Source organism: Balaenoptera physalus (assembly GCF_965194825.1).
Source record: "Balaenoptera physalus genome assembly, chromosome: 6".
NCBI classification, from domain to species: Eukaryota; Metazoa; Chordata; class Mammalia; order Artiodactyla; family Balaenopteridae; genus Balaenoptera; species Balaenoptera physalus.
Window position 1 is genome coordinate 123,518,310 of NC_138885.1, and position 128,666 is coordinate 123,646,975.

A 128,666-nucleotide genomic window follows, 5' to 3' on the forward strand; every position below is an offset into this window, starting at 1 on the left:
ATATAGATGATCTTTGGACTATTGTTTAGATTTAACTATCTGAATTATTTTCTTGCATTGATAGAGATAAGTAAATGTTGATTAAATCACAAGATACCATTTCACACCTATTAGGATGGCTATAATTAAAAAAAATATGGGAAATAGCAAGGGTTGGTGAGGATATGGAGATATTGGAACCCTTGTGCATTGCTGGTAGAAATGTACAGGTGCAGTGCTGTGGAAAGCAGTTTGGTAGTTTCTCAAAAGAGTTTAACATAGAATTGCTGTATGACCCAACAATTCCACTCCTAGGTATTTTCCCAAAAGAATTGAAAGCAGGGACTCAGACAGATACATGTGCACGAATCTTCACTGCAGCATCATTCACAACAGCCAAAGGGATGGAAGCAACCCAAGTGTACATCAACAGATGAGTGGGTAACAAAATGCCGTATAGGCATACAATGGATATTTGTAAAAAGAAATGAAGTTCTTAATTATTAGAGAAATGCAGATCAAAACTACAATGAGGTATCACCTCCCACCAGTCAGAATGGCCATCATCAAAAAAATCTGCAAACAATAATTGCTGGAGAGGCTGTGGAGAAAAGTGCAACCCTCTTGCACTGTTGATGGGAATGTAAATTGATACAGCCACTATGGAGAACAGTATGGAGGTTCCTTAAAAAACTTAAAATAGAATTACCATATGACCCAGCAATCCCACTACTGGGCATATACCCAGAGAAAACCATAATTCAAAAAGACACATGCACCCCAATGTTCATTGCAGCACTATTTACAATAGCCAGGACATGGAAGCAACCTAAATGCCCATCGACAGGCAAATGGATAAAGAAGATGTGGTGCATATATACAATGGAATGTTACTCAGCCATAAAAAGGAACGAAACTGGGTCATTTGTAGAGATGTGGATGGATCTAGAGACTGTCATTCAGAGTGAAGTAAGTCAGAAAGAGAAAAACAAATATCATGTATTGAAGTGTATATGTGGAACCTAGAAAAATGGTACAGATGAAACAGTTTTCAGGGTAGAAATTGAGACACAGATGTAGAGAACAAACGTATGGACACCAAGGGGGGAAAGTGGCATGGGGGAGGAAGGTGGTGGTGTGATGAATTGGGAGATTGGGATTGACATATATACACTAATATGTATAAAATGGATAATTAATAAGAACCTGCTGTATAAAAATAAAATAAAATTCAAAAATTCAAAAAAAAAATGAAATGAAGTTCTGATACATGTTACAACATGGATAAACCTTGAAAAGGTTATAGTAAGTGAAATAAGCCAGACACAAAAGGACAAATATGTGACTCCATTTACATGAAATATTGAGAATAGGCAAATTCGTAGGCTCAAAAAGTAGATTAGAGGTTACCAGGGGCAGGGGGTGGGAGATAAAGGGAGTTAATTGCTTAATGGGTACCAGAGTTTCTATCTGGAGTGACAGTGTTAATAGATAGCGGTGATGGTTGCACAACACTGTACATGTAATTAATGTCACTGAATTACACACTTAAAAATAGCAAATCTTATGTTGTATACGTTATACTTTACTACAATAAAATAAAAAGAAAGAAAGGTCAATTACATAACCATTCTACTCTTTTCATGTGAAACCAGGGGCTCTATACACATTGATGATCCTATTTCATCCTCACACAACGTTATGAGGCAAGGATCACTGTCTCCATCTGACAACTAAGAAAACTAAGGCTCAGAGAGGGGCTCGTGGCCAAATAGCTACTACCTGAAGAGCTGGGACTGCACTGAAGTCTGAGGGCTTCCTCGGCGCTAAGTAGATGAGACATAAATTTTTCTACCTATGATCTATCAAGAGGCCCAAACATAAACATCCATTCCTTCTTCACAGTATCAGATCCAGGTTAGTAGTGGAGACAGTCCCTTTGGGCCCCGTAAAGAAGCACTTCCTGCCTCTGAAGGTAAATTGAGCAGTTTTCTCAAATCCGGTTGATTATTTGTAAAGATAAGGTTTGCCTTGAAAGTGTCACTGGAATCTTTTATGTATTTGTGATCTCAGTTGTCTGGAAGACAGCCAAGGATCCAGAAGTGAGGAAAAATCACCTGCTAACAACCTATAGGAGAGCAGAAATGAAGGAAATTATGTTCAGCTGGCTATTATGCTGAGGCTGCAGCCCTTTTGCATATTTTTGCAAAGCCTTCTCTTACCCCAGCATCCAATCTGCAGCTTTAGCAGAGAGGAGCTGGCGTGGGGAGGGGAAAGAGACAGTGTTTCCAAAGAGAGTTGAAGGGGCTTTCCTGGTGGGCCAGCAGTTAAGACTCTGCGCTCCCAGTGCAGGAGGCCCGGGTTCGATCCCTGGTCAGGGAACTAGATCCCGCCTGCCGCAACTAAAAATCCCGTGCGCTGCGACGAAGATCCCACGTGCCCCAACTAAGACCCGGTGCAGGCAAATAAGTAAATAAATATTAAAAAAAAAAAAAAAAAAAAAGAGGATTGCAAATGACTCTGAAGAAGAGAATCTCCCCTTCCTGGTGAGGTGGACATCCTCACTGCTCCCTCCCATGTCTGGTCCTTTCATCTTTGTCTCCTTCTTGACTCCTCTTTATCTATTGGAATTTTAGGTGTTGGTGATGCTCATGATTCTGTCCTTCCAACTTCTCTTTCCATATTATACCCTTGCCCTGAACGACCCATACATGCACATGGCTTCAGCTACGCCTGGTCCCTGATGACATCTGCTTCAGCCCTGTTGGCTCTCCTGAAATTGGGAGCCTTGTATCCATTACACATCTCCAACTGGATGTCCCTAACTGTATTTATACACTTCCTCTGAAACCTCAGTTTCTGTTGGAATGACAGCACGAAACAACCCGTCACCCAAACCAGAAACCTGGGAACCCTTCCAGACTCTCTTCTCCTCTCTCTTCTTTTCCTTCATGCTCCTTAGTTTTTCTGTCTTATCAACTCTATCTCCTGTAGGTAGTTAATCCACTCCCTCTTTTCCACCCCACAGTGGTTTTTTTTTGTTTGTTTAACGTCTTTATTGGAGTATAATTGCTTTATAATGTTGTCTTAGTTTCTGCTGTATAACAAAGTGAATCAGCTATACGTATACATATATCCCCATATCCCCTCCCTCTTACGTCTCCCTCCCACCCTCCCTATCCCACTCCTCTAGGTAGTCACAAAGCACCAAGCTGATCTCCCTGTGCTATGCGGCTGCTTCCCACTAGCTATTTTACATTAGGTAGTATATATAAGTCTATGCCACTCTCTCACTTCGTCCCAGTTTCCCCTTCCCTGTCCCTGTGTCCTCAAGTCCATTCTCTACTTCTGCATCTTTATTCCTGTCCTGCCCCTAGGTTCATCAGAACCACCGTTTTTTTTTTTTTTTTTTTAAGATTCCATATATGTGTGATAGCATATGGTATTTGTTTTTCTCTTTCTGACTTACTTCACTCTGTATGACAGACTCTAGGTCCATCCACTTCACTACAAATAACTCATTTTCGTTACCTTTTATGGCTGAGTAATATTCCATTGTATATATGTGCCACATCTTCTTTATCCATTTACCTGTCAATGGACACTTAGGTTGCTTCCATGTCCTGGCTATTGTAAATAGTGCTGCAATGAACACCGTGGTACGTGACTCTTTTTGAATTATCGTTTTCTCAGGGTATATGCCGAGTAGTGGGATTGCTGGGTTGTATGGTAGTTCTATTTTCAGTTTTTTTTTTTTTTAACATCTTTATTGGAGTATAATTGCTTTATAATGGTGTGTTAGTTTCTGCTTTATAACAAAGTGAATCAGTTATGCATATACATATGTTCCCATATATTTTCAGTTTTTTTAAGGAACCTCCATACTGTTCTCCATAGTGGCTGTATCAATTTACATTCCCACCAATAGTGCAAGAGGGTTCCCTTTTCTCCACACCCTCTCCAGCATTTATTGTTTGTAGATTTTTTGATGATGGCCATTCTGACTGCTGTGAGGTGATGCCTCATTGTAATTTTGATTTGCATTTCTCTAATAATTAGTGATGCTGAGCATCGTTTCATGTGTTTGTTGGCCATCTGTATGTCTTCTTTGGAGAAATGTCTATTTAGGTCTTCTGCCCATTTTTGGATTGGGTTGTTTGTTTTTTTGATATTGAGCTGTATGAGCTGCTTGTATATTTTGGAGATTAATCCTTTGTCAGTTGCTTCATTTGCAAATATTTTCTCCCATTCTGAGGGTTGTCTTTTCATCTTGTGTATGGTTTCCTTTGCTGTGCAAAAGATTTTAAGTTTCATTAGGGCCCATTTGTTTACTTTTGTTTTTATTTCCATTTCTCTAGGAGGTGGGTCAAAAAGGATCTTGCTGTGATTTATGTCATGGAGTGTTCTGCCTATGTTTTCCTCTAAGAGTTTTATAGTGTCTGGTCTTACATTTAGGTCTTTAATTCATTTTGAGTTTATTTTTGTGTATGGTGTTAGGGAGTGTTCTAATTTCATTCTTTTACATGTGGCTGTCCAGTTTTCCCAGCACCACTTACTGAAGTGGCTGTCTTTTCTCTATTGTATATTCTTGCTTCCTTTATCAAAGATAAGGTGACCATATGTGCGTGGGTTTATATCTGGGCTTTCTATCCTGTTCCATGGATCTATATTTCTGTTTTTGTGCCCATACCATGCAGTCTTGATTACTGTAGCTTTGTAGTATAGTCTGAAGTCAGGGAGCCTGATTCCTCCAGCTCCATTTTTCGTTCTCAAGATTGCTTTGGCTATTCGGGGTTTTTTGTGTTTCCATACCAATTGCACAGTTTTTTTGTTGTAGTTCTGTGAAAAATGCCATTGGTAGTTTGATAAGGATTGCATTGAATCTGTAGACTGCTTTGGGTAGTATAGTCATTTTCACAATGTTGATTCTTCCAATCCAAGAACATGGTATATCTCTCCATCTGTTTGTATCATCTTTAATTTCTTTCATCAGTGTCTTATAGTTTTCTGCATACAGGTCTTTTGTCTCCTTAGGTAGGTTTATTCCTAGATATTTTATCCTTTTTGTTGCAATGGTAAATGGGAGTGTTTCCTTAATCTCCCTTTCAGATTTTTCATCATTAGTGTATAGGAATGCAAGAGATTTCTGTGCATTAATTTTGTATCCTGCAACTTTACCAAATTCATTGATTAGCTCTAGCAGTTTTCTGGTAGCATCTTTAGGATTCTCTATGTATAGTACCATGTCATCTGCAAACAGTGACAGCTTTACTTCTTCTTTTCTGATTTGGATTCCTTTTATTTCTTTGTCTTCTCTGATTGCTGTGGCTAAAACTTCCAAAACTATGTTGAATAATAGTGGTGAGAGTGGGCATCCCTGTCTTCTTCCTGATTTTAGAGGAAATGGTTTCAGTTTTTCATCATTGAGAATGATGTTAGTTGTGGGTTTGTCATATATGGCCTTATTATGTTGAGGTAACTTCTCTCTATGCCTACTTTCTGGAGAGTTTTTATCATAAATGGGTGCTGAATTTTGTTGAAAGCTTTTTCTGCATCTATTGAGATGATCATGTGGTTTTTCTCCTTCAATTTGTTAATATGGTGTATCACATTGATTGATTTGCATATATTGAAGAAGAATCCTTGCATTCCTGGGATAAACCCCATTTGCTCATGGTGTATGATCCTTTGAATGTGCTGTTGGATTCTGTTTGCTAGTATTTTGTTGAGGATTTTTGCATCTATGTTCATCAGTGATATTGGTGTGTAGTTTTCTTTTTTTGTGACATCTTTGTCTGGTTTTGGTATCAGGGTGATGGTGACCTCGTAGAATGAGTTTGGGAGTGTTCCACCCTCTGCTCTATTTTGGAAGAGTTTGAGAAGGATAGGTGTTAGCTCTTCTCTAAATGTTTGATAGAATTCTCCTGTGAAGCCATTTGGTCCTGGGCTTTTGTCTGTTGGAAGATTTTTAATCACAGTGTCAATTTCAGTGTTTTTGATGGGTCTGTTTATATTTTCTATTTCTTCCTGGTTCAGTCTCGGAAGTTTGTGCTTTTCTAAGAATTTGTCCATTTCTGCCAGATTGTCCATTTTATTGGCATATAGTTGCTTGTAGTAATCTCTCACAATCCTTTGTATTTCTGCAGTGTCAGTTGTTACTTCTCCTTTTTCGTTTCTGATTCTGTTGATTTGCGTCTTCTCCCTTTTTTCTTGATGAGTCTGGCTATTGGTTTATCAATTTTGTTTGTCTTCTCAAAGAACCAGCTTTTAGTTTTATTAATCTTTGCTATTGTTTCCTTCATTTCTTTTTCATTTATTTCTGATCTGATCTTTATGATTTCTTTCTTTCTGCTAATTTTAGTTTTTTTTGGTTCTTCTTTCTCTAATTGCTTTAGGTGTAAGGTTAGGTTATTTATTTGAGATGTTTCTTGTTTCTTGAGGTAGGATTGTATTGCTATAAACTTCCTTCTTAGAACTGCTTTTGCTGCATCCCATAGGTTTTAGGTCATCATGTTTTCATTGTTATTCGTTTGTAGGTATTTTTTGATTTCCTCTTTGATTTCTTCAGTGACCTCTTGGTTATTTAGTAGTGTATTGTTTAGCCTCCATGTGTTTGTATTTTTTACAGTTTTTTTCCTGTAATTGATATCTAGTCTCATAGCATTGTGGTTGGAAAAGATACTTGATACGATTTCAATTTTCTTAAATTTACCAAGGCTTGATTTGTGACCTAAGATTTGATCTATCCTGGAGAATGTTCCATGAGCACTTGAGAAGAAAGTGTATTCTGTTGTTTTTGGATAGAATGTCCTATAAATATCAATTAAGTCCATCTTGTTTTATGTGTCATTAAAGCTTGTGTTTCCTTATTTATTTTCATTTTGGATCACCTGTCCATTGGTGAAAGTGGGGTGTTAACGTCCCCTACTATGATTGTGTTACTGTTGATTTCCCCTTTTACGGTTGTTAGCATTTGCCTTATGTACTGTGGTGCTCCTATGTTGGGTGCATAAATATTTACAATTGTTATATCTTCTTCTTGGATTGATCCCTTGATCATTATGTAGTGTCCTTCTTTGTCTCTTGTACTAGTCTTTATTTTAAAGTCTATTTTATCTGATACGAGAATTGCTACTCCAGCTTTCTTTTGATTTCCATTTGCATGGAATACCTTTTTCCATCCCTTCACTTTCAGTCTGTATGTGTCCCTAGGTCTGCTATGGGTTTCTTGTTGACAGCATATATACAGGTCTTGTTTTTGTATCCATTCAGCCAGTCTATGTCTTTTGGTTGGAGCATTTAATCCATTTACATTTAAGGTAATTATTGACATGTATATTCCTATTACCATTTCTTAATTGTTTTGGGTTTGTTTTTGTAGGTCTTTTCCTTGTCTTGTGTCTCCCACTTAGAGAAGTTCCTTTAGCATTTGTTGTAAAGCTGGTTTTGTGGTGCTGAATTCTCTTAGCTTTTGCTTGTCTGTAAAGATTTTAATTTCTCCACCGAATCTGAATGAGATCCGTGCTGGGTAGAATAATCTTGGTTGTAGTTGTTTCCCTTTCATCACTTTAAATATATCCTGCCACTCCCTTCTGGCTTTCAGAGTTTCTGCTGAAAGATCGACTGTTAACCTTATGGGTATTCCCTTGTATGTTATTTGTTGCTTTTCCCTTGCTGCTTTTAATATTTTTTCTTGGTATTTAATTTTTGATAGTTTGATTAATATGTGTCTTGGCATGTTTCTCCTTGGATTTATCCTGTATGGGACTCTCTGTGCTTCCCAGACGTGCCTGACTATTTCCTTTCTCACGTTAGGGAAGTTTTCAACTATAATCTCTTCAAATATTTTCTCAGTCCCTTTCTTTTTCTCTTCTTCTTCTGGGATCCCTATAATTCGAATGTTGTTGCATTTAATGTTGTCCCAGAGGTCTCTGAGACTGTCCTCAATTCTTTTCATTCTTTTTTTTTTATTCTGCTCTGTGGTAGTTATTTCCACTATTTTATCTTCCAGCTCACTTATCTGTTCTTCTGCCTCAGTTATTCTGCTATTGATTCCTTCTAGAGAATTTTTAATTTCATTTATTGGGTTGTTCATCATTGTTTGTTTGCTCTTTAGTTCTTCTACGTCCTTGTTAAATATTTCTTGTATTTTCTCCCTTCTAGTTCCAAGATTTTGGATCATCTTTACTCTCATTACTCTGAATTCTTTTTCAGGTTGACTGCCTGTTTCCTCTTCATTTGTTTGGTCTGGAGGGTTTTTACCTTGCTCCTTCATCTGTTGTGTATTTCTCTGTCTTCTCATTTTGCTTAACTTACTGTGTTTAGGATCTCCTTTTCGCAGGCTGCAGGTTTGTAGTTCCCATTGTTTTTTTGTGTCTGCCCCCATTGGGTAAGTTTGGTTCAGTGGGTTGTGTAGGCTTCCTGGTGGAGGGGACTGGTGACTGTGTTCTGGTGGGTGGGGCTGGATCTCGTCTTTCTGGCGGGCAGAGCTGTGTCCAGTGGTGTGCTTTATGTTGTCTGTGAACTTAGTATGATTTTAGGCAGCCTCTCTGCTAATAGGTGGGGTTGTGTTCCTGTCTTCCTAGTTGTTTGGCATGGGGCGTCCAGCCCTTGGAGCTTGCTGGCCGTTGGGTGGAGCTGCGTCTTAGCGTTGAGACAGAGGTCTCTAGGAGAGCTCTCGCTGATTGATATTACGTGGAGCTGGGAGGTCTCTGGTGGTCCAATGTCCTGAGCTCGGCTCTTCCACCTCAGGGGCTCAGGCCTGACACCAGGCTGGAGCACCAAGACCCTGTCAGCCACACGGCCAGGTATGTTGGGATTTTCTTGCCTTTTGGGAAGTCTGAGGTCTTCTGCTAGCATTCAGTAGGTGTTCTGTACGAGCTGTTCCACATGTAGATGTATTTTTGATATATTTGTGGGGAGGAAGGTGATCTCCACGTCTTATTCCTCTGCCATCTTGAAGGTCCCCTCCACCCCACAGTGTTTTGCTTAATTCCTCCTTATCAACACCTGCCAGGACCATCCTTTATTTGACTCCCTACCTCCCGTCTTATTCCTTTGCAATCTGCCCTCCAGGGAGTGATTAAACAAACAAACAAAACCATAGTTGGTCATATTTTTCTTCTGCCTGGAAGCTTTCAATGGCTAATGTTTGCTTGCAAAATAAATTTCAAACATCCAGACTTGGCATGGCCGACAAATTCATTCGTATTCCTTACAGCCTTGTCTCAGGCCACTTTCCTACACACACCCCGAGATGTAGTTCACTTGGCCTACTTGTAATTCCAAAAATGTGCCATGGTTTACCTTGCCTTTGTGCTCAGGTATATATTGTTTCCTCCACCTAGAACATCCATCCACTCCCTCGTCCTCCACCTCTCTGCATAACCCTTACGTGTTCTTAGGGACTTAGCTAGACTGTCATTTTCTCTTAGAAGCATGTCCTGACTGCCCTGAGCTGATTTAGAGGCTTCTTTTTTATAGTCTCCCCTTATCAGCCTGTCTCAATATTGATTTTCTTTTATGGTACCCTTACCAGGCTAATTATCGTAGGCAGGATCTGGGTCCAGCACGTGTGTGATACATAGGAGGGATAAAAGGTATGTTGAATGAATGCTCCCTGCCTGGAAAATTATTCCTTCTCAGCCCAAGTCATAGGGGGTTGATAGATAACTCCTCCCAGCATTGACAGTAATGCTCTGAGGGCTCCCTGAGACTCCAGGGTTGGAGAGAAAAGACCAGTTGTTTGAGACCTGAAAGTCAGAGCCTGTTAGACAGACATTAGAGACATAAAAAGAACAGTAATTATAATGAAACTGGATTATTCGGTGTGGCTACTTGTCAGGGAAACTGGTAGACATCTCTTGTTGGTGACTTCTGGCAATGCTTTCCCTTTCTTTCTTTTTTTTTTTTTTGAATATTTAAGACATGTTTATTTCCATATCTTCATTTCCCACTGTAATACATTGCTTATCCACTTAATATATCAATTTTGTATATATACTGCCTTACTTTGGTCAACTATATAACTATACTTCAGACTGTAGACCTCAATAGAACCTTAAAAATCTAAACACAAATTCTACCTCTAACCACCAAGACTTTGGGGATTAAAATAACTGATAGACCATCATTTTTTATTTTCATCAGTTCAGTTTATACACGTTTAACTTATTCTAATGACTGTTTCCAATGTGAAAACCAAGTTTAAAATAACTTGATCACCTTGTTTCAAACACAGCTGTTCACATACCATACTGCAGCTCCACCCATGTAAGTCAATCCTGTATCAGAGATGAAAGCTACTTAGCATAAATTCAGTGAAGTTGAGCCTTTCACAAACAGCATGAAAATATGGGTTGAAGAAAACTTTCCAGGATGCTACTATAAGTAGCTTTTTTTCTGCAGTATTAACACAGTGAAATAAAATATTAAATTTATTTAAAATATAGATATGAGATTATTCCATTCTGTCCAAACCTATTAAATACCTTCCAAAAGTTTTGTAATTCAGTCCTAGAAATTCTTGGAGCTGTGAGCATTTCCTGTTCAGAAATGTTACCTCCATATAAGCTCCCAGGAAATTTCAGAAAAATATAATCTTCTAATTTAAAAGTTGATCGATTTGCCAAATGATGCAGCCACGTTTGCTTCTCTAAAAGCTTCTGATAAGGTCGGATGTGCATGACAAACTCTAGCTATATCTTCACAGGATGCTCCATATTCCAGTGCAAGAGCAGCTTCATTTATCATTTCACCAGCACCTGGTCCTAGAATATGTGCTCCAAATACTCTGTCCGTTGATTTCTGCCCAAGTATCTTCACCATGCCATCTGTGTTAGCGTTTGTCTTAGCTCTGCTGTTAGCAGCAAATGGGAATTTCCCAACTTTGTACTCAATACCCACTTCTTTCAACTGCTCTTCTGATTTGCCAACCCAAGCAACTTCAGGGTGTGTGTAAATCACCGATGGTACACAGTTGTAGTCAATGTGCACAGCGCCACCAGCCATCCCTTCAGCACAGATAATGCCTTCATCCTCTGCTTTGGGAACCAGCATTGGACCAGCAACCACATCGCCGATTGCAGAGATATTTGGAATTTTAGTTTGGAATCTGGTATTTACTGGAATTCTACCTCTAGGATCCAGCTCAATTCCAAGCTCCTCTAGTCCCAAATTCTTAGTAAAGTGTCGTCGGCCAATGCAAACCAGGAGTACATCACAAGTGATAACTTCAGCTTTACCACCAGAAGCAGCTTCAATAGAAACATCAATTTTTCCATCTGACTTCTCAGTAGTACCAGTAACTTTGGTATTCAATTTAAATTGAAATCCTTGTTTTTGAAGGATGCGTTGAAAGTTTTTAGATATCTCCATATCAATTCCAATTCCACCAACATGACCCAAAAACTCAACTGCTGTCACGTCTGCACCAAGTCTTTGCCAAACTGAGCCCAATTCTACACCTATTACCCCTGCACCAATGACAGCCATCATTTCTGGAACTTTTTTTAAAGACAAAGCACCTGTATATGACACTACTGTATCTTCATCAATCGTAATTCCAGGAAAAGGAGTGACTTCTGAACCTGTGGCTATAAGAATGTTCTTTGTATCAATAACTTGAGTGCTGCCATCGGCTTTCATAGTGGTGACCTGATTTTTCCCAGTTATCTTTCCATATCCGTTTACATGAGCAACCTGATTCTGTTTGAACAAGTGGGCAATTCCACCTGTTAAAGCTTTTACTGCATTACTCTTCTGCTCCATCATCTTCTCTAAATTCAAGCGAACTTCAGACATTTCAATTCCTCTAGATGCAAAATCTTTTCCATGGGCCATATGGTAATAATGAGAGTTATTCAATAAAGCCTTAGAAGGAATACAACCAACGTTCAAGCATGTTCCACCGAGTGTTTCATTTTTCTCAACGCAGGCTGCCTTGAAGCCTAATTGGGCAGCTTTAATAGCAGCAACATATCCTCCAGGACCAGAACCTATATCACTGTTACCTCAGCATCAATTGGTTGATCTGCATAAGTTCTCAGTGGCACCGCAGAAACTCCTTGCAGACCATGAGATGTTCGATTGAAATGGCCTCTCTTAGCCAAGGAACAGTACACACGACTCCAGCTCTGCATCTTGCCGCTGGACTTTCCTTTCCCCCAAAGCTTTCACCTCCGCTAAGCGTCTCTGCCGCCTCGCCAAGGTCTCCTCCCTTTCTTTTAATGAGTACCTTGGTACTACCTCCTCCACCAACCCAATCCCTGTGTTATAGGTGGGGCTGATCCCAGGCTCCCACGCCATTGGTCGGCACGTGACTTGGGCCTGTCCAGTCAGAACATTCCATTCCCTTTCCCTGAGCAATTGGTTCAGAGATGGGTGCATGACCCGAGCCAGACCAATGACGCTAAACACAGGACTTTCTCTGGAGCTAAATAGAGACAGATTTTTTGTTGTTGTTTGGTGGAAATATAAGGTAGATGTATAAGCCTGCAGTGACTGGTTGCCAGCTTGGGCTTCATGTGGGAAAAGACTTGGGAATGAAGAGTTGAGAGGCAGAAAACCAGATTGCTGCTGCTGATGTTTGAGTACCCAATCCAACTTTGCATTAAGCCAGGCCTGTTTTGTTTTGTTCTTCTGGTTACGTGATAAAATAATTTCCCCTTTTTGAGTAAGGTGATTCAATTTTGGTCTCTGTTGCTTGCAACCAAAAGATGTTTATTAGCACTGAAATCAGGGTAGTCGGCAAATCTAGAGAGAAAATGTGAATACAGAGGACTCTGGCTCTGTGGTCATAGGAAAAGGACGTGTTTCCTTTCATCCAAGTCATTTTACCCAGTGACCCTCTAGGCATGTAGCGGAGGAAAGAGTACCCTGGAGGGAGTGGTGGGTCTCAAACTATGGCCCAACTAGATGGGATACATCTTTTCCCCCTTTCATTTGTACTTGTCAAAAAAAAAATGTTTTTCAAAATTTATTTTGTTTTATACTTATTTTTAATTACTAAGCAAACATGAATACTTTTTTCTTATAGAAATTAAAATATTTTAGAAAATGCAGAATGTCTTCTGACTTTTACTTGACCACTCCCCTCCAGAGGCTACCCTGTATTCGGCTTATATCCTTTAAACCGTATAACGCAGTATAGACACACATAAGAACATAGAGGTTTCTTCTGCATGGTGGCTGTGTGGGGATGGTGGCTGTGATTGTGTAGGTTCTGCTCACAAATGCCCTAAGAGTGAAGTTGCATTAAAAAATCCCACCTACGGGCTTCCCTGGTGGCGCAGTGGTTGAGAATCTGCCTGCCAATGCAGAGGACACGGGTTCACGCCCTGGTCTGGGAGGATCCCGCGTGCCGTGGAGCGACTAGGCCCGTGAGCCACGACTGCGGAGCCTGCGCGTCTGGAGCCTGTGCTCCGCAACAAGAGAGGCCCGCGCACCGCGATGAGGAGTGGCCCCCACTTGCCGCAACTGGAGAAAGCCCTCGCACAGAAACGAAGACCCAACATAGCAATCAATCAATCAATCAATCAGTAGATCTTTAAAAAAAACACAGAAATTATCTTAAAAAAAAAAAAAAATCTCACCTACAGAAAACACCTCCCTCTAATTGTCATCTAACCCCAGGAATATCTGAAACTGCCCCCTCCTGTAAATCCCTTTTATGTATTTAAGAAGCTTTTCTAAAAGATTCTTTCTAATCAGCTATTAAAAATTTTTCTGGAAAGAAGAGAATGAGTTAAACTATATTTTTTGTCATTTTTTTCTCACTCATTTTGTAAAAATTACACACGAACACATGCTTAATGTAAAAGATTAAAAATATAGAATAAATGGAAAATGGAATAAAAGGGAAAATCTGCCCTTATCTCACGATCTCACCTCACCATTCCCCTCCCCCGTCATTATATTGTGTATTTTTCTGGTCCTTCTTCTCTGCATTTTCATTTTATACACATAGAGCAGCAATGTATTTTAGAAAACTTTTCTGTGTCAGTGTTTTAAGATTAAAAGGTTAAGTTATAAAAAACAGAGAATATGCCTTTAGGTGATGAGACACAGAATGGACAAGTTTGATGGGGGTGGGGGAGGCAGGAAATCTAGTACAATAAGCCCCTATAGGGAGGTTGGGCTGCTGGGGTGTTGAGAGTTTGTATGGGACAAAGCACTTCGTGAGGCCGTTTCAAAAGTAAACCTGACTGACTGCCCAATTTTTCCATCCTTGCTTCTCAAATCTTGGGGCTGGGAGGTTGGTTGTATTTCTGGCAATAATCGGACTTTAATCTATTCTTTTTTTTTTTTTAATTTGTTTATTTTATTTATTTATTTTTGGTTGTGTTGGGTCTTCGTTGCTGCACGCAGGCTTTCTCTAGTTGTGGCGAGCAGGGGCTGCCGTTCCTTGCAGTGCGCGGGCTTCTCATTGTGGTGGCTTTTCTTGTTGTGGAGCATGGGCTCTAGGTGTGTGGACTTCAGTAGTTGTGGCACGTGGGCTCAGTAGTTGCGGCACACGGGCTTAGTTGCTCTGTGGCATGTGGGATCTTCCCGGACCAGGGCTCGAACCCCTGTCCCCTGCATTGGCAGGCAGATTGTTAACCACTGCGCCACCAGGGAAGTCCAATTTTTTCTATTCTTAATTGCTACTTAAAGCTCAGTATTTTTTTAAAAGCATAATATCTATCCTTTCCTTTTTCAGGTGCATCAAGCTGATTATCTTTGTTTTTCTTTTTTATGTACCAATTTCAAGTATGGCTAGCTTGAGATGGATGGTCTTTGATGAATGATTCTTGTTTTGAGTTTTGTTTTTTAACTGGTAGAAATTTCCTCTTCCTCATCCTCTCCTTCCTCTTTCTTCATTAGTCTTCCTTCCCTTCCAGTATTCAACATGTATTTTTTTTTAGGGGGTAGGGGATGAATTTTCTTTATTTCCATTTCGGACTCTCATTCAATCCAGGCTCAGCCTTATCTAACATGCTAACTATTTTACACTGAGGCTTAGAGAATGCTGATCACACTTCCAAAATATTTGAGCATATAGACATTTGGTGTGATATAAACATACCCCCAGGATGACTGACACTACTGCCCTCTTCCCTGGGAAACAATGTAATGCCGTGGGGAAAATCATGGGCTGGGAGTCAGACAGGCCTGGGTGTGTGTCCAGGTGCTGCCCACACTTGTTTCAGGATCTCCAGGAGGTACCTGACAAAGTCTCAGTCTTTTCTTCCATGAAACAGGAAAGTGCTTCACTGGGGTATTTCCTTTATTAAATAAAATAATATGTGCAAACCACTGATTCAATACACAAGTGCTATTTTTCCATCCTAACATTTTGACTTAGAGAAGAGTCCAACAGAAATTTCACACCATCCGTTTAGTTTACCGGGACAGAGGAGGAGAGAGTGATACAAGTAGAAGGTCTGTCTAAAAGGAAACACTGTATTATATTTCTCTTTTATTCACTCAGAAACCTGAGCTTGCCTGACCTAGTGCAGGGAGAAAAGGAAGCACTAGAAATACGATTCCTGCTTCACAGACAAGGGATGATAGAATATATGGTAAATGATTCTGTTTGTTTACTAAAGACATAACCACAATTTCATAATAGTAACAAGCTACCTTCCTGAGCTTCAGTGAATTTCATTTTGAAATCCTTCTTTCATTTTCCTGTTTGTATACCAGGAAGTGTGTGTTGTGAATAAGCCCAAACTAGCTTAAGCTAACACACACACACACACACACACACACACACTCGTATTGACTTATTTTCCTGGAAAGAATAGGGGTGGGCTCAAGCACTATTAGATTTGGGGTTTCTCCCTACCGGCTCTTTCCTGAGCTGTATTGGTCTGCTTGCTGGCTTCTAAGAGAGAGTTGATCTGGACTCAGCAAACTTTAGGCTTAGATCATCCTAAGTCAGCTTCCTTCTTAGGATACAGATATAAAATGCCAGGGATAGACTCTTATTGTGTCTTCCTGGATCATGTGACTGCCCTTGACCCAGTACCCAGTGACTGGGTGGGGGCATAGGATGTTCTAATTGGCAGGTTGGGTCCTGTACTTCTGTGGCCAGAGTGGATAAGGTTTGGTGACCAGTAGTTCGGCCAGGAACACACAGAATGGAGAGGGGCCCTTTCCCAAAGTCACAGTTTGGTTTTCCCCAGTTCTAATTAAAGCGGTTTGTACCCAGGTGTGATAAATCAGGTACTCACTTGACCTTTAGTTAATGCTTTGATACTTCCACAATTTATACTAGTTTGAGAAATATGCTCTTAAGCAAGGTATGACCATATAATGAATACTAGAGTGGTGTAGTTTCTATGCAGAAACTACATAGAAAGTATATAAAACAGATAACATGTAAAACATATAAAAGGTTTTTTATTTGTGTATGAATCCTGGAAGTGTTCACAAGATCATTAGAAATTCAGCATAAATAAAAATAAACTAGCAAGATGCAAGTAAAGAATCTTCCCCAGTATTTTTTTTTTTAATTGGCTGTTATGGCATGGCCTTACTTCATTAAAAATTTCTAGACTAAAAACTGTGTTTACTAAGATAAATACAAATGATAAAGGTTTTCAAGAGCTGAAGGAGCAACAGAGAAAAACCAAAATGACTTCTCTGTTTTGACTTTGACCATAATTCTAAATTCTGTCCACCTGATGCTTCTACCTTTAAGAGAGTGAAAAGAGGAAAAGAAAGGATGGAAAACTGGAGGGGAGAGAAGGAAAAGAGTGGAGAGGAGGGTATTCCAGATTAATTTTTACCTTCTCAAAAGTGGGATAGTGAAATGAAAAAACACAGGTCCTGGGGCAGATGTTATTGTGTTTTGCACACCAGCTTGCTCACCCCTCGTCTGAGGCACGTTTACTCAAAGCCCTTCCTCACTCTAAGCCTACGTGCTGCCTAACATTGCTGACCCCACTCTCAGCTCTGGGGATGGGCCATGACTAACTTGAGCCAGAATGTTTTATCTCCCAACACGTAAGGGCTGTTTTAGAGGCAGCGATGGAAATTAATCCAATCATGGCCAACACGATGCAAGATGATGTTCCCAGGATCTCTGAAAAAGATAGTCATTCTTTTTGGGCTTGATTTGGTGATTTGAGGAAGAGTTGCTTTGGGCTGGGGTAGCCATGGAAGATGAAGTCAACCCATGAAGGAAGACAGTTCCGGAGAGGCAGAAAAACTGAGGAGCCTGCCGACACATGTGTCTGGAGGAAGCTGCACCAGAAGCCAGCTCTACCTGTAGAACTTCAATCATATGACTGAATAAATGCTGTTCTTTGTGTAAATTAGTTTGAGTTGGGTTTCAGTTCCATTGAAAATGGAAATGATCTTAATTGGTTTTCTTGGAAGTGCATGAATATCATTCTTCTTTATGTCTCTTCCCCCACTGGGTCCAGCATGATGCTTTTGCATACAGTAGGTGCTCACTGAATGAATGAATGAATGCAGTGGAAGCCTCTCTGGGTTGGAAGTTAAGACCTGATCGTCTAATCCTACTGTATGTAATAAAAAAAATGTGTGACTAAGCATACATCACCCACCTATTTGTATCCCGTGTTCCATTTGAGATGTGAAGGGATTGGACCAGTTCCCATACAGTTGGCCCTCAGTATCTGTGGGTTTCACTACTGTGGATTCAACCGATCTCGGACACTGAGGGCTGACTGTATTCATTATACTACGTCATTTTATATAAGGCCCTTGAGTATCCTTGGATTTTGGTGTCCACAGGGGCTGCTGGAACCAATCCCCCACAGATATTGAGGGATGACTGTATTCTAGGCTGATATTATGCTACTTCTTTCTAATGTGGCATGCATTACTGATAGTTTACATCCTGGGTCTGTCTTGATTTTGTTTGGTCAGTACTTTTACTGTGCTGGTTAAATATTTTAAATCTCTCTCCACTCAAACATACTAAGTCAACATTTATTGAGTGTCTGCTACCCGTCAGGCACTGTATTGGGCACTGGGTTACAGTGGAGAGTGAAATGACATGGTCTGTTGTTTTCATGCATCTTTCTTACAGTCCAGTGCTGTGCCAATGAAACAGGAAGGAAGAGGCAGGGCACAACCTTTAAAAGAATGATGTAGCCATAGTACATGACAAAAACTGGTTAGAACCAACTAGGTCCAAGATGGCAGAAGATTCGACTTCCACTAGACCTTGAGCCTCATTATACGCTCACTGTAACATATTAGCATCTAAATGACACACCCACCAGCACCATGACAGTTCTGAGGCTAACCATAAAAGGCCAAAAAGTGGGAGGTAGCCCGATTCCTGGAAATCCCCACCCCTTCCCCTGGAAGAGTTGGAGTAATCCTCCCACTCATTAGCCTATGAAATTACCCAGCCCATAAATACTAACCATGCCATATTTCGGGGCCTCTCACCTTCTGAGATGGCCCACACTCTGTCTGTGAAGTGTCTTTCTCTCTAAATCTACTTCTTACCTATCACTTTGTCTCTCACTGAATTCTTTCTGCCATGAGACATTAAGAACCTGAGCTTCCTTAAGTCCTGAGACCAGGTGTGTGATGTCAGTTAAAAGACTATGGGTTCAAGTCCCAATTTGAGTCATGTGGTTTCACCAACTGCAGTAGCTGCCAACCGTAGGTGGCTATCGAGCACTTGAAAGGTGGTTAGTCCAAATTGAGATGTGCTGTAAGTACAAAATAAACACCAGGTTAGAAAGAGTAACCCCAAAGAATATCTGATTAATTATTTTTTATATTGATTACAAGTTGAAATGATAATATTTGAGATAGATTGAGTTACATAAAATATACTACTAAAATTAATTTGGCTTGTTTTCTTTGTACTTTTTCATGTGGTTACCAGAAAATTTTAAATTACATATGTGGTTCCTATTACATCTTCAATGGATGGTGCTTGTCTAGAGCAGGAGACTCGTGATTCTCAAATTTTATGGTTTTCTATGAATCCTTGGAAAATCTTGTTAAAATGCAGATGTGGTTCAAGTAGTTCTGGGGTGGGGCCTGAGATTCTGCATTTTTTACAAGCAACCAGGTGACACTGATGCTGCCTTCCATAGAGAACACTCTGAGTAGACTAGATTTGAAGACTTACAAAATGGTAAGTTAAATGTGGATCGAAATATATGATTGAGGAGAAAATATATAGGAATGAACTGGTTGCAGAAAGAATGACTATTAAGATAAACTAAATATCACAGAAGCAAGAACTGAAATAAATGTAGTGTGAGGACAGTTTCTCAGTCAAACTTTTAAAAAATAGTTTGATGTCTTGTGAGAGATTTAAATGCACTGAAAATACCATCAGTGGTGTATGTACTCCTCTACACTTACGCATGAGTGTACCGTATTCAATAGTCAAATTCAGCAAATGTGGATTGAGCTCACTTGGTGCAGGTATTATATCTATCAGCACATCGGGTAGACCTTACGGAATAAAAAGAAGAAGATGTGGTTCTTCTTCTCAAACAGCTAGCTCATCATGGGGTTTGAGAAAGAGATAAACACAACTGACCTAATACAGCACGAGAAGCACTAAGCTCACGGTAGTGCAATATGGTGTTTTTGTTTCCTTTCACCTTTCTACCAGTAACACGCTCTGATTTCCCTGTGGGACATCTACACCCACCGCCCAACACTTTCCCTCGTGCTTCTGAGATGTGGATTGCTGACCTCCATCCTTGGATCCCAGGCTGAAGCAGGTGAGTCAGGTCTGGACAGACAGAGTATACTGTTGTGGACATAAATTGAGCAAGGAGGGACATATATGCCTCAAGAGGATATGAGATTTCTGGGAGGAAAGTTGGAATTTCCAGTGGGAGAGGAGTCCGCCATAACCTCCAGCCATCTTGCTGCCCTGGGGGTGGGGAAGCCAGGATGAAGCAAACACTGTCACCAAGGAAGTAGATCTGAGGAATGGAGAGAGTCAAAACTACTCTTTCTGATCCTTTTGAGCTCTGTATCAAGCTGTCCCTGAAGGCCGATGTACACCCTTTAATTTGTAAGCCATTAAACTCCAATTGCTTAAGCAAGTTTAATTTGCATTTTCTATTGCTTGTAACCCAAGGAGACCTAACTGATAAACCAATAGCATGAACAACGCAGAGAGAATGGGACAAGTAATTTTGCTTGGGATCTTCCCAGAGCACTTGACATGGCGTTAAATGCCTTAAATGACAAAGCAAGATATAATGGACGTTTGGGTGATAGGACTGTGTTCCTTGTTATAATATTTATGGATTCTGCAAACTGGGCAGGATTTCTAAAAATGCCAGGTCAAGTCCATGTGATACAAGAATATATTCCTAGTTTCTGGGAGAGGCTCTCTGGAGTCGCAAAATTATTTTCCTGCCAAAAATATCAGCCAGTTCCTCACTAGGGCTTAAATGTCACCTCTCAGAGTTGTCTCCCTTGACCTCCCTATGCAAAATTGTCTTTGTTCCTCTTTTCTCCTAGTTATCCTGTTTAAATGTCCGAAGAGCACCTCCAACTCTGGAACTATCTTTTTATTTATTTATTATAATGATCTTAGAGCACAAGCTTCTTGAAGGTCAGGACCATTTCTGGCTCAGTAAGTGCTGTACTTGTGACAACTAGCACAGTGCCTGTATTCTGGTGGCACTTAAATATCTGTTGAATTAATGTTCAGTTAATTAGAGCATTGAATCCAGGTTTGGTTTCCAAATATTTTATAATGATGGAGAGAAATTATAGCAGGTCCAGAGAAAAGAAACAAAAAGGATGCAGGGAGTGAAGTAAGTTCAGTAAGGAATGCTAAAAGGAATTAAGACAGATAGTTCCTGAGAAGAGAAGTCTTAGGGGTTATTTACTTATTTCCCAATTATAGGAAGGCTCTTTATCAGAAAAATATAGAACAGTTTGTATTGCCAAAAACTCTCTATTGCCTTTTACATTCTTCTTTCTTTTTTTTTTTTTTTAAAGCTTTGATGTTCTTAAGGGGTTTTTTTTAGATTTATTTAATTAATTTATTTATTTTTGGCTGTGTTGGGTCTTCGTTGCTGTGCATGGGCTTTCTCTAGTTGCGGTGTGTGGGGGCTACTCTTCACTGTGGTGCGTGGGCTTCTCATTGTGGTGGCTTCCCTTGTTGTGGAGCACGGTCTCGAGGTGCGTGGGCTTCAGTAGTTGTGGCACACGGGCTCTAGAGCTCAGGCTCAGTAGTTGTGGCACATGGGCTTAGTTGCTCCGTGGCATGTGAGATCTTCCCAGACCAGGGCTTGAACCTATGTCCCCTGCATTGGCAGGCGGATTCTTAACCACTGCACCACCAGGGAAGCCCCCTTTCTTCCTTCTTGATGCCAGCGTGTGGTTGTAATGGCTGGAGCTCTAGCAGCTATTTTATGACCTTGAATATGGACCTTGAATATGGTCACATATGAAGAAGCCACACACTGAGAATAGCAGAGCAGAAAGAGAGAAACATCTTGGGTCCCTGATGATTTCATGGAGTTGTTGTTCTAGCCTTGGACTACCTCGTTCCATACTCCTTTTATGTGGAATAAACACCTTTGCATGGTCTAGCTGCTATTATTTTGCATTCTCAGGTACATGCAGCCAAAATTAATTCTAGCTGATACTCTAGGTTATCTCTTTTTAATCAAATATATTGAGTCTCTGTTCCAGTACATCTTTGAAGAATAATAGAAAACCAACTATTCTGGAGAGTTTAATATAACTGCCTGAATTCAGAGTTGTTTTACAGATATAAAATGGATAGGAGAGTTATATGAATTGATAAATTACAGAGAAGGTTTAATAAAAATAATATAAAAAGCTAAGTATTCAGAGACTAATACATAAAACAGCAAACAAGCCCAACAATGGATTTGAAGAGACTTTTAGACACATAAGTATGTGTAGCTAATTAATGTTCACTGCCTTAACTGGAAGTTATCATTAATCAAAATGAACCAGGAATGAAAAAGTATGTGTGGTTACTTTAAAAAGCCAATTAATTTTAGGCTATTTTAATGGAATTCTGACAGGTAAGGACTTGGAATGGATTCTTTCAATATATTTTACAATTGTCAGGCCCTTGTTAAAGTTTAGGTATTCTATTTTGTCCTCCAAATGACGAAGAAAGGAGAAGAATAATAAAAATGACTAAAGGGATAGAAGATAGGTCATTTGGAAAAGAGTTAAAAAAAAAGAAGATAGTCTAGCCTGGAAAAGAAAAAGTAAAAGTGGAATTTAAAGTATTTCATTAATATGAAGGGTTACTAAAAGGAGGTGGGTCGGTTCTTAATCACTAAAGTGGAACAAAATTAAATTACCTTAAATTAAAGAAAGAACACATTGCTAGAGTGTTTATGGAATCCAGTGTCATTGAAAGACATTGAGTTTGAGAATCTCAATCCCTAGAGATCTTTAGTGGATGTGAGGGTATCCCACTGTGATGTCTCACCCCATGATCAACATGTGCATCCCTCCTGAAGTTGATACCTGTGTTGCAAAGAACTTCCTAGAAGGACCGCAGGATTTGGATATACAAGATCTCTTAGAATTCTCCTGATTCTTTCCTTGAAATTCAGTAATTGGAAAATTTCTTAAAATACATTCCAGTTTCTTTTTTTTTTTAAACAAAAGGATAATGGCAAACACTGTTGAGTGTCCATTTGTAGCAGATTCTGTTGATGCCCTGAACGTATCCCCTCGGCATTCACACATCCAGGATTTGCTGATGGCACCTGTGAATCTCCATCTCAGGGCTTTCTCCCTACCAGAGGGTAAGGCAGTAATTTGTCCCTATTGGGGCTGATACATAACCCAGGCACAGTTCTGCCAATCCTGCCTACTAAGTCTTGCTAGCACTACAACCTGAGGCCCCACAGAGTATCGGCTTTGCCTTCATGGAATCTTGCGTAACACTGATCTGCAGCCAAGAAACTCATTTTCCTGCAGAGTAGCAGCAATGAGCATGTGACTATAGGATCCATGGGTATTACCATATACATGCTGCCTGATAGAACTCTTAAAGGTCTCTTAAAGGCCCAGCTAAGGAGTCAGCTTGTAGATGATGCTCTTTTGGGGTGGGGCCCTGTACTTCAAAATATGGCATAGGCTTTGAACCAAAGGTCAAATGATGCTCTGTCCCCAGTTGCTAGAACATCCTCTCCCAGCCATAGTGGATGATCTATGGTTGAGCTAAGCTTATCAGGGTATTTTCATTTGCTAGTGATTGGTTTAGGGGAAGTGGGCTGAATACATCTTGGGAAGATGCAGTTCCATAATAAACACATACTGACATGTCAGAGAAGCCGATTTTCCCTTCTGGCTTTGGATGTAGTATTGTGTAAAGACAACGTTTGGAGCAGTTGCAGCCACTCTGTAACCAGGAAGAGAGAGAACATGAAGACTGAGAATGGCAGAGTAAAGAGATAGAAGGAGCTGGGTTCTGATGACACCAGTGAGTCCTTTTGAAGAAACCCTAGAATTGCCTTCCTCTGGACATTTTACATGAGATAACAGATGGTTTTATTGTTTAAGCCACTTCTAGTCAGAGGTGGGTAATTTCCAGTGATACCCACGGTGGACACTTCTGAATTGGGCTTCCCACATTTATTCCTTCCCATGGCTGCTTCTGTGTTGATGGTGTCCACCTTCCACTAGAAAGGCCCAAAATGCTGACATTTCCTGGTTTCTCTTGCAGCTAGGAAATGACGTGACCCAATTCTGGCCAATAGGACTTGAGGAGCAGTCAGTTGTTAGCTTTCTGAGAAAGGGTTTCCTCCTTGATAAGAAGTGGCATTTAGGAAACATGCCCCTATTCTTTGGCCAGATGCTGTTGTGTCTTCATGTGACACTTGAAACTGTGGCGGCCATCCGTGAATATGATGGTCTAAGGATAAAGCCAGAGTGAAAGATGTAAAAGCTGAGGTCCTCAGTGACCTAGCAGAGTCCCTGGACCAATCTTGGACTTGTCCTGCCTCTTGAGTTATCTTTAAGTGAGGTAAATAAATGTCATAATTTAAGTTGGTTTTTGTTGGATGTTCTGCTCCTTGAGGCCAGCGCCATCTTAACTCAAAAATATAGTATAGTATGCTACTTCAGTCACCGTCTTCCCTTCCCAATCCACCAGAAATGAAAGAACAAAAAGTTTCTGTTAAACTTTTAAACATCAGCTGGTCCTGGTTTTACCTTATAATGATTATGGAAAATGCTAGTAGTACATAGTTTGCTATAGAAGCACAAACTATTTCTATGACCCTTCACATGAGACAGATCATTAGGTATTCATGAAAATTACAGAGATATCTCCTCTCAATAGACCTGTAATTAGGAGAAATAACAAAACTGTAAAAGGAAGTGTTGGATGTTTTCATTCAGTTGGCCATTATAGTTTCTGAATTGAGTTTTTCTAAAAAGAAGGAAAATGCAGCCAAATTCCATAATTCCCTCAAAAGCTCTAAGTAAAAATATACTGAAATCCTGAATAAAAGAAAAGCAACTGTGCATATATTATTTTATTTTAAAAACAGAACATCTTAGAGACTGGAAATATTACATTTCTGTTTACCCTAAGCAAACAAGATGGGAATTTAGAGTTTTGAGTCCAAGGAGTATTTTCCTTTAAAAATATATATCATACACACACACACACACACACACACACACACACACACACACTAGTAATACAGAAAGAGATAATGAAGATGTTAAGATGTTGCTGGAATTCTACTAGTCTGCTTTATGCTTATTGATGGAAAAAAAGATTCCTCCCTTGTAAATTACTTATTTTGCTAGAGGCTTTTCCTGGTTCTGGAACTACCACTTTTAAGGTATACTTCCCTCAGCATGCAGAATGGTGGCGGTCTTTTCAGGTAAGAAATTCTGCATTCCATTTATCTTCAGGGTGTTAACCTTTGACAGAGCTTTGACAGACTAGCGAGCAAATGAACCTATATTTCTAGCAGAAGAGCAGGTTGCCTGAATCAGGTATCCTTTCCTTTAGGTAGTTAAACTGGCCTGGGGCCCAAGGTGAGTGAGATTTCTTTGCTCTCAGCCTCATCACTACACCCAGCTCAAGTTCAGGCGGCTTCACGGATTTTGAGATTCTCTTGGGAAGCGAGCCCCTGCTTTAGCCTGAGGCTGGCTCATGAACGTCACCTTTCACCTACTTAAAGACAAGTTTTGCATAGCATCGAGGTTTACTATTCAAGTAGCTATTTCTAGCTCCTTCATTACTTCAAAACAAAATAAAACCCTCCAAATGTTTTATTTCCTGTGGTATCAAATCTGACTTAATGTAACTTTGTCCACAGACCAACTAAATAATATGTTGGATTAAAGAAGAAAAAAAAAAAAGCTCAACCCCACTGCTGCTTGGGTAATGAAAGCCATCTTTCTTACAGTGTATTGTACTTGCTGTTTTAGTCATTTGTGTTTTGGTTCGTTTGCTTGCAGTAAGGCAGTCTACCTGCACTCTATGTTTTTTTTCCTTTTTGTAGTGTCTAAAGTGAAATATAATGGCAAACTTTAAAATACAGAAACACTTTTAGCTTCATAAAAAGAACGTCCAAAGACAATAATTTGGGGTCAACTTTATCATTTGAAAACAAATATCAATCTGGTATAATTAGTGAGTGCACTGAGGGGAGATGGGTTATTTGCTGGGTTCGGTGAGGCCAAAACAAGAGACAATAAAGAAACATGCTTTGAATTTTTGAGACCCTCTCGCTTCAGACATTTCCAAAAATCATTTTATTTTACAAAATTTGACAAATTTGTGCAAGAACGAAACAAGTAATCCAGTTAAGAATGAAAATAATAACGCGCATTTTTTTCCCTGATCTATATTAAGATTTATGCATTACAGCAGTATCTGCGTTTTGTAGTTCTTTTTTCGGGGAACAAGGCGGGGGTCTTTTTTCTCCGGAACTGCCCTCCTGCAGACCCGGCCGGCCCCGCCCCATCTCCGCCCATGTTGCGGCCGCACAGACTGGCTCTCCTCCCCCGGCCGCAGTGGTCCAGTCCCTCCCCGCCGACCTGTCCCCGCCCCGCGCCGGCTGCGGCTGGGTCGCGTCCGCCCCGGCTCGGGCGAATGACCCATAGTAACCCCGCCCCGCCCCCGGCCGCCCGCGCCGCGCTCCCGGCCGGAATTCGATAGGCCCAGCCCCGCACGCGCCACCGCCCGCGGGCCAATGGGCGGCTGCCTCTCTGCATATGCAACGAGCGCCGGCCGGGGGCGCGCGTCCCGGGCGGTTCGGCTCAACAGACGCTGGTCTGCCGGCGCTGGGCCGCTACGCTGCGCTTGTTGCGAGTGCTGGGGCTGAGACCAGGCGGCGCGGCAGCTGACCGGGCAGCCGACCGCCGCCCTCTCGCAGTGAGACCGCGGCGGCTGCGTCAGGGTCCCCAGGAGGCGGACCGGGGCGTGAATGCTCTGGCGGCGCAGCCAGGCCTGCATGGGCCGGAGGAACCGGAGCTCCGGCGTCGCGGTGAGTGCGGCGCCCGTGGTGGGAGCGGCGGGGCCGTGTTGGCGGCGGGGCCTCCGCGTGCGGCCGGGCTGGGCCCGAGGGCGGCCCGGGCCTGGGGGAGGGACGCGGCCGGCCTGGAGGCCCCGGCTCCTCGACGTGGCCGCCGAGCCCGGCGCCGAGGGTGTGCGCGCTGGCGGTGCGGGCTCTGGGGACGGCCCGCGGCGTGTGTGGGAGGCGCGGCCGTGGGGTCCGGGAAGCGGGTGAGGTGGGGCCCGGGCCGAAAGGGCCCACGTGAGCTGGGGGAACCCTAGCCAGAGCGGCCGCGCTGTCCGGGGGAGGAAGGATGCGCAGGGTCTCTCCCGGCGCTTTAGGGGCGGGGTGGGCTGGGGGATTGGCCACTTTCACTAGCTCGGCTCTGACGCCGTCGCTGGGAGGAAACTGAGCCCTGCGGTTTCGGAAACCCACACTGGGGGGGGTGGGTTGCTGCGGGGTGTGAGGAGAAATTGGGGGTGTGAGATGGGTCGACCTTGGTATTTGTTCTGGCCACGATCGGTGGTGATGGGGCGGGGATGAATACTGTTGTTTTGGGGTTGGGAGTTGAAGGTTTATTTTCCCTAGGTGCGTTTTAATTATACAGCAGCAGTGGAACGTGTAATACCGAGAGAGTACTCACTACCAGCAGCCCAGTGGGGTAGGGATGTTCCGGCCCGTTTCACAGGTGAGGAACCCGAGGCCCAGAGACATAGAACTGGTTTGTCCAGGCTGGATTTAGAAAATGTGCTCGAAGCTATTGTGTATATGGCTCTTCAAAAAAAGGGTAGAACAATGTCTTTGAAATTATATGGACGTTAGAGAGAGAATAGGCCTCGTGAAAGTGATTATAGTCGAATAAGATGACAAACAGCTGACACTTATTGAGTCTTTATAACATTGCAGGCGTTGTGCTAAGAGCTTTCTGTATAGTATCTCTGAAACTGTTAACAACCCGCGGTTATTCCCATTTTACAGCTGGAGAAACTGCTGTTTGGATATATTAACTTGCCCCCAGATCACAGCAAGTAAGAGGAGAAGCTGGGATTCAGATCCGCCTGTCTGAAAATACAGAGCTTTCACATCTAAGCGCTATAGTATGCTGCCACTCCTTGGTGGCTGGCTGAATAGTTGTCACCGTGGATTTTTGTTTGAGTGGCCAGGAGAGCTGTAGTTTGATGATAACCTTTTTTGTTTCCCCAGATTAGTTCCGAGAGTTGAAGGGTGCTGCTGAGTTGCTCCTGAAAGTGTATTAGTAGGTTATTACAGGGAGGAGGAGGTGTCACCCGGGAGTGTGCCGCACAGACTTTATTCTTTTGTGTTCTGGCGTCTTCCCATGCACTTCTCACTCTTGGGGATGAGTAAGGCTTCTTTAGTCACTCTGGCATTTTCCCTTTAGACTTTTCCTGGTTTCTCTCTTTTTCTATAGAAAGAGTTGGTTCTGTAGGATGGCAGTGTTGGGTGTAGAGCAGAGATCCACTGGATGTATGGGTCACCTAGTGTCTTTGGGTCTCAGTTACTGGGTTTGTAAGATGTTTGCGCTGGTTGATTTAAAGCTGAAATATTCTGAGTCATGTCCTTGAAGGAAAGAAGGAAGGAAGGAGGGATGGGGAGAATCAATCCCTGTCTGGTTTGGGAAGTCAGATCTTAAAGCCCCAACATTTTTCGCATTGCTTATGTGCTCCTCTGCTGTGTGGTTCTGCTAAATTAACCACTCCTCTTTCAATTAATTGCTCACTTAGAGCCTTTAATTCCTATTCTATGTCAGGCACCATGTAAAGTGCTGGGAATGCAGCAGTGAACAGAATTGGTGTGAGCTTTGCCTTTATGGAAGAAACAAACATGAAGCAAATCTCATACAAATAATATATAATTACAAATTATGATATGTGTAATGTGTAATGAAGGACAAGTAGTGTGTGAACGAATATTATATAGAGGATTGTGATTTAGATGGAAATCTGGTCTAGGGAGATTTTTAGTTTTTCCCTTTAGATGGTGGGTGACCAATAGTGCTTGTTGAGTAGACTGGGTACTACATATATATTTTTAAACTTTTTATTTTGGGATGATTTGAGAGTTACAGAAAAGTTGCAAATATGGAATATTACTGTATACCATAACCCAGCTCCGCTGCTCTTATATTAACACGTCACATAACCTTGGTGCATTTGTCAAAACAAGAAATTGATATTATCCTCTTAACTAAACTGTAGACTTTATTCAGATATCACCAATTTTTCCACTAATGCCCTTTTTTCTGTTCCAGGATTGAGTCCATGATACCAGCTGGCATTTTGGATTCATGTTATTTTAGTCTTCTCTAATATTAAATACTAATTTTAAAATTTACCTTTTATGAGTTTACTTCTAATAATTTGTAAGAGTGGTATGGAACACTAAGAAAATAAATATACGAATATGTAAAGTAAATATATTATATGTCATTTTCCAGCGATTCCTGTTTTGTTTAAATTAAGATTGCCCAGTATCAGTACGGTAGAAAGAAAAATGATCAGACTTAAAATTCAGGATCTGGAAAGGGAACATTTTCACTGGCATCTCTTTATCTCTGAAATTCCTTTTATTTAATTTTACTTATTTCTCTTTCTTTTTTTTTGACAGATTATATTCCATTGTAGGTTATTACAAGATATTGGGTATAATTCCCTGTGTTATACAGTACATCCTTGTTGCTTATCTATTTTACGTATAGTAGTTTGTATCTGTTAATCCCGTACTACTAATTTGTCCCTCCCCTCCTCCCTCTCCCCTTTGGTGACCATGTTTGTTTTCTGTGTCTGTGAGTCTGTTTCTGTTTTGTATACATACTCATTTGTGTTATTTTTTAGATTCCACATACAAGTGATATCATATAGTATTTGTCTTTTTCTGTCTGACTTGTTTCACTAAGCTTAATATTCTCTAGGTCCATCCATGTTGCTGCAAATGGCAATATTTCATTCTTTTTTATGGCTGAGTAATGTTATAAACATACACACGCATATACACATCACATCTTCTTAAGCCAATCGTCTGTTGATGGGCACTTGTGTTGCTTCCATGTCTTGGCTATTGTAAATATGCTGCTAATATACATGTACCCAAATGTTCATTTTGAATTAGACTTTTCATCCTTTCTGGAGTGGAATTGCTGGATCATATGGTGATTCTATTTTTAGTGTTTTAAAGTACCTGAATACTGTTTCCCATAGTGGCTACACCAAATTACATTCCCACCAACAGTGTAGGAGGATTCCCTTTTCTCCTTCAGCATTTATTATATGTAGACTTTTGATGGTAGCCATTCTGACAGGTGTGAGGTGATACCTCACTGTGGTTTGTTTGGATTTGTATTTCTCTAATAATTAGTGATGTTGAGGATCTTTTCATGTGCCTGTTAGCTATCTGTATGTCTTCTTTGGAGAAATGTCTGTTTAGGTCTTCTGCCCACTTTCTGATTGGGTGGTTTGAGTTTTTTTTGATATTGAGTTGTATGAGCTGTTTGTATAGTTTGAATATTAACCCTTTGTCAATTGCATCATTTGCAAATATTTCATAGGTTGTCTTTTCATTTTGTTTATGGTTTCTTTTGCTGTGTAAAACTTTTAAGTTTGATTAGGTCTCATTTGTTTATTTTTGCTTTTATTTCATTTCCCTTGGGAGACTGATTTAAGAAAATATTGCTATGATTTACATCGAAGAATGTTTTGCCTATGTTCTTTTCTAGGAGTTTTATGGTGTCATGTTTTATATTCAGGTCTTTAAACCATTTGGAGTTTGTTTTTGTATATGGTTTGAGGGAATGTTCAGATTTTGTTGTTTTACATGTAGCTGTCTAGCTTTCCCAGCACCACTTTTTGAAGAGACTGTATTTTCTTCTGGGGAGATTTTTGAATTGATATGGTTAGATACTACTAGATGACGATCTTGCATTCTGAGGCTGTAATTAAATGTACATAAAGCAAGAGTTTGAGAACTTTTGAGCAACAATATTCTTTTAATTTCTATGTCTGTTTCTACCCAGAATGTCACTCCAGCTCACATTGCAAGATATGAAAATGAGAGAGGGCATTTTTTCAGGAATCATTCTCCCTGCCTTTAGGGTACTTAAAGCTTAAATATTCCTGTAATACTTTCCCCTTTCAGATGAACAGTTGGGAAGCAAGAAACTTATGTGAGATTTGGACTTGAGGATGGGATTTGGATGTTTTCAGGAAAGCTAGGCCAAAAAAAGTTGACAGTTTTTTCTAACTTTAGATAAGTAGTATTATAATTATCAAAAGTATCCGGTGTAGCTTACACTTTACAGAGTGACTTAACTTAAAATTCTCACCTCTTAGGAGACAAATGATGATGTGATTTGGGAAATATAAACCATTAAATTTGTGACTATTTCAGTTGAACATGTATTAAGCCAATACAAATAGCTCATTGCAGTACATTTACTGAATGCCGTGTGCATGCAAAGTACTGTGCTAGGTGTACAATGTGGAATAAATAAAAAGATGAACTTGTAAAGTCCTTGCTTTCAAGGAGATTTCAATTTAATGAATACTAATACTCAGATTAAAGTCTTTTTCCTTTTTGAAGTACTATCATTTTAGCTTATTTGATCCTCTTAAGAGCCTTATATCATTAGCAGAAATACTGAGAAAATGGAGATTTAGAAGCAAAATTGCCAGACCTGGTGATTAATAGTAGTATATGGGTTGGGAGAAGGAGATGTTGAGTGATTACTCATTTACCATTTTGACGCTACCAGTGTAGAGATTGCCAGTGGAGAGACTAGAAAGAGAACAGGAAGAGGCCAGGGATGGAGCTGGGTATAGGAGGCTGAGCTTGCAAAGGACACAGGAGTAGTGGCCAGGGAGGTGAGAGGACAGCCAGAAGCATGTGTCCCTGCTGCCAAGCGGAAAGCTGTCAATACTGTGGAATGCCCCTGTGAGGAAAATTGAGCACCATCTGTTGTATTTAGCAACTCGGAGGTCATGGGTGACCTTGGTAGGAGATACTGATGTGGTGGTAGGGATGGGATGGGGAGCAGAAGTAAGTAGAAGGTGGGGAAAATGGAGACAGCAAGAATAGGAAACTGCTTCCACGAGTTTTGATTTTTAGCATATTTAAATGCTGATGGGAGGGTGTGGGTTGAGAGGGGGAGGTCGAATATAGATGAGAAAAGTGTTACTTGTTTGTGCAAAGTTCGTGAGAAGATGGGAGGGCGTGGGATCCAAAGCAAGTGAGTCCTGTGCCTTAGCTGGGAGGAGGGACACCTCTTCTATAGTAACAGAAGATGGGCCTGTAACCACCTGACAGGAGTCAGTACCATATTATGGAGCCCTGAGCAATTTCCAGAAAATTGCCAAGAACTGTTGAATTCCTAAAAATCAGCCCAATTTTTGCTGACTCATGACGTAGTCTTTTTAGAAAACCTCACTACAAAGCATTGTGTGAAATTGATTTGACATGTGACTTAATCTTGATTTTTATCCACCTTAATATGGTATATACTTTCATCTGACTTTTGATTATAGTTTGTTTCTTTTCTGAAGAAGGGGACAATATAAACATTAAATCTTGTGATTTCTTCCCTACGTGCTATTTTTAGTTTCATAATCGTTTTCACACTGCTTCTGTTTTCCTGACATTTTAAATGACTAAATTCTTTCTATTTAAAATTTTAACTTCTGTTTTTACTGAAATGTGTTTACTTCTCATGTTTCCCATTTGGAGGAATAAAGAATTATTGGATGATTCAGTGAGCTTAATGGATCTGCTAATTTTTATTTTGAACTGAAGATACCTAAGAGTAACCAATGTTTTGGATAAATTGCCTCCAACTATAGTTCCCTATTTGTTTGTGAAGGTATTACGAGGATATATAGGGGCAATGATTTATTCACTTAAATATTTCTTTAGTATGTATCTTGCAAGACACTGGGAATTTGAAAATAATTAAGAGATCGTCCCTGGGCTTCTCTGGCGGCGCAGTGGTTAAGAATCCGCCTGCCAGTGCAGGGGACACGGGTTCGAGCCCTGGTCCGGGAAGATCCCACATGCCACGGAGCAACTGAGCCCGTGCGCCACAACTACTGAGCTTGTGCTGTAGAGCCCACGAGCCACAACAACTGAGCCCGTGCACCTAGAACCCGTGCTCCACAACAAAGAGAGCCACCGCAATGAGAAGTCCACGCACCGCAACGAAGAGTAGCCCCCGCTCGCTGCAACTAGAGAAAGCCCGCGTGCAGCAATGAAGAATAAATTAAAAAATTTATTTATAAATAAATAAATAATTTAAAAAAGAAAAAAAAAAAGAGATCGTCCCTGCTCTCGAAGAACTCAGGATTCATGAAAGGAAAGTATGAACATTATATGGTGTAAAGGAAGAAGGTATAAGAATAGATGCATTACTGTGTGGTATAGCTCAGCGCAGGAGCTATACCATAGCTCCTGTCTGGTATAGCTCAGACAGAACAGGGCAGGAAAAAGGGGAGACTTTACGGTGGAGGTGGTAGCCCAGTTTTCTACGACAAACTGGACTTTTTGCCAAGTGAGCAAGGGAGACGGAATAGAATGTTGCACCTTGAATCTGTACCAGGTGTGTGTGTACACAGATACGTACACATTGGAGATGGTATAACAATACTAAAGAATGTTGTTAGAAAAGTAAAAACCTTATCTTGCTATAAAAAGCTTCCCATTTGTCTGTCATGTCACGGTCAGCTTTTCTATCCCTTATTTAACTTGGAAAATAATCACACTTAGATAATATTTTTCTGATACAAAGCCTGGTTTTTCTTTTTCTGTACAAATGGTCTTTGGAATAAAGATGATAGCCAATACCTTTACAGTATTTCCTCTGGCCAGGTGCTGTTCTGATTTTCTTCTCAATTTTATGAGATAGGTTTTTTATCATTCTTATTTCACACATGAGGAAATTGAGGCACAGGGAGCTTAAATGACTTACCCAAGTGTGTGCTGTACCTCATCCCAGGTAGTTAGGTTCCAGAGTCCAAGGCCCAGACGCTGCACCTCCTCTCTGGGGTGACAGCTTGGTTTGAAGTTCATATATACCTCTGAAGGCATGATTATACCTGGAAGGGAGCTGTGATGACAGTTTATCTATTTTTATTACACATAACTTACCTCTCCCCGGCCCCCCCCCCCAAAGCCCTGTTTTTACAGAGGAGAATGTGAGGAGTAACAAACTAAATCGAGAGAATTTAACTAAAATTTTCTTCTTGTACTTGAACGTAAATACATCAGGATACATTCTCCTTTAACATTCTTACATAGGAATCATTAACATTGCCCTTTTAGCATTTTTCGGATCAGGAATATAAAGCAACTTTGGGTTCTGTATTCTGCTGATTCCATTTTTTTCCTTTTCTTTCTTAAAAAAAAAAAAGAAAGGAGGCCTGCTTTCTGTATGTCTGAGAAATATTTCGTAATATTTGATCCATATAAAGAAACCCACTTCCTTCCCCCAGATCCTCCAGTTAACCACTGATCTGAATTTGGTGTTCATTATTCATATCCATTGCTCTGCAATTTTACTACACATGGATGTATCCCTAAACAGTGTACGGTATTGTTTTATGTATTTTTAAACTTGATATAGGTGGCATTGTATGTATTCTTATGCAGCATCCTTTTTTTTTCAGTCAGTATCACTTAATCTATGTGGTTTCATCAGTTGAGTTTCATCACTGTGGGTACATCTCAGTTTAGCTAATTTACTTTAAACTTGTTTTACTTTCATTTTTATTTCTTTTTTTGTTCTTAGTAGATAATTTTGCAGATATATATCTAATATTGTTTCATTTTAAATTCCATAAATGACTGTAGGGATAATTCACATGTGTCCTTCCTTTTGGGAAATTTTTATAAATCTACTTTTGATTTAGCCAATTCTGTATTTGAGTGCTTGTTTAAGAATTTTCCTCTAAAATGTGCCTTTTTCCATTGTAATTTTGGTGGGTAGGGACATGGACTTCGAGTTAAGTTTTCTTGGAGTTGAATTCTGGCTTATTGTGTGATCTTGGGCAGCTTATTTAACCTCTCTGTGCCTCAATTTCTTCTATAAAAAAACAGATAATAAGAAAATCTGCTATATATTGTTGTTAGGATTTATATGAGATAAGTTCCTGGCACACAGTCAGCACTCAGTAAATATTAACTATTTTAAATTTATTTATTTTTAGAATATACAGTATTTTCTAAGTTCGTCCACTCACTCTTTGTTATTGCCTTACCTTTTGAAGCAGCGTTACCATCCTTACATAGACAAATACACTTCAAGGAAATGTCTAATGTATTGTAACCTCTGGTTAATGGAGATTGGGAAGAGATATTGTAAGTAGTAAACTGTAAACTGAGGGACATTAAGTAGATTTTGTTATATTTTAACGTCAGTAATTTAGGATTTACCTTGTGCTTTAGTTTTCTGGAAGTGTGTATAAAGCACCTTGAAAGTAGGTTGACATGGTGTACTTCTCAGTCAGATAACTTAAGAATCTCCTTATTAGTTTTAAACATCTTTTGAATATGACCTTGATAATGGTTCAGGTAGCATTTCTAAAAATACTGTCTTAGGTCGTCAACTTCGTGTTGAATGGCGAAGGAATCATTGCCATATATGTGTGTAAAACTTGCTGTGTAAATTTGACCTGATTCCTTAACCTTTCTCAGCCTTCCATTTCAATTTCTGTAACATAAAGATGTTCTTACTTTGCAGGGTTATCACGAGGATTGAGGGAGATGACAGATAGTAGTTTAGGGTACACGGTTGACCCGTATGTTAGTTGTTAGTTATTTCTCTGCCTCCCTCTGTCTTCTCTTTTTTTCTTGTTTTCTTTCTTCTCTATTCTTCCTTTTTTCCTCTTCCCTCCTTTCCCTGTCCTTTCATTGATATATAAAAATCTGCACATATTTAATGTATACAATTTGAGTTTGGACATGCATACACCTGTGTAGCCATCACCACAGTCAGGGTAATAGACATATTGATCACCTCCAAAAGTTTCCTGTGCCTCTTCGTTTCTTGTTTTTGTTGCATTTTGATTTTTTCTGTCCTTCAGAAGCAGTTTTCTGGTAAGAAGTAACAAGGTATTCTGAGTCCAGCATGTGAGCAAACCCATCATATAAGTAAAAAGCATACATCACTTAAAGGGGACTAAGGAATACTAATTCCTGAAGGAAGAGAGTGTGCAAACTGTCTGAAGGTACATAAAGGATGTGGTTAATGTTGAGTGAGCCGTACAGAGGGCAGAGAGGTCATACTGGCCAGGATAGCCAAGGGAAAGGTCAGCTGAGCAAGCGAGACATAGATTGGATTTGAAAAAATAGTTGAGTTTGAGGTAGAGGAACTCAAATGGGGATGTCCAGGGCAGTTGGGGAAGAGCAAGATTGACAAATAAAATTGAGGCATCACCTATTCTGGGGGACTAGAGAAGCTGTGAGGATAAGTCACATCCCTGTGGAGAAGCAAAAACACCAGAGACTTAAAGGGCAAAGACAATTAAAGACCTTGCCTAAGACTCATTTATTTATTGATTCCTTCAACTCAGGAAGTACAGTTGACCCCTGAACAACATGGGTTTGAACTGTGCAGGTCCACTTACTTGTGAATTTTTTTTTTTTTTTTCCCCCACTAAATGTGTACTACAGCACTACACAATCCAAAGTTTGTTGAATCCCTGGATGTGGAACTGTGGGTATAGAGGACTGACTATAAAATTATATCCGGATTTTTGACTGTGTGGAAGGTTGGCGCCCCTAAACCCCGTGTTCAAGGGTCAGCTGTAATTGTTGAATGAATGGAAGGTAGTAGGAATAGGAAGGGACACCGGGCAGCCAGCAAGTGAAGGGAACCATGTGGGCGCTGAGTTGTTACAGGAGGAGCATTTAGGGTCTGGCCCGAGTTGTTTCTTACCCTGCTGCTTGACTGTCAGCGTGGCACTGCCCATGCCATTTAGCCTTCGTGGAGCTCAGTGTCCTTGTCTGTAAACCTTTCTTGCTCAGCACTGTTGTGAGCTGCTTCTCCATCAGTGCTCTTCTTCTTTTACCTCCCTTTCCACCTCTTCCTTTTTCTTGGTTTAGGACTTTTTCTATTCCTGCCACGTTTCTTTCTTAGGCTTCTTTGAAACTTTATCAGTTAGCTTTGTGTGTTTCCCCCTCCGTGTTTATTTATGTGTTTACTACTTGTAATTCACTGGGGTATTTGCATGGGTTTTATTAGATACTAACTACACTGACTGCTGCATAGACGTAACCTTTTGAATATTATTTTCTAAATTGGTATTGTAGGCATAAAACAGTTCATTTTTCTGTATTGCTGTTTCTGGGTTATAAAATACTCAGTTATCACTTTGGCCAGAATTATGAAAAGTTCGTACTTCAACCAGAGAAGTTTCTTATTTTTACTTATTTTACTTTCATCAGGATTGAAGTGATCCTCATTCTGGACCCTGACTTTGGCTTTTTTTTTTTTAACTGTAACATTAAAACAATCAGAAATCTTTCTCTTCTCTTTGGAAACTGACTTGATCTCTGAACTTATTACCTCTTGTTTGGGGGAAGCTTGGGGTAGTTGAGTTCTTTCTAAAATGAAGTAAGGAGTTTATTTTAGTTCCATGGAAAACCAGAATGAACCAGAATGAATTAATCTTAGAACTGTACTTGACATTAATTGCAATTATACCACATGGACCATAAGACACGGAATTATTATTTTTTACATATTCACAGTGACTACTTCTGTAAGTCATTTTCCTTTTGTACTGAAACTTTCCATATTGCTAGTGTGTTAGAGTCTAGGAATTTGTAATCATCATTGACTCTGAAACTAGGCCTGACTTCTAGCCTGATGCCTGTTTAGACTCTCCTGCATAGTATTCTCCTTAGAAATTCAAAATGTTTATTTGTAAGTCACTTTCTGAGGCATAAAAAGAATACCTGTTTTCTCCAACATCTTGAGGTGGGGGTGTTGTGAGAGGTAGTAGCTGGTTGGGAGTGAGGTGTGAGGTCAGAGAGGGGAGCTCATGGGACCCCAAGTATAAGGAGTGAGATTGGCGTGGTAGAGGGGAGCGATGCAGGGCTTGAGCTTTATGACCACATTGGCACTTGAATTCCCAAATCTAACTCCACCTCATTCTGGTTTTGCAACCACAGCAGATTACCTCCAAGCGTCAGTTTCTTTACGATAAGGAAGGTCTCTGCCTTGCAGTGTATGTGGGCTCCGGGGTGTGCGTGCAAGTCACCTCTGCAGCGCTGGAAGAGAACGTTCGAATTTAAAAAAAAAATGTCCATATTTTCTGCATGATTTGTGGTGTTTATAGTATGCTAGAACAATAACACGTATGCACAATGTTAAAGGTACACGTTTGGAATGCCAGCAGTTTTGCCAAAAGGCGCTTGTTGTGATCCTTAAAGTTTAGAGACCACGAGCTAGTAGATAAAAGCTAGGCCCATGCTTGGAGGCTTATTAGTTTGGGGGCAGCATTATATATAGATGAATTGGGGATGGGGTTGAAGAACATGGATTATTTGGCTCTGGGAAATGAAGGGTATCAGATTTAGGGAGCATGTCTCTGCAAGTTGCTTTGAAAAATGGTAGACATAGTAAATCTGGCATGGGTAACGATTTGAGTTGCTTTGTGAAAGTTTTAAACTGTATATTCTTACATTATCTCAGTGTTAGAAGATTACATGGTAGAAATTTGGATGGGACATAACCCAGAAAAGTGAGTCAGTGTTAGGGAATTGCTCTTGATATGCATGGGTAGTTTACCCACAGATAACTGAGAGCTGGCTGTATGTGTGTCTAATTCAATGTTTGTTTATATTGTATGATGCCAGAGGACAGGCTTGTTAACTATAGGTGATTAATTACAGTTTTGTGTTTCATGTTATTAATTTCAAATTGCTTTATGAAATAAATGTATTTGCTATCTTTTCTTTTTAGATAAGTCTAAAACATAATGTGTTTCTTTTGGGCTCCTTTAAGGGAGAGTAGCTGTTTAACGTAGAAAGTAAGCATCTCTGAGGATGGGGATACTTGTTATTCACTGATGCACATCCAGTGCCCAGCATATAGAAGATACTCATATTTGTTGATAGAATCAATCTTTGCATCCCTGTCACCTAGCACAGCAATGAACATGAGATACTCAGTAAATGTTTATTAAATTGAGTTGAAAGATTTGAACATAATACCAGAAAAGTTTTGGAAGGCCAAAAACCTGCCGTCAAAATGACCATATACGTTTCTTAGTGGGAGCTCAGGAATTCTGAAAGAGTAGACTTGCTTTTGATATGCATTTAAATAGCTCACTGGTTGAGTAATAGGTATAGATATAATTTAAAAGTTATGTGATAAAGAAAGCAAGAAAGTGTGATGGATGGTCTTCGGGCCAGGTCAGCTGCTTGTTGTACTTCAATATCATAACCACTTGTAGCCTTTGGCACTCCTGACAATGCCCTCATTGACCCTTATGTCTGCCTTTGGCTTCTAGGACATGCTCTTGGTTTCCTTACCCTTCTAGCTGGCTTTTATAATAACTGTCTTTAATCCTTTTATCTTATAACTGAGTATACTATTTTTGAGGGATTCCATGGTTTCAACTCTAATATGGTTAGAGTCAGTGATGATTCTAAAATCTACATCTTCAGTTCTGTCTGGAGCCCCAGTCTTGTATTTCTGACAATATTGTGAATATCTTTTCTGGCCATTTCCACAGACTTAATATCCTACCCTATGCTCATGTACTCATATGTATCTGTTCTTCTTCCTGTATTCTTCATATCTATTGCAAGTCATCCAATATTCTAGAAGTGTTGACTTTAATCTTCAAAGATTAATCTTCACATCTCACCACATCCTATTGGTTTTACCTCAGAAAGTCTCTCCAGTTGGTCCTCCTACTTCTCTATCTGCTGCCCTAAACCCTGGACCTCATCATCCTTTGCTTGGGCTATTGTAATAACTATATACCGGGAATCTTTTGTGGTTTGTTTTCTTTGTTGACCCAAGTAGTCATTCTGAAAAAACAAATCTGGTCAAGTGCCTTGCTTATTATAAAACCTGTCTCTGCAACATACTTCTCTATTCCATTTTCATTTCTAACTTCTCTCAATTTCTTATGTTCCAACTATCTCAAGCTACTTGTGATTCCTTATTCTCTGCCCCTTCATGCCTCTGTGTGTTAGGCAGGAGTGGAGGGAGAAATTGGAGCGCAGAGGGATTGATTTAGCTCTTGTCTGTGGGACCAAGGAGGACTTCACATAGAGGCTTCAACTGAATCTTAAAGAATGAGTTTACTTTGGCAGTCCTTTTAGCTTCTTTTAATTCTATCAAATTCTTTTAATTCAATCCCAGTTCCAGGTTCTAGAGAGAATATTATTGAACCAACACATCAGTACTTTCGTTACAGGCCTCACTGGTCATAGGCTCCTGGATCCCTGTGGATGCCTGTGTTTGCCATAGTCACCGGGGGTAGAGATGGGCGTGAAGTGGCATAGTTCAAACGAAACCAGTGCTTCTCTTCCCAGCAGAGTCGTAGGCCAGGCAGTGTGGGCTGTGTAGGCTACCGTGGTAGCGCTGGGATGGTTTTATAATGAGAAAAAAGACTTAGGAACAAATCCTTTTTGGGACATGGGAGCTGTGGAAGAGAGGTATTGCTAGGCTGATTGTTTCAGGGATGTGTTCCCCATCTTTCTAGGACTCACATTCAGCCATTGGCTCAATTCTGGTTTTACTTTGATGCTGTTTAATTTATTGAATAATCTATCCTTCGCTCATTGATCTGAAACGCCACCATCATTAAGTGTAAATGTCCCATGACTATTTCTGGTTTTTACAATTCTGTACCAGAACAGTTAGTGTTAGTTTTGGCATCTAATAGGCTGGTATGCACTAAGTATTCTTTTTCTCAAATTTTCTTAGCTAATCTTAAAATGTTTTCTTCTAGATAAACTTTGGAACTAGTATATCAACTAACCATCCAAAATTGACAAAGTCCTAGTAGGATTTTGATTGGGATTGTATTTGGTTTATAGGTTAATTTTGGTGGAGTTATAGTTATCCTTTCTACCCAGGACCTAGTCTGTCTTTCCATGTATGCAAGTCTTTTAGTGTCTATCAGTAGTATTATTAATATATATATATATATATATATATATATATACACACACACACACACACACACACACACACACACACACACGCATATATAAAATCTTTTCCCTTTTTATTTTCTAACTGGTTATTACTACTGTATAGGAAAACGATTGGTTTTTGTTGTCTACCTAGTATCCAAATATCTTAGTGAACTTTCTCTCTGGTTGGATAATTTTCATATGATTCTTTTGGATTTTCTTGTCAGACATTATCTGCAAACAGTGATTATCCTGTCTCTCCTTTTCTAGTATTCCTACTCCTCATTTTTTTCATCATTGAGTTGTCTAGACTGCAGTGCTGTCCATAAGAAATGCAATTAGAGCCACAAATGTGAACCATATCTGTAGTAGTTTAAATTTCTACTAGGTATCTTAAGTAAAGAAGAAACAGGTAACTGTAATATATTTTATTTAATCCAGTATATTCAACATATAGTCAATATAAAAATTATTAATGAGATGTTTTACATTTTCTTCATACTAAGTCTTAGCAAGTCCCTGTGTATTTTACATTTAGAGCACATCTCAGTTTGGACAAGCCACACTTCAAGTGTTTAGTAGCTCCATGTAGCTAATGACTACAGGGCTAGAGCCTTTTTAACAGTGTTAAATAATTATAGTCATAACTGGCCTCCTTGTTTTAATTCCTGACTTTAATGGAAATTTGAGTATGATGTTTGCTATTGGTTTCTGATATGCTTTTATTAAGTTGAAGTTTTCTTTTGTTTCTGAGTAAGAAGTTCTTTTAATAATTGACAGTGATAGGGAAATTGGGCAGCCACATGCAAAAGAATAAAACTGGACCCACTATCTTATACCGTAAACAAAAATTAACTCAAAATGGATTAAAGACTTGAGTGTAAGACCTGAAGCCATAAAGCTCCTAGAAGAAAACATAGGTGGTAAACTCCTTGACAGGTCTTGGTGATAATTTTTTGAATCTGCCACCAAAAGCAAAAGCAACAAAAGCAAAAATAAACAGATGGAACTACATTAAACTAAAAAACTTTTGCACAGCAAGGGAAACATCAACAAAAAAGGCAGCCTACTTAATGGGAGAAAATATTTGCAAATCATCTATCTGATACGGGGCTTATATCCAGAATATATAAAGAACTGATACAACTGAACAGCAAAAACAAAACAAAACAAAAAACAACACAACCACAAAAACCGATTGAAAAATGGACAGAAGATCCAAGTAGATATTTTTCCAAAGACATACAGATGGCCAACAGATGCGTGAAAAAATGCTCTACATCATCATTCATCAGGGAATTGCAAATCAAAACCACAATGAGAGATCTCCTCATACCTGCTAGAATGACTATTATCAAATAGACAAGAAATAACCGTGTTGACAAGGATGTGGAGAAAAGGGAACCCTTGTGCACTATTGGTGGGGACGTAAATCAGTGCATCCAGTATGGAAAACAGTATGGAAGTTCCTCAAAACATTGAGAATAGAACTAACATATAATTCAGCAGTTCCACTCCTGGATATTTATCTGAAGAAAGTGAAAACACTAATTCAAAACGATATATGCATCCCCATGTTCCTTGCAGCACTATTTATAATAGCCAAGATATGGAAACAACTTAGGGTGTCCATCAGTGGATGAATGGATAAAGAAGATGTATATATACACAGTGGAATATTAGGCATTAAAAAGAATGAAATCCTGCCATTTTTGACAACATGGATGGACCTTGAGGGCATTATACCAAGTCAAATAACTCAGAGAAAGATAGACACCATGTGATATCTCTTTTATGTGGAATCTTCAAATAAACAAACAAACAAAAGCTAAGCTCATAGATACAGAGAACAGGTTGGTAGCTGGCGAGAGGTAGGGGTTGGGAGAGGGAGAAATTAGTGAGCTGTTTTGGCAAAAGTTAATAATATTTATTTTTCTTAAATACTTAAAAAAATATACTGACATGATTACACCTTTCTGTACCACTTAAACTGTTTTTTTTTTTTTTTAAACATCTTTATTGAAGTATAATTGCCTTACAATGGTGTGTTAGCTTCTGCTTTATAACAAAGTGAATCAGTTATACATATACAATATGTTCCCATTTCTCTTCCCTCTTGCATCTCCCTCCCTCCCACCCTCCCCATCCCATCCCTCTAGGTGGTCACAAAGCACCGAGCTGATCTCCCTGTGCTATGCGGCTGCTTCCCACTAGTTATCTATTTTACATTTGGTAGTGTATATATGTCCATGACACTCTCTTACCCTGTCACATCTCACCCCACCCCCTCCCCATATCCTCAAGTCCATTCTCTAGTAGGTCTGTGTCTTTATTCCCGTCTTGCCACTAGGTTCTTCATGGCCTTTTTTTTCCCTTAGATTCCGTATATATGTGTTAGCATACTGTATTTGTTTTTCTCTTTCTGACTTACTTCACTCTGTATGACAGACTCTAACTCCATCCACCTCATTACAAATACCTCCATTTCATTTCTTTTTATGGCTGAGTAATATTCCATTGTATATATGTGCCACATCTTCTTTATCCATTCATCTGTCGATGGACATTTAGATTGCTTCCATGTCCTGGCTATTGTAAATAGAGCTGCAATGAACATTTTGGTACATGACTCTTTTTGACCTATGGTTTTCTCAGGGTATATGCCCAGTAGTGGGATTGCGGGGTCGTATGGTAGTTCTATTTGTAGTTTTTTAAGGAACCTCCATACTGTTCTCCATAGTGGCTGTATCAATTTACATTCCCACCAACAGTGCAAGAGTGTTCCCTTTCCTCCACACCCTCTCCAGCATTTATTGTTTCTAGATTTTTTGATGATGGCCATTCTGACCGGTGTGAGATGATATCTCATTGTAGTTTTGATTTGCATTTCTCTAATGATTAATGATGTTGAGCATTCTTTCATGTGTCTGTAGGCCATCTGTATATCTTCTTTGGAGAAATGTCTATTTAGGTCTTCGGCCCATTTTTGGATTGGGTTGTTCGTTTTTTTGTTACTGAGCTGCATGAGCTGCTTGTAAATCTTGGAGATTAATCCTTTGTCAGTTGCTTCATTTGCAAATATTTTCTCCCATTCTGATGGTTGTCTTTTGGTCTTGTTTATGGTTTCCTTTGCTGTGCAAAAGCTTTTAAGTTTCATTAGGTCCCATTTGTTTATTTGTGTTCTTATTTCCATTTCTCTGGGAGCTGGGTCAAAAAGAATCTTGCTGTGATGTATGTCATAGAGTGTTCTGCCTATGTTTTCCTCTAAGAGTTTGATAGTGTCTGCCCTTACACTTAGGTCTTTAATCCATTTTGAGTTTATTTTTGTGCATGGTGTCAGGGAGTGTTCTATTTTCATACTTTTACATGTACCTGTCCAATTTTCCCAGCACCACTTATCGAAGAGGCTGTCTTTTCTCCACTGTATATGCTTGCCTCCTTTATCAAAAATAAGGTGCCCATATGTGTGTGGGTTTATCTCTGGGCTTTCTATCCTGTTCCATTGATCTATATTTCTGTTTTTGTGCCAGTACCAAACTGTCTTGATTACTGAAGCTTTGTAATATAGTCTGAAGTCAGGGAGCCTGATTCCCCCAGCTCCATTTTTTGTTCTCAAGATTGCTTTGGCTATTCGGGGTCTTTTGTGTTTCCATACAAATTGTGAAATTGTTTGTTCTAGTTCTGTGAAAAATGCCAGTGGTAGTTTGATAGGGATTGCATTGAATCTGTAGATTGCTTTGGGTAGTAGAGTCATTTTCACAATGTTGATTCTTCCAATCCAGGAACATGGTATATCTCTCCATCTATTTGTATCATCTTTAATTTCTTTCATCAGTGTCTTATAATTTTCTGCATACAGGTCTTTTGTCTCCTTAGGTAGGTTTATTCCTAGATATTTTATTCTTTTTGTTGCAGTGGTAAATGGGAGTGTTTTCTTAATTTCACTTTCAGATTTTTCGTCATTAGTGTATAGAAATGCAAGAGATTTCTGTGCATTAATTTTGTATCCTGCTACTTTACCAAATTCATTGATTAGCTCTAGGAGTTTTCTGGTAGCATCTTTAGGATTCTCTATGTATAGTATCATGTCATCTGCAAATAGTGACAGCTTTACTTCTTCTTTTCCGATTTGGATTCCTTTTCTTTCTTTGTCTTCTCTGATTGCTGTGGCTAACACTTCCAAAACTATGTTGAATAATAGTGGTGAGAGTGGGCAACCTTGTCTTGTTCCTGATCTTAGTGGAAATGGTTTCAGTTTTTCACCATTGAGGACAATGTTGGCTGTGGGTTTGTCATATATGGCCTTTATTATGTTGAGGAAAGTTCCCTCTATGCCTACTTTCTGCAGGGCTTTTATCATAAATGGGTGTTGAATTTTGTCAAAAGCTTTCTCTGCATCTATTGAGATGATCATATGGTTTTTCTCCTTCAGTTTGTTAATATGATGTATCACATTGATTGATTTGCGTATATTGAAGAATCCTTGCATTCCTGGGATAAACCCCACTTGATCATGTTGTATGATCCTTTTAATGTGCTGTTGGATTCTGTTTGCTAGTATTTTGTTGAGGATTTTTGCATCTATGTTCATCAGTGATATTGGCCTGTAGTTTTCTTTCTTTGTGACATCTTTGTCTGGTTTTGGTATCAGGGTGATGGTGGCCTCGTAGAATGAGTTTGGGAGTGTCCCTCCCTCTGCAATATTTTGGAAGAGTTTGAGAAGGATAGGTGTTAGCTCTTCTCTAAATGTTTGATAGAATTCACCTGTGAAGCCATCTGGTCCTGGGCTTTTGTTTGTTGGAAGGTTTTTAATCACAGTTTCAATTTCAGTGCTTGTGATTGGTCTGTTCATATTTTCTATTTCTTCCTGGTTCAGTCTCGGCAGTTTGTGCATTTCTAAGAATCTGTCCATTTCTTCCAGGTTGTCCATTTTATTGGCATAGAGTTGCGTGTAGTAATCTCTCATGATCTTTTGTATTTCTGCAGTGTCAGTGGTTACTTCTCCTCTTTCATTTCTAATTCTATTGATCTGAGTCTTCTCCCTTTTTCTCTTGATGAGTCTGGCTAATGGTTTATCAATTTTGTTTATCTTCTCAAAGAACCAGCTTTTAGTTTCATTGATTTTTGCTATTGTTTCCTTCATTTCTTTTTCATTTATTTCTGACCTGATCTTTATAATTTCTTTCCTTCTGCTGGCTTTGGGGTTTTTTTGTTCTTCTTTCTCTAATTGCTTTAGGTGCAAGGTTAGGTTGTTTATTCGAGATGTTTCCTGTTTCTTGAGGTAGGCTTGTATTGCTATAAACTTCCCTCTTAGCACTGCTTTTGCTGCGTCCCATAGGTTTTGGGTCGTCGTATCTCCATTGTCATTTGTTTCTAGGTATTTTTTGATTTCCCCTTTGATTTCTTCAGTGATCACTTCGTTATTAAGTAATGTATTGTGTAGCCTCCATGTGTTTGTATTTTTTACAGGTCTTTTCCTGTAATTGATATCTAGTCTCATAGCGTTGTGGTCGGAAAAGATACTTGATACGATTTCAATTTTCTTAAATTTACCAAGGCTTGATTTGTGACCCAAGATATGATCTATCCAGGAGGATGTTCCATGAGCACTTGAGAAAAATGCGTATTCTGTTGTTTTTGGATGAAATGTCCTATAAATATCAATTAAGTCCATCTTGTTTAATGTATCACTTAAAGCTTGTGTTTCCTTATTTATTTTCATTTTGGATGATCTGTCCATTGGTGAGAGTGGGGTGTTAAAGTCCCCTACTATGATTGTGTTGCTGTCGATTTCCCCTTTTATGGCTGTTAGTATTTGCCTTATGTATTGAGGTGCTCCTATGTTGGGTGCATAAATATTTACAATTGTTATACCTTCCTCTTGTATCGATCCCTTGATCATTATATAGTGTCCTTCTTTGTCTCTTGTAATAGTCTTTATTTTAAAGTCTATTTTGTCTGATATGAGAATTGCTACTCCAGCTTTCTTTTGATTTCCATTTGCATGGAATATCTTTTTCCATCCCCTCACTTTCAGTCTATATGTGTCTCTAGGTCTGAAGTGGGTCTCTTGTAGACAGCATATATATGGATCTTGTTTTTGTATCCATTCAGCCAGCCTGTGTCTTTTGGTGGGAGCATTTAATCCATTTACATTCAAGGTAATTATCGATATGTATGTTCCTATTCCCATTTTCTTAAATGTTTTGGGTTTGTTATTGTAGGTGTTTTCCTTCTCTTGTGTTTCTTGCCTAGAGAAGTTCCTTTAGCATTTGTTGTAAAGCTGGTTTGGTGGTGCTGAACTCTCTCAGCTTTTGCTTGTCTGTAAAGGTTTTAATTTCTCCATCGAATCTGAATGAGATCCTTGCTGGGTAGTGTAATCTTGGTTGCAGGTTTTTCTCCTTCATCACTTTAAGTATATCCTGCCACTCCCTTCTGGCTTGCAGAGTTTCTGCTGAAAGATCAGATGTTAACCTTATGGGGATTCCCTTGTGTGTTATTTGTTTTTTTTCCCTTGCTGCCTTTAATATGTTTTCCTTATATTTAATTTTTGACAGTTTGATTAATATGTGTCTTGGTGTGTTTCTCCTTGGGTTTATCCTGTATGGGACTCTCTGTGCTTCCAGGACTTGATTAACTATTTCCTTTCCCATATTAGGGAAGTTTTCAACTATAATCTCTTCAAATATCTTCTCAGTCCCTTTCTTTTTCTCTTCTTCTTCTGGGACCCCTATAATTCGAATGTTGGCGCGTTTAATGTTGTCCCAGAGGTCTCTGAGACTGTCCTCAGTTCTTTTCATTCTTTTTTCTTTATCCTGCTCTGCAGTAGTTATTTCCACCATTTTATCTTCCAGGTCACTTATCCTTTCTTCCGCCTCAGTTATTCTGCTATTGATCCCATCTAGAGTATTTTTAATTTCATTTATTGTGGTTTTCATCATTGCTTGGTTCCTCTTTAGTTCTTCTACGTCCTTGTTAAATGTTTCTTGCATTTTGTCTATTCTATGTCCAAGATTTTGGATCATCCTTACTATCATTATTCTGAATTCTTTTTCAGGTAGACTACCTATTTCCTCTTCATTTGTTAAGTCTGGTGTGTTTTGACCCTGCTCCTTCATCTGCTGTGTGTTTTTCTGTCGTCTCATTTTGCTTATCTTACTGTGTTTGGGGTCTCCTTTTCACAGGCTGCAGGTTCGTAGTTCCTGTTGTTTTTGGTATCTGTCCCCAGTGGCTAAGGTTGGTTCAGTGGGTTGTGTAGGCTTCCTGGTGGAGGGAACTAGTGCCTGAGCTCTGGTGGATGAGGTTGGATCTTGTCTTTCTGGTGGGCACGTCCACGTCTGGTGGTGTATTTTGGGGTGTCTGTGGCCTTATTATGATTTTAGGCAGCCTCTCTGCTAGTGGATGGGGCTGTGTTCCTGTCTTGCTAGTTGTTTGGCATAGGGTGTCCAGCACTGTAGCTTGCTGGTCGTTGAGTGAAGCTGGGTCTTGATGTTGAGATGGAGATCTCTGAGACATTTTTGCCGTTTGGTATTACGTGGAGCTGGGAGGTCTCTTGTGGACCAGTGTCCTGAAGTTGGCTCTCCCACCTCAGAGGCACGGCCCTGATGCCTGGCTGGAGCACCAAGAGCCTTTCGTCCACACGGCTCAGAGTAAAAGGGAGAAAAAATAGAAAGAAAGAAAGAAAGAATGAGGCTATAATATAGTGAAGTAAAATAAAGCTGTTGTAAAGCAAAGCTATACAGACAAAATCGCACCCAGAAGCATATACATATACACTCACAAATAAAAGGAAAAGGGGAAAAATTAATATATCCTGCTCCCAAAGTCCACTTCCTGAATTTGGGATGATTCGTTGTCTATTCAGGTATTCACCAGATGCAGGCACATCAAGTTGTTTGTGGAGTTTTAATCCGCTGCTTCTAAGGCTGCTGGGAGAGATTTCCCCTTATCTTCCCTGTTCGCACAGCTCCTGGGGTTCAGCTTTGGATTTGGACCCGCCTCTGCGTGTAGGTCGCCTGAGGGCGTCTATTCCCCCGCACAGACAGGACGGGGTTAAAGGAGCGGCTGCTTCGGGGGCTCTGGCTCACTCAGGCCGCGGGGAGGGAGGTGTACAGAGGAGGCGGGGTGAGCCTGCGGCGGCTGAGGCCGGCGTGACGTTGCACCAGCCTGAGGCGGGCAGTGCGTTCTCCCGGGGAAGTTGTCCCCGGATCACGGGACCCTGGCAGTGGCGGGCTGCACAGGCTCCCGGGAGGGGCGATGTGGAGAGTGACCTGTGCTCACACACAGGCTTTTTGGAGGCGGCAGCAGCAGCCCCAGCGTCTCACGCCCGTCTCTGGGGTCCGTGCTGATCGCCGCGGCTCGCGGCTTTCTCTGGAGTTCGTTTAGGCGGCACTCTGAATCCCCTCTCCTTGCGCTCAGCGAAACAAAGAGGCAAGAAAAAGTCTCTTGCCTCTTCGGCAGCTGCAGACCTTTTCCCGGTCTCCCTCCCAGCCAGCTGTGGTGCGCTAACCCCTTCAGGCTGTGTTCACGCCGCCAACCCCAGTCCTCTCCCTGCGATCCGACCACCGAAGCCCGAGCCTCAGCTCCCAGCCCCGCCCGCCGAGCAGACAAGCCTCTCGGGCTGGTGAGTGCTGCTCGGCGCCGAGCCTCTGTGCGGGAGTCTCTCCGTTTTTTTCCTCTGTGCCCCTGTTGCTGTGGGGTCTGCGGTGATCGCCGCAGCTCGCGCCCTTCTCTGGAGTTCGTTTAGGCGGCGCTCTGAATCCCCTCTCCTTGCGCGCCGCGAAACAAAGAGGCAAGAAAAAGTCTCTTGCCTCTTCGGCAGCTGCAGACCTTTTCCCGGTCTCCCTCCCAGCCAGCTGTGGTGCGCTAACCCCTTCAGGCTGTGTTCACGCTGCCAGCCTCAGTCCTCTCCCTGCGATCCGACCGAAGCCGAGCCTCAGCTCCCAGCCCCGCCCGCCCCGGCGGGGGAGCAGACAAGCCTCTCGGGCTGGAGAGTGCTGCTCGGCGCCGAGCCTCTGTGCGGGAATCTCTCCGTTTTTCCCTCTGCGCCCCTGTTGCTGTGGGATCCGCGCTGGTAGCTGCGGCTCGCGCCCGTCTCTGAAGTTCGTTTAGGCAGCGCTCTGAATCCCCTCTCCTCGCGCACCAGGAAACAAAGAGGGAAGCAAAAGTCTCTTGCCTCTTCGGCAGCTGCAGACTTTTTCCCGGACTCCCTCTCGGCTAGCTGTGGTGCACTAACCCCTTCAGGCTGTGTTCACGCCGCCAACCCCAGTCCTCTCCCTGCGATCCGACCGAAGCCCGAACCTCAGCTCCCAGCCCCGCCCGCCCCGGCGGGTGAGCAGACAAGCCTCTCGGGCTGGAGAGTGCTGCTCGGCGCCGAGCCTCCGTGCGGGAACCTCTCCGCTTTGCCCTCCGCACCCCTGTGGCTGCGCTCTCCTCCGTGGCTCCGAAGCTTCCCCCCTCTGCCACCCGCAGTCTCCGCCCGCGAAGGGGCTCCTAGTGCGTGGAAATCTTTCCTCCTTCACGGCTCCCTCCCACTAGTGCAGGTGCCGTCCCTATTCTTTTGTCTCTGTTATTTCTTTTTTCTTTTGCCCTACCCAAGTACGGGGGGAGTTTCTTGCCTTTTTGGAGGTCGGACGTTTTCTGCCAGCGTTCAGTGGGTGTTCTGTAGGAGCAGTTCCACGTGTAGATATATTTCTACTGTATCTGTGGGAAGGAAGGTGATCTCCGCGTCTTACTCTTCCGCCATCTTCCCGAGGCCCCCTAAACTGTTAATATAAATAATGATAATAATAGAGTTCTGTGGTATAATACAAGAGGTATATAAGGTTTTCGTCCCCACTCTTGGCACAGAGCTCCTGAGACCCTTGGAATTTCCTGATTGTTAGGAGTACCTTTTATTCATAAAAGCTCCTTTGGATCACACCCTAGTTTATGCTAATGAAGTGACTTAGGATGGGGTCCCTAGAGCATCTCAGGATGGAACTGGTCACCAGAAGGACCAAGTGATTAGAGGTTTGAACTTTCAGCCCTACTCACCGACCTCCTGCAGGGAGTGAGGGGGCTGGAGACTGAGCTCTATAAAAACTCTTGAACAGGAGGATATTCAGTAAGCGTCCGGGACGGTGAGCATTTCTGTCCAGGTGCTGGGGAGGCGGCACACCTGGAGAGGGTTTGGAAGCTCTGCTGCATACCTTCCTCCCCATCCCTTGCCCTGTGCGTCTCTTCCGTTTGTCTGTTTCTGAGTTGTATGCTTTATAATAAACTGGAAAATATAAGTAAAGAGTGTTCCTGAGTTCTTTGAGCCATCCTGGTAAATTATTGAGCCTGAGGAGGGGTTTGTGGGAATCCCTATTTATAACCGGCCGGAGACTTGTAACTACCAAGTGGGGAACAGTCCTGTGGGACTGACCCCTTACTTAAGCTGTGGGATATAGCTCTTATGAAATAGATTACAAAACTTAGACCAATTCTGGCTTAAAAATTATCTCTAACTTTTATCAAAAGAGTGTACGCACACGGTGGAAGACTTTTTAAAGTAATTTCTTGGCAGAGTGTGTTTGTGGAATTAAATTTTCTGAGTCCGTGCGTGTCTGAAAATGTCTTTATTCTACCTGCAGTTGAACACGAATGTAGATGGGCGTTCTAGATTAAAATTTCCCTCAAAAGTCTGAAGGCATTGTTCATAGCCTTCTAGCGTCCAGTACTGCGGAGACGTCTGCTGCCAGTATGAGTCTTATTCCTTTATAGGAAGGGTGGCTATACATACTGGTTTGTCTGGAACACCTTCAAATTTACCTTATAATGGTACATGCGTTTACTCTCAAAAATATCCTTCTTTGTTGATTAATTATAGAATCACCTTATTTGTAAGTGACCTGGTTTTTGTTTTTTGGAAGCTTTTAGGGTATTCTTATATCTGGTGCTCTGAGAATTCACAAGGCTGTGTCTAGAGTTCAGTTAACTTTTTCTCCCCCATTCATCCGCTCAGTACTCAGCAGGCCCTTTCAATTTGAAGACTAGTGTTCAGTGAAGCTCTGGGATATCTTATTGCAGAATGCTTCAGTAATTTCTACCTCTTCATTCTCTTTGTTCTTTCTTTCTAAAACTCCTTTTAGTGGAACTTGGTCTTTGGGATTAATTTGACACCCAATTAGAAAAACAAAAACTTTTTAAGCTCCTGTTCTCTACTTCATTGCTCTTGCTTTCCTTTCTGGGAAAATATTCCCAACCTCATTTTCTAATACATCTATTGACTTTTTAATTTCAGGTGTTATTAACTTCCAAGAGCTTTTTCTTATTTTCAGTCCTTCTGTATACCATCCTATTCTGGTTTCATCAACAAGATGGTCTCTCTTATCCCTTTGAGAATATTAATTACATATGCATATTTAAAGTGTTTCCTACATTGTCTATCTCCATTTCATACCCCGCTCACACACACTTTTTGTTTTCATCTCTCATTGTGATTTTTCACCCTCAAGTATCTGGTGATCTAGAGCTTTATCTTCTGTCTGGATTTTTGGTTCTGATATATCTTCCTGTTTCTAGTTTTTTTCCATCAATAAATTCTCAACATTGGCACTAGATTTAACATTATGAAACAGATCTGATTATTCCATTCTCTTGCATAAAAATCTGAATGGCTCTTCAGAGATCTGGCTAATGTCTAAACCACTTAGCGTGGCACACAGGGCAGTGGCAGTGAGGTACAGTGTTTTCTAGAGCTGCTGTCATGCCACAAATTTGGTGGCTTAAAACAACAGGAATTTATTCTCATAGTTAATAGAAGCCAAAAGTTTGAATCAGCATTACTGGACTGAAATCAGGGTGTTGCCAGGGCTAGCTCCTTCCTTCTAGAGAAGAAGCTGTTCCCGCCTCTTCTAGCTCTTCTAGCTCTTCTAGCCTCTTCAGCTTCTGGGACTGCTGCAGTCCGTTGCTCCACTCGAGGCTTCTAGGCCAGCGTCTTCAAATCTCTTTGTTTCATCTTCACTGTGTATGTCAAATCTACTGCTTCTCTCTTACAGGGACACTTGTGATGGCATTTAGGGCCCACTGGATAATCGACGATTGTCTCCCCATCTCAAAAGCCTTAATTTAATAACACCTGCAAAGACCCATTTTCCAAATAAGGTAACATTTACAGATTCCAGGGATTAGGACCTGATACCTTTGAGGTCGTTAATCAGCCTACAACATACTTAGTTTTCTTGAAGTGCCCTTTTCTTGAATACCTCTGCTTTTCCAAATACTGTTACTGCCTGCAGTTTCTTCTCTTCTTGCCTCCTTGGCCAAAAATGAATGGATCATTAAATCTTTGTTGAGGAGATTCAACATTTATTGAGGGTCAATTGAATACTAGGACTTGTCATATTAGACAACAAAACAAGGTAAGGTAAACATGCACCTGTGTCAAACCTTCTCCACGGCAAATTTCTCAGAAGGGATTCACTAAGTCATAGGAATGTACATTTTTAGCTTTTGCTGCCAAATTGCTCTCCAAAGTGGCTGCACTTCCCCTAATAATGCCAAGCGCGATCTTGTTTCCTATATCCTTGCCAATACTTGTGATTTTTTTTCATTAAAAGAAATCTGATAGGGGAAAATTATATCGTTTTAACTTGCATTTCCTTGCTAACTAGTGATGTTGACCATTTTTTTCAAAGTTAATAGACGTTTGGATTTTTTCTCTGAACGTACATAGCCCATTTTTTCTATTGTGTTGCCTTCTATTTATAACAACTCTACAAATATGGACATGTATTGTTCATATATATTGTTGCTGTCCTCATTTACGTAATGAGTAAACTGGCACAAGAAATAAGTAAATTGATAAGATGCCCCCCTCACTCCCCATGGACAGATGGATAGACGAATGAAGAAATGAATGAATGTGTCTAGAATCATAGCTATTAAAAAACAGAGCAGGGATTTTGGACCCAGATATATCTGGTTTTAAGGCCTGTCCCTTTTAAAGTAAACATCTGGCTGCCTTGTAGGGAATGAGGAAATTAATAGTGAGGCAGTGCTGTGCTGAATTTTGACTCAAAATACTTAACCAATACTTACTAGCTCTGTGAGTTTGGGCTGATGTTAATATATTTTTTTAAGTAACTAATGATTCCTAACCTATCTGCTTTGAAAGTGATTGAGAAAATCATTGAGATGATATACAAAAGTATGGTATATACAGTGAAATACTATTATAAAGCTTACTAATTATCCTTGACCATCATAACAGTGAGTGAAAAAACTCAACATACTTTATAAAAGTTTTGGATATATCTTTTTTTAAAAAGATAGACTTTATTTTTTAAGAGCAGTTTCAAGTTCACAACAAAATTGAGCAGAAGGTAGTGAGATTTCCCATGCGTCCCCTGTCCTCCCGTATGCACAGCCTCCCCCGGTTGCAGCGTCCTGCGCCAGAGTGGTACTTCTGTTACCATCGATGAGCCTACATTGATGCATCGTTATCACACACAGTCCTCAGTTTACCTTAGAGGTCACTCTTGGTGTTGCACGTTCCGTGGATTTTGACAAATACGTAATGTCGTATATCTACCATTATAGTATCCTACAGAGTAGTTGCACTGCTCTGAAAATCCTCTCTGCTCTGCCTGTTCATCCCTTCTTTCTCCTTAACCCTAGGCAACGTTTTGCTGTCTCAGTAGTCCCAATCCTGTCTCCGTAGCTTTGCCTTATCCAGAATGTCATATAGTTGGAATCATAGTGTGTAACCTTTCAGATTGACTTCTTTCACTTAGTAATCTGCATTTGAGTTGCCTCCATCTTTTCATGGCTTAATGGCTCATTTCTTTTTAGTGCTGAATAACATTCCATTGCCTGGATGTAGCAGTTACACATTCACGTGCTGAAGGACATCTTGTTTACTTCCAAATTTTGGCATTTACAAATAAAACTGCTATAAACAGTTGTGTGCAGCTTTTTTGTCTAGACATACATTTTCAACTCATTTGAGTAAATATCAAGGAGATCAATTGCCGGATCATATGGTAAAGAGTATGTTTAGTTTTGTAAGAAACTGCCAAACTGTCATCCAAAGTGGCTGTACCATTCTGCATTCCCACCAGCAGTGAATGAGAGTTCCTGTTGCTCTGCATTCTTGTAGCATTTAGTGATGTTAGTATTTTGGATTTTGGTTATACTAATAGGTGTGTAGAGTGGTATATATAACATGCTTTTTTGGTAAAAGTTTACATGATAAAATGTCATTTGCTAGTATAATAGATGATATTTCCAGAAAAACTCAACAGAAATTTTCCTGTGAGGTTTGGAGATAGAGATATCTCCAGGAAAAGGTTGATATTTGGCTCTGTGATTAACCAGATGAGGAGTAGTAATGCTTGCCTTCATGTGTTTGTTTTGATAGGTATTGAAACAAAGGCACATATTTGAAGGCACTAGTACCTCCTACCATTGTCAACTGGTAAAATGTTTAATTTTATTTAACTACAAAGTTTCTATTAACTGTCAAAGAAAAAATTATTTTCTCTCCATTTTGTGATTGTAGAATTATGAAAGTTATGAGAAAGTAGCTTTTATACTAATTTTAATTCCATATAAGCCCATTGGAATATTTAGCCCATGTTATTCAGCAATATTATTGATATTTAACCTTCCTTTCATCAATTTGAGTTTCATTAAGCGTCTCTGCAAAAGTTTGAACTCAGTATCCTCTTTATTTTGCAAAGTTTAGCACTAATTAGGCTGGTAGCAGCATTTCAACACGTGATGGTCCTTTGAAATTTGTGTTTTATTTAAAATTTCTAACTGGACATTTTAACAAATTGTAGGTGGAAGGCCAGGAAAACAGCAGTGGATTTTTTGTTGTTTTTTGTTTGTTTGTTTGTTTTTTAACATCTTTATTGGAGTATAACTGCTTTACAATGGTGTGTTAGTTTTTGCTGTATAACAAAGTGAATCAGCTGTACATAAACAATATCCCTGTATCTTCTCCCTCTTGCATCTCCCTCCCACCCTCCCTATCCTACCCCTCTAGGTGGACACAAAGCACCGAGCTGATCGCCCTGTGCTATGCGGCTGCTTCCCACTAGCTATCTATTTTACATTTGGTGGTGTATATATGTCCATGCCACTCTAGTCTCTAGGTCCATTCACCTCACTATAAATAACTCAATTTCGTTTCTTTTCATGGCTTAGTAATATTCCATTGTATATATGTGCCACATCTTCTTTATCCATTCATCTGTCGATGGACATTTAGGTTGCTTCCATGTCCTGGCTATTGTAAATAGAGCTGCAGTGAACATTGTGGTGCATGACTCTTTTTGAATTATGGTTTTTACATGGTATATGCCCAGTAGTGGGATTGCTGGGTCGTATGGTAGTTCTATTTTTAGTTTTTTAAGGAACCTCCATACTGTTCTCCATAGCGGCTGTATCAATTTACATTCCCATCAACAGTGCAAGAGGGTTCCCTTTTCTCCACACCCTCTCCAGCATTTATTGTTTGTAGATTTTTTGATGATGGCCATTCTGACTGGTGTGAGGTGATACCTCATTGTAGTTTTGATTTGCATTTCTCTAATGATTAGTGATGTTGAACATTCTTTCATGTGTTTGTCGGCAATCTCTATATCTTCTTTGGAGAAATGTCTGTTTAGATCTGCCCATTTTTGGATTGGGTTGTTTGTTGTTTTGCTATTGAGCTGCATGAGCTGCTTGTAAATTCTGGAGATTAATCCTTTGTCAGCTGTTTCATTTGCAAATACTTTCTGCCATTCTGAGGGTTGTCTTTTCATCTGGTTTCTGGTTTCCTTTGTTGTGCAAAAGCTTTTAAGTTTCATTAGGTCCCATTTGTTTATTTTTGTTTTTCTTTCCATTTCTCTAGGAGGTGGGTTAGAAAGGATCTTGCTGTGATTTATGTCACAGAGTGTTCTGCCTATGTTTTCCTCTAAGACTTTTATAGTGTCTGGCCTTACATTTAGGTCTTTAATCATTTTGAGTTTATTTTTATGTATGGTGTTAGGGAGTGTTCTAATTTTATTCTTTTACATGTAGCTGTCCAGTTTTCCCAGCAGTACTTATTGAAGTGACTGTCTTTTCTCCTTTGTGTATTCTTGCCTCCTTTATCAAAGATAATGTGACACATGTGCATGGGTTTATCTCTGGGCTTTCTATCCTGTTCCATTGATCTATATTTCTTTTTTTGTGCCAGTACCATACTGTCTTGATTACTGTAGCTTTGCAGTATAGTCTGAAGTCAGGGAGTCTGATTCTTCCAGTTCCGTTTTTCTTTCTCAAGATTGCTTTGGCTATTCGGGGTCTTTTGTGTTTCCATACAAATTGTGAAATTTTTTGTTCTAGTTCTGTGAAAAATGCCATTGGTAGTTTGATAAGGATTGCATTGAATCTGTAGATTGCTTTGGGGAGTATAGTTAATTTTCACAATGTTGATTCTTCCATTCCAAGAACATGGTGTATCTCTCCACCTGTTTGTATCATCTTAAATTTCTTTCATCAGTGTCTTACATAGTGTTCTGCATACACAGCTTTTGTCTCCTTAGGTAGGTTTATTCCTAGGTGTTTTATTCTTTTTGTTGCAGTGGTAAATGGGAGTGTTTCCTTAATTTCTGTTTCAGATTTTTGATCATTAGTGTATAGGAATGCAAGAGATTTCTGTGCATTAATTTTGTATCCTGCTACTTTACCAAATTCATTGATTAGCTCTAGTAGTTTTCTGGTAGCATCTTTGGGATTCTCTATGTATAGTATCATGTCATCTGCAAACAGTGATAGCTTTACTTCTTTTTTTCTGATTTGGATTCCTCTTACTTCTTTTTCTTCTCTGATTGCTGTGGCTAAAACTTCTAAAACTATGTTGAATAATAGTGGTGAGAGTGGGCAACCTTGTCTTATTCCTGATCTTAGTGGAAATGGTTTCAGTTTTTCACCATTGAGAGCGATGTTGGCTGTCGGTTTGTCATATATGGGCTTTATTATGTTGAGGTAAGTTCCCTCTTTGCCTACTCTCTGGAGAGTTTTTATCATAAATGGGTGTTGAATTTTGTTGAAAGCTTTTTCTGCATCTATTGAGATGATCATATGGGTTTTCTCTCAGTTTCTTAATATGGTTTATCACACTGATTGATTTGAGTATATTGAAGAATCCTTGCATTCCTGGGATAAACCCCATTTGCTCATGGTGTATGATCCTTTTATTGTGCTGTTGGATTCTGTTTGCTAGTATTTTGTTGAGGATTTTTGCATCTATGTTCATCAGTGATATTGGTGTGTAGTTTTCTTTTTTTGTGACATCTTTGTCTGGTTTGGGTATCAGGGTGATGGTGGCCTCGTAGAATGAGTTTGGGAGTGTTCTTCCCTCTGCTCTATTTTGGAAGAGTTTGAGAAAAATAGGTGTTAGCTCTTCTCTAAATGTTTGATAGAATTCGCCTATGAAGTCGTCTGGTCCTGGGCTTTTGTTTGTTGGAAGATTTTAAATCACAGTCTCAATTTCAGTGCTTGTGATTGGTCTGTTTATATTTTCTATTTCTTCCTGGTTCAGTCTCAGAAGTTTGTGCTTTTCTAAGAATTTGTCCATTTCTGCCAGGTTGTCCATTTTATTGGCATATAGTTGCTTGTAGTAATCTCTCACGATCCTTTGTATTTCTGCAGTGTCAGTTGTTACTTCCCCTTTTTCATTTCTAATTCTGTTGACTTGAGTCTTCTCCCTTTTTTTCTTGATGAGTCTGGCTAATGGTTTATTAATTTTGTTTATCTTCTCAAAGAACCAGCTTTTAGTTTTATTGATCTGTGCTATCGTTTTCTTCATTTCTTTTTCATTTATTTCTGATCTGATCTTTATGATTTCTTTCCTTCTGCTAACTTTGGGTTTTTTTTGTTCTTCTTTCTCTAATTGCTTTAGGTGTAAGTTTAGGTTATTTATTTGAGATGTTTTTGTTTCTTGAGGTAGGATTGTATTGCTATAAACTTCCTTCTTAGAACTGCTTTTGCTGCATCCCATAGGTTTTGGGTCATCATGTTTTCATTGTCATTTGTTTCTAGGTATTTTTTGATTTCCTCTTTGATTTCTTCAGTGATCTCTTGGTTATTTAGTGTATTGTTTAGCGTCCATGTGTTGTTTTTTTTTTACAGATTTTTTTCTGTAATTGATGTCTAGTTTCATAGCGTTGTGGTTGGAAAAGATACTTGATACGATTTCAGTTTTCTTAAATTTACCAGTGCTTGATTTGTGACCTAAGATATAATCTGTCCTGGAGATTGTTCTATGAGCACTTGAGAAGAAAGTGTATTCTGTTGTTTTTAGTTGGGATGTCCTGCAAATATCAATTAAGTCCATCATGTTTAATGTATCATTTAAAGCTTGTGTTTCCTTATTTATTTTCATTTTGGGTAATCTGTCCATTGGTGAAAGTGGGGTGTTAAAGTCCCCTACTGTGATTGTATTACTGTCGATTTCCCCTTTTATGGCTGTTAGCATTTGCCTTAAGTATTGAGGTGCTCCTGTGTTGGGTGTATAAATATTTACAGTTGTTACATCATCTTCTTGGATTGATCCCTGGATCATTATGTAGTGTCCTTTGTCTCTTGTAATAGTCTTTATTTTAAAGTCTATTTTGTCTGATACGAGAATTGGTACTCCAGATTTCTTTTGATTTTGATTTGCATGGAATATCTTTTTCCATCCCCTCACTTTCAGTCTGTATGTGTCCCTAGGTCTGAAGTGGATTTCTTGTAGACAGCATATGAATGGGTTTTGTTTTTGTATCCATTCAGCCAGTCTGTGTCGTTTGGTTGGAGCATTTAATCCATTTACATTTAAAGTAGTTATCGATATGTGTGTTCCTTTATTATCTTTTTCTTAATTGTTTTGGGTTTGTTATTGTAGATCTTTTCCTTCTGTTGTGTTTCCTGCCTAGAGAAGTTCCTTTAGGATTTGTTGTAAAGCTGGTTTGGTGGTGCTGAATTCTCTTAGCTTTTGCTTGTCTGTAAAGGTTTTAATTTGTCCTTCGAATCTGAATGATATTCTTGCGTGGTAGAGTGATCTTGGTTGTAGGTTTTTCTCTTTCATCAGTTTACATATGTCCTGTCATTCCTTTCTGGCTTGCAGAGTTTCTGCTGAAAGATCAGCTGTTAACCTTATGGGGATTCCCTTATATGTTATTTGTTGCTTTTCTCTTACTGCTTTTAATATTCTTCCTTGGTATTTAATTTTTGATAGTTTGATTAATATGTGTCTTGGCCTATTTCTCCTTGGATTTATCGTATATGGGACTCTCTGTGCTTCCTGTACTTGATTGACTATTTCCTTTCCCATATTAGGGAAGGTTTCAACTGTAATTTCTTCAAATATTTTCTCAGTCCCTTTCTTTTTTCTCTTCTTCTTCTGGGACCCCTGTAATTCGAATATTGGTGCGTTTAATGTTGTCCCAGAGGTCTCTGAGACTGTCCTCAATTCTTTTCATTCTTTTTTCTTTATTCTGCTCTGCAGTAGTTATTTCCAGTATTTTATCTTCCAGGTCACTTATCCATTCTTCTGCCATTGATTCCTTCTGGAGAATTTTTAATTTCATTTATTGTGTTGTTCATCATTGTTTGTTTGCTCTTTAGTTCTTCTATGTCCTTGTTAAACGTTTCTTGTATTTTCTCCTTTCTATTTCCAAGATTTTGGATCATCTTTACTCTCATTACTCTGAATTCTTTTTCAGGTTGACTGCCTATTTCCTCTTCATTTGTTTGGTCTGGTGGGTTTTTACCTTGCTCCTTCATCTGCTGTATTTTTCTGTCTTCTCATTTTGCTTAACTTACCTTGCTTGGGGTCTCCTTTTTGCAGGCTGCAAGTTTGTAGTTCCCGTTGTTTTTGGTGTCTGTCCCCATTGGGTAAGGTTGGTTCAGTGGGTTGTGTAGGTTTCCTGGTAGAGGGGACTGGTGCCTGTGTTCTGGTGGATGAGGCTGGATCTTGTCTTTCTGGTGGGCAGGACTATGTTCGGTGGTGTGTTTTGCGGTGTCTGTGAACTTATTATGATTTTAGGCAGCCTCTCTGCTAATGGGTGGTGTTGTGTTTCTGTCTTGCTAGTTGTTTGGCATTGGGGTGTCCAGCAGTGTAGCTTGCTGGTCATTGAGTGGAGCTGGGTCTTAGTGTTGAGATGGAGATCTCTGGGAGAGCTTTCGCCATTTGATATTATGTGGGGCCAGGAGGTCTCTGGTGGACCAGTGTCCTGAACTCTGCTCTCCCACCTTAGAAGCTCAGGCTTGGCACCCGGCTGGAGCACCAAGACTCTGTCAGCCACCCGGCTGAACTGTGCCCTGAAGAGCAAGCATATCTTCTACCACCTGGTTATCAGGTTTAGAAAGTGAAGTGAATGCCATTGCATTGTAGGCGTTAAAAAAATGGCTTTCTGTGGATCCTTAAGTGCCGGAAGACCTGGCTTCACGTGGACTATAGACGTCGTATGCCTGTGCCTGCGCGCACTGCACCCGCACGTGTCCAGCAGTGGAGTTTTTGTTAAACTGTAGCAAGATCTTCCTGTTAATTAGTTGTCATGGGGTAAAATACAGCATAGTTTTGTTCTTTACTTACTATGACTTCTGAAGTGAATTAGAATTTGTGAAATCTCGGGGCAAGAATTTAAGGATCAGGTGTCCAGAAAGTTTTTAGCATTCTGAGAAGTGAAAGTAAAATTGGTTAGAACCGTTATAAGGAAGAGTCCATGTTGGTCAAGTGCTTTGAAAATATGAGCAATAAGCGTTTTATGTATTAGAATCATGATTGTTGACATTTATCTATTTCAGAAGATCATTTCAGAATCTTTGCCCACAACTGTTGAGTTTACTGATTTTACATTTTCTACTGATTTTAAGAAATTACATGAATAATGTTTATTACTAAAAACTGTAAACAGTATAAGAATGTGTAAGTAAAAGGGAAACTTCCCTGTCTCCTGTTTCTTTTGCTAGAGGTTACCTCTCACCAATTTGGAGTGTGTCCTTCTAGATTTTTTACGTGCATATCCAAGATTATCATCTTTTAATGAAGCAGGTATGATGGAGAAAGGCAAATACCTTGCCCATTGGTGTGCCTTCATTTTACGTTAGACATTTCTTTGCCTACATCTTCTTGAGCGATATACTTGGCTAAATGAAGAATGCTTTGAAGTGACTAAATATATTGGAACACTGTATTTTCTCTACAAATTTCTTTTAGCAAACATAAAAGGGAAATTCTTTGGAAACCCCAAACTTTAAATTTCTAGCTAAGAATAGATCAACATAGTTTAGATTTACATTGAAGTTAAAATCGCAAAGTTAATTTACTGTGTACTGAACAACAGGTATTAAAGAGTAAAGCATTTATATAAATGACTGCAATTAGTGTTGCCTTTATTGAGGGTCACCTATACTGGGGTAGAGAAAGAAGTGGTTTTGGAATTTTAGTCTGTCTATTTAGGGTGGGGGAGGGAAACAGTGCATGGAGAAAAAAGTGCTGTGGCAAAGTGACAAAGGTAACTTTGTCTCTCATAATTTTGCCTAGACTTGATCAGGTATCCAAAAAGAGGAAAGGAAATTCGTTATTTTATGTAGGTTAGCTATATTATGAAGTAAATAGAATTTCATGGACTATTTGAGAAACCCAGTGTCTTGAATTATAAAACTTAGAACTCCACCTCTTCACATTTGGGAACTACTCATATTCAGAAGTTTTGTGACTTAAGATATGATGTAAAAATTGACCTGATTCACATGTGTGCATATCCTTTGTGTAGTTGTTAGATTGAAGCATTTAAATCTCCGTAAGAAATTTGGAGAAGCAGATTTTGATTTGGGTTTTATTTTAATGCTATTTATTAGTAGTCCCCCCAAAAAATGACATGTAGAATTTAAAAGAGAACATTAAAAAGTAGAATTGTATGTGAATAAATTTAGATTCATTATCATTGCTATTCAGTAGTGTTTTAAATCTATGTTACAGATTCACAGCAAGTTGATTACTCTTTTTCTTGATGTTCAGTTATACTGATTAAAAAAAGGGAAATTCTATCTATGATTCTAGTGATTCATACTTACATATTTTATAGAGTAGACAAGTTTTGATGGCCTTCAGGATTTCATCACTCACTTGATCCAGTAGTCCACGTCCAGCTGGTAGCAGAAAGGGTTACTTGTGCGTATAGTCGTGCAATAGAGAGAAATTATTGAGAGTATTTTCATTTGTATTTCAGTGAAAATGATACAGATTATAAGTTTGCAAGGAGATGGGGACAGCAGCGGTTTTGCCACTCTTTTGGCATAACACGAAAAGGTTTCTTAGAGTCAGGCCAAATACTGCTCATAGCTATTGAAGGTGGATTCCTTTTTTTAACACCTTCTGTTTTTAAAACACAATCTAGTTTTTGAACATTGATGGAAAAGCTGCAGAGGCCAGAAGACTGAGCACATCAGAGAGTGGAGGAGAGGAGTGGGAAGACAACGCTTTATCTTAGTAGCTTTGATTTTGAAACCTGTTTAGATAAAGCTTTATTAGTGGTAAAATAATTGAGAATTTATGGAAAGAAGAAAATATTTTATGTAAATTAAACAAGGAAAAAATCATGAATAAAATACAATAAAAGACTACTGACTAAAGGAAGTAGTTGAATGTTTAAACCTTATTCTTCAGATAGTATAAATAATGAAGTTGATGTAATGTTGTGATACAGGTCATTCATCCAGTTCTGTGTATTTCCACAGTGTACTTATAACGTCTAATTATATATGTTATTTGCTTTTTCTTAAGTTTGTTTTTAACTGGTATGCCAAGATTTAGATAAGAAGGGCTTTTGGGGTGAGGAGGTGAAAAAGGAACTATCTAAAGAATCTTACTGAACAATTTGTAAATCCTTGAAATTGAAAGAACAGGTTATAGAGTCAGACTGGATAATTTTCACTAGACTTTAGATTGCAAAATTATTCTAGCATTTTATTATTTTTTTCTTTTTTACTAGAAGCATTTAAAAATTATCTTAGATTAAATTATCCTGAAAATCTTAATTTAGACACTTGAATCTCTTCATTTTCCTAAAGGCTAAACTTACCTGAAGCGCTTTCTTTTCTCAAACGTGCATACTTTGCTCATTATAAGCACATTTAGTTTGCTGACGTATTTCATATGTTTGGAACTATTGAACCTTTGAATTTTCTTTAGTTTTATTTTAAATTTTACCCTAGGGAAGAAAATAGGTAAGTTCCAAAGAGAAATTGTTAATACAGCTAGATCAGCCTTCACTTAAAAATTAGGCCATCTGGGGAATTCCTTGGTGGTCCAGTGGTTAGGACTCTTCGCTTTCACTGTGGAGGGCCCAGGGTCGATCCCTGGTTGGGGAACTAAGATCCCACAAGCCGCACGTTGTGGGCCCCCCCCCCCCAAAAAAAAACATTAGGCCATCTGTTTACTGTTCTAGGTATGGGTTCATGTAATACTATATATAGCACTTAGCTGGATTGAGTTGGAATTATAAAGACCCTCAAGTACCAACCAGCCAAGCTGATGTCATTATATAATTTAATAGTTCATGTTCTCCTGAAATGTTTATATAGTTGGTCCTCATTAGCCATTTTGTGTGAGATCACTGGAATAAATAAGGAATAGTCCTAAAGGGGAAAATAGTCCTATTTAATATATGTTTTAATATAGTCAAGGAATTCAATTCTTGGCTGGTTAGTACTTACTGGTAAATATTGTTATGTCAAAACAGTGCTACTAAGTAGGGCTCCTAGGTTTGGTTTCTCTGCCCTACCATTCGGGTAATGTAATAGTGACTAACATGCCATTCTCTCCATTCCTCTTCAAAGAATCAACCTTGAACAAAATTCTAATGTGAAAAGCTGTACTTTTGTATAGAGAGTTTCATTATCACTTCTTTTGGATATAATAAGAGGAGGGTATATGTCTTGGGAAGGTAAGTAGAAAGCAGAGTAGGGGTAGGCTTTCCCATAGATGAGGAAGTTGAGGCAAAATGATTCAGAACCCTGAACCTGGGGCTTGTGTCTGTGTGGTTGTCTGGGCGGGAACTGTTTGGTGATCGACCACACGATAATGAGATAGATGAATGGACTCCAGAGCCACTTCTTAGTACTTCCCTGTGTGTTGCTGGGTCCAGGTACGAGGTTGTTAAGGGTGGACCTAAACCCCTGCGAGTTAGGGAAGCTTGTTGAGGATCATACTCTTTAGGTGTGTGGGGGCTCTGTAAGTTGGATTGGTTAAACGGAGTTGGTCCTGAGTTGTGTTCCACATGTATTCTCTACCTTTGGGACTGCAGTGGAATCCAGGGAGTGGGATTCAACAGTTCTGTGTCGTAAAATCCAAGGACATTTACATTTTTGCATGGAGTACTAGACATGAGAAAAAAATATTAGTATATGTATTTTCTTAAACATAAATTTGTAATCATCTAACTAAAGCTCATGGAGAGAAATTCCCAAAACTGACTGGCTAGCTAAGGAGGAGGCTCAATGGACTAGTACCAATTCCAAATACAAGATGTGTTAAGCGTCATTATTTTTGCTTACTATTTTATAAGGGACTTCATGGATGTATATATGGTTTCAGCTTCTTCTTATCTTTGAATCTTTATTTAATCAATAATAATAGCAGCAGCTGAGATTTCAGTGCTTATTATGAGGCAATTGTTATATTCTTTACATGTATTAACTGTTTATGTGATACAGATATTATTCTCCACATTTTACAGATGAGGGAGCTAAAGCTTAGAAAGGTAATTTACCTAAGGTGACATTTGGTAAGTAGTAGAGCAAAGTGTCAAACCCAGTGTGTTGGGACTTTCCTGGTGGCGCAGTGGTTAAGAATCCGCCTGCCAATGCAGGGGACGCGGGTTCGAGCCCTGGTCCGGGAAGATCCCACATGACATGAAGCAACTAAGCCCGTGCGCCACAACTACTGAGCCTGCACTCTAGAGCCTATGAGCCACAACTACTGAGCCCGTGTGCCACGACTACTGAAGCCTGCGTGCCTAGAGCCCGTGCTCCACAGCGAAGAGAAGCCACCGCAATGAGAAGCCCACACACCGCGACAAAGAGTAGCCCCTGCTCACCGCAACTAGAGAAAGCCCACGTGCAGCAACGAAGACCCAACGCAGCCAAAAAAAAAAAAACAAACCCAGTCTGTTTTACTGAGAGCTTAGGCTGTGGAACCAGAGTACAGGTGAATTGACTTCAGTACCTTCAGAATCAGAGGGGTAAAAGAAATTACCAAGATAAAAATATTGATATTGGTATCCATAGTTTTGTATAAACAAATTTAAATTGCTACTAAAACGTACGTTGTATTTTGTAATTTATGTAGAATGCTTTCACCTACTTTTCTTGTTTTTTCCTCAAGGGAGTTTTGTGAGGTATTTGTTATCACCCCAGTTTTACAGTGAATCTGAAGCTTGGGGGTGTTAATTGACTTGTCCCATGTTAAACAGTGAGAACGTGGGGGGCCAGCATCAAACCCAGAGCGTAGCCTTAGTTCTGAAAGGAGCAGGTCTGTTGAACAGTTTCTGTGTGCAATCAAACCAGTGTTGCAAGGAATAGGACCTTCAGTAGGTCATGTAAAAAGTATTTAAGTAAAACAAGTACCTGTCTGCTTTGAAGCTCCACATGAAAAAGAACTCTGTACCCAAACCAGCTATGCTAATAACTAGCATTTATCATGCCTTTGCATTTTTCCAGAGTCCCTTATATCTACTGCACTTTACATTTTGTACATATGGGGAAATAAGGTACAGAAAAGTTATTTCATTAGTAAAAGATCAGACTTAACTAGTGGTGGAGCCCAGGCTATAATTGGTTTGCTTACTTGGTGAAATGATTAATTTTAGGGTGACTAGCTCATTCTAGTTTGCCTGGAACTTCCCTGGTTTTAGTACTTAAAAGTCCTGTGTCCCAGGAAACCCTGAAGTCCCAGGCAAACCAGAGTGGTTGGTCATCCTAATTTTCCCACTTTGTGGTGGATTGGGGATGGGAGTAGGGTTGCCATATAAAATACCAGGCACTTAGTTAAAGCTGAATTTCAGATAAATGTTGAATAATGGTTTACTGGATGTCCCAGATATTGCACGGACATATGTACACTGAAATTTGTTGTTTAACTGAAATTCAGCTTTAACTGGGCATCTTGTATTTTTATTTGTTAAATCTGGCAACCCTAAGGAAGAGTGAAGGGACATTCTAACGGGTAAAAAGGCCACTTGACTGCTTTTTCTGTGTGGACCTCAGGTTTGTACGTTTATCTGTGTAAGGGAGCATCATCTGGCAGTTTCCTTTTCTGGGGTACTTGACTCGTTCTTTTAGCCAAGTGGACATAGATGTGAGAGGTCAGGATGAATATATGAAACCACATTTTGCCAATGCATTAAAACGTGTGTGTGTGTGTGTGTGTGTGTGCGCGTGTGTGTGTGTGTGTGTTTGAGCAGTTCTCCTTTACATGGTGGGAAACTTAACCCAGATCTGAACCCCTCTCCTCTTTGTTGGATCAGTCTGTGCAACACCAGCACAATCTCACAGATCACCCATATCATCTTTAGACTATAGATACGTTAAAAAGTACTTTTGTTGTTGTTAAGATAGTACGTTCACGTGATTCACAATGAAAAGGAAGTAAAGACTTTCCCTACGCCTTTCTTGCAACTCTTCTTTTTCTCACCATGGAGGCAGTCTGATTAGAAAATGTTAGAATTTTTTTTTGAAGTGAACCATTTTTAAAGTCTTCATTGAATTTGTTATAATATTGCTTCTGTTTTTATGTTTTGGTTTTTTGGCCGGGAGGCATGTGCGATCCTAGCTCCCCGACCAGGGATCGAACCTGCACCCTTTGCATTGGCAGACAAAGTCTCAACCACTGGACCACCAGGGAAGTCCCGAAAATGTTAGAATTTTTGAAATGGATTTTTAGAAGTCTTCTCGTTGAGTGTTTTTTCTTTGTGTGTGTATGTGTGTTTGTGTGTGTGTGTTTTTAAGCAGGGAACTCTTTCCCTACCCCTTTTCCCTTCACCCCCAAAAGGAGAGGGGATGTACCTTATAAAGAAGACAGAAATGGGTTCCTCAGGGCATTTAAATCTCCAGTGTTTGACGGTTGTCAGTACTTCTAAATCAGTCTGGGAGTCCTTTACATCAATAGAATATAGTCTTGAAATAGGTGTAGTTGAAGTCCATCAACATTAATGGTAAGCAAATTAGGATTTAGTGACTGGGGCAAAGACTCATAGTAATTGGTGGCAGAGCTGAGACTGGTGTAGGTGTGTATTCGTGTATTCTTGTGCATGAATTTGTTTAAAATCCTTGTTCTATAACAAGCAGAAAAAGGTATAAATTTCCTTGCCTAATTTCTTTGTTTCTTGTTTAATTTTATGCCGGTACCCAGCATTTTTTATTTTTTGAAAGAACATCTGGCTTGGACTTTATTTAGAAAAGGAAAATGGAATAAACGTTTTCAGACATATATCTGTATTTTCAGATTACTTTCCGTTATAGGTTATTATAATATATTGAATGTAGTTCTTTGTGCTATACAGTAAATCCTTGTTGGTTATCTATCTTATGTATAGTACTTCGTAGCTTTTAATCCCATACTCCTAATTTTTTCTCCCCCCACTTCCCCTTTGGTAACCATAAGTTTGTTTTCTATACCTGTGAATCTGTTTCTGTTTTGTATAGATCCATTTGTATTATTATTATTATTACCCTTTGAGAAAGCGGAACTTTTTTTTTTTGAAGTATAGTTGGTTTACAGTGTTGTGTTAGTTTCAGGTGTACAGCACAGTGATTCAGTTTTTATATATATATAAAGAATATATATAAGAATTCAGTTATGTATGTATAAAGAATATATATACTCAGTTATACATGTAAAGAATATACATATACTTTTCCAGATTCTTTCCCTTTATAGGTTATTACAAAATATTGAGTATAGTTTCCTGTACTATACAGTAGGTCCTTGTTGCTTATCTATTTTATATATGGTAATGTGTATATGTTAATCCCAAATGCCTAATTTATCCCTTCTCCCCTTTCCCCTTTGGTAGCCATAAATTTGTTTTCTGTGTCTGCAGGTGTATTTCTGTTTCGTAAATAAGCTCATTTGTGTCTTTTTTTTTTAAGATTCCACATGTAAGTGACACCTATGATATTTGTCTTTCTCTGTTTGACTTACTCCACTTAGTATGATATTCTCTAGATCCATCCATGTTTCTGCAAATGGCAATATTTCATTCTTTTTTTTTTTTTTTTAAATTATTAGCACCTTTAATTATTATTTATTTATTTATTTATTTTTTGGCTGTGTTGGGTCTTCGTTTCTGCACAAGGGCTTCCCCCAGTTGCGGCAAGCGGGGGCCGCTCTTCATTGCGGTGCGCGGGCCTCTCACTATCGTGGCCTCTCTTGTTGCAGAGCACAGGCTCCAGACGCGCAGGCTCAGTAGCTGTGGCCCACGGGCCCAGTTGCTCCACGGCATGTGGGATCCTCCCAGACCAGGGCTCGAACCCGTGTCCCCTGCATTAGCAGGCAGATTCCCAACCACTGCGCCACCAGGGAAGCCCTTCATTCTTTTTTATGGCTGAGTAGTATTCCATTGTATATATATATGACATATTCTTTACCCATTTTTCTGTCAGTGGACATTTAGGTTGCTTCTGTGTTTTGGCTATTGTAAATAGTGCTGCTGTGAACTTTGGGCTGCATGTATCTTTTTGAATTAGAGTTTTCATCTTTTCCAGATATATGCCCAGGAGTGGAATTGCTGGATCATATGGCAGCTCTATTTTTAGTTTTTTAAGGAACCTCCATACTGTTTTCCATAGTGGCTGCACCAAATTATTGATATATTCCCACTGACAGTGTAAGAATATATCACACCCTCTCCAGCATTTGTTATTTGTGGACTCTTTGATGGTAGCCATTCTGACAGGTGTGAGACTCATTGCAGTTTTGATTTGCATTTCTCTACTAATCGGTGGTGTTGAGCATCTTTTCATGTGCCTGTTGGCCAGCTGTATGTCTTCTTTGGAGAAATGTCTTCTGCCCATTTTTTGATTGGGTTGTTTGGGGTTTTTTGATACTGAGCTTTATGAGCTGTTTGTATATTTTGGATATTAACGCCTTGTCAGTCTCATTGTTGCAAATATCTTCTCCCATTCTGTAGGTTATCTTTTTATTTATGGTTTCCTTTGTTGTGTGAAAGCATTTAACTAGATTCCATTTGTTTATTTTTGCTTTTATTTCATTTGCCTTGGGAGACTGGTTAATTTATTTCTAGGTATTTTTTTTGACACAATTTTAAATAGGAATTTTTTTTTTTTTTTTTTTTTTACTGCTTTTCAGTTTTTAATTTATATTTATGGCAAAGACTTTAATTTTCCTCCCTCCTTTCTTCCTCCCTTTCTCCCCTTTTCTCTTTCTTTCCTTCCTTTTCTTCCTTCCTCCCTTCCAATATATGTCTTTAGGGTCAAAATCTTATTTTCTGAGGTTAGAATAAATATAAGCCTCATAGTTTTCTTGAAAAGACCAAACTGTTATTTCCTCATCACATTTCCTAGTTGTGAATTGAAAGTTCACTTAATCCAGATGGTAATATGACTCATCCCTCTAAAAATGTCTTTAATAGACTTTCTGGTCCAGAATTTCTTGAGCTTTTTAATTTGTTGTATTAAGGAAGTACTTACGTGGATCAGTGGGCTCAATTTTCAGCTGTACAGTCTAATTTCACTCATAGAATAGTCATAGCTGTGAGGTCAGAGTTCGCATTTTTAAATTTGTGAAAGATTGCATTAGTATTTGAAGTTTTATAAAGGAAAAATCTTTTTCAGTAAAGGAACAGGTGAGAACCAATGCAGTACTGAGTCAACATAGTAAATTAGCTTATATGTTGATATTTGTAAGAATTAAAAAAAACTTTCCTACAGTTAGGGTCTGGGTGTTTTTTTGTGTGTTTTTTGCAGCAGTGCATAGAGTCAGTGAATGTTTTAAAATCATTCTCCTGAAGCAGATGTGTATTTTTCATATTAGGATCTTAGCATTGGGAGGCAGAGAAGCAAACATGTTCATCAGAGCCAGGGTCCCGCCTCTAAAATTCTTTCCTGATAGCAAATCATAATTGCTGGCTGCATTTTCTATGACAATTCAGTAAAGCCTAGTTTTGGGAAGGAAGTCTTTCTTTCTGCCCTTCTTGACCCCAGTTTCTTATTTCAAAATAAGTAATTCGGATAATTTATCAGGACTCTTGGTTTCTGTAGAATGTATGTGACTGTGACTATTGTGGAAGGGAGAATCTATAAGTAGTGAAGGGCTTTTTATCTTTTTTTTCCACCCCTTTTTTAAAAAAGAGTTTAGGAGGTATGGGGAATTAAAAAGTTTGGGTTGGCTTTGGAGTCAAACATGTTGGTTAAAATTTCACCTCATCTGTTAGATGTGTCTTTGGGCACGATCTGTTTGAAATTGGGTTTTTGTGACAATTAAATGAGATTATATGAAGCTCCCTACATATTACTTGCTTGCTTGGTACTCAGAATTGCTTCCCATTTATTGCAAGCTTGGTGAAAAATTCTAGTTACGCTTTATGCCAGCAAATACAGATTTCTTGATATTCATTGCTGTGCAATCCACTTATACCTCATTAGAGATAAAATGCTAAGCTGTATTTTTTTCCAGATATGAGTAGTTATATAGTATTGATGCATGTTTAGGTGTGTAGGCTACAAGGAAAATAGGAGGAAATAGGACTGGGTGGTGGGCAAGGTTAAGCAAGAAATAAATTGTGGGCATCAGGATGCCCCCTCTGGAGCATTTTTTTGTCACCTCCTCTCTCTTTTTGGGTCACTCCCTCTGCCCCCAGTGAATTTGTAGGAGAATTTCCAAGTTTAGGGGTTCTTCCCCTGCTCTGGAAGTTGAACCTTCAGGTGCCTTTTCTTGGTGGGGGTGAGTGTGGAAGCGTAAAAGACTCTTTTGGCAGAGGGAATATAATGGTGTTAATTGACCTCTTCCCTCCTGTAGATATTGCAGATGTCTTAGATTCAGAGTGACTCCCATTTCCGTTGTTCAGTCCTCCAACTTGTGGAGGTTGATGGATTGAGATACTGCTATGTTGCATCTCTCCTGAGCCTATGACCTTCTTGTAGATGAACCAGATCTAAGCAGGTAGAACCATGGAATATGATAGTATGAACTTGATCCCTTTGGCAGCCTATGCCCCGACACCCCACCCCATAAATTCAGGCATTTACATTTTTTTCCCTGTTACTAAAACATGTTGTCTCTGAAAGCTGTTCATATGAGAATTTGTAGCTTTTTTTTTGGGGGGGGGGCTGGCATTTAAAGAAAAGTGGGGACTTAATATTAGGTTGTATGACTATGATATTACTAATACCCCTTGGTAACAATTTAAAACGTAAAATTTTATCTTAACATCAGAATTTCATGCACTCCTGAAGCATATTATTTGAAGGTGGTTTTGTAGGTGGGCATTAATCTCCATTGCTTTATGCACAGTCATTTTCATAACCCCAACTTCTGTCTTCAGTGTTCTGACAGTTAGGCACAATCCTGTCTGCCCTCCTTCCTCCTCCTCCACTCTCTCCAAGTCTCCTGTGTTCTTCTTCTCAAATAATAGAGGCCACACTTGGAGAGATTTTTCTTAAACTTCATCATTATGATTTTAAACAAAAGCTAAATAAAATTATATAAGATCTGAATAACTTATTTTGATGTAATACAATTGACCATTTACATAAAACGTTTTAAAAACATATTTCAGGTGTTTGAACCTAGCTAGTTGTAATCACACAGTTTCACATTTAAAGATTTAGTGTTGGCTAATCTATCATTGTGTAAATAATGATGGGTCATTTTCTTTTAATGTTAAACTTGACTCATCTTGTTATTTTAATTAGCAGTTCTGAGAGCATTGTAAAGGTGGAAGTTATGGTCTTCAAAGATTAATGTACTTTGACCAATTATAGCTGCATTTAAATTTTTTTACAATTAACAAGATATGTGGAAGTCCCTCTAGGTTAATTGCAGGTACATATAACTTGTTTGTAATGGCTGCATAATTGTCCACACATAATCGTCCATAATCGTTTGTAACGGTTGTAATGGATGTGTAAGTTCTTTAGCCGTTCTTTGATTTTAGATTGTTGTCTGTTTTTAGTTGTTAAAATTTTCCACAATTTTCTGATCGAGTAGGATTTATTCAGCAGTTCAAGAATTAGGCAGCATCCAATCTAGCAGACAGAAAGGAGCTCCAAAGAGCTGTACAAAGCAAGAAGTTTTTGTAGATCACAATGAGCAGGAAAAAGGAAGTTATACTGGGCATTTGCTGATTGGTTAAAGCAGGCTTATTTTCCTTTATATGGTGCAAAGGGTGGTATTGGAGCTGGGTCAGGTAACTTGTGCTGAGCAGGCAAGACTTATTGGTTGACCTACGCCTGCCTTTTCTGGGAGAGCTGAGCTTAGAAACTTAGCTAAGTTTTGCTTTGCTGACGTGGGGCTTAGCATGAGCGACTCCATCTTGGGCCTAATCTGATTAACAGTTTTTTTGCCTTTGAAACAGTACTACCGCATCCTCCAAGCTTTGCCTACAGACTGTACTACTTACCATACATGATTCCTTTTTGTTATAGTCATCTATCCCCTTATTCCTTAAATATTAGAACCACAGGCTTCCTATGACCCTACTGCTATCCTATCATGATTCTTAGCGTTTTCAATCTTTCCAATACCACAGCCTTTCATTTCCTTAACCTCCTGTCCTTAAATGATCTCATATTCCAGTCTGCCTCTGCTTCCCCTTTCTCCGTTACTATAATCTAGACCTCCTCGTGATGGATAACCATACGCCCTCAGCAATCTCAACTTAAAACATTCTGCACAGACCATTACCTCCTGTGGTTCCAACTTACACCCTTTTAGCACCTCACCTCCAGCAATTCTGTGACTAATTCCACTGATCTGTCTCCTCATAAATGCTTTCCCTCCTCGTGGCCTTCCTTTCTCAAGTTAAAATTGCCTTATCAGTCATTATACTCACTCCCTTGGAAACAGACTTAGTTTACTTATCTTTCCTTTCTTTACCCCTGTTTTGTTCTGGTACTTGCCTGATAAAATCCCATCCTATAGGAATAGGATAAGAATCCTATCCTAGAAGCTGTTTTCCTATTCTTTCTCAAACTCTCTCCAGTTGGGCTTTGATCTTTAACCACAGTTCTTTTCAAGGTCAGTAGTGACCTTCATGTTGTTAAATCCAGTGTCTGATTCCCAGTCCTCATCTTTTATTTTTTATTTTTTATTTTTAAAAAATTGTAGTAAAATATACCTAACAAAATATACTATTCATTGTAATCATCTTTGAGTGTATAGTGGGCATTAAGTATATTCACATTGTTCTGCACCCATCACTATCAGCCATTCCCCAGAACTTTCCCATCGTTCCAAACTCTGTACCCATTAAACATAATTTTCCATTCCCCTGCCCCCTCAGCACCTGGCAACCACCATTCTACTTTGTCTCTTATGGATTTGCATATTTTAGGTATCTCCTGTAAGTGGAATCAAATATTTGTCTTTTTGTGTCTGCCTTATTTCACAGTGTAATGTTTTCAGGGTTCATACATGTAGCATGTCTCAGAACTTCGTTTTTCAAGGTTGAATAATACTCCATTGTGTGGCTGCCACATGTTGTTTATACATGTACGTGTCATGGATATTTGGGTTGTTTCCGTCTTTTGGCTGTTATGAGTAACGCTGCTGTGAACTTTGGTGTGCAGATATCTGTTTGAGTCCATGCTTTCAGTTCTTTTGGAAATATACCCAGAAGTGGAATTGCTGGATCATATGGTAATTCTGTGTTTAATTTTTTTAAGGGACTGCCAGTCTGTTTTCAGTAGCAGCTGTACCATTTTACATTCCCACCAGCAGTGAATAAGGGTCGCAGTTTCTCCACCTCCATCCCCTAGCCAATGCTTTTTATTTTCTGTTTTGTTTTTTTTCTTTTTTGGTAATGGCCATCCTAATGGGCGTGAAGTCTCATCGCATTGGTGGCTTGGCTTACATTTACCTTTGTTGACAACATGTGTAAAGCACATCAGTGCTCCTTGACTCCACCCTCCTGCTTTTCCTCTGTCAGCACTGACCCCTCCTCTCATGCTCTGTTTGCTGGCGCCTCTCGTCCCCGAGTCCTCTAAACATTGACATGCCCCAGGGTCTGCTGTTGGTACCTCTTCTCACTCCCTAGGCCATCTCAGCCAGTCTCATGCCTGAAATACCATAAATAGGCTGAGAATTCCCAAAGTTAACCTTCCACAAAACGGAACTATATTTTTTCAAAATCTGCTCCCCCTGCAGTCTTCCCTGTCTCAGTAAATGACAGCTCAATATTTCTCAATGTCTCAGGCCAAAAACCTTAGAGTCACTTTTGACTGCTCTTTCTCTCTCACTGTATACAAGGCTGTACCTTCAAAACAGAGCCAGGTCATTTCTCACTGCTGCCGTCGTCCTCTTCTGGTCTAAGCCAGTGTCATCTCACCATCTGACCTCTGTCAGAGCTCCTGCAGCAGCTGCGGTCTCCCGCGTCAGTACTGTTCTCACAGTGACCAGCCCTTCAGGATCCGGCCCCTTTCTCACAGTATCCTCTCCGACCTTGTCTCCTTTCACTGTCCCCCTCCCTCCCTGGGTTCAGCTAGGGTGCGCTTCTCCCAGATATCCGCTCATAACATCTGAGATGCCTTTTCTTACTGCTTTCTAATGCAGCAGCCCTCTCCTCCCCCAAATTCATTCCCTTTAACCTGCTTTATTTGTCTCGGTAGCTCCTGTTACCTCTCGATATTTAGTTACTTGTGCGTGGTCTGCTTGCTTCCCATGTTTTGTTCATGACTGTGACTTCATCCTCTGGAAGAGGTCTGGGTATGGAGTCTGTGTTCAATATTTATTTGGCAAGTGAATGATTGAATCTTTGTTTATATGTTTAATAAGCATTTGCTTTTCTGTAGACTACAGTTTGAATGTGGGATTGCAAAGGGTGTGTTTTGTGTGTGTGTGTGTTTTAAATATTGATACTGTACTGCTGGAATACTTCAGTGCACTCTGGATATGGTAGTCTCTTACATATTTGTGAAACTATTGGTTGCAAATTAGTATGGCTTCATTTTAATCTTGATTACAAGTTCCGGAGAATATATTATCTGTATGTATTAGCCATCTGCATTTCCTCTTTTTTGGCTTCTCTGTACATATTCTTTGCCCAGTTTTCCTTTTTGTTGCTTGAATTTTTTTTTTTTTTTTTTAATTTATAGGAGTTCTTTGTATATTTTGTCATGGTATTTTTTTTTCCTAAATCTTGTTTTCCTTTTTTTAATTGAAATATAGTTGATTTACAATGTTTCAGGTGAAGAGCATAATGATTCATTCATGTATATTCTTTTTCAGATTCTTTCCCATTATAGGTTATTACAAGATATTGAATATAGTTCCTTGTGCAATACAGTAGGTCCTTGTTGTTTATCTATTTTATACGTATCAATAGTAGTATGTATCTGTTAGTCCCAGATTCCTAATTTATCCTCTCCCGCCCTTTCCCCTTTGGTAACCATAGTTTGTTTTCTATGTCTGTGAGTCTATTTTTGTTTAGTAAATAAGTTCATTTGTATCATTTTTTTAGATTCCACATATAAGTGATATATATGATATTTGTTCCTCTTTGATTTTTTTATTTTGATTTTTTAATTTAATTTTTATTATTTTTTGGCTGTGTTGCGTCTTTGTTGCTGCACGCGAGCTTTCTCTAGTTGCGGCGAGCGGGGGCTGCTCTTTGTTGTTGTGCGTGGGCTTCTCATTGCGGTGGCCTCTCGTTGCAGAGTATGGGCTCTAGGCGCGCGGGCTTCGGTAGTTGCAGCACATGGGCTCAGGAGTTGTGGCGCACGGGCTTAGTTGCTCCTCGGCATGTGGGATCTTCCCAGACTAGGGATCGAACCCATGTCCCCTGCATTGGCAGGTGGATTCTTAACCACTGCGCCACCAGGGAAGTCTCTGATTTTTTAAATTGTGTTTCACCGTAAAGAAATGTTAAATCTTTAAAATTTATGTGGAATTAATTTCTAAGAATTGATGAGAAATTTTTGAAAAATATGGCTAGTGAGGGTCTTACCAGCTATTTAAAGCAGTAGTTCTCAAACATAAGTGCGCATTAACATCACATGGTTGCTGTTTAAAACTGAGTCTGCTAGTAGTTTTCAGCTTATAGGTATCGGGAAGGAAAGGAAGGGAAAGGTATGTCTGAGGAATCTTTATTTAAAATATACTCTAAGGTAGCTCTGATCTGATTGGTCCATGGATCAGAGCTGAAGAAGCATTGTTGTAGATCTGTCTTTGGTGTAGTGTGGTATTAGCAAAGCAGTAGACAGATGGATCCGAGAAACAGAACAGCGTCCAGAAACGAATCCAAGTGTGAATGATAACTTATTATGGAAGATGACATTCTGGTTAATTGAGAAAAGGATGGTTTATTTCATAAATGGTTCAGACAGTTCACCTGAAAGGAAAAGTTAGCTTTTTTCCTTACACAATGGAGAAAAATAAATTCCATGTTGATTAAAGATCAAAATATAAAGATTTTGCAAATACTAGAAAAAAATATAGGATACCATTAGTTTAACCCTGGGGTTGGATGATGCCTTCTTAAACTAAATTGGAAACCTAGAAGCTGTGAAGGGAAAGGTTAATAGATTTAATGGTTCAAGTTTACTTTCTGAAAGGTGATACTCATATTCTAAGCTGTGGCAACATAATAAAGTAGCTGTGACTGGTTTCCTAGTGTGGATGAAGAATGTTGCCTGCCGCATCAGTAAACAAAGGATGTTGTGGCGGTCAAGCCATGAGCCCATTCAGGATAGAGAAAAACAGAATACTGGCCCTACACAGTTAAGGTGCATATCAAAGGAATGATTTCAGTGAGCCCAGACTCTTGCATCTTCCTATACATAGAAAAGCACTAAATTCATTAACTTGATGTTTGTTTGTTTTCTTTAATTAGCAGAAATCTTTTGATATTCAACTACCTGGTTTGTTTTTGCAGAACTCCTATATATCCTGGCTCCTTCCTTACCTCTTTGGAATAGTCTTTCAGAGCTATCTGAGAGCCTGTCTCCTGGGCTTAAGCTCTCAGTATGTCTGTGGAATAAAACATAACACTCGACTTTTTGCATGTGCTTTCTTTCAGTTGACACTAGTCTACATTTTCTGTAGCCATTGAGCAAATAAGATGCAATTGACCAAAGTTTTGTTACTTTACCTAGTTTATCTAAAACATTTTAGAAAAGTTAAATGTCTTAATTGCATGTGACTGGTACATCTAGGCTACTCTTGACACCATTGACTCTCCCCTCCCTTGACTTTCATGACACTGCCCTTTCCAAGTTCTCCTACTTTATTGGCCTTTTCCGTGGGATTTTCCTCCTCTCAGTCTTGGCATTAGTTTCCCTCCAAAGTTTTCTGTCCTTGAACTTATCTTGGAGGTTTCCTGTGTGTTCTTTTTGGGCAGCTCTGACCCTTCTTAACTTTCACAGTTTGTGTATTTGGATGACACACAGACATCTTAAACCCATTATTTTCAAGACTTGTATTCATCTTCTTTCCACCAATCATCCAGCCACTGAGCAGTCTCTTCACTGTGTGTGTTTCTGTCTCAGTTGAAGGCACCCCAGCTGTTTTCCCTCCTTTCACTGCTTCTGCTCTAATTTGCAACTTTATTCTGTTCACGATTCAGGTACAGTACCACCCTCACTATGTTAAGCAGAAAGATTTCAGTTGTTGGAAAGGCTGGAGGAACAGCTGCTACCCTTGCCACCCAATCCTGCCTCTGGGCAGTTAGGAGCCAGGAATCCTAGCTGCTCGCTCCTTGTCACACCCACCATAGCTTGTGACCTAGGAGTAAATGATTACTTGATACCTCTTATGTGATTTCCTTCCCTCCAGTTTCTACTGCCTTCAGGTTAGCCTCTGCATAAAGTTATTTTCTAATGCTGTGTGTTCATGTACATTGGAATGCAAACTAAGTTTCTTCCTCAGCATCAAAGCCCACAACAATTTGACCTTTAAAATTTGGGGCCTTTAATACCCTGCCCTCATCTCTCATCTCCTCATCCCTACCCTGCTCTACTGGGTGGCTGATTATTTCCTGAACACCTGCTGATTTTGGTGCTTGTTCAAGCTATGTGGTATCATCTATTCAAGATCTCCATTCCTCTGCCCTCCCTATCCCCAGACTTTTAAGATCATAATAAATAGCTGTTTCGTTCAAGAGGATGTCTCAGAAAAAGCCAGAACTAGCCTCTACCTTTTACTGTACTCTTCTTGAAACACTTTATACTCAATGATTAGTACTTATTAAAGTTTCATAGTTTTAGTTCTTATATTTAGGCCTGTGATCCATTTTAAGTTAATTTTTTGTATGGTATAAGAAAGGGGTTCTTCTTCGTTGTTTTATGTGTAGATGTCCAGATGTTCCAGCACCATTTGTTGAAAAGACTGTTCTTTCCCTATTGAGTTTTTTTGCCATCTTGTTGAAAATCAGTTGTCCATAATAGAAAAGTTTATTTCTGGACTCTCAATTTTATTTTGTTAATCTATACATATGTACTTTTTCTAGTACCACACTGTCTTGATTAATATTGCTTTGTATTAAGCTTTGAAATTGAGATGTGTGAGCACTTCAACTTTGTTCCTTTTCAAAAGTTTTGGCTGTTCTGGCTACTTTGAATTTCCGTGTGAATTTTAGGATCAGCTTAACAAAACTCTCTATAAAAGTCAGCAGAGATTTTGATAAGCATCGTGTTGAATCTGTACATCAGTTTGGGGAATGTTGCTATTTTAACAATATTAAGTTTTAAAATCCATAAACAGGATGTTTTCTATTTAGGTCTTTAATATCTTTAAACAATGTTTTGTGGTTTTCATAGTACTACAAAGTTTGCACTTCTTGTTATATCTAATCCTCAGTATTTTTGAAAGTGTTGTAAATATAATTGTTTTCTTCATTTTCCCATTATTCATTGCTAGTGTATAGAAATACAATTTATTTTTGTATATTCATCTTATATCCTGCAACCTTTGCTGAACTCTTTGTTTGTTCCATTAGTTTTTCAGTGGATTCCTTTGGATTTTCTATACTGCAGTCATATCATTGGTGGATACAGATAGTTTTTTAAATCACAGTTATTTTTAAATTCAAAATACAAACATGCAGAATTAAATTTCAGAGTACTTAGTGAGATAACATCATTCTCCTGGGTTATTAAGGTACATCTCTATTCTTTGCAGTTCTGATGTCCTGAAAGTATTAGGGCCATTGTTTTCGTTGTGCCACTTCTCTGTACAGAAACCTTCAGTGGCTCCCCATGCCCTTTCTGGCAGAAATCTAGATTCTTTGGACTCATTCTTCAGGGTACTACACAATACGTTGTTGAAGAAAAGAGCTTGGAATGGTGAACAGAGCCCAGAGATCAGTTGGGAGTCCTGGCTTCTCACCAGCTGTGCATGAGCAAATTCGGAGGTGTCCCTTTTCTTGTAAAGTTGCAGAGTTTGACTTTTAATTTTTTAAGAATGGTTTCCTTTAGTTCTCTGAACATACTTATAATATCTGCTTTGATGCGTTGTCTGCTAAGTCTGACGTTTGGGTCCTCTCAAGGAGGATTTCTGTTGCCTGCTTTTCTCCCTGTGTGTGGGTCATACTTTCCTGTTTGTTTGCATGCCTCATAATTTTTTGTTGTAGACTGGACATTTTAGATATTTTTGTAGCAGTTCTGAATACTGATTCCGCCTTCCCCGTTTCCGCACTTTCTTGTTGTGTTGTTTGCTTGCTTGTTTGCTGGCTTGGCCTGACCGGTTTTGGTGAAGTTTACTTTTTCTGCAGTGTGCCTCCTCTGATGGGGCTCCTTCAAGGGCACAGCCTTGGGAACACGCACAGTTACTTTGAAGTACCTTCTTCAGGGGGTGACAGCACGGTTCTTGTAGGGCTCCCTTTAACGGTCTCTCTCCCTTATCTGCCTCTGTGTTGGCACCGCACCCAGCAAATAGTCTCCACTGATAGCTAGTCGATTGCTTTATTGTTTTGCACAGTGCCCTGGGCTGTAAGTTGCCCCACGGTGTGATCCAGTTAAATTAGATGGTTTTTGTAGGGGTTGTGTTTGAGGCCAGTCTTTGAGCTGCACTGACTCTAGGAGGGCTCTTCCTAGCTGTCTCTTTCCGTGATTCCATTGAACTTCTCTGGACCTGTTCTTCTGCTTGTTTCTGTTGTGGAACTACCAGCCTCATCTTAGTTGCTCACCACTGAAGTCTCCATTGTTTTCCATAGTGCCATTAGGCTTGAACTTCTCTGTTCTCTGTTCCAACTAAGGTCAGTCCTCTTAGGGATTGCTGAGTGGTTCTGTGTTCTTACAGCCTGCTTCTCTGGCCTGGGGAGAACCTCTGTGCCATTGCTCCAGAGCCAGGGCCAGGGGCAGCAGCTTGTCCTCTGCTCTGTGAGTGGGGTCCTGGGCTTGGCTGTAGCCACCGGTCTCTGGAGCGTCTCTCCCTGCATCCACCTTACGAATCACGGTGCCCAGTAGTCTTGGTCTGCTGCGTCTGCCGTAGATCTTCTGCCCTGAGTGGAGACTGGGTGAAAGAAGGGATTCGTCAGATCTCTTGGCCAGAACAGAATTTCTACAACATGGAGATGAAGAATGCTAGAAATCATAATCCTGGATTTAGAGCTGGGTGGAGTAATCAGTTAGTAGTTAGCTTCAGTTTTGTTTCTTCAAAAATGATATTATCACCTACCTAGCAAACAAAGCCTGTGTCCTCTGCCTCGTGTTCTTCTTCCCCACTCTCCCTCTTCCTTTAAGTCTCAGCTCAAATATCACTGGCCAGGGAGGCTCTCGTGGACCACCCACATACTAGAGCGCCTCTTTAGCCTTGCCTGGTCACCTAGTATTTCCCTTACTGGGTTCATTTTTCCCTCTTAGGGTTTCTCACCATCTGGTGATATTTGTCTACCTCTCCCAAGGAATGTATAGGTTCCATGGGAGGAGAGACTTAGATTGTTTCCTTCACTGTTATAGTCTCTGTACTTAGAACACTGTCTGACACATAGGAGATTCTCAATAAATCTGATAAATGCAACATATAAAATGTCCAAAGTCTGTTGTCTTCTTGCTTCACAATTTAACCTGCCTACATTGAAAAATATCTAGAATCACTGTGGGAAGTGAATTTCATATTGTTTGCTAACTCCAATTGCTTGTTGCTGCCTAGAGTGGGAGAAGGGGGCTCCCTGGGAAAGAAAGCAGTGATGATTTAGCAGTGGCTGCAAGGGTCGGGAGAGAGGAGAATGTGGCATATATGCTAAGTGTTTGCCATCTCTAATGTAATGAGACACTGAAGAACAGGAAATGGGTGCATTGCTGGTCTCCATTCTCTTGTAGGTCTTCTGGCTTGCTTCCTCTTCGCCACTGGGAAGTATTTGTGGTTACTTGGGGTTAGGTTGGAAAAGCCACCTGTTTACAGAATGATGTGGAAACTTTTCTGTAGAAATCCCATTGTTAATAGATATGGCATAAATGTGTATCCTGTAAATATCAGGAGTGGACAGGACATTGCTGGCGGCCAGTATACTAGCTGCTGCTTATTGGAAAAAAAATCGTGTGCCTATCTGATATGAAGACTTTTTCTTTAAAGTTATTTAAGAATGATTTTTGACTAATAACTTTCTTTCCTTTCCTTCTAGATTCTTACGGAAATCTGTTAATTCTACTTTTTGAGCACTATGAATAACCACGTATCTTCAAAGCCATCTACTATGAAGCTAAAACATACCATCAACCCCATTCTTTTATATTTCATACATTTTATAATATCACTTTATACTATTTTAACATACATTCCATATTATTTTTTGTCTGATTCAAGACAAGAAAAATCAAACCAAATTAAAGCAAAGCCTGTAAATTCAAAACCTGAGTCTGCATACAGATCTGTTAACAGCTTGGATGGTTTGGCCTCAGTATTATACCCGGGATGTGATACACTAGATAAAGTTTTTATGCACGCAAAAAACAAATTCAAGGACAAAAGACTCTTGGGAACACGTGAAATTTTAAATGAGGAAGATGAAGTGCAACCAAACGGAAAAATTTTTAAAAAGGTAATGTGGTTTTCTGTTGCCCTTTGAATTCGCTCTGAATAAAATGTATGCTTAGAAATAGTGGCAGGGGACAAGCATGGCCTGCTTCAATTGGAATTTGCTCATGTAGCAGGAGAAACGGGGTAGAAGGGGACTAGACTGCGCTTTTTTCTCCTTCTGCACCTCCGGCATGGATTTGTTCCGCATTTTCACAAAGACATTGAGATCACTCACTGGTGTGGGGCACTTCTGAGCCTGAATGGCTACCAGGACTTGGAATAGAATGTCTAGGGCAGTTTGGGGTTTGAAACTATATTCCCTGGTACTTCCAGAAGCACCTGTGAGCTCGAGATTGCTCTGGGTTTTGGGGTGTGACCTGCTTTTTCTGATTACAATGTAGGTTCCATTGGATACTTAATGATTTGGTACTTTGGTTTGTGGCAAGTGCTTTGGTTTTCTAAGAATTTCTTTTCACAGATATAGAAATTGCCATTATTGATTTGAAACAGAGGATAAGACCTCCTTAGAGGCAGTGTAACAGTGGTTAAGAGCCTGGACTCCAGATACAGACTATGGGTTCGAATCTCGGCTTTGCCACTTACTAGCTGTGTGTGACTTCGGAAAAGCTACGTAACAAATTTGCCTCAGTTTCTTTAACATGGAGGTAATGATCATTGCTGACATTTATTAGCATTTCTTATGAGCCAGGCTGTCTTAAGAGCTTCACACATATCAACTTATTTAAGACTTAGAGTAGCCTTACGGGTTAGTGTGATCGGGATATCCTCCTTTACAGATGGCGGCGCTGAGGCACAGATAGGTTAGGGAACTTACCCAGGGGCATTACAGCTAGCAGGTGGTGAGGCTGGGACCGGCACCCAGGCTGTCTAGCTCCATACTCCTTAAACTAACCCCAGCTCAGAGCTGTTGAGACGATTAATAGAGAAAGGGAGTGAGAGAGAATGAGAGTGTATGTGTGTGTGTGTGTGTGTGTGTGTGTGTACGTTCTACAAGTGTGTGTGTGTGGAACAGTTTGTGGTATCTAGTGTAAATGCTCCAGCTTTTGTTATCATCTTGGGAATTCACTGGGCAAAAGTGTATGAATGAATCTGAAGACTTACATCATGGAGTAGTGCAGCCCTGTGCAGGGTAGTAAGTATAGAAATGTCATGAAAATGCTGTTTATGAACTTGGGTATGTGAGTTTCTTATAAACGGTTCTTGAAGCTCTGGTAGGTGAAAATGGAAGATAAAGTTTTTTTAGAGGCAGTAAGATGATCTGTAGTTAGTTGATAATTTGGTTAGGTTATAGGTTTAATACCTGTGTAGGCAAAGTTGTTTTTCCCTTACCCTCTTTTTCCAACTACATCCTGACTCCAGCTGTCTTTTTTCTGTTAATCATGAAGGAACTCTCAGATCTTGGAGGAGAGTCCAGATAAGCACAGCTATGGAATGAAAGGCTCAGATTTCCTCCTGTTACTGCAGAATGTGGGGAGGGGAGTGAGAATGATGTTGTTTAACTTGATGGTCCATTGATTTTGCCACTTACCACACAAATTCCAGTCCTCATCTTCTAAACGGTAAAGGAGATGGCACGCAAGTTAGTATCAGTAACGCCTAGAAATTAAAAAAACATTATTTTAACTCTAGACAACAGAATCTGTTATGTGTTCCTAACCTTCAAATGGAGTGATGTTTTATCTTGTTGTGCCTGGAACCATCCTGACTTATACTTGTTGTTCTGGCATTAATAGTGCCCCCTACAGTCGCCAGAGTGATTTGGATAAATCCTCTGGTCACTCTACTTTTAAGGCATTTTCCCTATTTCTTTTGGTGACTTAGTTTTGCCTCACTTAAATGATTTTTTTTTTTTTTTTTTTTTTGCTAAATTAAGATCTAGCTGGGGTTAGTTAATAGCACATTTCGAGAAATTGAAGTCATGTAGTTAAGCATGTTTGATTACTCTTCTCTAGCCTATAGATTATAATTTGCAAAACACTTTATCATAATGGTATCTGATTTTTGTCATATTTAGTTGCTATTTTTTATGGTGTACCATCCTTGATTCTGTCTTTGCGAGATCTGGTAGTTATAAAAGGTACTGAAAACACTACATTTTTTAAGTGCTAAAGCTTTCCACTCCTCTGCCTTCTTTTCTGTGCTTTTTGTATCTAAAATAAACATTCATTTTTGTCCTTTGACAATTCCTACTGCTATTTGAATTCAAAGATTGGGTTCTCTTACTTTTAATGTAAGCATATATAACAGAAATCCTGTTTTAGCAGGAAGCTTATTTTTTCTCTAGTATCCTGCACACACTGCAGGATAGTGAGTGCAGGATACACACACCACATGCATTTTATGGAGCTAGCACTTTCACTCATCCAGTACTCACAGCAGCAGACTGGTTCCCAAGTATATAAAAAGGAGAAAAATATGGTGAATATGAAATTCTTCCTTAATTCAGGTATCAGTATAATTAGGACAAAATAAAATCCTAGAGCTATCATAGTTGTTCCTTAAATGTGGCCAGATAATGCAGTGGACACAAGCAAAGTTCTTCTTCTTCTTCTTTTTTTTTTTAATTAATTAATTAGGTTGTGCTGGGTCTTAGTTGCGGCACATGGGCTCCGTAGTTCTGGCTCACTGGCTCCTTAGTTGTGGCATGTGAACTCTTAGTTGTGCCATGCCTGTGGGATCTAGTTCCCCGACCAGGGATCAAACCTGGGCCCCCTGCATTGGGAGCACAGAGTCTTAACCACTGCACGACCAGGGAAATCCCAACACAAAGTTCTTATGCCCCGTGCATGGGCTGTGTGTGTGTGTCTGTGTGTGTGTGTGAGTGTGAGTGAGAGAGAGAGAGAGAGAGAGAGAATATATGTGGCTCTTTCCTCCCTGTCTTGACCATGGTGCCTTTGTATTCATTGTTTATTCAACAAAGAAATATTTGAACTCTAGTAGAAAAGTTAGAAGGTGAAAGAAACCATTTTCAGTTAGCACCCTTTTCTGTCTATACTACATCACTGTCAGAGGGTGTGCCTACCATTGACATTTGCCATTAACTTCGCATTTGTGATTCATCAAACTTTTTTCAGAAGTCTTTAGTATAAACTCTGATGTAGAAAACATATTTTTTCCTGTTTGAAATTAGACTCATTGGGAAAGTACGTTTTGTGTATCACAAACAAAGCAAATATTTTCTGTTAGCCTTACTGGAGAAAGTGTGCTGTACCACTGGTTAGCTAAGACTTCAGTTACTGTTGGTCTGCATTGCAACTGTAGCAGTGGTCTGTAGACTGAATAGGGGGTATCTCCACTGTGTATTAAACTAGGCTGCCCCGCCCTTGGTTTCTTATTTAACGCCCATTGTATTGCAGCAGCAGCTGCTGCTATGGAAGGATGGTGAAAAGGGGACCTTTCACAACCTGCCCTTAGATGTAGAAGTGGAGTTGCTTAGGCAGTGTGGCCTCTGCTCAGAGTGCTTACTAAGAGTGGAACACATACGTAATCTTGATGGAGTGTATCTTCATTTAATAGTTTCCGTAAATGAAGATAATCTTCTATTGGAAAATAAAGCTAGTGATTAGCAGTATCTAAAAATTTTCTCCCTGTTTAGGGGGACTGAGCTTTGGGGATTAACCCTAGAGTGTATCTGGCATGGTTGAAACAAAGATACTCAAATCCTTATTTCAAATGAATGAACTCTGAAGCTTTGTTTCCATCTTATCCTAAAAGTCTGGTTTGAGCTTCCAAGGGAAGGTGAGTGGAAGATGTGATGGTTCCGCTGTAATTATGCCCAGGATAGTGCGTCCATCAGCTTCACCAAGACAAGTTTCCCGAGGGGAACAAACAGAAGAACAAACGGCGAAGAAACAGAGGTGGCTGTGTTCTCGAGGCTTGGCCAGCTTTTCCAGGACTGTATCCTGCTGTCATTTTAAGTCTCATATGGTTTTATAAAACTGTGGCAGAGTGAAGCGTGTGGAACGTGTGTCAGTAGCTCCTGATTCCAGCCTTCCCAGCAGCAAGTGCTTGTGCTGATGTCTTTTGAAATGAATTAACAATGAAATGATCAGTTTCCAGAACGTTTTAAAAATACATGTACCTGAAATAGAACAAAGTTGCAAAGAATAAAAATAACTTTGCAGTGAAACAGAAGACACAAGACCAGCTCAAACATTTAGTGATCTAACTTCCAGAGATACTTTAGGTTTTTTTCTTATATATTTTACACACCTTAGAGAGAAGAAACTAGAAGGAATTATGCAGTCATAGTGCTTAGAAAGAGAAATTTCACTATGACTGACATTCCTTCTAAATTGATGGAAAAAGATACTAGAAATACTCATTTCTGTTCTTAGGAGTTGACTTAGCTTTCTTTTCCTCTTCCTCATTGCCTACTTTTGTGTTATTTCTCTCTTGAGTCATGTTTTTATCCTATTTGCATATGTGTATGACATTTATTTTTTGACTTACTAGGATATTTACATAATTTATATAAAAAATAATGGCCCATCTCTTGGCCAGAATTTGTGGTTGGTTATTATATTAATACTCTCCCCAGCCAGAACGCTTGGTTTTCCTTTCCATACTTGCTGCTCTCCCTGTCATACCCCTGTTTGTTAAAGGCACTGCTGTGTACCAGATGGCTCAAGTCAAAAACAAGGAGTCTGATTTTTTTTTATTTCCCCCTTACAGCTCCCTCCACCCCCCTCCCCTTTTTTTTTTTTTTTTTTTAAATCAGGTCTTCTGCTTCCACTCTTGCTTCTACTATAATCCACTCAAACACAGCAGTTGAAATGATATTTTACAGCTGTTCATCAGGCCACCTTACTCACTTGCCCAGCGACATCTCAACTCCTTTAGTGCAGTTGGAGTGTTGTGATTTAGTACTTAGATTCTGGAATGAATCTGCCTGGGTTCATATCCTAGTCTGTCACTTAATAGCTGTGGGATTTGAGCAAGTTATGTTTATTCTGTCTGTGCCTCAGTATTCTCATCTGTAAAATAGGGATAATAATAGTAATTGTCTTAGAGTTATTGTGAGAGTTACTTACAGCATACCTAGCACGTAGTAAACACTAGTAAAGGTTAGCTTCCCTCATTGTCGTCATGGTTATTACCAACTGTCCAGATCTCTTGAATATTTTCACTCTCTCTGGCTCCCTCACAATAATTTGTTTGTAAAGATCTTCATTTGCAGAGGGAAAGGTTAAATGAAGCCAGATGTACTTTGTTGACAGTAGGAAAGTATATACTTTTGAGATATCTCTGTTCTGAATGGTTAAAGTGAAAGTTCTAGTGTTGATAGAGGTTAAACTCAGCTACCTGAAAACTTAACCTTTATAGAATATCTCATTCTTCAGGGCCCTGACTGGTTAAGTATTGTGTGATTTTGTTTTATAGAATGTTCTGTATCTTATCTCCATTTTATTTTTATAGTTTTCTTTTGAGATAAGAGGCCTTCCTCATCAGCGTAATCAAGGTATCTAATTTCATAGGTTCCTGAACAAAGATAAATTATTAAGTTCCTGTGTCCCAGGCAGTGATAGTCTGAGTGACAGCATTGATATTTACATATGTGTATGTCACACGTGTCACAGAATGAAAATCCAGGCAATTGAACGTGAGAGAGGAAAGTGACTGTAGGGATCGTTTAGCCCCCAGCCAGGTTTACAGATGAGGAAACGGCTCAGACTCCACGGTCGTCGTTCACGTAGCCACCCTAGTCATGCGTTTTCCTCACTCTTAGGACAGTCAAACATATCTATGTCTCATGGGCCACAGGTAGGAATATTTAAGAGGCTTTGGCAAAGGATGTATGCGATTGAATGGTGATGACAACAAAAGAAGCCAAGGGAGTTAAATGATCACGTGGATATGGACCTTTAAAAAAAAGCCATCTTTTAAACAAATGAGGCTGCTGGAGGAGAGGTTGAAGACTCCGAGGCCCAGAGTGAATTGAAGTTGTTTCGTTAACACCAGTCCGTTCCACACATTTAGCGAATAATCGCTGAGTGCCTGCTATATGCTAGTACCGTCCTAGGCACTAGGAGACAATAATGAACAAGACACACAGATTACTCTTTTCTGGATCTTATATTTGTATGGGAGGAAGAGAGACAATAAATAATAAGGTAACAGATTTAGTAACTATTGTGAAGAAAGAAAGCTGATTGGAGATCAGTGATAGCCTCTCTGAGTAAGATATGGCTAAGTGGAGGCCTGAAGGACACGGAGGAGCCAGCTTTGTGAAGATCTGGGTAACGAACCTTCTTTGCAGTGGGACAGGATTGTGCAGTGGCTCTAAAACAGGAATGAGCCCAGTTGGGTGAGGCACTTAGGGAGCAAAGTTCATGACGGCATTCAGACCCTGAGACTGAGTGCCTCCTTAAATTTCGTGCCCTGAGCACCTGTTTTGCCTCATCTTGGGTCCTGCGCTGCCTGTTTGAAGGACAGAAAAGACAAAGTTGTATTTATAGGAAGTGAGTCAGGACAGAGGTTTTGAGATGGGCACAGAGACACTGGCAAAGTCTAGGACCCTTAAGGCTTTGTAGGGCAAGGTAAGGTTTTCCAACTCCATTCCTACTGGAAAGGGAGAACACTTGCAGAGGAGTAAGCTGATTTATGTTTTTCAGAAACTCACTGCTGTAGGGAGCAGGGGCTAAAGGGGAATAAGAATGGAAGTTGGCCAGTCAGCATTCATTAGTTCAGGGGAGAGATGGACTACATGACAGGTGCAGGTGGAGGGAAGTGGTTGCATTGGGGAATATCTGTTAGACATCTTAGTTGCACAATCAGGTGGAAAAGTAGGTTGGATGTCCAAGTACGGGTGGTCAGGACTAGAGGTGGAAACTTGGGAAGCTCTTCAAAGCAAAGTCCTAGTGAGTCGAGCTTTTGTCAGGGACACTCCAGCCACTGTGATACCGTGAGGGACTGCAAAGGGTATGGGTACAGGTGTATGTAGGTTATTAAACTTGGTGGTAGGAAGCTAAGGGAGTTTCTGTGTAATTTCTGGTTTCTCAGTGGAGTGTGAGATAGTATCGTCACATGGAAGTGGAGAAGGGAGAGAAAGGGTAGAGGATATTTGAGTAGAGAGAAGGTTTCAGACAGCCATTTCAGAGGGTGAGAAAATGAATGTAGCAGGGAAGCGTAATAGGATGGCTGGGCGGTGAGATCTGTGATCCTGGATTTAAAACACCCGGTTGGTGTTTTCCAGCAGTGCTCTACAGTATAGGCAGGGGATAGATGCATGAGCTTAGTCTCAGGTTGGGCTAACCATAGGGACAAAGTGAGGATTTGAAACCTTTTCTAGCACAAGTCAGATAAAATTATGCGGTAGGCAGGGTCCCTTAAATGTAATCTTTATGGGAAAGATCACTCCTAGAAAATTCAGTGGTTTAAAGAATTAAATTCAGATTTTGGTTACACTTGAATTAAACTCGTGACTTGATTTCTTTGCACCATCATTTATTTGGGTTTATGTATTTGGGTTATATAGCTAATGCTTTTTCAGAACACATATATTCTCTGAAATTTACAAAACTCATTTAGATTCTAGAATCTAGGAGGTAGCTCATGCCTATCTTTGGAGTGTGAAGTTCTTAATAATGGTAAATCCAGTTCCTACATGTTTCGGCCAAATTCTCATCTGCTTTCTCACCGCCACAGAGCTCCTTTTGAAGCCGTTGGAGCTCCGTGTGCTGAGCATTTCATGGGGGTGCAGAGCAGGGTGAGGGTTTGGGACCCACTAAAGTTAAATGAGCATTTTAATTTCAGCTGCTTTATCCAACAAAATGAAAATTTACTTCTCAAGTCCAGTTTGGAATAGGGCACTAGAGGGCAGTATTTAACTTTTTCCACTTGTATCTTCATCCAACCTCTGTTTCTAGAAATTTCTTAAATATTATAAGCATTTTTGAAAATGAATATGGTTAGATGGTTTTAAGGCATGAGAGACATATGTTAGTGACACAGCCATGTTTGGAACTGTCTGTATTTTTGCAGCAAGAACAGCTTTCTGTCTAATCTGTATATAATTGGGGATTTACGGTCTGATCTAAGTTGGAGAAAATTCCTGAAGGTAGTTGAGAGGGGGTTGTTACTAATGTGAGCCTTGATGTTACCTGCACAAATAAAAGTTGAAAGCCCTGCCACGCCAGCGGGCATTCAACAGAGGGACTCTGGAAAATAGTATTAACAACTCCCCACCTGGTCGTATAAATAGAAACTTGTTTACTTTTCTTATCCAAAGTTAGTTACAGCAGTTCCAACTGAATGGCCATAAGCATTTCTGTTAGCTTGGGTCTGCCAGTTTCTGTTTGTGAATCATGTTATACTGTCTGATATTGAAATCCAGGAATTCATAAGTAGAGGGAAAGTAGAATGTTGGTATCAGTAGTACTTGACACTAGGCTAAATTATAAACTAACATCTACCTTGTTTAAATAAATGAAGTCTATAAATGAATTATTAATATATGTGCCTTTGGCCAGAAAGTTGACATTTAAGATCCTGTCAAACCTTGAATGATTTTTTTAAAAGAAAAACAACCCCCACCCCCAAATTACAGTTAAAGATTTAGCAAAAGATTTGAGTTGTCATAGAAGATATCACAAAATAGCTAATTTTCAAAATAGACTTTTCACTTGAAACTCACTTTCCAGCTTTTCGTTAGAACAAAGTAGTTTATATACAAACACAACTTTCTGGTTTGTCAAAATTTGGAACACATCCTGGCTTCTTTCTAGAGATTAATATCTTGGTTAATTTGAAAACTATTTGTATGCTTTCTGTTTTATCAGGTTATTCTTGGGAACTATAATTGGCTGTCCTTTGAAGATGTCTTCGTTAGAGCGTTTAATTTCGGAAATGGCTTACAGACACTGGGTCAGAAACCAAAGACCAACATTGCCATCTTCTGCGAAACCAGGGCTGAGTGGATGGTTGCTGCACAGGCCTGCTTCATGTATAATTTTCAGCGTACGTGGACTTTCTTATCTGCTCAAAGCGTGGACCTAATGTTGTGGGAGAGATGATACTCACTTTTTATTATAAATATCTACTCCCAAGAGATTAAAATTCTGATGTTAATTTTTACCTTGTATCCAATCAGTGGATAACTCTTTGTTACCACTTAGAATTATTGGTCTATTTTGGAAAAGGAACCAGTCGTGGAACAAATTACACAATGTAGTAAGGGGACTTGAACCTGTTCAGAGGGGACTTTCTGGGTCTGGGGAGCTAGATCTACACCTGTGGGTCATTGCTCTGCTACCCCCTCTCAGAATTTTCTTTTGAAGTTAGTGTCATCTTGTTATGCCACTTCTGTCAGTAACAGCTGGCCTCTAAAACACTTCCAATACTCAAAGCTAGCTGCTCTGTTAAATGATAATTTTTATGTTGTAACTATAACACAACCTGTGGAAGTTGTGATGCTTCAGTCTGTGAGGTAGTCCTGGAGGCTTAGTTCAGAGGTCTTGGTGCCAAATATGATGCAAAATACGGACATTGCTTATCCTTCAGATGAGACAGAAAAGATACTTTTATCAGATTTCTTGCTGTAAATGCCTCCGCTGTTTTTTTTGTTTGTTTTTTTTTTAAACTGGCATACCTTTTTGTTGTCACAGGTTTGGGTTTGCAGTATGTTTCTTTTAAGAAGCTTTAATTATCTCTTAAAGTGATTTTAAGTCTAACTTTTTTGAATTAAGGAGAAAGCAAATAAAAATTCTCTTCCTCCTCATCATTATTTAATTTCGACATTTCTAAGAATGTCTTTCTTTAGATTTTTCTACTTTAGCATAAGCAGTATTACCACTTGTTCATGCTATATTCTTAACAAGTAATATCTTAAATATGACATTCAGTGTGTTATCTTATTGGTATATTTTTCTTATTTTAGTATCAAGTAGTTAACAACTAAGACTGTGACATTTTAGAAGTCAAATGTAATTCCTTTCAACATGACAGTCTCAGAATAGCATCTATGGGTAAAACAAAATAAAATAAAAAATTTTTAAATTTTAAAATATTGCAATTTTGGGGGGAAGTTACAGAAGGGTGAGTAGGCATAATGTTAGTTAATATATTAAAATAATTTAGAAAAACAGCATGATTAGATCACAGACTGTGGATCTAACAATTTAGGGTTTAGTATGCTCCATCCACGGTCAGAGGCTTTATTTAATTCCTTTTAGTATTTCCATGTAATGTCCAAACGTTTGACTTGCCCTTCTTTTCCCTGTAGTTGTTACGTTGTATGCTACTCTAGGGGGTCCAGCGATTGTTCATGGATTAAATGAAACAGAGGTGACAAACATCATTACTAGTAAAGAACTCTTACAAACAAAGTTGAAGGTGAGAACTAGTCTTCTAATAACTGTTCCATACTTTAGAATTGTCAGTGTCATGAGCTCATTATTGATACTTAGTTCTTTTATGGTCTTTAAAATATCTCTGTAAACTTTGTGGGACTATCATACTTTATTCTTCTCCTTTAGAAAAGAAAAAGTGGATTTCATATATATTTGTGTATAATTAATTGTTAATGTGTCCATGTCAAAGGTGAAGGGATTACAACTTTATTGTGCTCATCTATTTTCTAGTCTGTTTTCAATAAATTTGTAATTTTTAAGGGTTATTTTTAAACTAGTAATTCACTTGGTTCTGAAGCATTTGAGTCATTACAAGTTTCAGAATTTTTTAAAGGGAAGAAAAAGACTTTACAAAACTACAGGAGAAGGGTTTCTTTCGTCTCTAGACAACTCTGTGAAAACAATAATATCTGTTTTTTTTTTTTTTTAATCCAAGTTTATAAGAGAATTCCCTTCCTCTCCCCCTGTATCTTTATTTGCCTCTTAAAAGCATGAGGAATGTTCGGCTACCCTGTAGTTCAGGCAGTGTGTGTTTACATGCCCATTTTTGTCAGGAACTGACTTTATTGATTAAGATTTTACCAAAGAACAAGGGTACACACAGTAAATATAATGTAATAAAACAGTAACTTATATTTCAGACCAGTAGTTCTCCATCTGAAAAAAGGGGTATTCATACCAGTACACCCCACCCTTGCTTTTTTGAGGCAAGAAATTAACAATTTGCTGAATCTGGTAAGCTGCTTTTCTTGTGTCCTGGACTATTTGCCAAGCTATTCAATGAAGAGTAATGAAGAATACAACGAATGCTTGTGTTTTCCCAGGATATAGTTTCTCTAGTCCCATGCCTGCGGCACATCATCACCGTGGACGGTAAGCCGCCGGCCTGGTCTGAGTTCCCCAAGGGCGTCATCGTGCACACCATGGCAGCAGTGCAGGCGCTGGGAGCCAAGGCCAGCGCGGGTATGTGGCAGTTTCCCAGTTCCTCATGTATGTTCTGCAGTGACCGTGTTCTCCAGAAGTGCTCCAGATATTTGATTCTAAAGTTAGATCAGGTGACAAACTAGTTTCCTAGGCCATCACTTTGGGAAGAAAGGTCACCCTAGGTATACTCTCATCTACCCTTTAAAAAAAAAAGCTTAAGGAAAAACATGAACATTTATTTATTAAAATGTTCTAAAAGTAGTATCTATTTGAAGTTAATTTAAAATACTTTTTACATTATACAGTTTTCCCGTTTCCCTTTTTCTCTTTGGTTTAAAGTTAGTCTTTAAACCAAGTAACAAATAATGCCATTATTTGTCTAAACAAATAATGCCATTAAACTTGCCCTATGTGAATTATCTGTAAGTATTAACAGATACGTAAAGTGTCTAAACCTGCATCCCTCCTTTTACTTTCTGCTCCAGCTGTGTTGTTTCCAGAAGGGGACATCTTTCTGTCCTCCAACTAGCACACCCAGGCATGGTAACTGGAAATTCCCACTCTCAAATAAGTGTCAGAAAATGTTAGAGAATATATTGATGTTTAAGGATATCACAAAAGCTGTTAGGATGGTGGGACTGTACTTCCTTTATAGTTGGAAACATAGTGATGAATTAGATGTAAACATTCACTCAGCTTGGGAATGGGGTTATGCTGAGGTTAATTTTGGACATGTTGAATTTACATGCTGGTGAGACATTCAAATGTAGCTTTGTAGTGGGGAGTGGCCTATATAAGTCTAGTACGCTGGAGTTTAATTTGGAGTTAAAGGATTTAGAAGCTAGAAACAGATTTTAATTAAAGCTGTGGGAGTAGGTGAGGTCACCCACAGAGAATGGTACCTCCAAAGGCCACCAAGAATCGGTCAGAGAAGGAGGAAGAAGACACGCAGCGTGTGGTTCGTGGGAGCCGAGTGAAAGGAGCCCCTCAGTGAGGCAGGAGTCTTCAGCAGGACCAGGTGCACTGCAGGAGGCCGGTGATGCAGGGATTGCAGAAGCACCATTGGACTTCTTAGCCAGTGTCGCTTCAGAGAGAGCAGCTTCTAAGTGCTGGTGGCAGAGGAGAACGGTGCCATGGGATGAAGGAGTGAATGGCGGATTAGGAAGCAAGAACTTGAATAATAACAATTGTCAAGAAATATATCTTGACAGGTAGGAGAGAAAGAGTTCACTTGGGAACATGTTTAAAATGTTTTCCTCATTTATTTAAGAAGACCACATTGAGGGTAGTTCCAAGATTAATTCCGGCAGATCACCAGTGCTATCCGTGACCTACTTCTCTTAGTCTTTCTTACTGTGTCACCTCTGTAGGATGTTGGCTGCTCTTCTTAGGCTTGTGCAAATGAGGGACATTGTCTTTTAATCCAGGATTCCGAGTATCGCCATGTTAACTTCACCGCTCTGAAGCAGAGAGCATTTTTTAGCAAATGTCTAGGTACCCTAGTCTAACCACCCTTATTTCTTAGTTGAGTTGCTGGAATAGCCTTTTGTCTCCCCATACCTCCTTCCTTTCCTTTTTAAGTTAGGTAGCCACACAGTAGCTAAGGTGGTCCTTGTCACAGGTGGTGACAAGCCTCTGTTCAAAGTAACATTGCTTTCCACCCAGAGTGAAATCCAAAGTCCTTCGCATGGCCTCTGAGGCTGCATGATATGGTGCTGGCGGCTACTTCATCTTCATTTCCTGCCACTTTTCCTAACACCTTCTCACCTTGCCCTGCTTTATTTTTCTTCATAGCTCTTCTAACATAGATTTGTTTATGTCTGTCCCAATAGCATATGTCTCTTATGTGCAGGGACTTGATCTGTTTTGTTGAGCTTGTATGAACCCAGTTAATAGTTGTTAACTCAGTTAGACAAATAGATGATTATGAAAAAGTTGGTGATACAGCTAAATTTCTTAGAAGTATGTGTGTTTTTTCTTCTCCAATACAGAAAACAAACCTCATAGCAAACCAGTGCCCTCAGATATTGCAGTAATCATGTACACAAGTGGATCCACAGGACTTCCAAAGGGGGTCATGATCTCCCATAGTAACCTTATTGCTGGTATAACTGGGATGGCGGAAAGGATTCCAGAACTGGGGTATGTCATAGTAAATAAATTTGGGGTAGTCCAGTATTTCTGTCTGTTGTTACATTAATGTTTGTGTCATTTATTAGTATACGGTTAAATTAGTCCTTCAGAGTCTGTTTACAGTAGGTATTTCTTCAAGAAAAGGACATTAAAATTACAAAATAGTTATAGTTGGGGGTTTTAAAGTATAGTTGATAGACATCATTGTTAATATTTACTTGTTACTTTAAAAGTGCAAACTTTAACTGACTTAAATGTCTTATTTTAATCAGTTGCTGTTGTTACCTTCATAGTCATTTTTATACCTAAATATTATAATTCAAGTGAACAAATAATATATCCAATAAATGCTTATTGAGCTTCTGTATTCAGTCTCTGATTTTTCTTTTTAAGACACATTCCAGTAGTATTGGGGGAGAGTGGGTATACTGGGATGGGAAAGAGACCAATGGAGGAAACCAGACGGGAGCGAATTTTAGGGGTGGTAAAGCTAGCATTCCCAGAGATGGAATCAATATTGTGATGACTGATCTAGTGCAGTGGTTGGATATTTTTGTTGCCTTTATGCACAGAAATTATACACACACATGTTACTGTGGAATTGAATTTAGGAATGGAGAGAGAAATTTTTCTTGTGTGTGCATAACTTTCAGAAAAAAAACTAAGAGCAACTAATTCCTTCTGGGAATGGGAGCAGTTTTTGAAATATATGGATATGTATACATATACATTTTATTACGTAAGGTATAATTTAACTCTCAGAACAAGAATCTCATCCTGAGATTCCTGACAGACGGTTGTGGATCCTATTTGAACTCTCCTGTTTGATAGCCCATTAGCTTTAAAGACCATTTCTTCCTTGGGGGAATTTTTTCTGTCCTTCAAAAGAAGCCTCATTTTCTTTCCCCCCCCCCAAGCCCATATTTCTTCTGTCCTGGCTCTTTGCTTCTGCAGCACTCACAGTTAGTCAGTGCCTTCCAGGAGGACCTGGAAACAGGAGCCACTTCCTTGGAGTGTCTGCCTCCTCAGCTTTAGGTTGAGCTGTACTATAGTTCTTTTCCCTGACACCCCCAGTGTCTGTCTCTGTCTCTCTGTCTCTCTCTCTTCTCACACACACACACACACGCACACACACACGCACGCATGCGCGTGTGCACACACAGAGAGCCCAGATTGAGCCCTGAGGGTAAAGCTCGCTCCCATTTTCACAGAAACAGCACCTGACTGTTGCTTCCTGTATCTCCCTTTGCTTTTAGGGAGAAAGATGTTTACATCGGATATCTGCCTCTGGCCCATGTGTTAGAATTAAGTGCCGAGCTTGTTTGTCTTTCTCATGGATGCTGCATTGGCTACTCTTCACCACAGACTTTAGCAGATCAGGTAAATTAAATTCTGTGATTTGAGATACTAAAAAATCATAATTATCTTTAACACAATTTTCATTCAGTATGACAGTATATTGTAAGGCTGACAGTTAATCATTCTAAAGGAACTTGCCTTTTAAGTGCTATTTAGAATATAAGTGAATTAAAATGATGAATTTGTAATGTGTTTTTTTAAGAGTTTCATTGAATTTTTAAAATAAGGATCACTTTATGTAGATAACTTTTTCTCTCTGTAGTCTTCAAAAATAAAAAAAGGAAGCAAAGGAGATACATCCATATTGAAACCAACACTGATGGCAGCTGTCCCGGTAAGAATTGACCATTAATCAATATTGCCTGCTAAAAAAACATCTACAGAAAGTAAATGCTAGTGGAAAAGATATTGTTGACAAGGTAGTTTATGTAGGATTTATTCCTTATTCATTATCTATGTTACCTTGAGCTCTACAGTATTTATTTGATCTTGTTTATCTTTTTTTTTCTTACTTATTAAACAATCAACTTAGTTTCAGCTTCGATATGATATTATCAGTGCCTTTCCCTAAATAGCTTCTTGCTCAAATCATTTTTGTGATATCTGTTTGCTATTGGTAGAAACCTGAAGCCCAGCAGGAGATAGGAGAAAAAGTTTGATAGCACCTCCTTCTAAGCAAATCATATCTCCCGAGTCCTTGGGGAAAGTCTGGCCTAGACACCAAAAAAAAGGGACAGAGAAGTTGGTGCAACTTTGAATTACCCTAGCAGCACTGTGCATCTTAATTTAATACCAGGCATAGGGAGGGGCCTGGGAATAAGAGCAGTAGAAATGGGATAGCAATGATTTTCTGCTCCCTTAATGTAAATTTTACGAGGCTTTCTGATTTTGTTTCAAAGTGTTGGGAATTATAATTGGATACTGAGTGTTCACATTCAAGCATAATTACGTAGTTATTCCAAAGTCAAATATAAATGACCAGTAATTTTGGAGTTTCATTAGGTATGTAGTTTCCTTAGTACTATATTTCTTTAAATTTTTGGTTCACATAAATATTAAATATAATTTAAAATTGTAGAGAGAAACTATTTCAAGTCATTAAAGTATATGTCATAGGAATAGGCATAGCAAGCAAAACACAGTGCAGACAAGGAAATTTTTCATGGGTGCAGCATTAAAAATCAAACAAACAACCAAAATAACCCCATGGTCTTTTTGTGAGCAAAGAATGTAGTACTTTATATCTTTATAAGATAGAATGGTTTTTAAAATTCTCTTAATTTTATATAGTTGTTCATTTATTTCGTGAGTTTAGTTTTTAGTTCAGAATAAATAAGAGCAAAGCAGTATAAAGAATCAATAATGGCATATTACTGCCCTAAGGTTTTTAATATCTCCCTGCCCCCCCTTTTCTTTTTTTTTTTACTACTCATGAGCATCTGTTAAAAATTACAGAAATCTCATTTTTAAACAAATTGTGGCTCTATTTTAAAAGTTTATTCTTGACAGAATGTATCTTTTAAAATGCCTCTATTGATGGAAATAGTAATCTGATGTTAAGATTTTAAATAAGGTAGCTGATAGCATTATTGACTGTATTAACTCATTTTTATACATCTAGGAAATCATGGATCGGATCTACAAAAATGTCATGAATAAAGTGAATGAAATGAGTAATTTTCAACGCACTCTGTTTATTCTCGCCTATAATTACAAAATGGAACAGATTTCAAAAGGGCATGGGACTCCGCTGTGTGATAGGTAAGTAAAGGCTCTCCCTCTCCTTGATAATTTGATCATTTTATTCACATTAATAGCCCAATTAATTGAGATAGTTATAAGAAAAAATTATCTTAAAAAGTCAAAGGGACTCTAAAAAAAATCCATCTTGCATAAGAATATGAGCAATTAAAAAAGATTGCAATGTTATTTGAAAAAAATTTTCACTAAAAATTTTACTGTGTTAAATGTGTGCTTATGTCTTCTGTGGACACTTATATGATTTTAATTATTTTGAGAAGTAGTTTCTCTTTGCTTTTATATTTATTTCAGTATGAATATAAAATGGCAACCAAATATGATTAAATGTTTTGTGTTTAAAGTGTTAAATGAGTTTTACCACACACCTGTCCCCCCCTCCCCGCCATGGCACTAATAGAATAAGTAGATTTAACTATAAAATAGTTTAGAAATTAGAAAATAAAATATGACATTCAAATTATTTTTTATGGGAATGTTAATATAGTTTTCAGATGTATTTCACATTATTTAAAACTTTATAATTTTTTTCCCTGCCTTTTACTTATATCTCCAGTGAGATACAGAATTGCTTTGTGAAGCCTATTTACATATATATATATGTATATTTTTTTAATGATTGCCTCTTGGTCTTTTTTCAAAGTTATTAAAATACAAAACAAAACCCTTCCCCCTTTTTCATCTAGGTGGTAAGCAATCTTTTTAGTTAGTGTATTTTCAGAAACATTCCAATTAGATGTTTGAATTGTTTCTTTTTTTAGTTTACCAGATACTTCAACTTGAATTAGTGAAATTTTAAAGACTTAAATTGCTGTATACAAATACGTATACATTTCTAGTGAAGTAAGCGAAAGCAAAATAATAATTTACTTTTCATACTAAATTTTATGAAGATACAATAGGATTATTCAGTATTAATATAATATGTATTATATAATGATATAAAACTAATTGCTCTGGCCATAAGCAAGGGTTTTCCATTACTATATAAAATTAAACATGACAATTTTGAATTCAAATATTACTTGAAGTTCTCAAGAGAAAATCACATGTTCTTGGTTGAATAAACTTGGTTGAATAAACATTTAGATTTTTTTTTTTTTTTAATTATTAGCACCTTTAATTATTTATTTATTTATTTATTTATTTGTCTGTGTTGGGTCTTCGTTTCTGTGCGAGGGCTTCCTCTAGTTGCTGCAGGCGGGGGCCAGTCATCATCGCGGTGCGCAGGCCTCTCACTATCGCGGCCTCTCTTGTTGCGGAGCACAGGCTCCAGACGCGCAGGCTCAGTAATTGTGGCTCACGGGCCCAGTTGCTCCGCGGCATGTGGGATCTTCCCGGACCAGGGCTCGAACCCGTGTGCCCTGCATTGGCAGGCAGATTCTCAACCACTGCGCCACCAGGGAAGCCCAAACATTTAGATTTAAATAGTGGGTCAAGAGAGTCTCTTAAATTGACTTTGTGGCCTTGGATAGGATACTTAATCTCAACATCTCATATAGGTGTACCTCGTTTTATTGCACTTTGCTTTATTGCGTTTCACAGTTACTGTGTTTTTACAAGTGGAAGGTTTGTGGCAACCCTGTATTGTCAGATGGTTAGCATTTGTTAACATAAAGTATTTTTTAATTAAGGTACGTACATTGCTTTTTAGACGTAATGCTATTGTAAACTTAATAGACTATAGTATAGTATAAACATAATTTTTGTATGCACCTGGTGACCAAAAAAGTCATGTGACTTGCTTTATTGCAATATTCACTCTATTGTGGTGCTCTGGAACTGAACTCTAAATATCTTCACGGTGTGCCTGTGTATCAGAATTGGAAGATTAGTCTAAATGATTTGGAAAATCCCATTCAGCTTTAAAATTCTGTGATTATCTGATTGATTTTTTTTTTTTTTTTTTAAGGTTTATTTTCCGGAAAGTTCGAAGCTTGCTAGGTGGAAATATTCGGCTTCTCTTGTGTGGAGGTGCTCCACTTTCTGCAACCACACAGAGATTCATGAACATCTGTTTTTGCTGTCCTGTCGGTCAGGGATATGGACTCACTGAATCTTGTGGGGCTGGAACAATTACAGAAGGTTAGTGTTATCTACAAAGTGGTGTGTCCAACAGAGGCTGGGGTGCAACTCCAAGCACTTTTTAGTATGGGTTGTTTTTTGCAGATATATAGAAGAGCAGTTAAAATATTTGTGTAAATCCTAAGTAGTGTGATTATTGATATCAGTTTTTAGAATGTATTAGGTGTATCTAATTGTCAATAATTCATCTAGAGGAGTTTTCGCATTAAAACTATGATATGTAGTATTAAAAACTCCTTAGCTTTCTAGAAAAGAAGTTTTCGTCACAAGCATTGGCTGTATTGTGTACATTTATCATCTTATATCAGTTTTAAAATTTCTTTTTATGTAGAAAAATTAATGTGTATTTTCTGGTTGTTTAGGTATGTTTATTAAGGCTCAAATTGAGAAATATTTATTGGGGTGGGTGGTCTGTGTTAAGTGCAACGGGGAACTAGATTCCGGTCTAGAGAATCTGATTTCCGGAGTTTATCATGGTGACGAGGTTGAGGGGGCAGTCCGTTACCTGAGCGGTGCCCAGATGACACCCCTAGTGCCTCATATGCCCTTTTGTGGAAGAAAGTTACTTTGTTCTCCATTCCTAGATAAAACTATGCTTCTCCTTTGTATTTTCTAGATACTGATAGACACTAAACCTCTTCACTTTTCATTTTCCCTTATTTACCTTGAGCTCTTTTGTGCACCATTCTTATGCCAGGTTTATCCTGCATTACTTCTGTATTTTCCAGTTTTCAGTTACATTCTCTGTATTTTATGTATTTTTGGAAGCTGCTTCTAAGTCTTGTTTTGCACAAAATAGACAAGCAATCTTAAAAACATGCATATACTGTTCCTGAAGAGCCTTAATTTCTTCCATTTTTAAGGTTTCCATTGGATGTGTGATTAATCAGTTACGGTTTATGTTGTAAATAAGTCTGTAAAGTATTAAATATCAACCTTTCATTTCTGATATTTGAATGCTCTTTGAAGAGGAAACATAATGCAGTAGTAGTTCGTAATAGTGGTGGGTTCTTTCCCAGATCCTTGAAAGTTAACAATCTTAATCTCCAGCGTGATCTCTGAACTCTTATTATATGAGTTTATGAAAAAATAGGGTGTGATAGTATAAGCTGATGTGAGGGAAGCTTCAGAGATCTCAGTTTGAAATAGTGGTACATGGGAGAAGATGGGAGAGGTTGTTTGTACTGCAGAGCTGTTAAATCTAGTAAGGAAGTGGAATAGGTGTAAACCATTGTGTTCCTTTATCCTTTAAGATAGAGAAGACAAACTCATGAGCCAGGCAGCTACTTAAATGAGTGAAGTGGGCCCTGGTGTAAGAAAATGTGATGGTAAGGGATCTGGGGAAACTGGAGCAGGCCTGCACCGTCTGATAGGGGCTACAGTTGTTGCTGTGCTGGAAATGTGGGCCCATTGTTGTTGGAGATTCCATACTCTTTTGTAAAATGTCTTGATTTTTAAATGTCTATAACCAGTTCGGATTAAAAAAAAAAAAAAACCAAAACACTCCAGTATGGGATACACAGCTTGCTTCACCAACGTGCTACTTCTGCATTTAAGGGTTCTTTGGGGATATCTAAGGTTTGGGATAAATCACTGGTTTTTTGTAGTTTAAAAAAATGAAGCAATTTATTAACTACTGTAATCAAATACTTTTTTTAATTTGCATTTTAGTGTGGGACTACAATACTGGCAGAGTGGGAGCACCGTTAGTTTGCTGTGAAATCAAATTAAAGAACTGGGAGGAAGGTAATAACCTCTTTTAACCACAGAGCATTAATTTGTATAATATTAAACTTTAGAATTGTGCTTCATTTCCTTCCTTACTTTAGAGTGTAAAATCACCCACAAGTGCTCACTTTTGTCCTTTATAATAGAAATATTTTATCTAGAGCTATATGAATGCATTTATTTTGCTTATTTCAAAGATGATGTCGAAGAATTATAATTGTTTTTAGTTGCTTATTTTATTACATAAATGCAAATAAGAATTATGGGAAAAACTTGAGAAATGTGCTAAATAAATAATGCCCATAAATTACAAATGATCATATTTTGTAGAAACAAAATCATATCATTCATTCTGTGAAACTGAAGATTTTTACCTGTTTTTTCTTTTTTCTTTCTCTTCTCCGAGGGCTTCAACCCAAAATTATCAGAAGGAAATTTTTACTACAATTACATGAAAATCTATTGCTCATGCCATTTTAATACTAGTTACTTTTAAAAAATTTTATATGACCCTATTAACATGTACATATTATCTGTGATTTGTTTGGGTGCACCTTTTATGCAAAGAGATTCTAAGGCTTGGGTGTCATTTTTCAGCTATCTTTTAGCAGAACTAGTGAAAATGTTTAATAAGCTTAAACTTGGAACCATTCTGAAATTATCTGTAAGGAATAAATCTTCTAAATATATAGTAATTTGATTTTATACAGAGATTTATTCTCAAAATGCACGATTTAACACTTTGATCAGTTATTAGTATGATATTTAAGAATCTCTACAGAATCCTTAAAGGAATTGACCTGTGTCGTCCATATGTAATTATTTTATACAATAGATGTTGGATTTTCGAGTTTAATTTTTTTCTTGGAATAGTAGTTTGAAAGCAGAAGTGCTTAGGGTTGAGCAGCTGAAAATTTGCAACTAGTTTCATGTTGATGAATTTTGTTCGTAGTGCCTGCCGTGTTTCCTTTGGGAAACCCTAATTGGATCAAAATCAGATGTCCCTATTTAGAAACTAATAGTTTCAAATATTCACACGATGCACGCAGGGATAAAAATGTTGAATTAACTCTAAATTATTCTATGTTTGTTAGGTGGATACTTTAATACTGATAAACCACATCCTAGGGGTGAAATTATTATTGGTGGCCAAAATGTGACAATGGGATACTACAAAAATGAAGCGAAAACAAAAGCTGATTTTTTTGAAGATGAAAATGGACAGAGGTGGCTGTGTACCGGAGATATTGGAGAGTTTGACCCTGATGGTTGTTTGAAGATTATTGGTAAGCGAACTAATGCTCTTTTTCTTTAAGTGGATGTTTCCAAAATAGCTTTTCAAAAGAGAGACTGTATATTTAGAGAAGCTGTTTAATAGTGTAAGAATTCATCTTTATGTAGTGTTGGTATGGTCTCTGCATTACCCCTGGAATATAAAAATGTACAATAGGGACTCTGTGGAATTTATAAGGCTTGACATATTATGAGGTCTCAAGGTCTGTTCAACAGCAGTGGTATTTTTAATTACTACTAGATAATCCTTAAAGAGTCCCGTTCTAAATAGGGAATATTCATTTTTGTGAATTCTTTGCTATCTAGAGGTTATTAGCGCTCTTTTCCTGTCAGAACCATGTCCTTCCCTTGCCTGTGAGAGCTAAGGAAGGCCTGGCAGCTCAGTGCTAGGACCTGTGGGTGAAAATACCTTCCTTGCTTCTCCTCTTAGGTGCTTTCTCTCAGTTAATGGGACTTCTATCCCAGTCGTGCCATCTAGACACTGGCAGGAGATGAGAACCTCTTCAGTCAGCTCCCCATATCTAATCCATATCCCACTGCTTTACCTTATAAAAATATGCCTCAAGATCATTCTTTTCTGTCTGTCCCTCTTTCTGTGATCGTAGGTCAGGCCTGCACCTTCTGTCACCCTATTGCAAGAAATTCCTTTCTGTTGCTATGCTCACCCCTGCTGAATGCACCCTCTCGCTGCCACCACGTGATAACTAAACCCCCACCTCACTGGCTTCTTTCCTGCTGAAAACCTTTCCTCCTCCTGTATGCTGCAGTAATTCAAGCTGGCACGTCTCTCTTCTTTGCCAGTGTTCTTCCCTTGGCTACTGCTCAGTCTTCCCTCAAGACTCAGCTCAGGCCTCACTTGTGGGAATTCTTTGAAAATCAGCAGGTTGGAGAGTCCTAACACCTAGTACTACCGTATCGTATTAAAGTGATGTTTTTTCGTCCTGCTTCTCTTCAGATAGAATGTGAGCTTCCAGATGGCATTGAGTATATTTTTGACCTTTCTGGTATTAATGTATACCAGGAACATAATCTGTTCAGCAGAACATGCCTGAAGCCCTGATGATGGGGTCCCTTAATCAGAAGCTAATTCTTTAAAAGAATATATTTAGTAGTACAAAAATAAGGGCCTAATTTTATATGTGTTTTTAATTTTAGCATAACTACTATAGTGAACTTAATTGATAGCAGATTACTTAGGGAATGGCCAATATTTCTATGTATTAAAGGTATAATAATATTGTCCTCCAATGTGCCCCCCTCCCGGCCTTGTTTTTGCGCAGATCGTAAAAAGGACCTTGTAAAACTACAGGCAGGAGAATATGTTTCTCTCGGGAAAGTAGAGGCAGCTTTGAAGAATCTCTCACTAATAGATAACATTTGTGCATATGCAAACAGGTAAGAAAGTAGAATTTATGCTACTTTTACTTAAAACGTTTGGTGTGCTGTTGGCATTTCCTTTCTATGCCGGCCTTCTTTGTAAAATTATACCAAGAACTCTTCCTTCTTTTTTTTTTTTTTTTTTTAAATTTATTTATTTATTTACTTATTTATGGCTCTGCTGGGTCTTCATTTCTGTGCGAGGGCTTTCTCTAGTTGCGGTGAGTGGGGGCCACTCTTCATTGCGGTGCACGGGCCTCTCACTATCGCGGCCTCTCTTGTTGCGGCGCACAGGCTCCAGACGCGCAGGCTCAGTAACTGTGGCTCACGGGCCTAGTTGCTCCGCGGCATGTGGGATCTTCCCAGACCAGGGCTCGAACCCGTCTCCTCTGCATTGGCAGGCAGATTCTTAACCACTGCGCCACCAGGGAAGCCCCGAACTCTTGCTTCTTATTCACTGTCTCTGGGAGCGGCCTGTTCTCATTACAGCCACTAGCTGATTCTTTCCTTGTGATGCTGCTCTCCTTCTCTTCCTCTGTCCCTGTTTTCTGTTTTCCGTCTCAGTGCAGTGTTCTGTGTGATAGGAAGGGGAAGGAAATAAAACCCTCCTTCCTGCTGCCTTGGTACCGCTAGCCACCTGTCCCTCCGCACAGGGAGGCGTCCCACAACCAGTCCAGAGGGGAGGCGAGTGAAGAAGGACGTCGGGGGTGCGGTCAGAGCAGTGCTCTGCTCAGTTCTTGCTGCCCCCTGTCAGTTTGAGCCTGCTTGGGACCCTAGCCAGGTGTGGGCTTCCGTTCCCCCTTAAGCCATGTTCAGCTGTGGCTTAATACATAGCATCTCGAGCCCATGATGATATAGAGGCAGCTGGGAAGGAGAGCTTAAAGTTAAAATCCCAGAAATGCAGTCTTGGGAAATGTGTTGGAATTTCAGATGGGCACCCTGATTACACTTTTTCATACCAGTATTGCATGTGGCAGTTGTTCTCCAGGGTTAATGATCGGATATTTTGTGGCCAGCCTGGGACCCTTACTACAGCAGTTGACATAATGCTTATTATGAAAAGATAAAATCTGGTGTTAGGAGAACCAATTTAGAAATAGACTTTGAGGTACAGCCCACTTTAAAGATTTACTACATTGATTTATAAATGATTCTGCCCTTTGTTAGTCATGAAGTGTTTTCTTTAGTGACGCTACAGTTCTGGATTTTCATATGTGATATTAACCAGAACTGACCTTCTCCTGATGCTGCTGCCGTTTCTTCACGTTGCTGCCTTCAGCGAGCACATACTCAGAGTTCCTCTAGAACACAAATTCCCATGATAACAAAGGAGAAAATATGTATAATCACATTACTTTGATTTGTTGCCAAATTTTTTTAGAAACAGTTTTATATCTACATTAGCTTTCAGTTTTGTTTAATCTGTTGATGTGAATTACTGATTTTTTAAGGATGAATTTTCTGATTTTGTAATTTTCTTTTTTAAAAGCATAATTCATAGCAGTTATACATATACATAGTTGAAATTTATCATGAAATGTCAGGTTCAGGTTTATTTAGCAGTGAATTCTGCCAGAGCACCGCAGCGCGTTATGAATCAGACAGCAAGCGTGGCGGTACCAGATACGCCCTCGTGCGTGTTGCTTGGGATGGTGAAGAGCTGATCGCTGAATGTCAGCGTAGCCAGTTAACCGCAGTTAACGCGGTGTACGCCGTGTGGTGCCTTAACCAAGTTGCCCTTCATTTCAGTTATCATTCTTATGTCATTGGATTTGTTGTGCCGAATCAAAAGGAGCTAACGGAACTAGCACGAAAGAGGGGACTTCGAGGGACCTGGGAGGAGCTGTGTAACAGCTGCGAAATGGAGAATGAGGTGCTCAAAGTGCTCTCGGAAGCTGCTGTTTCAGGTGAGAGAGTGTTGGGCTGATTCCGAGAACTGAGGTGGGAAGAGGCTACTTAAGCTTGCTTATCCTGTTTTTGCTACAAGGGCTTAGGTTACATTTCCTGCTCAGAAACCAGTCATATTTTCCCACCATTAGTAGGGAGAAGAACGCACTTATCAGTCCCCCACTGAAGCCCCTTTAGGGACACACAAATCATCCACGCCCACCACTGATGGGCATGTCCCAGAATGTCCTCTTCTCGGCAGCTTCTGTTTTCTGGGTTGGCCCTTTCTCCACTCTTCTCAGCTGTTTCCAAGGCCCTGCTTAGCTTCCTGGACACCCCAGCCCGCAGTGAACTGTCCAGGACTCTTTGCTACACTGTTAGTGTGCTGGTAGTCGGTTGAACTACCACCCCGTGTGTGTGTGTGTGTGTGTGTGTGTGTGTGTGTGTGTGTGTGTGTGTGTGTGTGTGTGTGTGTGTGTGTGTGTGTGTGTGTGTGTGTGTTGAGGGGTGAGTGCAGAGAGACTTCGTTTAATGTTGTTGGTTTCATAAAAACAGCTGTACCTTCTGAGTCATCAGTGTCATGTGTAATACAAGTATGCATTTTTATTCTCCTTAGATGTGTTATTCAAGATTATGAAAAATGTAAATTGCATTTAATCAGACAAAATCATTTTGACCCTTCAACAGTAATTGTGTTTTGTAGTATGTCAGCTTGAAAATAGTTTCCAACTTTTCTAGGTAACTTGAAATCCTTGGTTTGATGCTAAATTGAGTTAATTAATGGATATGAAATTAGAAACCTACATAATTTCTAAGTAAGGTAGAATACTGAAACAATAATTAAGCATAATTTAAAATTTATATGCCTTCTTGCTTTATTTTTAAATTTTATGTATATGTTAGCAGCTCTGAGATATATTATAATTCACATACCAAACAACTTGCCCATTTAGTATATACAATTACATAGTTTTTTAGTATATTCGCAGAGTTGTACAATTACCGTAATCAGCTTTAGCACATAGTCATCACCTCAGAAAGAAAGAGCGTGTCTATTAGCTGTCACTCCCCACCATACTTCAGACCTCCTAGTCCTTGGGAACCACTGATCTTTCTGTTTCTATAGATTTGCCTGTTCTGAAGATTTTGTGTAAGTAGAACCATATAATATATAGGGTTTTGTGACTGGTTTCTTTCACTTAGCATGTAGTGTTCATCCAAGTTTTCTTACAGCGTGTATCAACACTTCATTCCCTTTTATTGCCAAATAATATTTGGTTATCCATTCATCAGTTGACACCTGGGTTGTTTCCACATTTGGCTGTTAATGAATAATGTTGCTGTGAACATTTGTACGCAAGCTTTTGTGTGGATATACTTATTTCTGTTGTGTAGATAACTAGGAGGAGAATTGCTGGGCCTCTGCTAACTTTATGTTGAACCTTTTGAGGAACTACCAGGCTATTTTCCAGAGCATATTTTTCTAAATATTTTCCAGACTATTTTAAGAAATGGTGGCACCATTTTACATTCCCACGAATGTTGTATGAGGGTTCCAGTTTCCCCACATCCTTCCCAGCACTCATTATTGTTCATCCTTTCAATTTTAGCCATCCTGGTTGGTGTGAAGTGGCCTCTCGTTGTGGCTCTGATTTGTATTTCAGATGGTGGTTTATGATGTTGAGCATATTTTCATGTACTTATGGCCATTGTATGTCTTCTCTGGAGAAATGGCTGTTCAGATTCTTTGCCCGTTTTTTAAGTGAGGTTGTCTTTTTATTATTGAGTTGTATGGGTCTTTATATATTCTAGATGCAAATCCATTATCAGATACGTGGTTTGTAAATATTTTCTCCCATCCTGTGGGTTGTGTTTTTACTTTTCTTGATGGTATCCTTTGAAGCACAACAGTTTTAATTTTTATAAGATACAGTTTATTTTTTTCTTTTGTTGCTTGTGCTTTTGGTGTCACATCTGAGAAACCGTTGCCTAATCCAAGTTACAAAGAAATAGCCCTTTATTTTCTTCTAAGAGTTTTATAGCTTTAGCCCTTATATTTGGGTCCTTAGTCCATTTTGGGTTAATTTTTATATATGATGTGAAGAAGGGATCCAGCTTCATTTTTAAGCAAAATCTATATTAGGTTTACACCAGAAACAGAATCAGTAAGTTAAATATATTAAGAAACTTATTGTAGGGAATTGGTTTACATGATTATTGGGGGCTGGCTAGACAAACTTGGAAATCTGTAGGGCAGACTGTTTAAAAAAGAAAAAAAAAAAAGGTGGAGTGGAACTCCTGGGCACGAGCCAAAGGCCCTGTCCACAGGCAGAACTGCTGCTTGTTTGGGGGTGCCGCGGCTCTGCTCTCAAGGCCTTTCAGCTGACTTAGTCATATCTACAAAACCACTTGCAAAGCAACACCTAGATTAGTGTTTAATTGAATAACTGGGAACTCTAGCCTAGCCCAGATGATGCATAAAACTATCACAGCCCACCCAGTGTCAGCTTGGCACCCAGATACATTTCCTTACACCATAGTTAATTTCCAAGTAAAGACAGTAACGAAGTCAGACTATCACCTAACATTATACACCTGTTCTGCGTGCAACTGAAGATACTTTAACCTTTTCCCCAGAAGTGGATGCAGACCCCTTGACTGATTTTTTTTTACTCTTCTCCTTTGATATCCTGTAACTTAAATGCTGTGATATAAAGTGAACTTATTAATATATTATGATAAGAGAATAGGAGGGAAGAAAACAAAAATATTTGCTTAACTTATATACAAGCAGATTCACAACAAAATAGGGAAGAAATACTCATAATTATACTTAGAGTCCCCATTTCTTCACCTGGTCGTTTGGTTGTAACTGTGTTCATTTTTCTAAAACCTGGTCTAGATGATACCACTGTACCTAAACTAAAGTCATGTTGAGTCAGGTCGTAGAGTGCGGTGCCGACCGAGCACTTAACAGCTGCACGTGGGCTTCCAGTGCTTGCCTGTGAGTCTCCCCACATCTCTGTCGTGTCAGACTCCTGTCCCTTAAGAACTGTGGTCCCCGCCTTACTGCTTTTTCTCATGGTGGTTTCCTCTTAGAAACCACTCCTGACATATTTTTCATCTTTGAAGAATAAAACTTTGTTATTTCTGTTTCTTTTTACAGGTTAGAGTTAATATATCATTTTTGTTCCCAAGGCACTTATACCTTTTAATTCAGTTCTTTTAAGGTATATACATTATTATGGCTAGGTGTTTACCTGTTTCCCGATAGTATACCAGTTGAGAGCAGAAACTATTCATTTTTGTATTTTAAAAGAATGTTTAGTAAAGCTTTATACAGTATTTTTTGCCTGGTAAATATTTGTTAAATGAATGCTGGAAAAGTAAATCAGTCTTTTTAAGGAAAGGTGTTTCTTCAAAACTGCATCTCTTTTCCCTGTCTTCCCCCCACCCCGCCCCGCTTCATGTTTCCACTGTGGAGGACCTGCTTGGTATCAAGCAGTGCGGGCGGAGCACGGTAGTGAGCAGACGTCCTTCCTCAGAGCTCGTGGCGAATATCGTGGCTCAGTGACAAGATTCTGTGGAAACTTTATTTCTTAGTTTCTAAAGTGATTTTTAAAAATAAATTCAAAGAAAACAAGTAGGTGTAGGGTAAAAAGCGGCATTCCCTTTTCCGTCATCCTGGACCCTAGCCCCCTGGAGGTATGCAGCTTATTTTGGTGTGTATCCTTGTCGCACACATCTAGTTGCATGTAAGTTTATCTAGTGTTAAAAAACAAAACTGCTTTTAAACCTAACAGTATATTGCAGGTATCTTTATATACCCATACCAGATAGATCTAACTCATTGTTAGTGACTGAATTGTGTACATTTTATGCCTGTATCATAATTTATCCAACTCCTTCTGTTGATGGACATGTGGATTTTCTCAGCAGTTTTTTGCTATTGTAATTCTCATACCTAATCTGTTTCTTTCTTCTGGTATTTCTGAGGGGTAGGTTGTTTAGAAGTGAGATTGATGAGCTGTTGGCTTTGCATTTTCATGAGTGCTCAAAGGCTGAGGAAGTTAAATTATTTGCCAAGAATTTTAATTGTATATTTTTCATGACCTTGCATTTACATTTTTTTCCACCGTCTCAGCAAGTCTGGAAAAGTTTGAAATTCCAGTAAAAATTCGTTTGAGCCCTGAACCGTGGACCCCTGAAACTGGTCTGGTGACAGATGCCTTCAAGCTGAAACGCAAAGAGCTTAAAACACATTACCAGGCGGACATTGAGCGAATGTATGGAAGAAAATAATTATTCTCTTTCAGCATCAGTTTGCTGCAGGGAGCTCAGATCAAATAGGAAAATACTTGAAATGCATGTCTCAAGCTGTGAGGCAGACTCCATTCCTCATATTAAACCTAAACTGTTATTTCTCATGACATCACCATTTTTAACTAACAGGATTAGTAAAATACTAAGACAGCAAACTTGTGTCTGTCTCTTCTTTCTTCCCCTCCTCCAAGTTACTTTACCACCTAGGACTGCACTGGTCAGCGTGAGGACGTTTTTGAATCATCTTCGGGGAACAGTGATTTTAAAACCTCAAGTTTTTAAACATGATTTGTATGTTCTGTATAATGTTCAGTTTGTAACTTTTTAAAGTTTGGATGTATAGAGGGATAAATAGGAAATACAAGAATTGGTTATTTGGGGGGCTTTTTTACTTACAGTATTTAAACATGCAAAGTGTATGGATGTGAAATTATGTAAATTTCATTCAAATGCTTATGAATCAAATCATTGTTGAACAAAAGATTTGTTGCTGTGTAATTATTGTCTTGTATGCATTTGAGAGAAATAAATATACCCATACTTATGTTTTAAGAAGTTGAGACCTTGTGAATATATGCCTGACAGTGTCTTCTTTATATATTTATTTTTTCTTAGAAAAAAAATTAAGTTTGGTTGGTCCTGCATGAAACAAAATAGCAATAGAGGGTTATGGTTTCATAGTAAAGAAGAAAACACAGCAAGGGTAGCACCAGTGGATCATTAATCTCTAGTAGCTTACCATCAGAATATCCAGAGTCTTCTAGTTAGCTGTGGAAACTAGGAGACTAAACTTTTAGAATTGGGAACAATTTTAAAAGTTAACGTAGAATTTAAAAAAAAAAAAAAAAAAGGATGGAAAGTTATTCTTTATTTCATGGACTGCATGTACATTGAGTTGTCTGTGAGTTTATGACCTATTAGTCACGGAAAATTATTCTATCCCACTCTACTTTTAGTCTAGCCGTTTAATGATATGTCTCATTTCCAAATTAGGATTATTTTCTTGGATAGTTTGCACTGGGTATGTGTGTCAGCCACTGTCAGTGTCTGTTGGCAGCTTATTAAAAAAGCACCTTATCTTTTCTACCATAACCTTTCTACACTAGAAAATGAAATAATTTAGAATGCTTCTAGTAATGGCATTCTTACTATGATACATGAGAATTTAACTTTATAATGAGGTGAGTTAAGATATAATTTTCAGGTTTTTTAATGTCAGTGGAAATTATTTGTGATTCTAAAAATATTGTATTATATATAGTATGTCTTTTCATATGTATTGCTTGTCTGTTGTTTGGCTATTATTAAGAGTAATGTTGCACCAATTAAGATGTGTTTAGACTAGGATGTAAAAAAATCATAGGTACCATGTTTTTCATGTCATATTAGTTATTTTCTTGATTCTCAGTTACTTTAGGCACCAAAAAGGCAAAGCAAAACAAAAATACACATATGTGAAAAGGTATGAATGTAGATCTGCGTAGGATAGTGGGAGTGTTGAGGACCTGGAACCCCTGTAGTTTTTGGCCATGTCATGAACACATCGTGTTTGGAGATACTGTAATATGGTGTTTTTTGTTTTAAACTTTTCTTGTATTCTTGTATATATTTGTATTATGTTTTGAACGCTTTTCTTGTCATAGTTTAAATTTTCACAGAGTTTTGAAAAACTGCCAAGAAGAAGTAAAAATAGGGAAAAATTAAATGGAACCTCTCTAAAATGTTGTGATCTAAACATTAAAGTCAGCTTGGGTGGACAGAATTTGTTTCTGATGCTTTATCTTTAGAATAATTACTTGCTTTCAAATGACGTTTGGAAAGTATTTAGAAAAAACCATTCAGCACTTCAAAGGACAGCTGTCAGTATAACTGTGACTTGAAATAGTGGCAGATGAATATGTAGCTTATCACTGATTCAGAATAAAAGTTGTTTCTTTTCAGAAACATCTAATAAGACTGGCTTAATCTGTACATAGTCCCATTTTTCTTTTTTTTTTTTTTTGTAGTTCCTTTCATTCCTAAAATACCAGATGCCAGGTGTCAGATGCCACAGCAGAATATGAAATTAAATAAGTAGAATCCCCTTTCCAATTACTTTTTAATCCAAACCATCTTCAGTGACTTGAAAAATAGTACGTTTTAATGTTATCCTTTCAAAAAAGAAAAAGTTGGTTGATTTGGGGGGAAAAAAACACCCCAAAACTGTAATTTGATTATAAGAAAAATACTGGTTTAACCAGAAGATACTTGGAGGGAAACTTTCAGGAATTTCACAGTAAATGGCTAAATCTAATTAATACACACATCTGAAAAGAGACTGTAGATTCTAAAAGGATGTCTTCTGAGAACTGTTGTTTCCCAGAAGTAAGCTACATGAAGAGTTCTTGAATCTCTCCTGTAAGTGTCTAGCAGTTTACATCAGGTAGATTGGTGGCCACCTCCATCCCCTCCCTCCCCCCCCACCCCCCCCAATCCCCACTCCCCCTGCTGGTATTTCTTAGCTTGAACTTCATTAGAAAGTTCTTAAAACAGAACAAAACTGTAAGCGTTAGCTACTTTTTAATACTACTTTGTTTTTTTTTTGTTTTTTTTTTTTTAAATTATTTTCTCACAGTTTTAATAGGAATTATTTATTTATTTATTTATTTACTTATGGCTGTGTTGGGTCTTCGTTTCTGTGCGAGGGCTCTCTCCAGTTGTGGCAAGCGGGGGCCACTCTTCATCGCGGTGCGCGGGCCTCTCACTATCGCGGCCTCTCTTGTTGCGGAGCACAGGCTCCAGTCGCTCAGGCTCAGTAGTTGTGGCTCACGGGCCCAGTTGCTCCGCGGCATGTGGGATCTTCCCAGACCAGGGCTCGAACCCCTGTCCCCTGCATTGGCAGGCAGATTCTCAACCAGTGCGCCACTAGGGAAGCCCACTACTTTGTTTTTAAGTAATGCATTTGATATCCATGATCTCTAAAGTTTCCGATATTAAAACTCAATATTTTGTTTTTCCAAAGAAAGAAAAGCTCTCTCCATAAAAGTCAAACTTAATTTGACATTCCTGAAATACTCATTGGAAAAGGAGTTAGGGGAATTGTCTTTCTCGGCCTAGCAGTCCATTTGAAGGGAGACTTGACTGGAGAAGCTCTGTTCTTGATGTATCTGCTTTGCTAGCATTCTGTCCTCACTTGCCCCGAGCGCCCTGCGTCCCTCCCTCCCTCTGCTCCCTTGGGCTTTGACGGCAAGAGCCGTGCTGTCCGCCAAGTCAGTGGTGTTAAGAGGTTTTCCGCGCGTAGAACATTCACGTAGCTTGAAGTCTTGAGTAGAGATGAAATCAGAATTTGGCATTAAAATCTGTGGGGCAAAGGCAAGGTGGCAGCAATGAAACATCCAAATTTCATGCCCGCACGGAGTCCTGGCGTCATGGGAGGAAGCGTCCTGTCTCCGTAACCGACCCCTCCCTGCCTTCAGCTGCTGTTCATGTTGGTTTCTGACGAGACCGGGTGTATGTACCTTTATACTAACGTGAACTTCTATAAAAGTAGGTCTTTGTATGTAGTCTTGTAACTGTAACAAAACATATGGCAGCTTCAGTGTTTGGTTTGAATCAGTTTAAAAAGATTATTGTGCCTAATTTCTCTCATTAACTTTGCTCAGATTATTAAACATAGGTAGGTTAATATTTCTGCCATATCAAATACACCGGTAATTTTAGGATGAGGTAGGTAGGTCTCTGTTGTCATGGAAAGATTCTTCGGACATAGCCGTGTAAAAACAGCAGGCTATGTACCTGTATTGCCTGATTTTAAGTAATGAAAATACGTTAGCTTCAATCTGATTCCCCTCCAGCACTCCTGTCTCCGATTCCCTTCTCATCGGCCCACGTGCAGGCACGCAGGCTACAAGGGCACGTCTGTTTAGAAACCATCTTTCACCCCAGGGCCTTGACATGGGACCGAGTAGGTGTTCCTTAACTTTTCTGAGCGGATTAAAGTGTTAAAATTATAACGACGGTTATGTGTCCACATTTAATGTTACGTGCATCTTTCTAGTCAGTTCAGGCTTCTCAAAACACTCTTCAGCAAACCCTTCCGCATCAGTGCCCTTCTTTACTGATGCCTTTGAATACTGTTCGCTTTGGTGGGATTCATTCAGGGGCAACTTCTACCATTTGGTGGTGGTTCAGGCTGGGCTGGAAAGGAAGAAGGGCAAGAAGGTGCTGATGTACAGAATACCAGCCCTAACAGGCCAGCAGTGTGTGCCCTGGAAGCCCCCTGTGTGGGTGCTGAGAGCTGGGCCTCTTGGTCCCAAGCCGCCCAGCCTCCGCTTGGGCCTCCCGACCCCTCCCCCCACCCTTCCCCAGGCGAGCCCGGGGCACGGTCCCCTCCTCTGCTACGTGCTTGGCCTGCGCTGCAAAAAATAGCCCTCTGCTCAGCTGCAGTGCTGACAACAGTATCGCTTACCTACCTGTCTGGGTTCCAATGATTTCTGCCTCAAGAGGAGTGTGGCAAAACCTCAGGGAGTAAAAAGAAAAAAAGTGCCCACAAATGGAGGAAAGACAGCTGTTCTACAGCCACGGTCACAAGTCTCCACCGGAATCTGATTTAACTCTGTTCACTTGATCAGTAGCTCATCTTTGGAAAGCAAGATGCAGCAGAGGCTGAAAATGTTATGTTTTTTGCCCATTAATTCCACTTCTAGGAGTCTAAGAAAATACCCGAGGTGTGGATTGAGAGTTCCTGCACAACGACCTTCATTGTGACGTTGTTTACAGTAATACCCAAACAGCTGATACTATATAACATTCATTTAATTCATTTGATTGGTTATATAGGCAAGAAAATTGTCGCTGCAACTATCATGAAGATTATTTCATATTATGCATCATTTGGGGGGGAAGAAAGTGGGAATAAAAATTCAGGCTCTTCCGGTCATAAATCTGTGTGTTCGTATGCATGTATAAATGTGTGTGTGTGTGTGTGTGTGTGTGGTGTGTGTATTTAGCATAGAGAAGAACCTGGAAGAAAATGTGCTAACATGGTGTTGGTTTAGGAAGTGTGGCTGACTTCTTTTTCTCTCCATACTTTATTAAGAGCTTTTTACAATGGCATTCCTTACTGCTGTCATAAAAATCCAAGCTTATAAGAACAACTAGTTTAAAGCTTTTTTATTTTTCATACTCTGGCAAAATTAATAATTTTTAAGAAAAAAAAAGTCTTGAAGTTGTCTCATGGTTTGGTAAAGAAATAACCAGAAACCCTTATATTTTCTAACCTTATTTATATTAGTTTCCTAGGGCTGTCATAAAATAGTACCACAGATTGGGTGATTTAAACAAGAGGAATCTATTCTCTCACGTTTCTGGGGGCTAGAAACCCGAAACCGAGGTATCGGCTGGGCCGGGCTCCCTCTGAGACCTATAGGAGAATCCTTCCTTGCCTCCTCTTTGCTTTTCGGAGGTTTGCATGATCTTTGGTATTCCTTGGTGGGTAGATGCATCTCTCCAATTCTCTGTCTTCACATGGCATTCTCTCCATGTCTTCATCTTCCCTTTGCAAATATCCCTGTGTCTAAATTTCCCTTTTTTATAAGGACTTGGTCATGATTGGGTTAAGGCCCATCCTAATGACCTCATTTTAACCGGACCATCATCAATGAGTATCTCCAAATAAGGTCCCATTCTGAGATTTAGGAGCTAGGACTGCAACATATCTTTTTTTTGGGGGGGGGGGGGTGGTGGAGACACAATTCAGCCCATAGCTGAATTTGTAGATTTTTTGAAAACTTTCTTCAGTTTTACTCTTGCTTATCAGTCTTGTTCTGTTTGTTCTGTCTTTATAATGTGATATGTGAGTACCTGCCCCAGTCTTCTACTCTTACATTAAACATTTTTTCCTTTGGTAGTTCCTTCCCTGTTCTGAATACCTTTATTTTCATGTACTTAGTTTGATTTTTTTCCTCTTATTTACTGTTTCATTACTTTGAATTTTACCATAACCAAATACTGTGGAACTTTTGTCCTCCAAGCAGACCTTTTCTAAACCCTTCATGTATATCCAATAGATTTGTTACATTCTTCTCCTTCCCCTCTAATGTAGAACTTTATCAGTATCAGTTCAGGTGGCATATTGTTTTTCAGATCATCCATTTAAATAAGTGTAGGTAGTTTGCTCATCTTTAAAAGCAGCTCCCACAAGAAATGGAAGATCAGAGAGGTGGTACTTTCCTCCTATGTTTTTCCTGAAAGGCAAAAGTTCTCCTCTGCTCTTTGGTTTTGTCTTTGGCTGATATTCTGATTCTGTTTTATGGCACTGGTGTATTCTTGGCTTGTTTCCTCTCTGCCCCCAGGCCAGTGGCCACCCCTGTGGGATGGTTATCGCCAGTCCTTTAAAGACCAGGCCTGTGGCTCCATCCCTACTGTGATACACTTTTTAAAAAAAGTTTCATTTGAAAGTAATTCCAGACATAAAACATTGCAAAAATATCATAATAGTTTTTAAAGAATTGCTGATTTAACATAATAGATGCATTTATGCTCATTATAAAATTTCTAGCAATTCAGAAATATAAACTGAAAATAAAAATTCTCCATCTACACACAGTTTTTCAAGAGCGTATTAAAGGCTGAATTATATCCCTCCTCCCAGTTCATGTGTTGAAGCCCTAACGCCCAGTACCTCAGAATGTGACTGGAGACTGGGCCTTTAATGAGGTAATTAAATTAAAATGAGGCCTTTAGAGTGGGCCTTAATCCAATATGGTTGGTGTCCTTATAAGGAGAGATTAGGACACAGACACAGAGGGAAGAACTTGAGACAAGCCAAGGAGAGAGGCTTTAGAAGAAACAACCCTGCCAACACCTTGACCTCAGATGTCCAGCCTCTGGAATTGCAAGAAAGTAGATTTTAGTTGTTTAAGCGCCCCCAGTCTGTGGTGTTTGTTTTAGCAACCCTAGCAAACTAGTACAGAACATAAATGGACCATGGTGTATATTCTGGAACTTGCCTTTTTTTCATTGAGGGTACACTAGGCATCTTCCTAGGTCAGTATGCATAGGTTTACCTAATTAATTAATAATGTGATCTTTTTAATGGCTTCATAGTATTCCATAGCATGGATGTATTGTAGAATGTATTTAATCATTCTTTTATTGCTGGGCATTTAGGTTGTTGCAAAACTAACAAATCTAAGTTGTTGTTTTACTACTAGGATCAGTGTGACAACAGACAGCCCTTACTAACATTTCTGTGCCTAAGTGGAAACTCATCTATAGGATAGTTCCCTGATAGTGGACTGGCTAGATCAAACCTTAGAATTTTTGCAAGCTATCCAATTGGTATTTTGTTTTGAATATATATCCTAACTCCTCCGGTAAATTTCAATTCCAGAGGATGTGAGTCCTTTAGTGATTCTTTGTATCCTCCTAGTCTAGTGTAATATGACTTTCTCCTAAAAGATTCTGAATAAGTTTGCTACAGTTTTGCTTTCATCAGTTAGCCTTTAATTCAGGCTAACATGCAGGGAACAAGGGGAAAAATGATGAGCAGCGTGACCCTGGCAGGCCCATCCCTGTGAGCCGCCATGGACACCGTGTCGGGTTAGGTTTTTTTGGTCATATATTTCCTCCCTCCCTCCCTCTCTCTCTCCCTTCTTTTTTCCCTGATTACAAATCATAATTTCATATGCCTTTTGAGTCCTTTGTGGAATTGTTTTGTTCTGCCGTTTCCCAGGAACACATTAGTAATGAGTAACATAAAACCGAATCCAGTTCCATTAATGAAGCAGAGGCTCATGCAGGTATTTTCTGTAGAACTTAGGCAGCCTTGCCGTCGTGTATCTTGCCTTTCCTCCTCCGCAGCGTTTACGGGAAGCAGCAGGGGCTGTGTGGGGATAACTGATGTTGCTGTCTGCCACCGTCTACCACCTGTTCTCCCGTGAATCAGCAGCCCCGTGACACTGTCCAACACGCATGCTGAATGTTCGCCAGCTGCCACTTCCCGTCTTCCCAAAGTGGCGTAGACACAGAGCCTCTCTCTCTCAGACTCAGGGCACTCTGGGCAGCAGGAAAGGCTATTTCCAGAGGCAGAGAGGATGATGGATGCAGACTCACCATAGCAAGACACCCACGACCGCTGGTCATCTCCACGCCCTTGACGTTGAAACTGATTATGGATACGTGAAGAAAAGGATGGTTCTGGGATTGCAGTGTTGGTAACAAGAATTGCTTTTTGAGTTTTATGATCGGTCTCTCTTTCCCCCCAAGTCCTGTCTTTTTTTTTTTTTTGCTTTAAAGATACAGAAAAAATAATTTCAGTTTTATTGGAAAAACCTCTTGAACAGCCATGCTCTGTGAGACACTAACAATTCTCATGCTTGTGGGTTCTGGAATAATAATAATAATGTAATGCTAATTATTATTATTATAGTTAACACTGAGAATTAGCCAGGTATTTGATGTGTGTTAATCCCCATGACAGAGCCACAAAAAATGGGTGTCCTTATTCATCTTGCTTTACAGATGAGGAAGCTGAGACTTACAGCAGTTAAATGAGCAAGTGACAGAGCTGAGTAGGCACTGGGTCAGTCTGACACACATTGCAAACTAGTTTGGTGGACCCCAGTCTCCTAGACTCCAGACTCTCTTGGTTAATGCCCCCAGGCCTTTCCGAGCTATCCTGCTGGTCCTGACCTGTTGACTGGCTGTAATAGCTCCAAACCTTTCATCCCTGCCTTGTTGACCCAAGATGCTAACCGTATTCTGCCCACGTAGTCTCCCACCCTTGCTTCTCCAGGCCTGCCCCGCTGTCCAGGAGTGGCACTGACATCTTTCCTGAGCAGTCAGTGAAATGACAACCACTCAGCTGATGGCTTACTGTGTGCCCTGCGCTGCGCCAGACGCTTTATGTAGACGAGGTATAAATGAACACATTGACTGTATGAAAACAGGAAGACTGCTATATCCTTAGAATGGAGTTTTGTTAACTTCGGTTTAGAGCGGACATCCTAGTTATCCTGTTCCTGACACGCAAGTCGTTCTAGTAATTTCTATTTTGGTTTGAATTTGATAATTATAGCCACATTTTCCATTTAAATTTTCCATCCGTTGGTTTCCTTTTTCTTTTTTTAAAACTTTATTGAGGTATACTTTATATACTATAAAATTTACCCACTTTAAGTGTGTAATTCAGTGATATTTAGTCAATTTATAGAGTTGGGCAACCATCACCACAATACAGTTATAGAGCATTTCCTTAACCTCATAAAAATGCCTCATGCCTGTTTACAGCCACTCTGGGGGCTTCTTTTGCTCCCTCCTGCCCCCATCCTGGACTTTAAAATACTTTCTCAAGGAGGGGGTCAGGACTTGCACTGTGGACTTCTGGGATTTCATTCTCTGTTAGCACGAGCTATAGTGTCTGGCATCAGTGCTGAAAGTCTAGTTGGTTCTCTAAACCCTGGTGGCTTCAGATGCTGGCTCCCTCAGGGGAACCTCAGACATCTGCAGCCTCTCCCTTGGCGACTTCACCCAGAGCTTTTCGATATGGGGACACAGACACCTACTGTAGCCCCAGCAGGATCCCTCCCACCTCCACCCAGTCTTTCCATGGGGCTCTTTCACCTTGATGGGGAGATTCTGTGGGATGAAAGAGAGCTGGCATGTCCTTGGGTACTAAGGGCAGCCTTCTCTGGGTGCATGGTCAGCACAGACCTCCCCACTATACCCACCTCTGCTTGGGGAAATGGTGGTGGTGGTGGGTGAGTTTGTTTCCATGGCTTCTCCTGACACTCACGTGGTTGCAACGTCATCTTCCCATGGCCCTTCTTCAGGTTTCGGCAACACTGGAGTGGTTTGCCAGTCCTGCTGTTGAGCAGAGCGCTGGTGAGATGTAAGTGCATCTCGCATCTCACCAAGTGACAGGGTGCTGTGCTCCTATGCAACCCTAGACCTCTCCTCTCTGTCCCACTTTATGTATTTGTTTGTTCGCAAAAGTTGCCAAGGAGATGTGCCTCATATGAACTGTGGACTGAGCTCCTCACACCAGGAAGTGCAGAACTATGTAGAATATAGAATCTTTGCTGCCACTGGGAGCTTTGTCCACAGCAATCCCTTCACCTTTTGTTGGGGTATTTGACACACCAGTGTTCCATGTAATATACAATCCTTAGGTTGAGAAAAATTGAGGCTCAGAGACATTAAGTAAACTGGACATGGTCACACAGCAGAGATGCACACAAACTAGGTCTGTCTGCAGACTGAGGAGTAACAAGGCGCAAGGAAGAAATCTTGTACCCAACACCAGGGACGTAGATTAAAATGAAGGAACAATCCTATGATGGACTATTATGCAGTTATTTAAATTCCTCTATTTAAAAATATTTAATTGAGCAACGGAGGCAGATAGAAGCTATGGACAAAATGGAGCTTGTGAATATGCAGAGTGAAAAGCCCAGCGTGAGATGTGTAACATGCTCACTCCACAAAGCGATGCACATTATAAGAGCACAAGCAAACAAAAAGGAGAATGGGGATAAAACGAATGAATAAAAAAAGTACTGTTGACAAATACAGACTCTGTGAAACACAACACCCCTCTGGCACCATTCCCCTTACATTTCTAGGTCTTTCTTTGGCTTCTCCTGTGTGGGTGTATCCTCCTCTAGCCAGCCCTTTAAACAGAAAGGGTTCATCAGGCTCAGCCCCAAGCCCTCTTCTCTCCCCAGGTGATCTCGTCCAAGCCCAAAGCTTCATAGCCAAAACACGCTGGTAACCCACACATTGCTGTCTCCAGCTCTGTCTTCTCTGAGTGCCAATCCAGTGTCTCTGTTTGCCGAACATCTCTACTTAGATGTCCCAAAGCACCTCTAAATTAAATGCATAATAATCCTGTCCGTAAAAGCAAGCTTGGTCCTTTCAGCATGCTCTGTCTTAGTGAATGCAATCATTTATCCATCTAGCTACGACCTGGGTGCCATCTTGGACTCCTTCCTTGCACTTATTTCCAGTAGCCAACCAGGCACCAACTCCTGTGTATCATGCCTTCTAAATCTCTCTTGAATGGTCCGTGTCTCCACCTCTACCACCACCACTGTAGTGCAGTCTGTCATCAACACCACCTTGATTGTGAAAATAGCCTACTCACTGGTCTTTCTGTGTTCATTTTCTATATTCCTGATTTTTCCCATGCTGCTACCAGGTTGATCTTTCCAAAACATAAATCTAATCATGCCTTAAAAAGAAAGTCTTATTGAGATATAATTCACATACCATACAATTTACCCATCTCAAGTATAAAATTCATGCTTTTTAATATATTCACAGAGTAGTGCAAACATTGCCACAATCTAATTTTAAGAATATTTCCATTACCCCAAAAAGAAACTACGTATCCATTAGCAGTGACCTTCCATTACCGTATATTCCCAGGCCTAGGCAAACACTAGTACTGTACTTTCTGTCTGTATGGATTTCCCTATTCTGGACATTTTCTATAAATATAATCATACAGTATGTGGTGTTTTGGGACTGGCTTCTTTTACCTAGCATAATGTTTTCAAGTTTCATCCATGTTGTAGCATGTGTCAGCCCCAGTTGAATGAAGGAATGATGGACTTGGGGCCTGAGGATATGGTGGGTGAATTCTACTCTAACACCAACCAGCTGTGTGATACAGTTGTCCCTCGGTATCTTTGGGAATTGGTTCCAAGAGCCCCTCAGATATCAAAATCCACAGATGTTCAAATCCCTTGTATAAAATGGCGTGGAATTTTCATATAACCTACACACATCCTCCTGTATACTTCGTCATCTCTCGATTACTTATAATACCTAATACAGTTGCTGGCACATAGCAGATTCAAGTTTTCACCTTTGGAGCTTTCTGGAATTTTTTTTCTAATATTTTCCGTTGGTAGTTGGTTGAATCTGTGGATGTGGGACCCATGGATATGAAGGGCTGACTGTACATCACTTCTCTCTCCCAGGCTAAGTGCCCTGATCCGTAAATGAAAGCTGTGAACTGGTTGTGATGATTCCACTGGCTACAGTATAATGGGCTTAGACCAGTACCTGGAGATGCTGATGCTAGAGAAATGGTTGTTGAATCTGAATCTGTGCATTTTCCATGGGCACAAACCATGGTCTTTCCTGGTCTAAACTTACTCACAGGGCTTTGTAACTGGCAATCTCTACTTCTCCCCATTAGTCAGAAGCCTTCACATCCTTCCAGGTTGAGCTGAAAACTCCCCTCCTTTGTGACATCTTTCCTTACTAGCTGAACCCTTAGTGATCAGTCCCACCTCTGACTTCTCACTGTCTTGTATCATTTCTTTGATAATTTCTTCTTCTCCTGTGTTCTCTGTTTCTCTTTTTCTAGAAGTCTTGTTAGTCTGATATTGGATCCATTGATTGGTCTTCTAGGTCTGTTATCTTTTCTGTCATCTTTTTTTATCGCTTGTGTTTTGGACCTGATTTTTGGGAAGTCATCTTGGTTTTATTTTCCAGTTCTTGTGGTGAATTTTTCTGTTTGTAGTCATTTAAAAATTTTCAATAGTTCTTATTTTTGTCACAATTTTCCTCACTTTCCTTAGCATACTATTTTTATTTTATGGTGCAATTACTGATTAGAGTTCTCTTCTTTTGAGTTCTCATCTATAACTCATTTTTCTTTAAATTTGTTGGAGTCGTTAAAAAAAATAAAGGTCTCTATGCTGAATGGCTGGTCATTTGCGTTCATTCAAATTAAAGTGTGAGGCAATAAGAATGTCCTGTATGTGGGCAGGACCTGTCAACTGGAGGGCTTTGGAGTTTGAGAGCATCCTGAATGCCAGAATGCAGAGATGTTTCCAGTGGGGCCATTTGATTTGTTCTGAGGAGAACTCTCTGATGGTTAGACTGGAGAATTGGGTGGGTGTGGATGCTATCTGGCTTCCAGGTGTTTAAAGTGAGTGCAGTGGGGCAATGCAGCTGCTTCTTGTTCACAGCTTCATTTCACTGTATTCATCATTCCTGTTGTTTCTGAGTTCTGAAACTCACCAGGGTTTGGCAGAATAGACAAGCTTTTTTTCTGGAATGTATTCCCTTCCACACAGACTCCAGGCTGTGATTTCCTCTTATTTTCATTTTAACATGCCTTCAGCCATCCTCTATCTTCCAGACATGTGTTGAATTTTCATTAACCGCCTCCTCTCTTTAATTTTCTTTACTGTTGTTGGGTTTATGTCCATTAAAATTTTCTGGCTACCATTTTAATATGAACTCGGGAGTGGGAAGGAGTTAAACATTCAACTTTCCATCGAGAACTTTCTATACTACTTATTTAATTAACTATTCAAATCAAGATAATTTTCTGCTTATGAGACTGGATTGTTGGGGATCATGTTTATTCTTTATTTCATGAAGTCTGGCTCAGTTTCTTCTATGTGGGTGCTCAGTTGATGTTTCTCAATTGAGCTTTAACATTTAAGCTCCACCACTTTACTTCCTGTTTCACGTTTTTATCTGTCCTCACAATTGCAATTTCTCCTAAGATGGACTCACATCTGGAGAGCCATTTGCATCTCCATTTTATGGGCTTTTCTGTTTTTTGTCTTGACTATGTACTTCTGCAGGATTTGAAAGAGACGAGAAAATATGGTGAGTACCCTAGGTGGAGAGATTCATATTCTATAACTCGTCTTCAAGGTGATAGTCCTCTTGGCTTACTTTCCTTCCAGGGAAAGCATAACCTGGGCATTTTATCCCTTATCTCTTGCTTGTTTTGGCTCACTAGGAAGAGTAGGTTATTTCCTCTTGTAAGTGCCAGAGTTCTCTGAGTTGGGGGGCGCCTTTCCCTCCTTCCCCATGGCTCTGAACACGTGGGCATGCACACTTCCATGCCCCCCCCACATACCCTAGTATACACTGGACATTTTTCCCCTCAAAAGAAAACCAAATTGGTACTTTCGTCTTATCCAAGTAAAAATCATCAAGCGGAGCAGCATGACATGGTCCTTAAATCCCGTAGGTCATATTTTTGGTAAATAGCTGTGTCCTGTAACTGTCATTCCCATAATGTCCAGCTTACTCATCATCGAATGCATGACATTTTCTTGGTCTTGGAATGTTCCATCTCAATTAAAATTGGAGGAAAAAAAGTCATTCTTCTACATTGTACATGAAAAAAAGTACATCATGGGGGCTTCCCTGGTGGCGCAGTGGTTAAGAATCCACCTGCCAATGCAGGGGACACAGGTTCGAGCCCTGGTCCGAGAAGATCCCACATGCCGCGGAGCAACTAAGCCCGCGAGCCACAACTACTGAGCTACGCACCGCAACTACTGAGCCTGTGTGCTGCAAATACTGAAGCCCGTGCACCTAGAGCCCCTGCTCTTCAGCAAGAGAAGCCATCGCAATGAGGAGCCCGTGCACTACAACGAAGACCCAAGGCAGCCAAATAAAAAAATATATATATATACATCATGGAGACTTTTCTCGTCGAACTATAGAAGAGAAATTGGTGCCCTGCTGGGGCCTCCCAGGGGAGATGACTGGTCCAGCTCAGGAGGAAAGCTGGAAGATTCATGTATTGTGTACTTGGAAAAATTCATTGGGATGTTTTTTCTTTTTGTGCTTCAGTAATTAATAAAACCACCCCAATTAATTCACAGCATGTATTCAACACAGAATAAAATTTTATTTGCACAGAATAAAATTTAACAAATCCATAATCCATCCCATTTGGAATTAGACAATATAAGAAAGAACATTGATTTTTGGGGACTAAGAAAGACATGACTTTGAATAGTAACTCAGAACCATCTTCTTGCTTTCTATCTTTCTATCTATTTACTATTGTGGTAAAATATATATTAAATTTACCATTTTAACCATTTTTAAGTGTGCAATTCACACATTCACAATGTTGTGCAACTATTACCACCTTCCATTTACAGAAGCTTTTCATTATCCCAAACTGAAACTGTGCCCATTAATACTAATTCCCCATTTCTCCCTCCTCCCCTCCTAGTAAACACTGTTCAACTTTTTGTCTCTATGAATTGAATTTGCCTATTCTAGGTACCTCATTTAAATAGACTAATTTACAAATTAGGAAATTACAAATATTGTAATAGTACAATATTTGTCCTTTTGTGTTTGTCTTTTTTCGCTCAGTGTAGTTCAGCTTTCAAGGTTCATCCATGTTGTAACGTGTCAGAATTTCATTCCTTTAAAAAGCTGGATCCACTGTCCGTATAGACCACATTTTGTTTATTCATTCATCTGTTTATGGGTATTTGGGTTGTTCCCACCTTTTGTTTATGGTGACTAATGCTGCTTTGAGTATTGGTGTAGAAATATCTGAGTTCCTGCTTTCATTTCTTTGGGGTGTACCCCCAGAAGGAGCATTGTGGGACCATAGGGTAATTCTATGCTTAAGGCTTTAAGGAATCATCACAGTTTTCCACGGCATCAGCATCATTTTACAGATGAGGAAAATGAGGCTTGGAGAGGTTACCTTACTAACCCAAGGTCACATAGCTGGCCTCTAAAGAGAGTTATTAATTTAGATAAATAAGTGTGTAATATGTATAGAGCTTGCCATAAATAGGCTGTCCATAAATGTATACTCTCTTGCCTTCTCCTTACAGTTTACACTTACTTAGGACTCCACACTCTTTCGTTTTCTTTACAGACCTCACAGAAACAAACAAACCCCTGCGTCTTGGCTAAAGTGATTCCAGAAGCTTCTCATGTTTCAGAAGTGCCAGCTCCTTTCAAGCAACTCATGTGCTAATTACAAACCACCCATCTGTGTCCCTAGCCTTTTCTCAGACTTTGGTGACTGTGGTTAATTTGTAGTTTGTGGCTCTTGAGAGTAATCAAATTGCTTTATATATTTTAATGTCAAATTTTCAGAAATGAAGATTGATCTGCCCCTTTTCCCCTGCCTAGTCCCAAACACAAAGGTTGAAAGTAGTGAGATCACTCTGTGTGTAGGCAGACTGAACATGAAACAAAGAGTAGGGTGTGTGAAGTTGAATTTGGGGGCTCTGTTGACCTTTCTTTGTCACAGGCTCTGCCCCTTGGTGTCTACCTTTAGACTTTGTCTTCTGGGTGACAAGTGACCTTCCTTCTCTGTCCTCACTCTTTAACACCTGCCTGTAGGTTGTCTATCAGACATTTAAGTTGGCATGATTGGAAATCAAGCCGCACTTCTCTCAGGGTGATTTACATCTAAAGCCTGAGTTCTGATAGTGAAATAAAAGCATATTACCGAACTCCCAACAGGCTGGTGGGTGCTGAATTTTGGAAACTGGGGCTGAGATGGCCTTCCACGATGACAAGGAAAGCATGCCTCGTAGGAGAGCAGCTTTGGGTATGACACACTGACATTACCTGCAGTGTTTCCTGACTTAAGGACTAGAATTGGGTGAAGCTGCCAAGTAGAACAGTTTGGGAGAAGTCAGAACCTCAAGCACCCTCAGTTCTCTCCTTTTTGGGCCAGGAGGAAATTGATTTTTTTCCTGAAAGAGTGAGATCACCATTCTAAAACACTCCCAGTCGTGGAGGAGTTTGGGACGTCAGGAAGGTGAGGAGAGGAGGAGTTTTATTGCTTGGGGGGCGGAGAGGAGAGCAGTAAACAGAAGCAGCATTTCACACACGCTGGGACACAGGCGG

The 128,666-nt window shown here is 39.6% G+C and overlaps 1 protein-coding gene, 1 long non-coding RNA gene and 1 pseudogene across 5 annotated transcripts; 2 read left to right on the forward strand and 1 right to left on the reverse strand.

Moving 5' to 3' along the window:
* Positions 1 to 4,225: 4,225 nt before the first annotated feature.
* Positions 4,226 to 12,215, reverse strand: LOC309662663 (dihydrolipoyl dehydrogenase, mitochondrial pseudogene; annotated as a pseudogene). The gene has a single exon. The product of its transcript is annotated as a dihydrolipoyl dehydrogenase, mitochondrial pseudogene (transcript).
* A 13,978-nt stretch (positions 12,216 to 26,193) lies between these two features.
* ACSL3 (acyl-CoA synthetase long chain family member 3) lies at positions 26,194 to 113,787 on the forward strand. Of its 2 annotated transcripts, XM_082464623.1 has the most exons (16): positions 26,194 to 26,444; positions 27,042 to 27,141; positions 82,394 to 82,810; positions 91,590 to 91,767; positions 93,032 to 93,141; positions 93,983 to 94,121; positions 96,074 to 96,224; positions 97,472 to 97,595; positions 97,837 to 97,908; positions 99,196 to 99,335; positions 101,245 to 101,417; positions 103,089 to 103,163; positions 104,240 to 104,431; positions 105,719 to 105,833; positions 107,565 to 107,722; positions 111,847 to 113,787. In XM_082464623.1, the coding sequence occupies exons 3-16, from the start codon at positions 82,433 to 82,435 to the stop codon at positions 112,002 to 112,004; spliced, it is 2,163 nt and encodes a 720-aa protein (XP_082320749.1). In that variant the 5' UTR covers positions 26,194 to 26,444; positions 27,042 to 27,141; positions 82,394 to 82,432; the 3' UTR covers positions 112,005 to 113,787. The 2 variants fall into 2 exon arrangements, with proteins under 2 accessions (XP_082320749.1, XP_082320748.1); XM_082464622.1 differs by lacking the exon at positions 27,042 to 27,141 and having other exon boundaries at positions 26,195 to 26,444.
* LOC309662225 lies at positions 107,729 to 110,029 on the forward strand. Of its 2 annotated transcripts, none has more exons than XR_014264599.1 (2): positions 107,729 to 108,177; positions 108,208 to 110,029. It is a non-coding gene; the product is annotated as an uncharacterized lncRNA (long non-coding RNA). The 2 variants fall into 2 exon arrangements; XR_014264600.1 differs by having other exon boundaries at positions 107,729 to 108,151.
* Positions 113,788 to 128,666: the final 14,879 nt, after the last annotated feature.

What these genes read in the sequence shown, in the direction of transcription:
- ACSL3 (XM_082464623.1), top strand. Translation starts at nt 82,433, where the DNA reads ATGAATAACCACGTATCTTCAAAGCCATCTACTATGAAGCTAAAACAT. An exon ending in GAAAGGATTCCAGAACTGGG is followed by an intron (nt 96,225 to 97,471) that starts GTATGTCATAGT and finishes CTTTGCTTTTAG; the next exon opens with GGAGAAAGATGTTTACATCG. An exon ending in ATTTGTGCATATGCAAACAG is followed by an intron (nt 105,834 to 107,564) that starts GTAAGAAAGTAG and finishes CCTTCATTTCAG; the next exon opens with TTATCATTCTTATGTCATTG.